At 38.2% G+C, this 144179-nt stretch overlaps 1 pseudogene; it reads left to right on the top strand.

Moving 5' to 3' along the window:
• The first annotated feature begins 8171 nt into the window (after positions 1 to 8171).
• LOC100687398 lies at positions 8172 to 8804 on the top strand (annotated as a pseudogene).
• The last annotated feature ends 135375 nt before the right edge of the window (positions 8805 to 144179 follow it).

Below are 144179 nucleotides of genomic sequence, written 5' to 3'. Positions count from 1 at the left end.
TTACTGGATGATGTGCACTCAAGTCCATGTGAATACAGAAGGTGTGTGAACATGTTAGTTACCATTAGTAATAGGTAGTTTCCAACCTTTCTAGAAACACTGTCTGCTGGTGAGTTAATTAAAAACCTATTAACTGTGATATGTGTACTGGAAAGGAGAGCAAGAAGGGAGTGGCAAAACAGATTTTTAAAAGAGTGGGACAATTATGTAAATAGCTTGAATTTATTGATTTAATGCTAATCATTTTTAGCTTGAGTGAGTTTGTCAGACATATAACGTTACATTAATATATCTTCACTAGTTGGAGTGGTTTAATTTTCCATGTAATTTTCAAGGCCGCATTGAACAGCCAATCACTATCATGTGGGATATTAGAGAACATTGCAGATACTTTACACTGAAGAGTCCTCATTTTGAGCAATAGTTTTAGAGACAAGTATAGCAATAAATGCACTGTTTACATTTATCTGTTCTATTGGAAGAGGCTCAAAAGAAAAGAAAATGTATATCTACACCCCAATGAAGTTTTATTTCAGTGGTTTACATGTATACCTTTTTTTAAAGATTTTATTTATTTGACAGAGAGAGGGACAGCATAAGCAGAGGGGAGGGACAGAGGGAGAGGGAGAAGCAGGTTCTCCGCTGAGCAGGGAACCAGATACAGGACTCCATCCCAGACTCTGGGATCTGACCTGAGCCAAAGGCAGACAGACATTCAAATGACTGAGCCACCTAGGTGCCCATTTATTCTTAATACTATAATAAAAAGAGAAGTGTAGAAACTGTCACTCCATTAAAGACTGTGAAAGGGGCTAGAACTCCCTTAGTTGGAAACAGAAGAGCCACTCATCATTTATAATAAATGGTACCCAGAAAACTTTGACCAATATTCACAGAAACTTGTGACCAAAATCTGTTGACAGAATATGTGAATTACTCATAAAATTTCTGGGAATTCCTGGGCTTCAGGGAAGCATAGGTAACCTAGGAGAAATAAGGAGAAATAAAACTTAACTGTTTCTGTGACTGTAAGAGGAGTTTCTAGAGAAGCCCATGAAGGGTTGTAATTTATCCAAGAGAAACCAAGTTGGGGTATCTGGGAAATCATTCCAGGGACCTCCAAGGTAATGCTGTGTTTACTTTTCTGCAGTTCCCAAGTATGTACAATGCTACGAGGCTGGACTCCTGTAGAAGGGGGTGAAAGGTACATTCTTTAAGCTCACAACACAGAGGATAGCCATTCAAGGGTCTTTGGTACCATCTGATTTAACCTCTTTTCTTGAATGAGGTAAATGAGATCAAAATAGCTTGTCTGAGTTATTGCAAAAATATTTAGTGCCTGAAGGAAAAGTGTGAGGGTAATTAAGAATTATTATGTACTTGTTATTTTTCAGTATATTCTATATCACAAAGCTATATTTCAATATTATTATTATACATCTATTTCACAGATGAGAAGATTGAAGTTCACTAAGGATAAGAAACTGCCATAAAATTCTCTTACTGGAAATTTGTAGGATTTGAACTCAGAAGAAGGCTCTCACCTTGCCACTAATTCACACTATCTCCCAAGAACCAGAAATAATTATATATATAAAAAATCTATCTTGATTTTAAGGCAATGACATTTTTTTGTATTAAGGTTTGCTGCTTAAGTGTTGAACAGATTCAGACAAAGCAGAAGAAATTATTCAGGAAGGAAGGCAGAAAGAAAAAAAAAAACTTCTGTGTAGATGGAGGAATCTCAGTACCAGGATGAAAAAAATCAGTACATGGATAAATTTAACAAAACAGAAAAGATAAGGGAAGCAAATTCCCTACTGTGGAAGCTTTATAGAGGTCTGAGAGTGTACAAAATTAAGCTGTGCCTTTACTGGAAGATATTGACTGGTAGTCTGCATGAAATCTTAATGATGCAGGAAACACATGTGCATTGGTAAGTAGGATAAATACTATTGTAACTCTTCAGAAGTAACAATGGTTAATATCATTCAACTGGGGATTCCAGAAAAAAAGTAAATTGACATGCCTATCCAGCCCCTGAGCAGATTTCTGGGGGCATAAATCTAAGCCATGAGACCCATTTAGACTCATTAAAGCCACTAATCAATTAACTCCAGCTGGGACTGTAGGAACAAACAAGAAATTTGTTCTCAAACCATGTTCCAAAGGAAACTTCCATAAGAAGGGAAAAAAGGCTCTGGGTTGAATTAAACTTAGGCGATATCACATGCTAAATCTTTGCCCATGGAGAGTCTAGGAAAGAACTCTTGTAGACTTTGTTTAGCCTAGAATTTTCCAAAAGAATTTGACCATGGGCCACTTTTTCAGTAACATCTATATTAATGTATGGAACAAACGTTTTGCACATATAATTCTATAATACCTGATAATACTCATTGGCCTGTCGAGTGATTTGATATTTGCAGAGAAAAAAAGGGATACTTTCATTTCAATATATTTTACAGCTTTGAAATAGATTAATTCTTAGATATTCAGAAATTCTGGTATTTTCTTACAGTCTTGTATGTGCTACACATACTGTGTTGGTCAGTTCATCTTGGATTGAATTCAGTTATTAGAGCACATTGTTTTGGCTAAAGTGTTTGCTTACCATTTGCTTACTGCAGAAGCTAAGTTCATGTTTTCTTTTTATAGTTGCTTTGCATTTTAGCCCTCATTGATGAAAATTGGTTAAAATGCAGTATGACAGCATAAATGCCATGAGAAAAAATGTAAAGTAAATATATGGATGGATATAGAACATAAACCTGTGTGTTCTCAGAAAAATAAGTAATCAGCTGTAACAAGTTCACATGAGCAGCCCAAAAAGAAAGCTACAGGTAAGATAAAAGATACAATGAATATTCAGATGGATATGTGAAAATGTAATTTCATAGGATCAGCAATCTATTTCTAGGATTCTGTCAAATACAAAAGCCCTATTTATTATACTCTTTTCGAAGTACTGGTAAATCAATCAAATCTATCTAGATTCTTCTAAACTAGGAATTGGAATAAGATTATGTTTATTCAGAGAACTGCTGAGATCTCTAAGCTGTCAGAGCACAGCAACCACAAACTTCGGTGACAAGAAGGAAGAAAGAGGGAATTGGTGAAATTAGAGAGCTGGAGAAACTCAAATCTTTGGGAGAAAGAAAAAAATTGACATTGCATAGGAAATTCTTGAATCTTGTTAACTCAAGAAGACACAAAATGTACTGTGGGATTTTTTTTGATACTACATTTGTCCAAAAAAAGTATGTCATGCTATATTGCCCTAAAAAGGACTAATATAATTAATGTTGAGAAAGAAAGGAAAATTTGCAGGTTAAAATTTTTTTTAAAGACTTTATTTATTCATGAGAGACACAGAGAGAGAGAGAGAGAGGAGAGACACAGGCAGAGGGAGAAACAGGCCCCATGCAGGGAGCCGGAAGTGAGACCCGATCCCAGGTCTCCAGGATCACGCTCTGGGCTGAAGGCAGGTGCTAAACCGCTGAGCCACCCAGGCTGCCCACAGGTTACAAGTTTTATTTTTTTATTATTTATTTATTTATTTATTTATTTATTTATTTATTTATTTATTTATTTATTATTTATTCATTCATTCATTCATTCATTCATTTCTAAGATTTATTTATTTATTTATTCATTTATTCATTCATTCATTTCTAAGATTTATTTATTTATTTATTATATATATATATATATATATATATATATATATAGAGAGAGAGAGAGAGAGAGAGAGAGAGAGAGAGAGGCAGAGACACAGGAGGAGAGAGAAGCAGGCTCCATGCCAGGAGCCCGACGTGGGACTCTATCCCGAGACTCCAGGATTGCGCCCCGGGCCTAAGGCAGGCGCCAAACCGCCAAGCCACCCAGGGATCCCCAGGTTACAAGTTTTAAATCAAATAATATTATCGGGTGTTGCCTAATATCAAGGAAATCTGATTTAAAAGGCATTTATCATCATGCACTTACTAAACACTTAACAGTTTCTTTGGACAAAATCAGTGATGTGCTACACATGAACACATTTTTGGCAACTATGCAGTCAGTTTAAAAGAGAAAAGTGCTCAGTGAGTCTCTGTTTTGGTTATCACTAAATATATCGCTACAGAAATTTAAAAAAATTGTCAATGATTATATTTGAAAAGTGCTGCAGAATAGAGTGTCCTGAGACTGGCCCAGGAGAGCAGGAGCCACTTGTACAGATAGGAATAGCATTAGTGGGTGAATTGCTTTGAACACTGGGAATGGACAGCTTTATTCACAGTAAATGATTGGAAGCAATTTTATTTCTCTGCGCCATGAAATGAAATCGTAAAAATTATGAATACAACCACATTACTGTGAGCGTTTATACTTCTTTTCAGTGTGAGAAGAAAGAAAAGGAGATTGTGTAAGACTGAGGTTTTGTTTTTGTTTGTTTTGTTTTCTGTTTTTGCTAGAATACTCTGGCTGTCAGTGAAAAACAGGTACTCTCACCAGTTTTTGAAAGAAAGATGATATAAAATATTCTTCTTGAAATTTTTTATGCTAATATTTTCAAGGTTTAGTACAATGATGAATCCTATTGATATGTTTGAATCTTGAAAAGGCTAAACTTCTTGCTTAAAAGCAGGTACATCATGACTTTACTCTGTGCAGATTAAGTATTGCAAGATTTAAAATAAGACTAATTTATGGAGCAAATGGCTCATACCAGGAGTTTGATTCTTATCTGGTGCTTTTTTTTTTTTTTTTTTTTTCTTATCTGGTGCTTGATGGTTTTCTTCTTTCATCAGAGAAAAAAAATTGATAATATGTCATGGTTATATTTTCCATCCATATCTAGATGCTGCCACAAAATTACTTTCTAGGACAAATACAATGTAGCAAATGAAAATCTATTTGCGAATTAAAACATTTTAATGTGGTGAGGTTGCCAATTTAAATGCTCTTGGAAAGTGTATTTGATGTGAAATTTCTTCATAATTTTTGGGTCAGTGTTTAGATTTTAGCCAGAATTATATAGATTTTCTGCCATTATGGTTGACTTATAAGACTAAGAAAATAGAACAAGCCAACCTATGCTTATTACCTAATCTATAGCTAATCTTATTTATTGCTGGCATTATGTTGAGATCTTGGTGCAGGATTAGAAACAATATTTTCCTTTCCACTGATAGAAAATTAATGGAAATACCAATTTCAAAATATACTTTATTTTTATAAGTTAAAATCATAACACTTAAAGTTTACTTAAAACTAGTGATAGGGATTTTTGTTAAATAACTAATACATGTTTTATAGATAAAATGTTAGAGAAACATCAGTGTAAGAAGAGTATTTTGGAAATTGCTAGATGAGGAACTTAAGGGTTGGAGGCATGGTACCCAAAGACCATTAGTCAGGAAATGCTGTGGTTTCTAAAGCCAAACTTGAAATAAGAGAAAGGGGAATTGGAAGCTCACATCATTCTATAAAACAGAGTTTTGTTTGCAAGGACATATGTGACGGAGAAAAAAGTATTCTGGAGAAATACCAACGGTAATTGGAAAATGAGAAAGAATGAAGGGGAAATGTACTTGGGGGCTGATTCTTTATTCATTCATCCAGTTGATAACATAAAAATATTTTCCAAAGCTAAGCAGGTAGTTGATGTGAAACTGAGTTAGGTGTTTGAAGAGAGACTAGAGCCCTTGTCTGTTGGAATCTTAACCAGTGCTCTGGACCAAAGCAGTCACCACTGATATTGACGGATAATACAACCAGAACAAGGGCTAGTTTTTGAGGAAATAGCCTGAGTTCCATTCTACTTGAGTAAAATCAAGGGCCTATGAAATATTTGCCTGGGATATCCATGAAGCAGGTGGACATAAATGTCTGACATTGAGAGGAACTGTCTGAGCTAGAGGTACCAAATTAGGTGTCATTGTATTACATACAAAACCTGGAGTCAATATTAATTTACCTCACTCATTTTGTCTGTAAAGCATGTGCTTGTTAACTAACAAGTAGAGGATTTAAAGAGAAGGGCACCCAGAGACACTCGATATATTTTTTTTAATTTTTATTTATTTATGACAGTCACACAGAGAGAGAGAGAGGGGGGCAGAGACACAGGCAGAGGGAGAAGCAGGCTCCATGCACCGGGAGCCCGACGTGGGATTCGATCCCGGGTCTCCAGGATCGCGCCCTGGGCCAAAGGCAGGCGCCAAACCGCTGCGCCACCCAGGGATCCCGAGACACTCGATATTTAAAAGTTAGATGTAATCTCAATATTGGCCTATGGGCTGGTTACGTAGAGGAGGAGAAACAGAGAAGACCAAAAAGGACCAATTAGTAAGAAAAGAGGAAAACCAGTGGAATTGATGTCACAGAATTCAAAGAAAGAGAATGTATGTGAGCAGAAGGTCAACTATGTGCAATTCAGCTAAGAAGTCAAGAAAAATAAGGTAGGAAAGTCCCCCAGAGGCTTTCACGCATAGAAGTGTTGTTGAGTTTCCCAAGTCGGTGAAGTATTGCTAACAGAGCACTGAGCATGGGTTTTGAAAAAGGAAGTATGAGTAATAAATGCAGATTTGGAGTCTGGATTCTAGTAGAAGTTGCCCATGGCATCCGGTTGTAAAGTCAGGTTTAAATGATTTGGGATTGTCAGCTGGAAACTTTGGAGTTCTCCATTTAAGAGTGATTTGGAGGAGTAAGGACAAGTATGGTCTTTAACATTGGAGGATGCCCAACGTTTATATTCTGGCGCCACAAACATAGAGTTCAGACAGGGTTGATTTGATCTTTATTCCTCTTCCCTCTGATTTCCTTTCACACACTAATCTCCTCTTAAATGTCCCTTTTTGAGAGCGGTGAGTGTGAGTGTGAGTGTGTGTGTGTGTGTGTGTGTGTGTGTCTTTGGGAGGGCACAGTTCAAGGGAAAATGGGATAGTCTTATTGTTGGAATATGGAATTAAGATATGTATCCAAGCCATTCTATGGGACAATGTATGACATAACTGAATTTAAAAGCAAATATTAAAAAAATAAAAAATAAAAAAATAAAAGCAAATATTGAAAGTCATATCACAGATGAATAATATGCTTTATAAGTTGATGAGGAAAGTATTAAATTTTATTATAAAATTATAAACACCCATACCACATTCTGATTTCATAAAGATGGTTGATTTTAGAAAAACAACTGCTGGGATCCCTGGGTGGCGCAGCGGTTTGGCGCCTGCCTTTGGCCCAGGGCGCGATCCTGGAGACCCGGGATCGAATCCCACATCGGGCTCCCGGTGCATGGAGCCTGCTTCTCCCTCTGCCTATGTCTCTGCCTCTCTCTCTCTCTCTCTCTGTGACTATCATAAATAAATAAAAATTAAAAAAAAAAAGAAAAACAACTGCTAAAAGGTCATTTCTGCAAAAATATTGTGTGGAAAATAGCAGGAAAAAAAAACCCCACCTTCTGACCACTTTACTATTATATGTGAATAAGGATTTGTTTATTGTTGTATTATATTTTATAAAATGAAATTGATATTAGAAAATAAAGAAATGGTGAGGAAAAGGAATGCTCTACTTCATTAGAAAGTTTTCCTCTTTTTGTAAAAAAAAAAAAAAAACTTTGCTTCTTCAACCATTCTTTTTGAAATATAGAACTTATACCACAGAAGCAATGGCATCTGCAGTCTACAAACAGGCATATCATTTATTTTGCCCGATTTCTTAATTACTGAGCCTGCTGTATACGGTACCAAAATTTATAGACTTTGCCAGAGGCATTTTGTCATTTTACCCAAGATTTGTATAATTTATTTTCGATGTGGTGGACATGATCCTGCATTAAATTATCTGTGCATCTATTTCCTAAAATAACTGAATGTAATAAATAAGTATTTTGATTTCAAAACAAGTCAATTCTGGTCAGGTTTACGGAAAAGTGAGCCGTTTGAAAGAATTCATTCATTACTTTCCTTTATTCAGCAAATCTACACAGAGCACCTGCCATGAGCTAAGCCCCATTCTACAGTTAGGAGTAAGTCAAGGAACAAAGCAAAGTTTTGGAAGTATATTTCTATTAGGGAAGACAGACACCAAATAAACAAATATGTAATATGTTGCATGGTAAAAAATATCAAGAAAAAATAATATCGAGTAAAGCAGAGGCAGTGGGGGTGGGGGTGGGGATGGCGGCTGCCGTTCCACAGTGGGTCTGCACCGTGGAGCAGGTGCTCAGCGAGCAACTACCCAAGAATCACGTTATCAAGTTTCTACAGGACCACGGTTCAAATTTGTTTCTTGCAGAACATAAATTATTAGGAAACATTAAAAATGTGGCCAAGACAGCTGACAAGGACCATTTGGCTACAGCCTACAACCATCTTTTTGAAAGTAAGCATTTCAAAGGTACTGAAAGTATAAGTAAAGTGTCTGAGCAGGTGAAAAATGTGAAGCTTAATGAAGATAAACCCAAAGAAACCAAGTCTGAAGAGACTCTGGATGAGGGTCCACCAAAACATACAAAATCTGTCCTTAAAAAAGGAGGTATTGTTCACTGCTAGTATACAGGAACAGTACAGGATGGAACTGTTTTTGATACTAATAATATTCAAATCAGTTCAAAGAAGAAGAAAAATGCCAAGCCTTTAAGTTTTAAAGTTGGAATAGGCAAAGTTATCAGAGGATGAGATGAACCACTCTTAAGTATGAGTAAAGGAGAAAAGGCTTGACTACAGATTGAACCAGAATGGGCTTATGGAAAGAAAGGACAGCCTGATGCCAAAATTCCACCAAATGCAAAACTCATTTTTAAAATGGAATTAGTGGGGGGGGGGGGAGGGAGCAGGATGGCGGAAGAGTAGGGTCTCCAAGTCACCTGTCCCCACCAATTTACCTAGAGAACTTTCAAATCATCCTGGAAACCTACGAATTCCACCTGAGATTTAAAGAGAGAACAGCTGGACTGCTACAGTGAGAAGAGTTCGCGCTTCTATCAAGGTAGGAAGACAGAAAAAAAAAAAAAAAAAAAAAGCATCCAAGGGGGAGGGGCCCTGCGAAGAGCCGGGCTAAGGCCCCCCATCGAGAGCTCCAGGACCGGATCCCCCTTCCGGAGAAGCAGGAGCTTCACCAATCTTCCGGGTCGGAAAGGCGCTCGCAGGGAGTTGCAGCAGGACCCCAGGAGGGGCGGGGGTGCGAGGGCACTAACAGAGGGGGAGCGCGCCACACCCCATGGCCCAGCTCCCTAAGGGGCTGCAGCGCGCCTAGCGGAGCCTGGGAGCAGCTTGGAGGCGGCACAGGCAAAGGCTCGGCGGAGGGGCCTGCGCAGCTTTGGGAGCAGCTTCGGTGGCGGCTGGATTGGTGGCAGGGAGCGTGATTCCAGCAGTATAGGCCCTAGAGCCCAGGGCGCTGGGGACACAGCCCAGGATCCTGAGCTCCCCCAGGGACAGGCAGAGGCCGGGAGGACACAAGACAGCAAGGACGCTTCTGCCACCAGGTGTCCCCGCCCCTGGAGCATCCAGGCCCCTGCGGACTGGGAGCTGTGGTTGTTACTGCGGGAGCTGACTCCAGAACTGGAGAGCTGACCGCTGCCACTGTGGTTGTTCCTCCTAGGGCTTCGCAGGATGAGCAACCCCCACTGAGCCTCACAGTGGCCTCACAGGATGAACCGGATAAACAACTCCCACTGAGCTGTGCACCAGGAGGGGGCTGAGCAGCTCCCCCAAGTGCTGACACCTGAGAATCAGCACAGCAGGCCCCTCCCCCAGAAGACCAGCTAGACGGACAGGGGAATAACAAGTTATTGACCAAGCAGCACTGGAAAGTTCCAGGGGAAGTCGAGGGATCTACAGTATATAGAATCAGACGATACTACCCCTTGTTTTTGTTTTGTTTGCTTCCCCCTTTTTTTCCCTTTCTTTTCTTCTTCTCTCTTCTCTCTTCTCTCTTTTTCTCCTTTTCCCAGTACAACTTGTTTTGGGCCACTCTGCACTGAGCAAAATGACTAGAAGGAAAACCTCACCTCAAAAGAAAGAATCACAGTCCTCTCTCCCACAGTTACAGAATTTGGATTACAATTCAATGTCAGAAAGCCAATTCAGAAGCACAATTATAAAGCTACTGGTGGCTCTAGAAAAAAGCATAAAGGATTCAAGAGACTTCATGACTGCAGAATTTAGATCTAATCGGGCAGAAATTAAAAATCAATTAAATGAGATGCAATCCAAACTAGGGGTCCTAATGACAAGGGTTAATGAGGTAGAAGAACGAGTGAGTGACATAGAATACAAGTTGATGGCAAGGAGGGAACTGAGGAAAAAAGAGAAAAACAAAAGATCATGAGGATAGGTTAAGGGAAATAAATGACAGCCTCAGAAGGAAAAATCTATGTTGAATTGGAGTTCCCGAGGGCTCTGAAAGGGACAGAGGTCCAGAATATGTATTTGAACAAATCATAGCTCAGAACTTTCCTAATCTGGGAAGGGAAACAGGCATTCAGATCCAGGAAATAGATCCCCCCCTAAAATCAATAAAAAAAACCCTCAACACCTGGAAATTTAATAGTGAAACTTGCAAATTCCAAAGATAAAGAGAAGATCCTTAAAGCAGCAAGAGACAAGAAATCTCTAACTTTTATGTGGAGAAATATTAGATTAACAGCAGACCTCTCCACAGAGACCTGGCAAGCCAGAAAGGGCTGCAGGATATATTCAGGGTCCTAAATGAGAAGAACATGCAGCCAAGAATACTTTATCTAGCAAGGCTCTCATTCAGAATAGAAGGAGAAATAAAGAGCTTACAAGATAGGCAGAAACTGAAAGAATATGTGACCACCAAACCAGTTCTGCAAGAAATACTAAGGGGGATTCTGTAATAGAAAGAGGAAGTCCAAGGGAACAATCCACAAAAACAGGGACTCAATAGGTATCATGATGACACTAAATTCATATCTTTCTATAGTAACTCTGAACGTGAATGGGTTTAATGACCCCATCAAAAGGCACAGAGTTTCAGACTAGATAAAAAAGCAGGACCCATCTATTTGCTGTCTACAAGAGACTAATTTTATTTTATTTTTTTAAAGATTTATTTCTATTTATTTATGAGAGAGAGAGAGAGAGAGAGAGAGAGAGAGAGGCAGAGACACAGGCAGAGGGAGAAGCAGACTCCATGCCAGGATCCCGACTTAGGACTTGATCCTGGGACCCCAGGATCGCGCCCTGGGCCAAATGCAGGCATGAAACCACTGAGCCACCCAGGGATCCCCTACAAGAGACTAATTTTAGACAGAAGGACACCTACAGCCTGAAAATAAAAGGTTGGAGAACCATTTGCCATTCAAATCATCCTCAAAAGAAAGCATGGGTAGCCATCCTTATATCAGATAAACTAAAGTTTATCCCAAAGACTGTAGTAAGAGATGAAGAGGGACACTATATCATACTTAAAGGATCTATCCAACAAGAAGACTTAACAATCATCAATATTTATGCCCCGAATGTGGGAGCTGCCAAGTATCAATCAATTAATAACCAAAGTTAAGACATACTTAGATAATAATACACTTATACTTGGTGACTTGAATGTAGCACTTTCTATAATCGACAGATCTTCTAAGCACAACATCTCCAAAGAAACAAGAGCTTTAAATGATACACTGGACCAGATGGATTTCACAGATATTTACAGAACTTTACATCCAAACACAACTGAATACACATTCTTCTCAAGCACATGGAACTTTCTCTAGAATAGACCACATACTGGGTCACAAATCAGGTCTTAACTGATACCAAAAGATTCCAAAACCAAAGACCCCAACAAAAAGGAGAATTATAGACCAATATCCCCGATGAACATGGATGCAAAAATTCTTAACAAGATACTAGCCAATAGAATCCAACAATACATTAAGAAGATTATTTACCATGACTAAGTGGAATTTATCCCCGGGATGCAAGGCTGGTTCAACACTCGTAAAGCAATCAACGTAATTGATCATATCAGCAAAAGAAAAAACAAGAACCATATGATCCTCTCAATAGATGCAGAGAAAGCATTTGACAAAATACAGCATCCATTCCTGATCAAAACTCTTCAGAGTGTAGGGATAGAGGGAACATTCCTCAGCATCTTAAAAGCTATCTACGAAAAGCCCACAGCAAGTATCATTCTCAATGGGAAACACTGGGAGCCTTTCCCTTAAGATCAGGAACAAGACAGGGATGTCCACACTCACTACTGCTATTCAACATAGTACTAGAAGTCCTAGCCTCAGCAATCAGGCAACAAAAAGAAATAAAAGGCATTCAAATTGGCAAAGAAGAAGTCAAACTCTCCCTCTTCGTAGATGACATAGTACTGTATGTAGAAAAACCAAAAGCCTCCACCACAAAATTACTAGAACTCATACAGCAATTCAGCAGTGTGGCAGGTTACAAAATCAATGCCCAGAAATCAGTGGCATTTCTATACACTAACAATGAGACTGAAGAAAGAGAAATTAAGGAGTCAATCCCATTTACAATTGCACCCAAAAGCATAAGATACTTAGGAATAAACCTAACCAAAGAGGTAAAGGATCTATACCCTAAAAACTACAGAACACTTCTGAAAGAAATTGAGGAAGACACAAAGAGATAGAAAAATATTCCATGCTCATGGATTGGAAGAATTAATATTGTGAAAATGTCAATGTTACCCAGGGCAATTTACACATTTAATGCAATCCCTATCAAAATACCATGGACTTTCTTCAGAGAGTTGGAACAAATCATCTTAAGATTTGTGTGGAATCAGCAAAGAATACCCAGAGAATATTAAAAAAGAAAACCATAGCTGGGGGCATCACAATGCCAGATTTCAGGTTGTATTACAAAACTGTAGTCATCAAGACAGTGTGGTACTGGCACAAAAACAGACACATAGGTCAATGGAACGAATAGAGAATCCAGAAGTGGACCCTCAACTTTATGGTCAACTAATATTCGACAAAAGAGGAAAGACTATCCATTGGAAGAAAGACAGTCTCTTCAATAAATGGTGCTGGGAAAATTGGACATCCACATGCAGAAGAATGAAACTGGACCATTCTCTTACACCATACACAAAGATAAACTCAAAATGGATGAAAGATCTTAATGTGAGACAAAATCCTAGAGGAGAACACAGGCAACACCCTTTCTGACCTTACCACAGTAACTTCTTGCAAGATACATCCACGAAGGCAAGAGAAACAAAAGCAAAAATGAACTAGGGACTTCATCAAGACAAGAAGCTTTTGCACAGCAAAAGAAACAGTCAACAAAACTAAAAGACAACCTACAGAATGGGAGAAGATATTTGCAAATGACCTATCAGATAAAGGGCTAGTTTCCAAGATCTATAAAGAACTTATTAAACTCAACAGCAAAGAAACAAATAACCCAATCACGAAATTGGCAAAAGACATGAACAGAAATCTCACAGAGGAAGATGTAGACATGGCCAACAAGCACATGAGAAAATTCTCTGCATCACTTGGCATCAGGAAAATATAAATCAAAACCACAATGAGATCCCACCTCACACCAGTGAGAATGGGGAAAATTAACAAGGCAGGAAACCACAAATGTTGGAGAGGATGTGGAGAAAGGGGAACCCTCTTGCACTGTTGGTGGGAATGTGAACTGGTACAGCTACTTTGGAAAATTGTGTGGAGGTTCCTCAAAGAATTAAAAATAGATCTGCCCTAGACCCAGCAATTGCACTGCTGGGGATTTACCCCAAAGATTCAGATGCAATGAAATGCTGGGACACCTGCACCTGGATGTTTCTAGCAGCAATGTCCACAATAGCTAAACTGTGGAAGGAGCCTCGGTGTCCATCGAAAGATGAATGGATAAAGCAGATGTGGTTTATGTATACAATGGAATATTACTCAGCCATTAGAAAGGACAAATACCCACCATTTGCTTCGACGTGGATGGAACTGGAGGGTATTATGCTGAGTGAAATAAGTCAGTCGGAGAAGGACAAACATCATATGGTCTCATTCATTTGGGGAATATAAAAAATAGTGACAGGGAATAAAGGGGAAAGGAGAAAAAATGAGTGGGAAATATCAGAGAGGGAGACAGAACATGAGAGACTCCTAACTCTGGGAAACGAACAAGGGGTAGTGGAAAGAGAGGTGGGCGGGGGTGGGGGGAGTAACTGAGTGACATTCACTGAGGGAGGCACTTGATGGGATGAGCACTGGGTGTTATGCTATATGTTGGCAAATTGAACTCCAGTAAAAAAAATTTTTTTCGTTTAAAAAAAATGGAGTTAGTGGATTTTGATTGAAATAACAATGCTTTAGATATAAAGACATTAGCAACAATAAAACATGGCCTTGAAGAAACTTAATAAGTAGAGCTGGTTACTATTGTAAGGGAAGAGTCAACTGGAAAATTCAAGAACTCAGATATTGGGGAATCTCTGGGTGGTGCAGCGGTTTGGCGCCTGCCTTTGGCCCAGGGCGTGATCCTGGAGACCCGGGATCGAATCTGACATCGGGCTCCCAGTGCATGGAGCCTGCTTCTCCGTCTGCCTGTGTCTCTGCTTCTCTCTCTCTCTCTCTCTCTATCATAAATAAATAAAAATAAAAAAATTTAGAAAAAAAAGAACTCAGATATTGTTTACCCAATCCCCAACTTTTAATATATGTAATCTATCATAATTCTCTAAAGTTCAAAATATTTTACTACAGCTATGTAAATATTAAGGTGAAATGACTTTCCTTTTACCTCATGCTGTAAACTAAAAGGCTCAATAAAAACATATTCAGTGTCTTGAAAAAAGAAAAAATAATATCAAGAAAAATAAAACAAAATTTGGAAATATGAATTGATGAGAAGTACGTGAGTTAGGCTCAGAGAAATGGTAACCATGGGAGGTTTAGCATTTATGATCATAGCCAAAATAGTCTGGGTGGGATGCTGCTAAATCTTCCTTGGAAATCGTCAACACGAGGACTGGATATTGGTTTCTGCCACTGTGACCCTGCTTGTATACTCTAGAGTCAGAGACTGCACGGGGAATGCCTGAGTGTAGGTCTTGCACCCAGACTTGAGCTTTGCAGAGAGATAATCTGCTCCCCTGTGCCATTTCTTTTTTTCTTTAAAAAAAAGATTTTATTTATTTATTCACAAGAGACACAGACAAATGCAGAGGAAGAAGCACGTTCCCTGTAGGGAGCCTGATGCAGCACTTGATCCCAGGACCCCAGGATCATGGCCTGAGCCAAGGGCAGATGCTCAACCACTGAGCCACCAGGCATCCCCCCTGTGTCATTTCTAATGGAAATTCTGTTACCCACTGAACTTGTTTTTCCCCCCACTTGGGGATACAAAATAAGATATATGATAACTAAAGTTGAATTTTAGTTAAATATTGGTTACTGTTTTAGTATAAGTATGTTCATATTTAAGTGAGTCTTGATTTGTTTTTTCTAATTATGACAACTTACCCCAAAGAGTAAAGATGTTGTTTGCTGAGAGCCACAAAATGACAAATGCCCACTCAAATCAGTTAAATGTGAAGATTCAAGAAAGACCAGTATAAAAAACCAGTATAAAAAACAATTCATAATATAGTGTACTCTGTGCTATAAATAGGAGTGTGTAGAAAAATCTGTAGGAGAACATCTGAGAAAGCAACTTTTCTTTTCCTGCCTAGAAGTTGGATGGAGAATTTGGCCACGCTGCAAATTGGGGTTGAATCTTGAGTTGGGTCTCAAAATGAGTAGGAATTTGCCAAGTAAGAAAAAAGAGGGGGAAACACTTGACCAGCAGAGAACTAGCAACATGGATCAATGAATTATGAAGTAAGTGTTATGAATTTGGTATGGTTTGCATGAAGGGGTTTGTGTGTAAGAAGTGATTGGGGCCAAGGGTGTTGGACGAGATTGAGAAAACTTTTATATAGTAGAAAAAAAAAAAACAGGGTTAAAAGCTGAGTTGGGAAGCCTTGCTATAGCTGGCATATATGACTTGATTTTGGTTTTATAGGTTTGGCTTTATATATTTATATCTTGAATTCCCAAGAGAAAAAAAGCCCTACCTCAAGTCACTTAGTTATTATTAGGAGTATACTTGTTGGTGGCTTATTTGTGGAGCTTTGGAAGGGGAACATGAAGCTAGTACGGATGGTCAGTTATGAAGTGAATTAAGTGTTGAGTATCCACACATGGTGAACATTAGTGAGGCCACAACAGTGTTCTTGGTGTAGCATACTGAGGTGGCCTTAAGGCTGGGTGAAAATGAGTGGAAGACAAGAAAGGAACCTGTGAGGTGACAAGTAAGCACAGATGCATTAGATGTGTGCAAGTTAATGAGGTCATGAGTACATATATGTACAGACTCTCCCAGATTTTTCCCCTCAGCCAGGCGCTTACCTGCTTTCCTTAGGCAACTCAAAGTAGTAAAGTTGAAGCCTTGAAATGAAATCATAGATTTTATTCAAAGAGAAAGTTTGCTGTAACAGAATACATAATATTTCTTTTATTACTATGAGAGTGTTGAATTCAGAGAACAGGCTTCTATGAACTTTGGTACATATCTGCCTGTAGTTTCTCAAGGGAAGGTGTAAGAGATTTTTGAATAGTTATGCATGCTAAGACAAATTCACTTGTCACTCAGTTGGCTTGTAGCCTGAAGACTTGGATCATACAGAAGTGTAATCTCAAAAGTTTTTTTCTCATGGTTTAAGGTAACTTTCACCACATCAGTTTTTGCTTCATTCGGCTGTTCATTATTTTTTTAAAGATTTTATTTAATTATTCATGAGAGACAGAGAGAGAGAGAGAGGGAGAGAGAGGGAGACACACAGAGAAGAAGCAGGCTCCATGCAGGAAGCCCGGTGTGGGACTCGATCCCGGGTTTCCAGGATCACTCCCTGGGCCGAAGGCAGGCGCCAAACTGCTGAGCCACCCAGGGATCCCCCATTTCATTATTTTTTAGGCATAGCTCAGGCACCTGGGGTTACAGCAAGCTGGAAGACATTTTGGTATATCAAATTAAGTATTTCATGAACTTCACCTTAAAATATTTTTTGCATGTCCTACATCTTTGGCATATATATATATATATATATTATATTATTTTATATATAAATTATATATAAATATAAATTCATATATTATGGATTTATATAAATATATAATAAATATAAATATATAAAATATAATGTGTAAAATATATAACATTTATAGAATATATTTTAAATCTATAATTTATAAAATATGTATAAATATTAAAGCATATAACAAATATTTAAGTTATATATTATATAAATATAATGTATAAATATATATAAATTTTTATATATACCTTAAAATTCTACCTTTATGAATATATATGCTATTAGAGAAAGAGAAGTCAGAGACAAAACAATTCATAACATGATTTTAAAAAGTTGTTGAGAAACTGCACTTCACTGCATGTAAATTTCATTATTTTTAAGTCTGCCTCTGCCTCCCACATTAATATGAACAATGAGGAGTTTGTGTACAAAGATTTTCGAATAGGCCCTCTAGTCCTGCGTGTAATACATTAATATTGCTATGTTGTAGGATTTACATACATAAATGCATATACACAAGTATGCATTTTTGAAATTCACTTTTTGTAAAGATCCAATGATTAGTGTTGAGGACATATAATGGAAGGATATATGAATTAGGACCAACTTTGCTAAAAGAGCAGGAAGTGTGCATTGGGATAAAAGAGGATTAAAGGTAAAAACTCCAAAAAAACCCAAAAAAACTCCAAAACCTGAGCATAATGAGAGGAAATTTTGAGGAGTATTTGGTCTAATATGAGTTAACTGGGTTTCTGGAAACATAGGTTTTCTTCCAAAGCAGTCTGGGAAATCAATGGATAACTAAGAAATAGAAAACCATTTCGAGAACATGCCAGGAAGGCAGTTCAGCCTGGTGCAAAGGATCATACGCATTAAAAGACCAGAAAGGACTCAATTTTCTCTGAAAACCTGATTTCTAGAACCTCACTGACCCTGGAACAGAGTGTTCTGGAGGTTGGAAAAGAGCTTACATAAGATAAAACTTTATTCATACCTGTAATATTCTACTGTTTCATTGTGGGGATCCTTTTGGTAAACTTATTATTTGGTATTTGGCTTTGTATTCTTTGATGCTATTGCAAAATGATGTCTTTTTTTTTTAAATCAAATTGTCTAATTGTTTGCTGCTCTTGTCTAGATATGCATCTGACTGTGTATCCAGCCACATTGCCAATAGATCAATAGTTTTGAATTTTCAAAATGCGATTAATTGTATCATTTGCAGTTATAACAGGTTTGTCTCCTCCATTCTAATTTTGTTTCTGATTTCTTTCTATTGTGCTAGTTAAGGCCTCTAACTCAATATTTAATACAAATAGTAATAATGGGTACCATCATCATCATCATCAACATCATCATCTTGTACCATTCCTGACTTCATTTTTCTTTAAAATTTTATATTTGTTTGTGGTAAGAACACTTATTAAGTGATCTATCCTCTTAAATTTTTAAGGTGTAATACAGTATCTTTACAGATACACGTTGCATAACCAAAACTTTATGCCCATTGATAAACAACTCCTGTTTTCCTATCCCTCTGGCCCTGAGTAACCATCATACTATTCTCTGATTCTATCAGTTTGACTATTTAGGTTCCTTGAATAATTGGAATCAGACAGTATTTGTCCTTCTGTGACCAGCTTATTTCTTTTACCATCATGTCCCTTGAAGTTCACCTGTGTGGCTGCATATTACATAATTTCTTTCTGTCTGAAGGTTGAATAATATTCCATTATATGTATATATCCATTTTTGTTATCCATTTGTACATCCCTGGACATCTAATTGTTCCTTATTGGGCTATTATGAATAGTACTGCAACGAACATGAGAGTGCTACCTATCTCTTGAACCCTTACTTCAATAATTTTGGATAAATACCCAGAAGTGGGATTGCTGGCTCATATGATTGTTCCATTTTTAGTTTTTTGAGGAAATGCCATATGTTTTTCCATAGCAGCTGCACATTTTACATTCTCACCAACAGTGTACAGGGTTCCAATTTCCCCACATCCTTCTCAACACTTGTTGTCTTTTGTTGTTTTGATAATAATCACTGTGATAGGTATGAGGTGAGATCTCATTGTAGCTTTCATTTGCCTTTCCCTAATGGGTATTGAGATTGAGCATCTTTACATATACCTGTTGATCATTTGTACATCTTCTTTGCAGAAATGTCTATTTAAATCTTTAGCCCATTCTCAAATAATTCATTAATTTATTTGTTGTTGAGTCCTCAGAGTCTTACATATTTGGAAATATACCCCTTATCAGATAAATGGTTTGAAAACATTTTTGCCCATTCTGTATGTTGACTTGGTTGATTGTTTCCTTTGCTTTGCAGAAGCATTTTAGCTAGATACAGTTCCTCTTTTCTGTATTTTATTTCTTGGGTGTGTTTTTAGTGTCCTATCCATGAAATCATCCCAGGACCAATGTCCTGAAGCTTTCCCCTGTGTTTCCTTCCCTGTGTTTTATAGTTCTAGGTTGTTAGTTTTAGTCTTTAATCCATTTTGAGTTGATTTTTTGGTATTGTGTGAGATAGGAGTCCATTTTAATTCTTTGGCATCCGGCTATCTTGTTTTCCCAACACCATTCATTGAAGATCCTTTCCTTTCCCCATTGTATATGTTTGGCTGCTTTGTTCAGAATGAACTTCCCTGTGTAAATATAGGTTTATATCTGGGCTCTGTATTCTGTTCTGTTGACCTGTGTGTCTGTTTTTATGCCAATGCCTGACTGTTTTAGTATAGCTTTGTAATAGAGTTTAAAATCAGGAAGTGTGATGCCTTCAGCTTTGATCTTCGTGTTCAAGATTGAACGGGCGGTTCAGAGTCCTTTGTGATTCCATATAAGATTCAGGATGGGTTTTTCTATTTATGTAAAATGTGCTATTGAGGTTTTGATAGAGATTTCATTGAATCTGTAGATCACTTTGGGTAGTATGGACTTTTTTTTTTAATTTATTTTTTATTGGTGTTCAATTTGCCAACATATAGAATAACACCCGGTGCTCATCCCGTCAAGTGCCCACCTCAGTGCCCATCACCCAGTCACCCCCACCACCCACCCACCTCCCCTTCCACCACCCCTAGTTTGTTTCCCAGAATTAGGAGTCTTTCATGTTCTGTCTTCCTTTCTGATATTTCCCACTTATTTTTTCTCCTTTCCCCTTTATTCCCTGTCACTATTTTTTATATTCCCCAAATGAATGAGACCATATGATGTTTGTCCTTCTCCGATTGACTTATTTCACTCAGCATAATACCCTCCAGTTCCATCCACGTTGAAGCAAATGGTGGGTATTTGTCCTTTCTAATGGCTGAGTAATATTCCATTGTATACATAAACCACATCTTCTTTATCCATTCATCTTCCGATGGACACCGAGGCTCCTTCCACAGTTTGGCTATTGTGGACATTGCTGCTAGAAACATCGGGGTGCAGGTATCCCGGCGTTTCATTGCATCTGTATCTTTGGGGTAAATCCTCAGCAGTGCAATTGCTGGGTCATAGGGCAGATCTATTTTTAACTCTTTGAGGAACCTCCACACAGTTTACCAGAGTGGCTGCACCAGTTCACATTCCCACTAACAGTGCAAGAGGGTTCCCCTTTCTCCACATCCTCTCCAACATTTGTGGTTTCCTGCCTTGTTAATTTTCCCCATTCTCACTGGTGTGAGGTGGGATCTCATTGTGGTTTTGATTTGTATTTCCCTGATGGCAAGAGATGTGGAGCATTTCCTCATGTGCTTTTTGGCCATGTCTGCATCTTCCTCTGTGAGATTTCTGTTCATGTCTTTTGCCCATTTCATGATTGGGTTGTTTGTTTCTTTGCTGTTGAGTTTAATAAGTTCTTTATAGATCTTGGAAACTAGCCCTTTATCTGATAGGTCATTTGCAAATATCTTCTCCCATTCTGTAGGTTGTCTTTTAGTTTTTGACTGTATCCTTTGCTGTGCAAAAGCTTCTTATCTTGATGAAGTCCCAATAGTTCATTTTTGCTTTTGTTTCTTTTGCCTTCATGGATGTATCTTGCAAGAACCATAGCTGAGGGCATCACAATGCCAGATTTCAGGTTGTATTACAAAGCTATAGTCATCAAGACAGTGTGGCACAAAAACAGACACATAGGTCAATGGAACAGAATAGAGAACCCAAAGTGGACCCTCAACTTTATGGTCAACTAATATTCGACAAAGGAGGAAAGACTATCCACTGGAAGAAAGACAGTCCCTTCAATAAATGGTGCTGGGAAAATTGGACATCCACATGCAGAAGAATGAAACTAGACCACTCTCTGTCACCATACACAAAGATAAACTCAAAATGGATGAAAAATCTAAATGTGAGACAAGATTCCATCAAAATCTTAGAGGAGAACACAGGCAACACCCTTTTTGAACTTGGCCATAGAAACTTCTTGCTAGTATGGACTTTTTAGAGATGGTATGTCTCACAATTGATAAACATGATATTTTTCTGTTTGTATCTTAAATTTCTTTCATCAGTGCTTCGTGGTTTCCAATGCTAGTCTTTCATCTCCTTAGTAAAGTTTATTTATTTTCTTTTTTTAAAAGTTTATTCTTTTTCATGCTAGTGTAAATGGAATTATTTTCCTAATTTCCTTTAAGGTAATTCATTGTTAGTGAACAGAAATGCAACTGGTTGTGTATATTGCTCTTATATCCTGAAAGCTTACTAGATTTGCTTCTTATTTATACCAGTTTTTTATTCATCTTTTTGGTTTTCTGTATATAGTATCATGGCATCTGGAAAAAGGTATGATATTACTTTAACTTTTTCATTTGGATGCCTCTTCTTTCTTTCCTCCCTCCCTCCCTCCCTCCTCCTTTCTTTTCTTTTCTTCTCTTTTTCCTGTGTCTTTCTTTACTTCCTTTTTTCTTTCCTCTTCCTCCCTTCCTCCCTCCCTTCCCACCCTTCCCTCCCCTTCCCTCCCTCCCTCCCTTCCTTCCTTCCTTCCTTCCTTCCTTCCTTCCTTCCTTCCTTCCTTCCTTCCTTCCTTCCCTGCTTGTTTTGGCTAAGACCTCCAATACTATATTGACTAGAAGTAGTGAGATTTGAGTATCCTTGCCCTGTGCTGATCTCACAGGAAAAGCTTTCAGGTTTTCACTGTTGCATATGAAGTTGGCTTTGGACTTTGCATATATGGTCTTTATTATGGTGTAATAATTTCCTTCTGTTCCTAGTTTGTTGAAAACTTTTATCATGAAAGAGTATTGAGTTTGCCAAATGCCTTTTCTGCCTCGATTGAGGTGATCATATGATTTTTATCCTTTATTCTATTATATGTGGTGAATCGTATTAACTGATTTTCATATATTGAACCATTTTACATCTCAGGGATTATGCGCTTGGTCATGGTGTGAGAGCTCTTCAACGTGCTGTTTCATTCAGTTTCCTAGTATTATGTTGAACATTTATGCATCTGTACTGATCATGGATATTGGCTGGTAGTTGTCTTTTCTGCTGGGCTTTGGTATTATGGTAGTTGTATTCTCAGAAAATGACTTTGGAAGCTGCTTCTTTTCACTTTCTTGGGGGAATTTGAGGATGGCATTATTTTCTAAACTAAGTCCTGAGTGGATAGCCATGTGAGTGCTTGCACACCTAGGAAAAACTGCTACTTTTGCTAGTCTTTGGGTTTCATGGACATAGGCCTCATTGACTTTCAGAGCTAGACATTAAGAAGCTCGTGCTTTGTATGGGAGTCTCAGAAGTTGAGGTTAAGCCCTTTGCTTTTCAGGGAGAAGCTGGGAATTGACAGTTACCTCCTGATTATATGGCATTGTGCCAGGAATTGGATTTATGACAAGACTGTGTCTCAGCCTTTCTAACCTGCTTTTCCTGTGGATATTTTCTCTTTTGCCTGATGTATAGGAACCTTTTGGCTATTATGGATTTCTTTCAGAAGAAGTTGCTTGATGTGTCTGTGGGAGGAGAGGAGTTCAGGAGCCTTCTGTGCTGCCATCTTGGTTGACTTAAACACATATATTTTAAATTGTTACATTCTTATGGTAAATTGAGACTATCATTTTGTAATGATCTTCTCCATTCTGCTGTTTCTCTTACGGTGTACTCTATCTGATATTAATAGAGCTATTCTAGTTTTATTTTGGTTGATAAATAAAAATAAATCCAGTATTTCTGAGATAGGTCATGCTCTACTGTTTCTTCCAATATTTATATGTCCTTATGTTTTTGGTGAATTACAAATAGCGTATACCGATTGGCCCTTAATATTTTGCTTTCCAATTTAATGTATTTATATTTATTGTAATTATTGATATATTTGGATATATTGATATATTTCTATGTACTTTGCCCATTTATTATTTGGTTGTTTTGTTCTCCTGTTTCTAATTTTTATGATTTGAGTTGATATTTAAACCTCTCTCCCAATAAGATAAGAACTTAGCACTTTATCAATGGATTTTGCACTCCTAAACCCAGATCAGTGCCACTCTCCACCCACAAACCTGCTACATACAAATAACTCCTCATTATTTTGAGGATTTCATGGTTTTCTGCATTTTCATACTTCAGTTCTTTCAGGATTGATCTTGGCCAACAGATCTATACTAGTTTTACTAGATTTATACTTCTCAGAATCAGAGCCCATTAGGGTTGCTATTAATTCTATGGCTATTTTCAACTATAATCTGCATATTTTTGTATAACTATTTTCTTGAGACTACTTATGCCACTATTATGGAGATTTGGAATTATTACCAGTATATTTTGTGTTTTGTTTTACACGAAGCTCTTTGGATGAAAGATACAAGTGCTCTAATAGTTTTCTTTTTCTTTTTTTGTGAGATTTGTACATTCAAGTTTAATGTAAACTTTTTTTAAGGTTTAAGTTTAAAATTATTTTCTCATGATATTTTAAATAACTGATGTTTATTTTAAATGTTGGAGATAGGCCAACCGGGAGAGGGTAATTCCTCTTCATTTTCACCCCATTTGGAGAAATATTCATGGCTACTCAAAACCATTGGTGTAGTTTAGACACACAACCCTTCTCAGGTCATTGTTGTCCACGAGTTCTGTAACACATTTCATAGATAGTGACATGGCCTTTTTCAACATAATGACAATATTTATTTGTTGCCATCCATTACCTTGTCAAATTTTCCATTTTTTATTTTTTGGTACTCAACCTTACGGATCCTGAAAAATCATCTATCCTCTAAGAGACTTTTCTCAGAGGTGAACACATTTTGACACTTTATCTCACAGTTGATATTCCAAACCAGATTTTCTATTATGTCTATTTCTTAAGCAAATATTGCTGCCATAGAGACTAGGTTACCCTAAATGTGTTTGGATCACGCATTCTTAAATATCTTATCAACACTATGATATATGTGTCAGATAATTTTCCCTGGTAATGGAAGATTTAATGATAAATAAGTCCAACTATTCCTGCCTTTTAAAATGACATTAACTTGGGGAATAGAGTTTATACCATATAAGATTCAGAAAATTTATTAGTTTACTATGAAAATTTACTACTCCGTAAAAATAATTTTAAAGTCTGTAAGATCCTCATGCATTCTCCCTCCTGGTGGCCACAGATGTGCATGGATTCATGAAAAGGACTTTTCCTATATATTAATTCTAAGCCAATGGATGAATTACAGTAGGGATTGTCCTATAATATGTTGTTTTTTCCTTTTTTTTTTAACACATATGTGAGAATGATCATTGTTATATACTTTGACTAATCTTCTCAAATAGAGAAGCTCTTTTCTTTAGATAGCAGATGAGATGATAACCAAGTTTTACTGGCTTTGGGACCACTTTATTAGATAAATTTGTGTCTCAATTTGTTTTGATCTTTTTGTTAAAAGTTGGTCTTAAACAGTAACTATCAAGAGGCCATTCTTTTTTTTTTTTTAAAAAAAAAGATTTATTTATTTATTCATTCAGAGAGAGAGAGACAGGCAGAGAGAGAAGCAGGCTCCATGCAGGGAGCCCGACGTGGGACTCAATCCCAGGTCTCCAGGACCACGCCCTGGGCTGCAGGTGGCGCCAAACCGCTGCACCACCGGGGCTGCCCCAAGAGGCCATTCTTATCTCTATTTTCCAGGGTTTTATTTTAGGGAGGGGTTACCTTACTATAGATCATAGGTATAGACGATGCATTTTAGTATTTTCTATGTTATTTCACAAGTGCTGATAGTTACACTTAATTAATAATATATCTTTTAAAACTAGATTTGTAACTTGAATTTTTTTTTTAATTGCTTTGGTATTATTTATTTTTGTCTTTGAGTTTGAAGTAAGCTAATAGAATTAGCTTACCCTGTCATGAGTTCTGGGTGTGTCAGTTTCCTGATACAGTATTTGCAAATGCAATGCTTTTCTATACGGATTATAATTTACAGTTTGTTCCTTTCCATACATTAATTCCAGAAACTAAACATTTAGGATATCTGGTATTTCCAGGCTCTGGTTTATAGGCCAGATGTAGTCTAATTTGCTATATGCATATTCTGGCTAGTATTAAAATATGGAAATACTAGAGTATGGCCATAACATGATATTTCCATCATATTGTGGGTTTTTATGCATTTGTTTTAGTTGAAGCATAGTTGACATACAATGTTACATTAGTTTCAGATGTGCAACATAGTGATTCAACAAGTCTATACATTGTGCTATGTTTTTGGTTAGGTTAAGAATATATACGAACACCTTTGGTTTAGAGCAATTCGTGTTTTATTTATTTCTGCTGAAAGTAAGGGCTGAACTGCTAAGGAAGACCCTTTGACAGAGCATCAGATTTGGTGGTATGGTCAGAGGCTGCCCTATGACTGGGTGAAAAGCCGGATTTATTAACTGAAATGAAATCCTAAAGAACACATGAAAACAGATATAGTGGAACCAAAATCTTTTAAGATTTGATGGCTAAGCTCATGAAGTCCAAAGAAACCTGTGGATAAGTTTCATTCTTTTTCCTTCAAAAAATGGACTTATTGTGTGCATCTAACTTCAATAGTGGCTCTAAAAGGAAAATTGGTTTTTCTTTGCTTGAGTAAAATGGGAAAGCACAAGTTATGGAATGTCATATAATGAAAAATTTGATGAGAGGAATGAAATTGAGATTGGTGGCCCTCATTTACACAGCTTCCAGAGAATTTATAGTGAAGAGAAACAAAGTAGAACAAAAGGAAGAAGTCAAAGTCCACTCAACAAGTCAGAATTTAGAAGAAGTGTAGTAGTCTGGATCATGCTAGGAAGGTGGGTGGAGTGAATGTGTCATCTTCTGCAGAATGCTAACACACCCTTAGTTTTCAGAGCCTGTGTCCTTAACTACTGTCTCTGCTGATGCTCAATGGGTACACCATGTTGTTTAAATTCAGTTTAAAATGTTATCTTATTGAAAATCTGCAGCTAGAACAGAGATTGATGCCTTGAAATGCAGAGGTGGGTAGGAAGAAAACCTACCACGAATTTCAGAGCTGTTTTTCAATCTGCAGCCTGAGGGAGGTGTCTGTTTCTGAAGTTGCCACTTGGAAGATGAAGAGAGATGGAGCTTGAAGTAGTGAACATCTTCCCTATTTGCCTTCATCTGCTATGTGAAAATGTCCATATTGACACTGAAAGGATTATCTGGAGAAACATAGAGTGTGTGTGTACGTGTGTGTATATCAGTGAAAATAAAATTGAGAAATAGAGAAGGAGTTTCAGTGTTTATCTTTCAAGAAATACCTGCCTATTTTCAGGAAGGGTGTAGTGTATACCCTTTTAAAATGCTAGAGGTTGTATAATTCGGGTTTACAGAAAGGATGTGTATATGAAAGCTTTGCACTATGAAAAGACTCTAAGATCTTTAGATCAAAAAGCCCCTTCATCACTGAACCTCAATTTTCTAGCCTCAGCCAATCATTTTCCTAGATTAAGTCTCCTGGAAGAGCTGACATGTCCTAAATGGAGTGCATGGCTCTGTCTGTAAGCCTTTCATCACATATGTCTTCTGTCAACCTGAGAAGCCCCTCTTCTCTCCTTACACACAGTTCTCTCCATGTCTTGCAGTTTGGAGACTTCAAGTGTCAGATGGGAGAGGTAGCCAGACCTTTCAAACCTCTTTTACCATGGGAAATTGGAGGACACCCATGAGAAACATCTCATTGTGAAGATCCATACCACTTGCTATAGAAGTTTCCAGTTTCCGGGAGGGCTGAGAGTGGAAGAGGATGATGAGAACCATAAAGCAAAGCTTCAGAAATTGGTGAATGTGCTGAGAAAAGATAGAAGCACCCAAGCATATATTGTTTCTGCAGATGGAATTACTTCTGTGATGAGTAATGCAAGAGGTAGGAGCTATGAGGTGACCCAATGAACATGAAAATGTATGACTGGAAATATGGAAGAGACTTGGCTTAGTCAAAAGGATGGTGAGTTTGAGATTATGGATGGCATGGATAAACTCAAAACAAGATCAGTTCCTCCTCACATCAGAAAGCTCCCAACACTCCCTACTGAACCACGAACTCATGAAAACATTCCTTGTGATTGCTTGAGGATGTGGCTGTCGGGTCTCACTTGCTTCCCTGTGAGGATGCAAGTACCACAGGCTGGCAGGTGCCATGCACAAGGATTACGGAGATGCTGGAAGGGATACAGAGGGACATAATTCTAGGACATGGATATGAGACTCTCCAGTTGCTGGTTCTCTTACTCATGTATGTGATAGGCCTTTTGGACCTATCCTGAAACCTAATGAGCAGAATTGGTAGGTTTCTTTCAGATACAACATTTTAACTTTGATAATAAGATGTTTCTATTTATTTTTAAAGGTTTTATTGTAGTTCTGCAGTTTTTTAAATTTATTTTTTATTGGTGTTCAATTTACTAACATACAGAATAACCCCCAGTGCCCGTCACCCATTCACTCCCACCCCCCGCCCTCCTCCCCTTCCACCACCCCTAGTTCGTTTCCCAGAGTTAGCAGTCTTTACGTTCTGTCTCCCTTTCTGATATTTCCCACACATTTCTTCTCCCTTCCTTTCTATTCCCTTTCACTATTATTTATATTCCCCAAATGAATGAGAACATATAATGTTTGTCCTTCTCCGACTGACTTACTTCACTCAGCATAATACCCTCCAGTTCCATCCACGTTGAAGCAAATGGTGGGTATTTGTCATTTCTAATAGCTGAGTAATATTCCATTGTATACATAAACCACATCTTCTTTATCCATTCATCTTTCGTTGGACACCGAGGCTCCTTCCACAGTTTGGCTATCGTGGCCATTGCTGCTAGAAACATCGGGGTGCAGGTGTCCCGGCGTTTCATTGCATCTGTATCTTTGGGGTAAATCCCCAACAGTGCAATTGCTGGGTCATAGGGCAGATCTATTTTTAACTCTTTGAGGAACCTCCACACAGTTTTCCAGAGTGGCTGCACCAGTTCACATTCCCACCAACAGTGTAAGAGGGTTCCCTTTTCTCTGCATCCTCTCCAACATTTGTGGTTTCCTGCCTTGTTAATTTTCCCCATTCTCACTGGTGTGAGGTGGTATATCACTGTGGTTTTGATTTGTATTTCCCTGATGGCAAGTGATGCGGGGCATTTTCTCATATGCATATTGGCCATGTCTATGTCTTCCTCTGTGAGATTTCTCTTCATGTCTTTTGCCCATTTCGTGATTGGATTGTTTGTTTCTTTGGTGTTGAGTTTAATAAGTTCTTTATAGATCTTGGAAACTAGTCGGCAGTTTTAATACTGAATGTTAAGGTATATTCTTCTACAAAAGCTGGCTGACATGTTTGTTGAATTTTTTTTTGCATTCACATGAATTCTCAACAAATGTTCTATAACCAGATCGAATACCAATTTTCTATCTAATTTTTATCTCTCTCTCTTTGTAGAAAGTGAACCGAGGTGATGTGATAAATTATTTTTTTCTACAAATAATCATTTGGAGCTCCTTATATGAAACTAACTTTTCTAAAAATAATCTCTTTGAGGTAAAAAGGGCAGCATAAGCTGAGGAGTGATGGGAAGCAGTTTTTCATCTCCTAGGTAAGGAATTTCCTATGCTGATAGATCATTACACCAGCATCCTGGGATGCTGCTCAACTTTTTAAATACTAGTCCTCCATTTGAACTTCTAGTCTAGTGTATTGAAGGTAGAGTGGAGAAGTAAAGCACCATATGCTTCTAACCAATCCCTTAGTGGGTGCCATGGGCTTCTCCTACTCCCCACATATCCCACTGAAAGCACATATCTCACCCACCCTCTCCCCAAAGACATTCCCATCTGTTTTGGTACAATGATGTGCAAGCCCTTTGAATTGTGGTTTCCTATTTCTTGTTATCTGTCATCCAGTTTCAGAGATTCCTCAACATTTCTTAGTCCTTTTAACACTTCTTGATTTGGAGGGGCTGTTAAAGACTTTATTTATGTATCATTTAATGTCCTTTCTAGAGAATTTGTTGAGAGAGAGAGAAAGGTGGGCGTGCTTAGTTCATTACTTAACTCCTATCTTGCAGATAAGATGGATTGTATTTCTCTAGATGGAAATTGTTTTTCATTGAAATAGGTTTCTATTTCCGGTAATGTCCAAGTGCTCTCATATTTACATTTGCTATTGCTGTCTTATTTTATTCAATGCATCTTTGACCTCTTTCTGCAGTCTGATTGGAAGGAGAATTATGAGAATTATCCACATTGTTTTCACTTGTCTAAGAAAGAAGAAATCCAGTAAAGAAGGAAAACTGAAGGAGAGACCGGATGGCCATTTGTCTTCTGAATCACTTGCAATCTGTTCATTTCACCATTTGCTGAATTTTTTTTTAGTACACATGAGGATGACATGTCATCAGGTAGGCAGCCACAGAAAAAATAGACGCCACTTCCATTTTGGGTCAGCAGAAATACATGTTCTAGGTCAGTCATCAACCTGGAGTCAAATAGTGTGGTGTTTTGTTAGGATCTATTTAGTAGTGTTCGCATTAAAAGAACCTTTTGCATTTTGAAACTAGATTATTACATAATTAATTTTATTTAATAATCTAAGTAGGTCTCCTCCTCTTTCTCCTTTTCTTTTTAACATTCTTACCAACTAACCCCATTTGTCCAGGACTTAATATTCTGTGTTCTGGCAGCCTCCCAGTATATCCGGTGATAACTGCCATTTCAAATTTACCTGAGACTTAGCTACTTTGCTTTTAGTCTTGAATGAATTTTATGAAAATATGTTTTCTGTAATCCATTTCCTTAGTATATATCAGGTAGTGACAAAGGAATAGAGTGAGAGAAGCACAGGCTGATTTACACTTTGATTTGGAAATTCAAATTCTCTCCCTTTTTTTTTTGATTACATATCATTGCAGGATGTGAAATAGATGTACAATAAAGTGTTTATTTCTGTAAAAGCAATAATGACATTGTAAGATAATAAAATTGCTGCCAGCTATCTTTTTAGAATTTGTCTTTTTTTCTTAAAATTTGAAAGCTTTTTATTTTAGCTTGTGAATTCCTTTTCTTTATTTTTCAGTTAGAAGATATTGTACCAGGCTGTGTGAATACTTTTCAAATACATGCTTTTCTGTATGATTATCTTTTCATTGCTTTATTATCTTTTAATTGTGTGTTTGAAAACTTAGAGAGAAATTCTTCCAAAGAATTAATGTGTGAATGAGTTCATACTTAATGATATTTACAGAAAAAAATGAATCTAGCTATGTTGGAATACTGGAACAAAATATTGGTAATATTCTCATATAAACTAATACTTATGGGTATGGCCTTAGGGCAAGACCCTGTAGTAGCAGTTAGAAACAAAGGCATAAAAAAATGTACCTGTGCCTTAATGGGTTGACTTTCTACACAAGAGAGAGGAAGTATCAACATATAAAAAAACAAAAAACAGTAATGAGGTTGCTAATCACATAAAACAGAAATAAATGTACTGAAAAATAAGTAAAATATTGAAAACTCTAACTTGACTTAAGTTGAGGATGGTTTTTACTTTTTTTTTTACAATTTCTAGGAAATCTATGTCAGAGTTCTAGCTGTCTAAAAGAGTTTGCACAGTACTGACATCTTTTTTTAGTGGGGAGTAGTGGAGGAAATGTGTTTCCTGCTTAAGTATATTAAGAGAAGCTTTACAGTGCCCAGCTAGCTCTGTCAGTAGAGGATAAAAAAAGCTTTATAAATTTTTCAGGTACATTGAAATGGTGTTATATCTTTTGATTTTTCAGTTGCCAAACGTTTTTGATTGTGATGTCTCAGTTTTTAACCTCCTCGTAACCATCCAGCCTTTGAAAAGTTTCTCTCCCATACCTGTATAATAATTACTGTTTAATGCTCACTGTAAGCCACACAGTGTGTTACTAGCTTTGTGTACTTAATCTCCTATAATCCTCGTGCATGATTGCAACAAGAATGGGTGCAGTTGAGAATTTAGTCACTGAAGCTTGCTCTACTGTTGACTTGTGGGCCATCCTAACAATCAATCCAATCGCATTTTAGTTGCTGATGTTCAACACAAACTTGGTGATCGACAAGCTAGTGACTGCCATCAGCATAGAAAGTCCAGTACAACTTTCACATCATCTCTGTTCTGTATTTAAGACTTCATCTGTATCCATTTTAACACAAGAAAGCTAATGAATTTTACTGACTAACCTTGGCAGGCCCTGAAAATCAAACTGGAGAGTAGGCCTGGGAGATAGGTAGTTTCAGAGTTTGGGGCTATGTGAAAATGATCCCAAGTGATACCTGTCCCCATTTCCAACAACCTTATTCCCTCTTGAACTTTCTCTAGTGCTCATTTCAAGATATGTAGTCTCCTAACTCATAATGTATTGATTCTCCTATTTCAACTATTCTGTTTTGATGGTTCAGTTCATAGTTCTAACAATCAGCAAGTAGCAAATTCTTAACCTACTAATCTGTAGATTCAGTCCAAACAGTAAAGCTGGCTGTACCATTCGCTAAGTAAATATTAGTTTTGAGTATATATACATGTGATTATTCATGTGTGTTATGGGCTTTTCATTAATCTCTAATTCTGATTGGAGCATACCTTGTTCATTGTCTACTTAAAAATGAGAAATCATTAGATTCTTGAAGTAGATTAGATTCATCATATACATGTTTTGTTTTTCCCTCAGATGTTCACAGACATAGCAATAGAGATGGCACATTTGTAGTATCAAGTGAGTGCAGATCCTGGCTAAATATTATCAATTTAGACTAGTTCTTAACACACAAAATGGGATATGAAGTATATTTATGTAATAGTGATGATGATTATTTTTTTCCAAATCCAACTGGACAGTCATTTATTTTCTAGAATAAATACAATCATCCTCCCCTTTTTATGATCAGCATATTGTATAATGTGATTTCAAGTTAACCAAGAAAATATATTGCCTCAGTTTAATTACATGGGAATATGGTATTTACTGAAGATACTTTTAGAAGTTAAGAATAATCTGAAAATAAAGATGAGAGATTGCCTTCATAAAGGCTGGCCAGTGACAATTCAATTTCTGTCAAGTCTAACCACATGCTATCATGATATTAAATAAAAAACAATAAGCACAGTTCAGTGACACAGATAATGGAGAGAAAATGACAGGGTTCAGTTGAGTTTTGCTTATGTGTTATCTATATAATTTCTAAATTTTCCCAGACATCATGATAGTGAAAGAGTCTGTGGCTTGGTTTTAACTACCCTATTGAGTAGATGAAAGGCAGTATGAAGACACTGGAATCTTTGAATTCCTGGTGGATATTTTCCACCACTGCCTTCACATATTTAGTACAGATTTAATGATGTGAATGAGACCAAGCTCAAGAAACTATGGAAATAAAATCTGAACACACACCACAGACCTACACAGAGTCCTCCCTCTCCTCCCCTGCCCTCAGAAATAGAGTTGTTTGAATTGAAATGATGGTTTTTGGGGAGCATCTTAAGGTATTGAAGAGTTTGATGGAAACTGAGGATAGCTGTTTCTTTCAACTTTAGTAAAATTAGTTTTATTAGGCTCTGGAGTTTGACAAATTTGAGGCTTACTTAGAAGCAAATAACCCCTCTTACACTTGAACTACTGTCATATAGTGGTATATACAATAGTCATACTGAACTAAGATAACTACTATTCAGAAGAGATCATTCATTTGATCTACATTTCTGCTTCCTTATCTGGAAAACAGGGATAATAATGCTTAGCTTATAAAATTGTCAGGAGGATTTAAAAAGCTAACCTTAAAGTGCTCAGCAGAATGTACTTTGGTTGGTCTCATTTCTGTGGTGTCCAATGTCTTGTACAACTCTTTTTATCACTTTCAGGCACTTAGATGACTCTTCTATCAAACTTCTACTGAAGAGTGCATTAAAAGAGATCTCAGAGCAGTTTAGATACATTATCTTATTTAAGTCCTAGATCCTGTTACTAAGTTCACAGACAATATATACACCAGATCATGAATTTATTTGGCTGGGGTAAAGTATCAAAGAAACAGGTTAAAAATTTAATTTTTCTTGGGACTGATCACCTAGGAGCATGCAATTAAAGCTTGCCAATCAATCATCTATTAGATACCAGTGATTGCTTGAGGGATTTTTTTGTACATTGTCTCAGGTGGGACTCACTTTTTTGTGAGCTCAAAAGGTGAAGAAACCTCTACTAGGTCACAGAGGTAATAAACAATGAAGCCTGAATTCAAGCCTGGATCTTACTCATTTTTGAAGGCCACATTCTGGACAGTATCATCCCCAGAGTATACCATGACAGATGGAAATTAAGACTCTGGTGTGTTGTCTTGCAAATGCAAGTTATTTAGCACAAAAGCAACTGTGTGACGATGTGGAAGGATCTGGCGGGATGTGCAGCTATTTGAATCTAAAATAGAGCCTGTTGCCAATTCTAGACAAGAAAGTACATCCATTCGCTTTCTCATTCTCTGTCCTTCTCTGTCAGAGAAAAGTCCATTGTTGTGTTTGCTGATGATAGCCCATATTATAATTCTCAGAAGAAACCTGAAATAACTCTAAATGGAATCACTTAAACAATCCATTTAAATTTAGAAATTATTAAGTTTTTAAATAGATTTGATTCAAAGTGGGAGCAGTTCTTCATATAATACAAATTTCTCAATTCTTTAATGAAATGGCATTCCTTTAAATTAGGTATAAAAGAAGAATGGCCTTTACTGCAAATGATTTAAAAAAAATCTAAAGAACTATATATATATGTATATATATATGTATGTGTGTGTATATATATATATGTATATATGATACAAACTTAATTTTTCTCCCTTTTGTTCCTCATTTGAAAGTTAAAGGTCATGTGTACCAGTCAGTGAGCTCTTAAGTTTTGTAAGTTGAATTTCCCTCTGTCTTTAAACTCTGTGTCTCTCATTACAGGTCACTAACCATAAGCAAGGGTTTCAGAGCTGTGTTTGAGTAGTAGGCACCCAGCCTTTTCTTTCACTGCAGTTTTATCCTGAAATGCTTTTTAATTGCACCTGACAAATACATGCAATCTCTCTTAGCTTAGTGGATTCCAAGTGAAGCATGTGAAATACTTGTATTGAGCTAATACTCTTTTTCCATGGAGTCCACCATCTGACTTTCTTTTCTGCCTTATTCCTTACATAAAATATCTCTCTAAATTTTATAAGAGCTCTGTGTTGTTGATGGTATATGTAGGTGGGTGTAGTATGTGAGCAATTGCTCAAAAGCCAAGTAATGTAGCAGTTGGGTGCCTGTTACAAGTTTGAAATCTTGAAAGAAATAAATGAAAATTATATTTAAATGATGTTTCCCCATTTTGTCTTTGATATTAAACTGATGAGGTAAATTGCTTTCAGAAGTTAAAATAGAGATCTAAAGGTTATAATAATATCAATGCAAAAATAGCCCAGAGAAAGGAAGAGACAGAGAGTTCATTTAAATATGCAAATGATCTGTGGAGATGTAATGGCGTTATTAATATTAATTATGGCATTATCATACACTGCTCTCCAAATGGAAAATTGCCAGTTTCTATCTCACTGGCAGAGATTTGGAAATGTAAATACAAGTTGACAACCTTGCTTTTGTGCATATAGGTCACCCATGACTCCTAGTTTAAGGCATTGTAACCAATCTAATGTTAAACAGTCTAAGTTCAGCAGAAAAACTCAGGAAGTGAAGAATTTGTTACTTCCAAGTGTAGCTTGTCATGGTACCTTGAGCTTGTTCTTCTACTGGTTACTGAAGTACTGATGCTGTCTGGTCTCAGGATCTGGTTTATATCTTCCCGGTCTCCTTAACCCCCTTGTGGAGGTGTCGGATCAGAAAAGGTTCGGTCGGGCAGCCCTGGTGGTGCAGCGGTTTGGCGCCGCCTGCAGCCTTGGGTGTGATCCTGGAGACTCGGGATCAAGTCCCACATCGGGCTCCCTGCATGGAGCCTGCTTCTCCCTCTCCCTGTGTCTCTACCTCTCTCTCTCTCTCTGTGTCTATGAATAAATAAATAAAAATCTTTTTTTTTTTTTTAAAAAAAAGGTTCTGTCAAACTTGCTGGCTGGTTTGATGGTTTATTTCAAAATTTGATGGTTTATTTCAAGACCATTACTTAGACCAAAAGTTGTTCTTTATTTGAGGATGGGTAAGGGTGAAGATAAATAATTTTATGCCTGAAAAACTCTCTCATCAGAGAGAGAGGAGAGTCTTTTAGCTCTGTACACTGGTGCTTTTTTTTTTTCCTTTAAGCAACTGGCATTTAATGAGGAAGAAAACAACATTTTGAAGGTTATATTTATTTATTTATTTATTTTAACACTATGACTGTCTTAGTGTTTGGAAGATAATGTTTCTATGTGTAGTTTACAGTGTTTGATATCAAGTTGAGTCCTGAACAGATACATTTCATTAAATTCCCAAGACTTTGTTTTTCACCCCATTAAGTTCCATTATCAAAATTACCAGGCGAGATCTCTTAAAAGTTTGTTACATCTCTAATAATTGCACAGGTCTCTTCCTTCTTGTTCAGTGTAAAATGCTATTTTAAATGAATCAGAGTGTGTATTTAGCTGCCAATTTGAATCCCCACATCTGGGAATCGTCCCAAGATCACACACTTCCTGTCTGGAGGAAGCAGTGTTCTCAGTATGAGCATCAGAAGCAGTAATTTGATGCAGTAATAAAAAGAGACATCCCAAGTGAGTCCATGTGATTAAATATGGAAAAGGGGGGTATGGATGTTTGGGTCCTCGACATGTGAAGGTAATTAAACCTCAAAATTTGAATTTCTCCTCTTCTCTTTTTAACTATGCCTGGCCTAAAGAAAAAAAAAAAAGATTTGAAATATGGGCAGAAGGGTGTGGTGCCATATGGCAGCACAAACAAAATTACCCAAACACTTCAAAAACAAGCAGGGTGCGTTTCTCCCTCTGTTCAGTAACCATATGTGAGCTCAACACGTGAGAAGCTCCCTTCAACTTGATTCAAACAGACTCTTTGTCTTTTGGCCTCTAGTGTGCTTCCTTGAAACAAAAACCAGGGGACCTTTGAGAGACGTTACAGTGAGATCCCTGCAGAGTCTGAATCCAATACCGCAAAGCTTGTAGAACTATTTTTGAAGTGAAAGAACTTCAGGGAGAAGGAAGAAGATGTAGAATAAAAGAATCCTTGCCATCAAGGGGCAAGCTTGCTTTTGGCTTTCAACTGTTCTGGGAGTTGTTTATAGAAAATGAGATGGACACATTCCTGCCCCAGTGGGATTGATCATCAGAGATGGGCAGTTGGATTGTTACAATGGACACAGAGACATCTTTGTAAAATCATGAGAAAAAAATGATTGAAGAAGCAATGAACTATATAGGAAATATTAGTAAAGTGTGATTATAGGTGATTGGTGAATCCTCTTGAATCCAACCTTTCTTTTCTTTGTACAGCTATGAAGTGTTTCTTGCTGACTTCAATCACAACACCTCCTTTCATCTTTTACTTTGAAGTTACCACTTGGCTTATTTAAAACCTACACATTACCTTGGGAGTAGGAAACCTTATGCCATTGGTGGGATCGATTATATTGCACAATATATAAATGAAATACATAACATTTAATTGAGAATATAATATAAACCATAGGAAAGAAAATCCTAAGCAGAATTGACCAGAAATCAAGATGAGAAAAATCCAGAGGTTTAGAAATGGATCTGAGGAATTTGGATGGGAGAGACAACATATAGACATTTCAAAGGATCTCATGTTAGTTCTAGATTCTCATACTAATCTAGTTAGTACGAGATCACTGATATTCAGTTCAAGCAGCTGTGTTAAATTGAGTAGTTGGTAAAAGCTTTAAAAGACCAGATTAATGAATGAATTTTTGAATGCCTAATGCGTGTCAGCAAACCAGTCTAGTAAATATTTTTGGTGGCCTCGCTACAAGGTAATTTGAACACAAAGTAGTAGGACTTTTATTTTTGTTGTCTACACAGCTAGCCAGGTATTTAATCCTTGTGGAATTTTCATTCACATTTTAATGTTCAAAGGTTCTTTGTTTAGTGTATAGGATTATGCTAGTTATCAATATACTAACTGGGTTGCTATAACACATTATTATGGAAAGGTCAGATGCTTGGCAATCTCAACTTTATTTAGTTTTATAATAGTTTGGATTTTAAAGTATATCCACACACTCATACAATGTAACACATACCCCTTCACATGTTCAAATGCTGTGTTATTAGCTGCTTCAAGAGGACTTTAAGAATTAAGAGCAAGAGGGGCTTTGAAATATCTGCTGGTTCATAATATGGATCACTAAACACCTATTTTCTTTTCCACTTTTTTTGCATCATCCCCAATAAGCTCGTGAATTTGGTGGGAACACATTAAGTCACTGTGATGTCAAAGGAGCACATGTGACTCTGGACACTGCAGGCAGCTGGAGCCCAGAAGCAGTCCTTTCCTGCCTTGCTTGTTTGTTTTTAAAATCTTTTGTGGAAATCAAAATTTGCAATTGCCAAAGTAGTTCACTAGCTAACTAATCTATAGTTCATTTCAATTGACCTTAAAGTTTGAGATATACTTTTCTCAGTGGCTGGCCGCCATTTATATGTTGACACAGATCAGTGTTGATCACACAAGTGACCCAGAGCGCCGAAGGAAAAGCTGTGTTGGTCAGCTAAAAAGTTATTGGAACAGACTTGCCCTTTGGTAGAAATGCAATGGGATGGAATAATGTCTCTTTTGCTCAAAGACAAGCACTCAGGTGGTCAACTGTGCTTGAAAAGAGCATTAAAGAAAGCGTCTTCTATTTAAACAAATGGAGTAACAGATTCTAATAGCAAAACAGACTTACCTTTGAGGACTCTATATGCTTTATTGATGGATGTTCTGTAGTTTGCTTCATTTAAGATTATTTACTAATAGGACTTTCAGTGTGACTCAAAAATGTTCCATACTTACGAATTGATTTTTTTATTTTGTATTTATTAAATTTTATTTTTTAAAAGACTTTATTTTTAGGTAATTTCTGTATCTAACATGGGGCTTGAACTCACACCTGGAGATCAAGAGCCACATGCTCTACCGACAGAGCTAGCCAAGGTGCTCCTGATTTTTTTTAAATTATGCGTTTTTTGAATTAATTTTGTTTTGGGAAAAGCAATATAAAACATTACAACTCATTACATTGTCTAACTATGAAAGGCCTCTAGCAATAAAGTAATATACACAATGCTATTTCTAAGTCATAGATTTAAGGGACAACATGTTGGGGAATAATAATGATGATGAGATCTTGATGGTAAAGTATAGGGATTGCTTTAAAGTGATAAAGTGGTACAATCCAGGTGACCTGCAGCTCAACTACATCTTTAGAGCATGGCAACTTCATCTCTATCACTTGATCTCAAAACTGCTTATTTGAAAGTAAATTATATTACTAAGGTAGTCAAAAGAAGTATCTGCATTTCTCAGGTGTTAGCCATGTGTTGAGAACTTTGATGGTAGGCCACAAATTAAATACAGGAGGCCACTCCTTTCTAAAGTTAGGCTTAATTTTGGGATGCCTGGGTGGTTCAATCAATTAAGCATGTCTTCAGCTCAGGTTATGATCCTAGAGTCCTAGGATTGAGCCCCATGTCAAGCTCCCTGCAGAGCGGGGAGTCTGATTCTCCCTCTCCCTCTGTTCCTCTACCTTTGATCCTCCTCCTGCTCATGCACACATCTTCTGTCTCTCTCTCTCCAATAAATAAAATCTTAAAAAATGGTAGCCTTAATTTTGCTAAACTTATTGTAGGCTCTTACCCTCTTGGTTAGAATTTAAGGAAAATATATTTTACTGTATTTTAGTTACTCTAAAAATACATAAAAGTTAAAAATGTTATAAAAAAAGGATGAAAAGAAAGGTGTTAGAAAGGAGAGAAAACATCATCGAGGAACCTTTATTTATTATCTGCTGTTGTTCCTTTGTGACTTACTGCCCTAACGCTGGGTTTTAAACATAAAGGTCTTTGAAACTGCTTCCTTGAAAGCAATTTATTATGCGCTTAATTGGCATGAGCCTCAGAGTTGTGCTTGTGTATTTGTACAGGTGGTGGAACACAACCCGGAAGTCTCTACACATCAAGAATCATAGACTTAATCATAGACTTACATAGGCTGAATTTACTTTGAATTCTTAAAATAAATGAATTTTCTGCTTTCTGCCTCCACCTTCCCCCTCTGCCCCCGCCCCCCCAGTCTACCTTTCTCAGTGGAGGAGGAGAGAAAGCATGAGCAGGGCAAGGGTGCTAATTTTTCCTGTGAACACAGTTGATAACAAATGGATAGTGACTCCTCTCTCCTAAGATTGCTGAGTGAGGAATTTGAATGGGACACAGATGATGCTGTTTTTCTTTTTTTTTTTTTTCTTTTTTAAGATTTTTTTTTATTTATTTGAGAGAGTGAAAGAGCAACAGAAGCAGAGGGAGAGAAGCAGGCTCCCCACAGAGCAGGGAGCCCCACATGGGGCTCACTCTCATGACCCTGGGATCATGACCTGAGCCAAAGGCAGATGCTTAACCGACTAAGCCACCCAGACGCCCTGGATTATGCTGTTTACTAAGTAGTTGATGAAGCACTCATTATCTTGGATGAAACTGATAGTTTTCATCCTGATCCTGTTGCTGTTGGTGGGGGCATATGTCACAGAATTATTCAGTGTGCGTTAAACTGGATCTTTACCCTATGAATGTGATCCTTCTCCAGGCTTCTTTGCTGGAATAGGGATACACTGACCCAGCTGCCCCAAACGGAAACATGAAGTGATCCTGGAAGCCTCTAGCTCCCAAGTCCATTTGGGATCCATCTACCTCTCATCATCCTGACTGTACCCTTCATCTAAGCCATAGTCACCCGTCCCAGGACTAGTTTGGTAGGGTTATAACTGATCTCTCCATCTTCCATTAATTCCTTCCAATTCATTTGTCGAGAAGCAGACAGAATAGGGTTTTTTTTTTTTTTTTTTTTTTTGTTCTTTTGTTTGTTTTATAAAAAAACCTTAAAATATTTCCAAGGATTTTCTGTTGTATTGAGATAAACATAAAGTAGATGACTGTCCTTAACACAGCTCTTTAGGTTCTGTGCAATCTGGACTCTATCTACTTTTCTGTCCTTATCTTGAGCTATTCTCCCCTTTGATTAATGGCCTTCTTTCAAATACACTGGTCTTCTTTTTCCCTCAAAGGGACAAAGCTCATTTCCATGTAAGAAGCTTTATAGTTGCTGCCCTCTCTGGTCAAAACACTCTTTCCCTTACTGTTTTCCTGCTTATTCTTCACTCTCAGACTATGAGCTACTTCCCCGTCAAGGAGCTCTCAGAAAAACTTATTTATTTATTTATTTATTTATTTATTTATTTATTTATTTATTTATTTATTTATTAAATATTTTATTTATTTTTATTCATGAGAGACCCACAGACAGAGGCAGAGACATACAGAGGAAGAAGCAGGCCTCCCTCGGGGAGCCTGATGTGGATCTCAGGACCCTGGGAGTTTCTGATGCAGAACTTGATCTCACAGCCTGAAAGAAAGGCAGACGCTCAACCACTGAGCCACCCAGGTCTCCAGAAGAACTAATTTAAACTCTATGTACCCTGTTACTGTTGTTGGTGATGTTCTTGTAAAAGGTTAATTCCGAGTACTGAAACCTTACACATTTCAGAGACACCTGTCTTTAGGACTATCTCCAGGAAGATGGATACTGAGCCTTTTAGAATAATCTGCCAAATAAATTTTTGTACACCTGAAGCCTTAGGGCATACCCTGTGCCATTTTAATTAAGTCTTAGCCCAATGATGTGATTTATGTTACATGACTGTTTTTCCTATGGGAGGCCAGAATCTGAGTAGTTGAGGTCAATTATGCAGGAGCTGTGTACTTATATGACTAGCACTCAGGTCAAACCCTAGACACTCAGTCCTCTGGTGAGCTTCCCTGGCTGGCACCCCTTTAAAAACGTTGTCCCACATCACTGATGGGAGAATTGAATATCCCATCCAATTCCACTGGGAGGGGACTCCTGGAAGCTTACACCTGATTTCTTCTGGACTTTCCCTCTTCTGCCTTTTCCTTTTGCTGATTTTATTTTATTTATTTTTTGATTTATTTTTTTAAAAGATTTTATTTACTTATGCATGAGAGACACACAGAGAGAGACAAAGGTAGAGACATAGGCAGAGAGAGAAGCAGGCTCCCTGGGGGGGAGCCTGGTGCAGGACTTGATCCCAGGAATCTGGGATAATGACTTGAGCCAAAGGCAGGTGTTAAACCACTGAACCACTCAGGTGCCCCTTACTTTGCTGATTTTAATCTCTGTTCTTTCTCTGTAATACACTGTAACTGTGAGTATAATGACTTTGATGGGTCCTGTGAATCTTAGTGAATTGTCAGGACCAACAATGTTAGTAGGGACCCGTAATATCTTGTTTCCTTCAAAATAATTAACTCCATTTGTCATTCTATATTATTGCTTTTTTTTAAGCCTTGATTTCTACACATTTGAGTGGAAATGAGGCCGTGCCTTATTATTTTTCCTTCCTTATACCCAGTCCCTGGCGTAGCACAGTAGGTACTCAACAAAGTTGGGGAGGGATGTTTAAAAGCAAAATATACAGTATTTTGTGAAAATAAAATTTTCAATAGCTCCTAAGAACTTTATTTATTTTTTTTTAAGAATTTTATTTTTAAAGATTTTATTTTTAAGTAATCTCTTTACCCAATATGGGGCTTAAACTCACAGATTTTGAGATCAGGAGTCACATGCTGCACTGAATGAGCCAGCCAGGTGCCCCAAGAACTTTAAATAAGATTCAGTAACCTTGTCTTCTTTTTTATTTCACCTTAAAATATTATGATTTAGTTTTAATACCTGAATAATTAGTATATAATTGGAAATAGTCACACAATCTCATTTGGCTTTATAGATTTGTGCTAATTCTCATAGCTGTTTTTCACTCAGTTCTCTGAGTTAATATTTTGTCACATTTGTATAGAATTCCTACAATAATATGTAAGTTTGAAATGGATAATTTTTTAAGGTTTTATTTATTTATTCATGAAAGACACACAGAAAGAGGCAGGCTCCCCTTGGGGAACCTGATGTTGAACTCGATCCCAGGACCCTGGGATCATGACCTGAGTCAAAGGCAGATACTCAACCACTGAGCCACGCAGGTACCCCTGAAATAGAGCATTTTGGTGTGGCTAATGAGAAATAAGGAGAGACAAAACAATGCACACAGAATTATTTGGGTTGGCTTAAGAAAACAAAGTGTCAGTGTTGTATATTAGATATCCAGAACGTATTCACTTTGCATAACTGAAACTTTATATCCTTTGATCAATATCTCCGTATTTCATTGTCCTCCCAACAGCCTCCTCCACCCCTGAAAACTGCTATTGTACTTTCTGCTTCTATGAGTTTGACTATTTTAGATTCCATATGTAAGTGAGATAGTGCAGTATTTATCTTTCTGTGTCTGGCTTATTTCACTTTGCACAACTTCTTCCTGGTTCATCCGTGTTGTGTGAGTAGGGTTTCCTTTTTAAGGCTGAATATTATTTCGTTATGTATTTCTATTCCTATCTACCTATACATCTTTCATCTTTCTTTCTCATATTTTCTTGTCCCTTTACCCTTCCATGAAATTTAGTTATTTCCTTATCTTGGCTAGCCTGAATAGTGCTACAGTGAATGTGGGAGAGTTACTATGTCTTTGAAATCCTGATTTCAATACCTTTAGATAAATACCCAGAAGTGGGATTGCTGGATGATATGGTAGTTCATTTCTAAATTTAGGGGGGACCTTCCTACTGTTTTACATTGTGCTATGCCAGTTAAATCCCCACCCACAGTGCACCAGGGTTCCCTTTTCTCTATATCCTTGCCAGCACTTGTAGGTAGCCTTTGTCCTTTTGATAAGACTATTCTAACAGATATGAGGTGGTATCTTGCTATGGTCTTGCTTTGAATTTCCCTGGTGATTAGTAATGATAAACATCTTTTTGTATACTTGTTGGACATTTGCATGTCTTCTTTGAGATATGTCTTATTAGAGCTCATCTATTTTTAAAAAATTACTTTGTTTTTGTTTTTTTCCATCAAGTTGTAAGAGTTCCCTACATATTTTGGAAGTTCATCTCTTATCAGATATATGATTTGCACATATTTTCTCTAATTCTTTGGATTGCCTTTTCACTGTGATGATTGTTTTCTTTGCTCTGCAGAAGCTTTTTAGTGTGATGGAATCCCACTTTCCCAGTTTTGCTTTTGTGACGTTTGCTTTTGGTGTCATATCCAAAAATATCATTGCCTAGACCAACATCAAGAAGCTTTCCCCCATGTTTTCTACTTGTAGTTTTATAGCTTCAGCTGTTTTTAAGTGTTTAATTAATTTTAAGTTGATCTTCTTTTTGTATATAAATGTTCAATTTCATTCTTCTGCATGTAGATATCCAGTTTTCTCAGCACTAAAGAGACTATCCTTTCTCCATAGTGTTTTATTGGTACATTTGTCAAAGATCAGTTGAGTGTAGATGTATGGGTTATTTATGGATTATGTATTCTATCCTGTTGGTCTATATGTTTGTTTTTATACTCTGGAGGTACTCTTGATTACTATAACTTCGTAATATATTTTGAAATAAAATATTATAATGCTTCCAGCTTTGTTTTTGTTGATGAATATTTCTTTGGCTATTTGGGGTCTTGTGTGGTTGCATGTGATTTTAGACTTCTTTTTCCTATTTTTCTAAAAAACACCATTGGGATTTTTACAGAGATTGCATTGAAGATGAATATATCCTGGGGATCTACTCTACAACATTGTGACTATAGATAGTAATATTGTATTGTATTCTTGAAATTTGCTAAGAGACTAGATAACAAGTCTTCTCACCTTAACAACAAACAAAGAAGGTGACAACTACTTGAGGTAATGGGCATGTTAATTAGCTTGATTGTGGTGATTATTTTATAGTGTATAAGTATGTTAAATCATTGAGTTGTACACCTTCAATAAATACAATTAATTGTCAATTATATCTCAGTAAAGCTGGGGAAAAATACAGTGAGAGCTGTCACTGGGAGGAGAATTTTAAAGCTGTGAAGAGCATAATTAATTAAAGGACTTTGTAACTTGCTCTTGACCCACATTTTAAATTGCAGAGAGTTAGTAAACCAGGGCTAGAAATCCCTAAGGAATCAAGAGGAATAGACAAAAGCTTGGCATAAATAGAACAGGGGTAATGAAAAATTAATTTCAGTGTTTAAAAGGTATCTGCTGTACTGACTGATCAGAAGCGGTCCACTATTTCCTCTGTGTCCTGGAATTTATCTCTTTGTTCTGAGCAAGAATGTTGAAGCTGTTCTTCCCTTGTCCTGTGTCGCTCCTGTCATGGGTGGAAGCTGATGTGGGAGGAAGTAGAGGATAGGAATTAGGAGCCTATCAGAAACCAGTCATGATGTGAGTCTGGTACCTGAAAGTGAGTACTCATGTGCAAACATTCCATACAAAACTTTTAGGGATACATCCTGTAATGTTAATATTAATATCATGTTCCTAAATCAGACACCCCTTGTTGCATGAGCTGCAATGTTCATTTACTGTCTGTAAAGTACAGGATATTGAAGTGGTCCTGTTTGGTTTTTTGCCTGGTGGTATACATTCCTCTTCTCATAAAGCACCCTGGCTTCCCTCTGAGAATCTATCCTTACTTGGCCATGGCCTGGGTGTGTGACATTTGCTGGTCCAATCTAATAGACACCCAGAAATTTAAATCTGAAGTTGAAATAACAGCCAGGAACTAGTTTTCCCAGCTGCTATATCCTATCTGTATTCTCAGAAATGCTCTAATTCTGTATCTTTTCTGAGGCAAAATAATATCTTTGAATCAATAAGATAGCAAACACAGACAGAGCTGGAACCTCTAGGTTGCAGTGTTCATCTCTTAACGCTAGGAAGATCCACCTAATGAAGTGAAGTGTGGCTTGGAAAAGGTGCGTAGGCTGATAGAGATGTGTTCAGGCACATTGATTTTCAGGGCCTTGTAATGTTTCTTATGGCAATAGTACTCTTATTCAATTAATACATGCTTTGTCACTGAAGCAAATTCTCCTTAGTATAGTTTTCATTACACAATTGGATCTGATTACTGCTGCTCCATAGTGGAGTGAATTCAGTGAAATAGACTTCTGGGTTTGGGCTACTAAACTACTCTTTCTTCTATTCATTCATTGCCATTCAATAAACATTTTCAGGGTTTATATTACAGAGAACACACTGTGCTGTGGGCTAATAGGGCTTCTTTCTAGGACATGATTACATGACCAAAATGATCAGTTTTGCTAGAGAAAAATTTAAGAGACTTTGGGAAAAAACATCATTTTAGGCAGATGGATATCCATGAAATTTTTGAATGCTTTTAAGAGATTGTGGGTTTGTAAAACAACTGTCCTTATCAACAGCTCCTAAACATACTCTAGGGGCACCTGGGTGGCTTAGTAAGTTAAGCCTCGGACTCTTGGTTTTGGCTCTGGTCATCATTTCAGGGTTGTGAGATAGAGCCCTCCCCCCCCCCCCCGCCATAGGGTTCAGAGAGTCTGCTTGTGCCTCTCCTTCTCACCCTCCCTCTGCTTGCATGCAGGCATGTACACTCTCTCAAATAAATAAATAGTGGTATTTCACCTCAGAAGTTTTCAAAACATTTTCCTCCTAACCGACCTGAATTCTTCTCCTAAAATCCATTTATGCCTTCTTCCCCATCTTTGCATCCATGGAATAGTCCATTCCTTATGATAATCCTTCTCTTAGTTAATAGAGTTCATGAAAACTCCTTTCTATAGTTAAGGTAGCTATGAAGTCACTTTCCAGGCTTTTTCTTCTTCAGGCTAAGTAATCCAATTATGCCAACTTTGTACTGTAATTAAACGGAACAGTGCTGTAGAAGACTTTAATCACATCCCTGAAATATCCCCAGATCAAACAGGTGCCCTGCAAGAAGAACTGTGGTTAGTGGCCTAGTAAAGCTAGAAAGGTTTCATGTTCTGTGCAGTTCTGTGCTGTATGCCTCCATCTGGCAGAGGCTTGGAGGAAGCAAACAAAAAACCCATTCCAGCCACTGGCTTTCAGTGGGGCTTGACCCATGAGTGAATGACCTGAAACAGGTATGAATCATGCCCCATTGATTAAAAAAGTTCCAAATGCAGGCTACTTAGTGTATACACAATAATGTCCTGGAAAATGAAGTTCTGGATCTGGCAAGTTTGAATCTGAGGCCTGCCTAGTACAAGTGTCAAACAACCGTAGAATTAGCAGGCTAAGTGATCTCATATGTACCTCACTACTTGGTGTCTTTCCTCTGCTGGGGTTGGAGGAAGGGGTGATATCCCAATGGCTGTATGACCTTACCACCTTGCCATGAGTCAAGGTATGTGCTTGCCATTGGTATCTCTTTAGCTATAACTGATCTACAATTTTTTAAAATACTCATTTATTACCTTTAAAACAGCTGATCGATTTTAACATAGTCTTTACTTATTTTAGATAAAATATATGTTCCAAATAACTATATGTTCATATGCTTTCTTTCACCCATTTATTTTTTCCCCTTTTACTTCTGACTGCTATCTAAACCTTAAAATGAAGAAGAAGGAAATTGCTCTGGTTGTCCCACACTTACTTCCCTCCTAACCTGAATGGGAAGCTGACCTGAAATTTGAATCAGGAGCTATGTGACTTCTCAGTCTCAACTCCTTCTGGTACTCCTGTCTTAAAAATGGGATGTCCTAAGAGTCAAGACTGGAATGAAGCAAGATAGATGCCTAGGGTTCATGCAACATTTAAGGAGGAACTCACTCTCAGAGTTCTCTTGCCTCCTAGTTGGGTCCTCTTGACTTTTTCCCAGTGAAGTATGTGGTAGGTGTACAAAATGTGTCCTAGAATGTGATTCGAGGGGGGATCACACTTCACTGCAGTCCTGGAGTAGTCTACCTCCATACCCATGAATTAAGAATTCTGTGGAGCTGGGAGAGGGATCTTGGGTATCAACTGTCTGTGGGTAAATCAAGATCTCTATTTGGGTCCCTCTGATTTGTTTCCTCCTTTTTTTGCTTTTTTGACTTGTGCCAATGTTATGGACTAAATTGTGTTCCCTTAAAATTGATAGGTTGAATTACCAATCCTTAGTACATCAGAATGTGACTGTATTAGGATATAGGGACTTTAAAGAGTTAATCAAGATCGAAAAGGTCAGATGGTGGTGCCCTTATTCAAAGAGGTAGAGACTACAGGGAGGTGTGTGCACAAAGGAAGGTGTGTTTCCATGTGAGGAAACAAGAAGGTGGCTATTTTCAAGCCAAGGAGAGAGGCCTCAGTAGACACCAAACCTGTTGATATCTTGATCTTTGACTTCTAGCTTCCAGAACTGTGAGAAAATAAATTTCTATTGTGTAAGTCACACAGTCTGTAGTATTTTGTTATGGTAGCCCTAGCAAGTGAATACAGATGATCATATGGCCAATGTGATGCCAGAAAAGCCCTAGTATATGAAAAATTTCCCATCTTAGCCCTGAATATGACCTTCAAGGACACTTCTATGGACACTTTGTTTTTACCATTTTATTCCCTTTAACTTCAAAGAAGCTATTCTTGGATTAAGAAATCCCTTCATGAGTTATAATTAGAATTTGAGGCCAAGCCAAAAACGACCTCTAGAGGTTTCTCTTTGCTCTAGGAATAGGATTGTAAATTTTAATGGATCATCTCAATGTTCCCTAAGTTTGAGGCCATGCCCAGTCCCTGCTGTTATTACCTACAGTAGAAAAAAAAATCGACTAGATGTCATTCTTGAGTGATGGACCATGCCTCTCTTCCAAACAAAAAGCTGGCTAATTTCCATAATGTACATTTCATGATCAAGATCATTCATTTGTCTCCCCTGTTCTTTTCACTTAATTTAAGGTTAAATCACATCTATTCTTTTGCTCTTAAACACATACCAGTATGTGTACACACAATATGTAGAAACTCCAACAACAATAAATTAAAATATGTAAGAGTAGACCAAAGGACCATCCCCCTGCCCCCCAGAGGACAAGTATCTGTCATGAATTTGGTCTTGTCAAGAACCAGGATTGATTCCACTGCAAATTGGCTCAAGTATCCATATCTACAAGGGTAAGGTATAGTACTAGGTCATCTCTAATTCTGTTATGTAAAGATTCTGTCACAAGAAAACTAGGTTAAAGTTCAAATACTAGCAGGTTGGATACATTATCTGAAGCTCTACTTTCTCCTCCCTAAGTCAAGAAATTCGAAGTGGACCTCTCTCTGAACTAGCAACTATATCCCAGCCATACCTCTAGGCAAGCTATATTCATTTAACATTCAGAATTTACACCCTAAACCAAGGTTTCCCAACCCAATGCCTAAAGGATGAGGGCAGGATGGGAGCTATGGTGAGCTAAAGAGCAGAGCACATAAACTATTTAAAAGGCTTGCCCGGGATTCTGCCCTATATGATATTACTGACTTAGAAGATGAAGAGTTCCACCATTGCTAGATCTACAGATTTTCTAGGAGAAGCCAGGCATGAAAATTTTAATATCACATTTCATAATCCTTAAGTGTTGGCAACCTTAAAATTTTTTTAAACTCCATAAGGTAAATACACGTCTGTCATCATTTTTAAAAAAATAACCCTATAGTTCTCAATATAGAAGCTATGCAGACATTCCCTGACACTGGGTTCATGTTGTCACCTTTGTGGGAAATCTATGTTCCTCCAGAGTACAGTACATTCTCAGGGATCCTTATGTATTTGTCTCATTATTTTTGACTTAGCCTAAAATTTCATGTGAACAAAGGATTGTTTCTATAAGTAGTTGTGAAGTGTTTAAAACAGTCCTGGGCACATAACAAGCACTACTGAACTGTTAGCTACTGTTGCTAGTAAAGAGTTTGTAAGATGTATGCTATAGGAATTATGAGTTAATGTCCCAATTTTTCTACCATGTTGTTCTGGAGAAAGACCATCCTTCAATTTCATGAAATTCAAAAGCATTTTAAAACATCTTTAAAGTTTTTATGATATTCAGAAATAGCTATACTTTATGTAAGGCTTTAATGTGCAAAAAGCCAGAGAGAGTCTTAGCTAGTTTGCAACCTTGCATTTGCTATTTTTGCTTTGAGATTAAAAAAAAATGTGCAGTTTCATTTTTTATCTAGGTTACTCACAGCTGGGCTGACTTAGGGGATTTTACCTTTGGATCTGAGAGTACAAATACTTCCATCAATATTATATTTCCCAAAGGTATGCTAATTCATGTGAATAATCACAATGATCATGGCAAATTTTTAGAGATTATAACTGAATCATTCCTCTGCAATTGCTGTAAAGAAAGTCTGTAGTAGAAGCTACTTAACTTGAAGATTCTCTCACATTCTAGCCCCTGACCTACCTTCCTGGGAATGCATACAGCAATGAGGAGTGTTACACTTTCTTCCTTTGCTTCTGTCATAACCTGGGCCTGGAATGCCTCTCATCTCCCTCTTGTTGTCAAAATTATTCCATCTTTAAATCATGCTTTCAAATTCTACCTCCTCCAGGTAGCATTTTTCATGATTATAATCACTCTGTGCCAGTCCTGACATTTTCTTCCTCTGAGACCTCATAGCTACTTATTTATTCTTGTATCTTTGAAGGTACTCAGCAAGTTCTTATTATGCATGTCCCCATAGCTTTTATAGCTCCCCACTAGACTTTCTACATTATAGGGATATATAGATTACTGACACTGTATGATGCATTATTGCACATCTAATTAAATCCATTAGAAGTATTGATTCTTGGTTCCTTTCTTTCTCCTACATGTTAAGTAAGCCTTTCTGTGGTTAGGGGTTCCAATAACACCCCTAAATTTTCCTTCCTTCAGTTTGAGCTGAACACTCAAGTGGTATTGGGGTGAGCCATTTTGTACCATTTCTTGGTTCTATAACTTTCTATATTCTCAGTGATCTATTGAGTTACTAGTTATCTTTTTTTTTTTTTTTTTTTTTAGTTACTAGTTATCTTAGAATATTTTATTGGTTCCTTAGGGATTGGGGGAAATTCAGAATATGAAGCCTGTCATTATTTAACCTTGTCATAATTTCCCACACAAAGCTTTGTAAACCTTGATATTTACTTTGCTTCACATTTGGGAGAAGCTTTATAGAGTAATGTCACAAAGTGGTTTTCAGATGCTCTCTCTGGTGTCCACTGGAGGCCCATAGATGACCCTGGAGGACAAGCGTCTACAAAGCCAGCGTGAATTTCAAGGGAGCTGGTCTTCTCTTTCCCACAGCTAAGGTGCTCAAACATTTCTGTTTGTCTGGAATAGAACTGTCTCATCTTTATGTAACTATTAATAGTGACCTCTTATACCTTCAAAAGGGTGTCATTTTTTATAATAAATTCCATGGTTTATTTACTCATAATATCCCTCTGTTTATTATGAAATGCTGGTTAGTACAGTATCAAAGATCTGTGAATTGAGAAGTGATCAGGAATTACATTGGGATAAAGAAGGATTTGCTCCTTACAGCTGAGACCTCTTTTCTTACATTTGATAAGATCCTGTAGGTAGAATGAATTCTTATCTCCACAACGTGTCCCTGATGTCTCCACAGGTTATGGCAGTGTGTGTGTGTGTGTGTGTGTGTGTGTGTGTGTGTGTGTATGTGTGAATGGGTGAAGGATGAGTGAGTGATGGATATGGATGTAGAGGTGGGTGCTATTCCTGGTAATATACATGCTCTTTCATAATGAGGTTGGCACAATTAATTAGTGTAGTAGATTAGGAACCCAAAACCTTTGGTAGCCAGCCTTGTTGACAGTGAGAAATGCCTAAAACTGATCATTGTTTTGCAGTAGAAGCACCTTCAGAAAGTTTTTGCCTCCTGGCAGATCCTTGAATTCATCTAGGGGACCTGGGTATTTCCTTTGTGCAGATTACCTTATAAACATCAGGATTCACATGCCCATTTTCCCCCTGAGCTCTATATTGTAGTATTTTAAACTCACTTCTCCTTCCAATGCCCTTGTGAGCTAGAACCTCATGTTTGAAATTTGAAGCTTATGTTCTTTCTCCCAGCCATTCAGTGAGAGTGTGCTATACCTGGAGTTAGAGACAGAGAATTTATAATAAAAGAAAAACTAGATGTCAGAAGACTTACTTGGGAGTTTGGCTGTAAAAGTTCCCAAGTAAAAGACTTGTCTCACATTTCTTAGTCTTTTATTTCTAATTCCCATCTCTGCCTCTGCTTACCCAGCAGATTCCAAACCATGTTACCTGAACACAAACTGATCTAATGGATCAACTTGGGAACGTGGAACCTGGATATGATTTGGGGGCTAATGGAAAACATTATGGAAGAATTAGTCATCAATGATATTTCCTGAATTCTGTGAATATATTCTGTAGGGTCATGGTTAAAGCGTGAGCCCTGTAACTTGGCTATGGAGGGCAAAGTTCCCATCTCCCCAATGAATAGCTGTGTGATCCACACCAAATTCCTTTGGTCTTTAAATCTCAGGTCCCCAACTACAAAAGAGACATGAATGATGATAGTATTTACTTTTTAGGGTTTTTAGAAATTGCATGTAAAAAAAAATGCATGCTGAGATCTTAGCATTGTGCATGGCACACACGAATGACCAGGTATTGTATTAATCCTGTGTTTCTGATGCTTTGACATTTGGAGTCTTATGGATCCTGGAGAGACTGCTCCCCGCCCAGGGCTAGCCAATTCCTAAAGATAGTATGTGACCCATGTGCAAGGGTGCCTTTTATGCATGGCAGCTAACTAATTCAGATTCCAAACCCTCACTTCTGCTCTGTCGGGTTCTTATACGGTTCTTATACTCCGGGCCACTATTCCTCTGCCTTTGTCATTCCAAGGTTGGGTATCAGACAATGAGACACACCCCTTATGCCCCAGGGCCCTCTGAAATGATTCTAACCAGCCAATCCTAAACCCAGTTTCCATGCCTCATCCATTTCTTCCCATGGAAACCATAATAAAGGCCCTTGCCTACAGTTTCCCCTTATTACCCCTGCTTGCTGACTAACCCTGGTGTTTCCCTGTGTGGCACTTGTGAGACTGGTGTGACCGTCCTTTTGGGAACTGTGAGCAACAAACTGTCTTTTCAATAGAAATCATCTCCTTTTCTGTTGACTGTCCCATACCTGAAAAATAATAGACATTTTAAGACAGTATTTAAAAAATTACTATTATTATTATATGCTAATAGGAAGGACCTCACACCAATTCATTATCCTATAACTAAATGCCTATCCACTAATGTCTTCATGTAGATATTTTATGAAGGTAAAACAAAACCCACAAAATTTTGGATTTTTGCTTAGAAGTTTGGAGGACTTAGAAACCAGGAGATTTGAATTCTCGATTTAAATCTATCACTAAATCTTACTTGAGGAAGTCTCACAGAGCTGGCATTACAGATTCCTTGCTTTTAAAATAAATTAAAAATACAGTTAGGTTGATAAAAGCATTATTATAAATGGATAAAATACGAGTGACTAGGGAAGAATTTTAAAAAAGAAAGATGGGAAATATTTTGTTAGATAGGGAAATCAGTGACCCAATTTGACAAAGAATAAAGAGCCATCCCATTTCCATTGGTAAAGAAATGTTGTATATCATTTCAATCATTTTAGGCAAGAAAAATAATGAGGCAAAGCTAATATGGAGACTACATCTAGGGAAAAACATGCTAAACTATAAATGAACAATGCCTGTGATGAATTATGCATGATTTTAAATTAGTTAATGAAATAGATTCATATTAAATGATAATGAAGGATTTCTGGTTCTAGTTTTTGAATTCCATAGTGAAGTAAATCATTGTGCTAGAATTTCTACTGACAGCCATGGCAGCATAAATCTCACCATGTGGCCCATTCAGTGCATTCTCCCTAATAAGGAAGGAGGACATTCGAAGTGTTGACATGTTGGAATATGAGAGTGAGGCTCTGGGTGGGTAAGGAACTGAAATGTGGAGAAAGAGCATAATATGTAGGTCGTTGCTTAGGAGGAATGTTGTCAGCAAAGTCATTTACAGCTCAGTCCCCACATGGCCTTCGAGGGGCTCTGTTTTCTCCTTGATGGATCTGACCTCTTTTAGCCAATTACCCATTTGGTCTATATTTTTTTATGTTTCTTTAGCATCTAGCATTTTGCTTTGGATGTTTCCTAGTTTCTTTGCTTTGGGGCAGTTATCTCAGCTAGTGCTAATGAGGCTGTCGGTGAGTCCTGGAGGCAGCTGGGAGGGTCATTTGCCATTTGGCAGAGTGTTCTCCATGGCTGGAGCTAGATTTTAAGCTTATTTTCAAGAATAGTGGCTTTTTTTATTTTTTATTTTTTTTGAGTACCTACTAAATTCCCATGGAGTAGGAGCTTCCCATGCATTCTCTGACTGAATCCCTATAATTTTCCTTTGAGCTGTTTCCTATCACATTTTTCTAATCAAGAGAGCTGGGCTCATGGAGGACAAGTGGTTTGGCCAAGGTCTCATACCTAGTAAATGACCAAGCTAGAAAATGAGGTCTGAGTGATCTCATTCCAAACCGTGTGCTCTTACCCAGTGATTACTTCTCAGATGTTCACCTGGTCACAGGGGAGTGTGGGCAGGAACACAACCATATGTGTTAGAAACACTGAGCACCACTGGAAAAACTCCCAAGTATCTTGTCCACTTATTGCTTCATCTTTATGTATGAACTGGAGTATTCACATTTGGCTCCATGTATTCCTGCCTGCATCTCTTTCCTGACCTTTCTAGAGGTTAAGCACAACCAAATGACCAATCAAACATCTGCTCACCTTAGTAAATTAAAGGAGCCTCTGAGGGGAGTGAATACCTCAAACACACCAAACATTTTTCTGGCTACTGTTGAAATATCACTTAACTCTTCAAGGATATGCCTTTTTTTCATGCCCAGATTTGGACACAGCTGGTAGACAGGGGAACTCTGGTTGTTTCTTTGGGTCCTCTAGTCCTTCTTCAAGATTAAGTTAAATTTCTTTATCTAATCTCCTGACTGATGTGGTAGTCCACAACCAGGAATTCCTCTGCACTGACTTTTACTTGTTTGGCACTTTAAACAGGAAAAGTATTGCCAGGTCACCATTTCTGTTTGTGGTGACCCCTCTAAGATCATGTTCTTTTTTGGCTTCTCCAACATTTCATATAATGCTTGGTCCATAGGTGATGCTCAGTAAATACTGTACTCCCATCTGATTGGGAGATCTGGGGAGTTTGGCAAGTTCATTCATTGAAGTGTGTCTAAGGACTGTAACAAATTTCAGGTCATGGTAAATCTAAAACTATTCCATAGCAACGTTGCATGAATCACTCAAACTGCAGGAGCTGTCTATATTTATAGCTCAGTGGACTACAAAATACCTTATTCTAGTCTAGGGAGATGGTCTCAATTGAGTGGAAGCATAAAGAAGAACCTTTGCTTTGATGATCATGAGATCTCAGATTGCTTAGCTCCTTCTTGCCCTACTGCTTGTTCCTTCCCACACTTGTCCTGCATGGTAAGCTTCTTAGGAATTAAGCTCAGTGCATTTGTTTGCATGTACTTGGCTATACAATCATCTAAAAATCCATGTTTAATGTGTATCTCATCCTTACAGTTCTTTTTTGTTTATATATATACAGACCGAAGTAAAAGCATGGCTTATCTGAGTTGTAAATGATTGGGTTTTTCCACTTTCTCCCTTTTAATATGAAGAAAGAAATCAAAGGCTTTTTGAAGATTATCCTGGAAGCTAAATCAAAGTCAAGTGGCTCTCATTAACAATTATAATAATCCAAATTATAATAATCAAGTGATTTTCCATTAGGTCTGTGAATTCAGGAAAGGGTCTCTCTTGAATTGATACGATGTGGTTAAGTTTTCCCTTGAATTGAGGATATAGGAGTAGATGGTTTTTCACAGAGTTTCTGAACGTGACTTGGTGGGACAGAAGCTTGCTTTTTCTTTCTGGTTTATTATTTATATTGTCTGTGTGTATTTTCCCTCTTAATCTTTCATAAACACCTATTAATTGATTCCCCATGTACTCTGGTGAAAGAATATGACTAATATAATTTTAAAATAATTAATAGAACAGAAACACTGATGACATCTCAGTTTTTTGTTACCTTTTCCTACCCATCAGTTATAAATTTCCTTCCCATGCCCTATGACTAGAATTATACATTATGAAACTTTATGACCTCGTTTTCAGATGATTTCTTTAAGACATTCTATTTGAAACTCCTAAAAACATGCTTCTGAACATAATGTTTTCACACAGCATGTGCATTATTAATTTTTGAAAATGTGACCTCCAAAACCTATTACATTTGTCACACTGTGATGGAAACATTTATTCCTGAAAATGGTGTTTGGGCAATAAAGGCAAGCAGCCTCTGAAGCTGTGTCATTATCGTTACCTTATCTACGTGTACATCTTCTCCCACCAGGCCCCAGCTTTCATCAAGTTAGCAAGTACACGACAAAGCAATAACAACATCAAGTTTTGCAGAGGTTCATTTTGGGAGTTGGCATTTTGTTTGAGCCTTTTCTTACTGCATGAGTCACCTCAGGCTGCCATAACAAAATACCTCAGACTGGGTGGTTGGAACAACAGGAATGTACTTTTCATAGTTCTGGAGTCTTTCATAGTTCTGAAGTCCAAGATCACAGTGCCAGCTGATTTGGGTCCCCAAGGAGGGCTCTCCTTCTGGTTTGCAGATGGCCACCTTCTCACTGTGTCCTCACCTGAGGTGGGGAGAGCCTGAGAGAGAGCATGGTAGCAAGTTCTCAGTGTATTTTCTTATTAGGGCATTAAATCCTATCATCAGGGCCTCACCTAAATCTAATTTTCTTGGGGTACTTGTACACGATGGATGTTATTATTACTATTATTATTATCATCATCATCATAAATAAAGGAATGTTATCTATATACCACTTTGCTGTTTTGGACAGAGCTTTTTTCACATGAATTGCATTATTATTATTATTTTTTAAGATTTTAAAAAACCTTTTTTTTATTCATGATAGACATGGAGAGAGAGAGAGAGAGAGGCAGAGACACAAGCAGAGGGAGAAACAGTCTCCATGCCGGGAGCCCGATGCAGGACTTGATCCCGGGACTCCAGGATCGTGCCCGGGGCCAAAGGCAGGCGCTAAACCGCTGTGCCACCCAGGGATCCCCGAATTGCATTATTTATATGGATCATTTCCCCTCTTCCACATGGGAGCTTCCTGAAGGTAAAGGTACATGTCTTTCCCCTTCTTAAACTCAATACTGACCATACACGTTGAGTCCTGGGTTCTACCATACCCACCACCTCTTCTGGAAGGAAGAAACTGCCAATATGACTTTCCAATCCCAGCCTCCCTGCACTCCTCTCACCAAGACCTGACATTCCGATTTTACTCACAATTCATATGCTTATTCCTGATCTCCCTAATGGGCATCCTTGCCAATGGAGTTATCTAAGAGGAATTTCCAGCAAAAGAAAGTGTGTCAACTCTGTTTTCTTATTATCTGTACTTTTGATGCTCTTACATCAGGGGCCTTGCTGATGTGGATGGGCCTGCCCCTCCCTGGGTGACAGGTGCCTCTAGAGTGCATGTTAAAGACGCTGGGGGCACTAAAGAGTGATAAGTGCTTTCTGGTTAAGAGAAGCAGAAAATGCTTTGCAGGAGGGATGGCATTTGAGATATATTACATATGACAGGTAAAATGCTGGCACCGGCTGCAGGCCTGGGCAAGGGAAAATGTCCAGCAGGGAGCACCAGGAGAGGCAAGAGCCGGAGCAGGATGGAAGCCTGCTTACCTGAAAAGACCAGGGGAGTCCAGGCTAGGAGCTGAGTGCACAGCCATGTTGTCTTGAAATTTTAACCCTTTATGATAGCTTTAATGGTCAGAGTAGGTGCTATGAACTGAATTATATTCCTTCAAAATTCATATGTTGAAGTACTAACCCTTACTGGGATGGTATTTGGAGATGGAGCTATAGGAGAAATTTAGATTTATTTTTTTTTAAAGATTTTATTTATTTATTCATGAGAGACACAGAGAGAGGCAGAAATATAGGCAGGAGAAGCTGGCTCCCGGTGGACCCCAGGACCCCAGGATCACACCCTGAGCCAAAGGCAGATGCTCAACCACTGAGCCACCCAGACATCCCTACATATTACTTTTCCCTAAATGCCAGAAAATTGTTCAAAGTGATTTATGTATATATTCTCGTTGACTCTTCAAAACAACCCTTTCAGGAAGGTTTTATTAATAGAATTATTTTATAGATGATAAAATTAAGGCACAGAAGGTTGAGTAATGTGCCCAAGGACACACATAATGACAGAACTAAGATTTAGACCTAAGAATTCTGACACAATTGTCCATGCTAATAACCACTCTACCATACTTCTACTGGAGGTGGACAATATGTTCCATATTCTTCCATTGTGATATATCAGAATTTAAGAATAGCTCAAGGCCTGGACATTAAGCAATTCAGTAGTACATGCAAATCATTTCCCTTGATAAGTAACTTATCTGCATATTAGTAATATTATTACTGCTGGCAAGTGACTTGAGTCAAGGAAAGAATACACACTTACAAGATGGCAAATGTGACGTGATTTGTATGCATGGTTGACATTTTTAGACCTAGTCATAGCTTTGAGGGAATGGATATTTGGGAAAGTGCACACAGTTTTCCTGGTGACCCAGGCTTACCCTCCGCCAGGAAGTCTGAGAACAGCCATATCAACAGGATTCAGTTCAATTTTTTTCTCTTTTCACTTCCTTTTTGTTGGAAAGCCACATAGCCTTCTGTGGGGAAAATATTACATTAACATGCAATAGAATATTTAGTGAGATTTCACTGAACCAGTCACAGTTTCAAACCTGCCTTGTTCAAGCAAAAGAACTCTCCAGCATTGAACCCAAACAACCAGATGGTGAACTCTAGTACATTCTATGCATGTTACTGCTCAAGTATGTTTTCCAGCATCTTGGCTGCCAGGGGATGCCACTGATGGTGTAAATATGTCATCGATAATTTGTCAGTTTGCCCTACTAATGACAGAAACTGTAACTATCAAAATGATTAAAAAATTATCTAAGCAATTTCTGTCAACCCAGAAGTTTTGAAGACTGTCTTTACGATAGAACAAGCATGAGGATAGCAAGTGGAGTATGAATTCTGCTGGATCTCAGGGGGTACCTACCCTTGGGCTGATGGCTCATAAGAAGAGCCTTGTGAGCTTAGTGCCTTTCTTACAAGGGTAAATATAGAAAACAAAGATAAGGCTTCCATCAACATTTTATAGTATTCCAGAAATACTTACTTTGATTACTGTATTTTTTTCTTATTATTTGCATGCATGTTCCAAATCTATTATGTAGAATGAAATTATTCTTTAAAAAGAATTACCTCCATTTTACTGAGCCAGGATGTAATGTGCTCTTTTAGAAGAGAACAGACCCCATCCCACATTTTGTTTGCTTCATGTATAAAACGGACGCAGTGGTGTACTTTGAGCAAAGCAAGAGACGCATATAGCCACCTCAAGGGAAGTAGACGGAGTTGAAAGAAAGCAATCTAAGGAAAGACACATTGCTGATTATGCAGCTCCAGAAGCTGGTCAAGACAGAAGGTGTAAGAGAGACAAAATACACATTTAGAGCAGAAAACAGAGAAAGAAAAATCCCCATCTTGAAGGTCACTCCCTTAATGTTGAGTAATTGATAACAGTCTACTTGCCTTAACCCACCATTCTTTGGCAGTATTTTAGTATATTCCAGCGATATCACCAAGATCTGCTGTGCTTACAATTCTACTTCAACTCTTTCTCAACTGGCCACATTTCTTCCTTTTATTTATGAGTTTGATTAAAATGTTAACAAAAACCGCAGCTAAACCCAAATAACGTACTGGTCTGGGAATCAGACATACAAGCCGCAAATAAATGTATTTAGTAGGATATTAGTATCATGCATCAGAAGTACATGTTAAAATATGGCTGCACTGGCCCTTTGAAAAGGAAGTGGTTTTGTTACTGTATTTACCGATTAGGTTTTATCGCAGGCCATATTATATTCTGACAGTTCTATGGTGAAATAGTATTCTGATGCCACTTAGGGCTGCAGAGTGGTACTAAATTCTCAGATAACAGAATAAAACTGCTTAGAAAACATATGTTTAAGTCAAGTACGGTTTGTCCAGTTTGGTTCAGAGTGACTTTGCCTCAAAAGGAAAAGGTGCAATCCCATGAAAGAGGATTGATGTGTTTTAAAATGGGAAGAGGAGTTAAAAAAAAAACACGGCTTTCCATGTTATCTGTCAATTATATCTCAATAAAACAGGAAAAAGAAGTTGGACAAAAAACAAAACAAAAAAACACCCAACTATGGCTTTGAGCTTTTAAAGAGAAAGTGTGGCAGACTCTGGGATAAATCCAAGGCTGGGCAGCGGTCCTTGTCCCACAGGAAGTGCAGGTTGATGTGTGGGGCGTGCAATACAGGATTGTGTCTTCTTTTCCTCCTGGGTCCTGGGAAGGGGCTTCAGTCCCTCACAGCTCCCTTCCTTCTCATCTTGGTAAGAGGCCATGTGAGCCTGAAGTGGGACCAGGGAGGACATTCTTAGTGGACTCTCAGCGGGATGCTGAGGAGATGGATGGTAGGGCCTTGGCTCCTTGTACCACCACCTCCCTTATCACTCCATCCCCCTGTTATTCCCCTCTGCCCCCCCCCCACCCCATCATGTCCTGTGAGCTTTCTATCTGGATTCTTCATCCTGGCCTCTGGGTCTTTCACATCATGCAAGAATTAAGCCATTGCCCCTGGGCCCCAAGTCTGATCTCATTGCTCAGACCTGATGTACAAAGTGTGACTACCGAGTCCTGGCCTGCGCCCTGTTATGAAATGAAAGGTCATTTTTAGCATATGAAATCCCTGTCCCTTGCTGTAAAAATTTTTCTCTCCCAATATGAAACTCTTGCTCTAAAATTTAACAACTCCGCAATTTTTATGAACTTGTGAAAGCCGTGTACATTACCACTTACTGACAAGCAGTAATGACTATATTAGAGAAGTGGAAATTAGTTTAAAAATAAATTTATTTGGTCATAAATATATAAATGTGACACAAGTGACTGAGTTTGCTAATAATCATTCTTGATTTTACAGATGTGAAAATTCTTTTCAAAGACAAGTGAGAAGGGACTAATAAAGCAATCGGGAACAGAATGACCTCCTCAAGTTTGCTTTGGGGGGATTTCTCTTTTTGAAACTATATCCAGATATCAGCGCTTTGATATCCATCACATGAGTTAATGTAAAGTGGCCTGGTTAAAAAAGGAAAAAAAAAAAAGGCCATCAATAACTACTCTGTTGAATAGGATTTGAAAATATTGACTAATTGTTTTTGTTCCAGGTATATTGGAGATCACTCTCATCCACTGTCTTGGCCTTCCTACTGATGTAGGAAGGAGTGATTCAAGTATTTTCAGCCTGGAAAACATTTATAGTATGATTGTGTTATAATTATATGGGCAAAAGTCTGTTTTTAGATCTGTAGTTTACCGAGTGAAACCCTATTACCCTCTACTGTACGAAGATGATCTTGATAGATGTTTGGTTGTTGAATGTGGCACGGAGGGAAGCATCTCAGGCTGGGTTAAAATACCTAAATGTAGTCCATTCCACAGAAATGTGTTCCTGGGAAAGCAGAAGCACTGATACACAATTCTCTAGCAATTATCTGTGTCTTGCTTGGGTTATTTTGTGCAGAGTGTAGATCTTTTTTTTTTTTTTAATTTTTATTTATTTATTATAGTCACAGAGAGAGAGAGAGAGAGAGAGAGAGAGAGGCAGAGACATAGGCAGAGGGAGAAGCAGGCTCCATGCACCGGGAGCCCGATGTGGGATTCGATCCCGGGTCTCCAGGATCGCGCCCTGGGCCAAAGGCAGGCGCTAAACCGCTGCGCCATCCAGGGATCCCCAGAGTGTAGATCTTAATAGAAAACAAAGGTCTCCCATTGAGAGTTCATGGCAGTGTGGCAGGTTCATAAAAGTGGGGAAGACCTAACCTGCATTCCTTTAGCACAGTTTGTTGAGGTGACAGATTGCTCTCTCAGCTTCACAAGAAGAGAATACACTGATGGGCAAAGCAAGGGAGAAGTGTAGAAGATGATACAACAAAATACAAAATGGCTGCAGTTAAGTCTCCCAGAGTGTGTCCCAGCAGGTGGCAGAGATGAAGCAATCAAGGTGTTCCTCAGAAGGAAGTTATCCAATGTATCATGTCACACGCTGGGAAAATTTGACTACCTCTAGTTGTGAGAAGAAGAATGGCTCTTTCCTTTACTGAAATCGGATAGCCTGTTATTGGCGAGACCAACTTGTAAGGTGTTGTCTTTGTCCTGAGCTAGACAGCGAGCTAACTTCTGCTTCTACATTGCTCTGTAGACCAGGAAGGTTGAGTCCAATGGTGGTATAAAAATAGTCTTGGGGGATGCCTGGGTGGCTCAGTGGTTGAGTGTCTGCCTTCACAGCTGAGGGCATGATCCCAGGGTCTTGGGATCGAGTCCTGCATCAGGCTCCCTGTAGGGAGCCTCCTCTCCCTCTGCCTCTCTCTCTCTCTCTCTCTGTCTCTCGTGAATTAATTAAATACATATGTACATACATACATACATACATACATATGTTCTTAGAATTTTCAGAGTACATAGGCTCCCCTGAGTTTCTGGACGTGAATTCCAGGGTTGTTGAAACAAACACATACCTAGTCACGTTTTGGGTTCTCTTCCTCTCAAGGCCTGGTTGTGAAGCAGTATGCTTCCTAGATCCTCTGAGGTCTGCTCCTAGTACCTGGTCTCCCCTGGTCTGCAGAGCGTGAGCTGAGCAAATAAGCTGTAGTCAGAGGCCACCTCTCCACCAACAGTGAATTCAGTCTAGGGAAGATCAGAAATTGCTACACCTGGGGATGCTGGACACGCAGACAGCAGGCCCGACAGGCTGATGGCTGAGGAGGTGGATAGAAAAAGAGCAAAGAAGGAAGGCCTCCTACTTGACAGCAAAAGCTCAGAGGTGTATCCTCGGACTCACATTGCTTCAGAGGAGAAGGTATGTACAGCTGTCAGACAGTAAGGAGAGATAGCCACGTTGAAGCGTCATGGTAAAATAGGATAGGGAAAGAATTTTTTGATATGATGAATTGCTTAAAGAGTGTCAGATGATCTGACAGGGGGATGTGACTGGCATAATATCACTAATAGAGAGCATTTAAGGCTAATAAGACAGCTGATGTGCCTGACCAATTTATGAAAAAAATTGCTCTCATTGTGCAGGGGATGCTCCTGTCTTCCTTTATCCTTTCCTCTGGGCTGGCATCAGGCACTTTTGGTACTTCTCTGTCAGACTCACAGATAGCCACAATGTGAGTGTGAGTCATCTCCTGTAGATCATAAAAAAAGCAGTATTAAAGTAGTGAATCCAAGGTGGTTTTGAAGTAAATATTATAAGGAATCATAAAATAATGAATCAAGGCTGAAAATTGATGTTGGGGCCATACAACCTGCATCTTTGAACTTATCAAGCATGGCCTATGGGAACTGATTGAGAAACAAATCAGCTGGTCCAGCTGGGCCTCAACCTAAGAGATTCACATTTTGGCCAGCTAGCAGAATTACTAAGCCAATCCCGTCCTTCCTCCTGTGGGGACCAGGGGTCTGTCCCCCTCTAGCCACTACAAAACCTGCCTCTCCCAGGCCCACTGATTTACTCTGTACTCTGGTACAACTCCCACATGGCCTGCATGGTGTGCAGTGTCTTCCTCTTCCAGGCTGAGTATGTGAGTGATAAACTGCCAGGAGTGTCATCTGTGCAGTGTTGGGTATTGTGCATTTGGTCATCTCAAACCTTTTCTGGCCTACGGTCCCTCCTTCTCCAACAGGGTGAATGGGAGGGGATTCGAATAGCATGTGCACATAAATTTTGGTGCTTCTCTTGTCCATTCCCAAATCCATGCTGGAGGCCCTTTTGGCTCTAACCAAGGTTGGATCATGACTTCATCTTTTAGGAAGTTTTCATTGTGTTGTTAGTTTTTGCAGTGAGTTGGGTGAAGTTCTCCCCATACACCATAATGCACCATGCTCTCTCTGCCTATAAAAGAAAGTTCATTAAGCTCTAATCCAATAGTCCAATAAAAAAGGAACAATAGAAGCATAACAGTTGAAGAAATCATAATGCTTTTTATAATTCTTCAAATGCAGTCCAAACTGGCCTGTTAGAAATCAGTTCCTAAGAAAAAAGAACTACCTAAAAAAAAAAAAAATTATTGTGAACCTTTGTTATTATGCATGGGACAGAACTATATGAAGAAAATAAATCACTCTAATATGTTTACCAAAGCTGTGGTTATTCGTGACAAAGAGAATGGGTGTTAAGTCCATAGGTTAGGGGTTGGAAACTCAAATAATGACAGGAACCAGGCAGGTAATTAAATGGCTGAAGCAGGGTGGAAGATGATCTAATTTTAAATGTTGGCAACTAATTAAAATGTTTTAAAAGTACTGTATAAGCCAAACAAAACACATCTGGGGACCACATGTCCAAGGGCAAACCTAAAGCAACTTTTAAAATCCCACTACTTCTTCAAGGCCTGCCTTGTACGCTTGGCTCTCCAGGAATCCTGTTATTGCAGAGACAGCCTGTGCTGACCCTGACCTCAGAGTTTCTATTGGACTGGTAATGAGAAGCCCTTGCACTCTCTCACTCTTGCCTCAGTGGAGCTTTTATTTCTCTTGAGACTGAAGGTCCTTGGGAACAGAGACCATGTGTTAGGTTTCTCTCATTCTCTGCCATGGGCATCACCTTTTAGGTCCTTAGTAATAATAATGATGATGATAAAGATAATGGCAACAGCTACCATTTATAAAGCTCTTTCCATGAGTCTGATGCATTTTGAATAGCTTTTACATATATCATTTAATCATCGGTGTCCTTGTGAGAGAGGTCCTACTGTTATCCCATTTTACTGACCGGAAACCTGAGGCATGGAGAAGTTAAGGGACTGGTCAAGGTCACACAGCTGGTGAGAGGCGGAGCCAGGAGATCTGGCCAGTCGGATTCCATAGCATGTTCACTGAGGCACCATGCTACAGTTATTAATTAATGCAACAGAGTTGTTCCTAACCAAGAGTTTAAAGCTTTTTTTGTGCCAAAATGTTTACCATAGTGTTAGAGAATCTCAGGGTGGTGAGCTGACGAACGTTCTGTTTTCTTTCCACCTCTCTTCCCCTTTCTCTCTTTTGTCCATTTTTGGTTCCTAATAAAGAACAGAGTAGTAGGAGTTAACATAGAACAGCAATGCCTGTTCGGTGTCAAGATAGCCAGGTCATTTGTTTATGTTCTTTGTTCAAAATGAAGTGTATGTCAGTGCAGCTCACTGGTCTAGAAGTTTTGTGTGTGCACTTGGCAGTTAAACAGCCAGATAGGAGATACTGAATACTTCTTTTGTGAGAAAAAGATGAGAGGAAAGAGGAAAGTTCTCAGGGATGAGCAAATTGCTCTTTCTGCACTTGATGTGCATGAATTCTGGTGGGATGAACTGGGAAATTGCTGGTGGGATGAACTGGGAAATGTCAAGGTGTTGTGACTGGGGGTATATCCATATTTGACCCCTACTTCATTAGTGGTTCTTCTCTACATGGAAGAGAAACTGTTCATGCATCAGGGTATTCCATTGTGCATTCGGGCTTATAAAAATATTTGATAATCACTTATGAGAGCAAGTAGCTCTGAGATGGTGTTATCGTTACTGTTCTTAAGTAAAATAGCAGGACACATTTTGTAATACAAAAATGACTATATCCTCTCTGTCAGAAATTGAAGATGAAGATTGGCGCTTCACACCCACTGGTATACGTTCTGGTATGTTCTAACACCAATGAGAGTTGCTTGGCTCTCTGGCTCTTGAGAAAAGTCTTAACAGTTTTTTTCCTGGAGCCAGGATATATGCCCTGTGAGAAGGTATAGCAAAGAACAAAGATAGGATCCTTCGCCCTATCCATCTCATTCCTCTCCTGGCTACACTTCAAATATGTCTGCACTCCCACAGATGCATGTGGCAAATGGCCTTTGGACACAGCCCTTTGGTGTGGCTGGGAACATGACATTTTATATTTGTCCTTAGGTCTTCTACAGATGTTTGGGCTGAAAGCCATGGTCACCCCAAACATATACTGCACCTAACATTTCATCACCATCAGTATCTGCTTCAGACGTTCTGCTGCCAATCAAAGCTTGTCTATATCCTAAGTCCCTCTCAGGACTGTGCATTCTTTTAAATGATAATGGGTGTAATGGAATAATTTGATACACTCATCTCTGATAATGTTACTCAAGTAAAAGTCTATTTTCGCCTAGTTAAAATGCACAGCACCTTTTGAAGGTCTTTATGGAGTGACAGGAAAATTAGAAAGTTCTGACAGACCAATCAAGAGGAGATATTTTGGTGAGTGAGGCCTTTTATGACTCTGCCACTTATGCCAGCTCAAACTCTTAGGTGTGCCCTGATTCACATAGTGAACTGGCCTGGCCATGGTCACACACCCACATACCACTCCCTAACCTCTTTAGGATATCTGGACATCAACTCACTGTGAGTTGATCAGTAGATCAAAAGCATAGCAACAAAAAGTACAAATTTAAATAGCATAACAAAAACCCTGTAGAATATTTTACCCAGTTTAATTTGACATTTGACTACTTAATGTGGCATAATCTGGTGATCCTCAAAATTGTAACTACTGAAATATTTCACTATTGAGGAATGTTTAAATATGTTATACCCAGTGATGAATGTTATATTATGCAATTGTTTGAATAGTCACAGAATAAGGGGAGTGAAAAAAGTTTAAAAAATAGATGTGGGTATAGATGTGTGTGTGTGTGTGTCCATGTGCACATGGACACGCACACATGTATCTTTTCATAAAACCCTCCATGTTTTGGTATAAGACAGAAAGTCTGTAAAACAATATCTGAGCAATGGTTCTGTGTCTTAGGATTTTTTTTAATGTTCAGTATTACTTTTCTTTGCACTTTGGACAATTCACTTGTATTATTTTTAAAGATAGGCAAATGTGATGGTGGTGATAGAACTAAGCTTCTTTGTACCAGGACAACATCAGCTCTTGCTTTGCTGCAAGATAAAGAGGCAGACAGCCTCCAGCCCTGTTTCTCATCAGCTATGGGGTGTGCTAGAGCAACCTGGTACTGGCAAGCGAGACCCAGCATTTCTGTATCCTGAAGAGAGAAGGCAAAGGATAATTAGTGCTTCCTGAAGTAGGAAAGCCAGGATTGATGCTAGGCTTCATCTAGTGCATGCAAGGCCTCTCTCAGAAGAAGTCGGGATGCCAGAGGATATCTTGGTGGCTGCCCTAGCCTGGAAGCCATCAGGCTCTGCTAGGTCTGTTCTTCCAAAGCACTGCCTATACAAACCTCAGTTTTAGCAATTTCCAATTTCCTATGGCTTTATTTCCTGTAAGAAGGTAAAAGAGCACCAACGAGTTAGGTATACTAGCTGAATATTCTTTAGGTTGACTGGGCAAGTGCGCTTTGATGAGAACCAATCCTAAATGACTGCTTCTGGTCAAGGTCTTTTAGGTTGGGGCAGCTGCAGACTTTGGCTTCTGTGGCCACCTCAAAATGCTCTAAGTCCAAGGAGCTTCTTGAGTGACCTTTAACCCCCCTGCTAAGCCATGTTATGAGGAGCAAATAAACAACAGAGATCTTCTACAATCAAAAGTACCAGAATTCTGCTTCTGTTTCTAATAGACCAGTGGACACTGGATTTGCCTGTCAAAGCTAAATAACCAAAGTCAGACAAAATAATTCAAATAATGGATTGCAGAAACAGGACACAACACAGTACAGGATACTGATTCACTTCAAACAGTAAGTACCTATGCTTGTCCCGCCTTACTGCTTAGAGAGAGTTTCTATGGCATAGCACAGGAAAAGGGGAAGGTTGGTAAAATCTAGTTGGAGAGATAGACTTCAAAATTTTGTTAAGCCAATGTGGCTGAAATTTGCAGGGCAGGATACTGGAGAGGAGAGAGCTACACATAAAATGAGAGAGGCAGAGAGAGTGAGCTCAGGAGAGCTCAAGTCTCCTCCTTAGTCTTCAGCTGATACTGAGGAGAGCATGCATCTGAGGAGACTATTTGAGGCCAGGAAAAGAACTAGACAGGGAAGACAAAACAATCCACAAAGCTTGCACAGGACTAGGAAGGCTTCATGATCTTCTAGATAGCATAGAGAAACCTTGTAATGCATAGGCATCAAAGTACTCAGAAGGGTCGAGTTAGTTCTAGACTAAAAGGCTGTTCTGGTTCCACCTAACAAAGGTTGAAATAGAGCTTTGAAAGGATTAAACCGATTATTGGTAACTTAACTGAACATTGGAATAAAGCTCAAGAATATATAAAGTAATATAAAAATACTCAACAGTGATAAGGTGAAATTCACAAAGTTTGGCAGCTCATCCAAAATTACTAGTCAGGCAAAGAAGTAAGAAAACTCAGCCTATAATGAGGAGAAAAAAATAATCAATAGAGACAGAAATGACACAGATGAAAAATTAATAGGCACAGAAGTTAAGAGTTATTATAAATAGATTCCATATACTCAAGAAGGTAAAGGAAAGAATGAAAGTATGAGGGAGATCTGTGGAAGATATGAAAAAGGGGCTAATCAAACTTTTAGATAAAAAAAAACAAAATTGGAGATGAAAAATACACTGGAGGAAATTAATAGCAGATTAGCTGCACAGTAAACATTACTGAAGAAAAGAGAAGTCAATATGAGCATGTGATAAGAGAAAAAAAACCATCCAAACTTAAATATAAACAGAAAAGGTGAACCACATCAGCTCTGGGATGACTTCAGGTGTTTTAAGATATGTGTAACAGAGAATCCCCAAAAGGGAAGGGAGAAGTACAAACTACTTGAAAAATAATGGCTCAGAAAAATGAGAAGTCATAGACTGGGAGATAATATTTACAAAAGACACTGATAGAGGACTGTTGTTCAGAATACACAAAGAACTCTTAAAACTCATCTCTAAGAAAATGAGCATCCTGGTTCAAAAATGGGTAAAGGGGCAGCCCGGGTGGCTCAGCAGTTTAGCGCGGCCTTCAGCCCAGGGTGTGATCCTGGAGACCCGGGATTGAGTCCCACATCGGGCTCCCCACAGGGGGCCTGCTTCTCCCCCTGCCTGAGTCTCTGCCTCTCTCTGTGTGTCTCTCATGAATAAATAAATAAAAATCTTTAAAAAAAATGGGTAAAGGATCTGAAGAGACACCTCCCCAAAGAAGATACACAGATGGGATGGAAGCAGATGAAACGATGTTTGACATCATGTCAGAAACGAGCTATCAAGCCATGAAAAGACATGGAAAAAACTTAAATGCATATTACTAAGTGAAAGAAGCCAATCTGAAGAGCCTGCATACTGTATGATTCCAACCATATGGCATTCTGGAAAAGACAAAACTGTGAAGACAGTAGAAAGATTAGTGGTTGCCAGTGGTTCCATCCCAGGAAGAAAGGGAATAACCTAGCAGAGCGCAAGGATCTTTAGGGCAGTGAAACTATCTTGTATGATACTACAGTGGTGGATACATAACATTATATACTTATGAGAACCCATAGAGTGTACAATACTGAGACAGGACTCTAAACTCTGGACTTTGGATGATAACCTTGTGTCATTGCAGATTTACTGATGGTAACAAATGTAGCACTCTGTGTGGAATGTCAATGGTTGGGGGGGTGAATTGGGGTATGTGGGAGGTTTTTGCACTTTCTGCTGAACTTTGCTATGAACCTAAAACTTCTCCAAAGATTTAAGTTTATTAATTAAAAAATAGTGGTCAGAATTTTTCTAAATTTGATACAAATGATAAGCTCAGAGCCCCACAAAGCTCAGTAAGATATGAATACAAACAAAATGAAAGAGCTGTACCAAAATCCTATTCAAATTTTTATAGCCAGTGATGAGAAAATCTTAAAAACATTTTTAAAAAAAGATATGTTGTATACAGAGCACAAAGATAAGAATAAGAGCAGATCTTGCTTAGCAGTAATGGAAGCCAGAAAAAAGTAAATGCAACCTTTTCAAGGAATTGAAAGCAACAAAAACCTATCAATCTGAAATTCTATGTCCAGTGAACGTATCTTTCAAAAAGAAGATAAAACAAGGCCTCCTTCAGACATACAAAAGCTGAAAGAGTTCATAATGATCGGACTTGTACTCTAAGAAATGGTAAAGGAAGTACTTTGGACAGAAGAAAAATGTGACCAGATAGCAATCTGAGGTTACATAAAGGAAGGATGAACCCTGGAAATGATACGATGATATAAAAGTTGTGTGTTTCTTTTATCTTAAAAATCTCCTTAAAATATAGTGGAGTCTTTTAAAAATAACAAGACTGAATTTTGGAATTTTTAAGGTATGTAGAAGTGTGTATGTTCTCTGACTATGAGAGAGTAGAAACTGGGAGAAGAGAAATTTAAATGTACTATGGCAAGGCCTTTTTGTTATATGTGAGCCAGGTTAACATGAATTGAGAGTAGGCTATGGTAAATTAAAGAAATGTACTAAAATCTTCGAGGCATCCACTGAAAAACAGATGCAAATGCACAAACAAAAACAAGTGCACAACCAGGTATAGCTGTTGGATCAATAAAGGAGATAAAAATGGGATCATAAAAATACTTTATCCAAAGAAGGTTGGAAAGGAGAGAAAATGGGGCACAAAATAAGTAGGGCACATAAAAAATCATAAGCAAGATAGGATTAAACACCATCCTATCAGTGATGACATAATATGCATATGGCTTAACAGTCCAGTTAAAGGGCAGAGTCACATATTAGATTTAAAAAGCAAGTCCCCACTATAAACTACCTAGAAGACACACATTTTAAATGCAAACGTACAAAAAGGTTAAAAATAAAAGGATAAAATTGTGAGTTACACGCTAACATGAAACAACAGAAAGCTAGAGTGGCTTAGATTTGGCCAACATAGTTTACATTGAACACCAAATGCATGAACTACAGAAAAAAAAGTGGTGAGTAGCACTTCATTGAAACTAAAACATTTGTTCTTTATAAGACACTTTTACAGAAATGAAAAGACAGGTCATTGACTGGGAAAAGTGTTTTCAAAATATATATTTGACAGAGGACTTATATTTAGACTATATAAAGAAATCCTACGATTCAAAATTAATATGACAAACAACCCAATTTAAAGATGACCTAAAGATTTGAACGCTTTACTAAAGAAGATAGCATATTACCACTTTACAAATTGTTCAATATTCACAGTTCTATATGGAAATGTAAATTAAAACCACAAAGAGCTACTCATATAAAGCCTCTAGAATCCCTAATATTAAAACATCATTATTTCAAGAATGGGTAAGAACTCAGAACTGGAATTTTCATACACCCTGGTGGGAATGTAAATGGTAAACCATTTCAAAAAACAGTTTGCCAATTTCCTATAAAGCAAAAAAATATATACCTACCAAATGACTCAGACATTCCACTTCTAAGCATTTATCTAAGAGAAATAAAAGAATTTGTCTACACATCCATAAATGTTCATAACCACTTTAGTTTTAATAGCTAAAAACTGAAAACCACCCATGTACCCACAGAGATAAATGATCAGTGCCTTGTGGTATATCCATATAATGGATAACTAATCAATGATAAAAAAAAAAAGAGTGAACTTTTGTGGGTTTTTTTGAAGATTTATTTATCCGAATAGGTTCATGTTTAGTACAATATGCTGATCAACATTAGAATGGAGTGAAGCACAAATATTCTACTGCCTGGAATAGATTAATTTCATCTAACAGTTTCAGTTTCAGCAAACACTGATCTTCACAAGTCAGTAAAATGACGTGTATTACATTGCTTTAAAAAATATTATAATGTTTCTCTTACATACCCTGAGAAAGATGCCAAGGAAAGTTGAATATTTTTGGCTTATTTCACTTTATTAGTAGGGCCAAATTCAAGGAGAGACAACCTGAATCCAGCAATTCAGACTTTGATGTTACTTTTATTGGAGAATACTGTCTACATTCCATGTTTCCAGAGTCTTCAGATTCCTACATTAACCTCTCCCAAAAGGAATTGGATAAAGGAATCCCAAGAACATCGTGGAAAAAAATAAAAGTGACAAATGATTGCAATATTTATCATGGCTATTGTTGCTACTAAAGAAGAATGGAAGTTAGTGAAGTGAAACATTAGTGAATGTGGAACATTCTCTAAGACTGTCAGAAATCCTACTAACTGCCCTAAACATACTATGTAATTATGCAATATGTTATGCTTCAATGTGCTGTATGACACTGTAACAATTGTAGTATTTTATTCATCAGGAAAAAACCTTACCTGTACAAACCTTAAGTATTTTGAACATATTTTACTTTAGTACCATATGCATCATGCCATGCGCTGTGGGGTTAGGGCAACTGAAAAAAAGACACTTCTCTACAAAATGTAATTAATTTATGTTGATTTTATTAATTTTGGAATGTAAGGAAATATTTGTTTTTAATAGATAAAAACAGATTGGAGTTGGATAAGTAAGACTCTCATTACTTGGAATTCCTCTTTCTGGGAAATTCTCTCTTAAATTTTCTGGCATAGACCCGAAATCCAGAAATTACTAATTAGTGATATGTATCCTCTTTAAAAAAAAAAAAGATTTAGTTATTTGAGAAAGAGAGAGAGTGGATGTACAAGTAGGGTGAAGGATAGAGGGGGAGAATCTTCGTCAAACTCCCTGCTGAGTTTGGAGCCAATCCCACTCCCATGAGATCACGACCTGAGTGGAAACCAAGAGTTGGATGCTCAACCCACCGAATCACTCAAGCAATCTGTATCTTCTATGCAAATCTATCTATACAGTGATCTCATATGGCTGGGATCCACATGGCAGATGCATAAACGATGAAGCAGTGAGAGATTATTGTACACATTTTGCCCAATAAAAGTAAATTTAAATTGTATCTAACTCACTAAAATTTTATCAAGGGATTTTAAGAGACCTTTTAATTTGGTTAAAGAAAATCCTTAAAATGGAGGAGCCCAGCCAGCTCAGTCATTAAAGCACGAGACTCTTATTCTCAATTGGGTCCTGAGTTCAAGCCCCATGTTGGGCCTAGAGCTAATTAGAAAAAAAAAAAAAATCCTTAAAAGACTTTAATAATTATGAAAATATATTGGGAATAATGATGATTTCATGGGAAAACCAAAACCATAAAAGAATTACATTTTGAGGTACAAAAGGTAATGGGATCATGACCATCATGATATTGAGCAACATATTGTCTAATAACGAATATACTGAATACAGTGTAAATAAGCTTGTTTTGACACCACAAATTGTATTTGGCATCCTAATCATTTATCACCTCTTTGTATATCTTCAGAAATAATGGCTAATTGAACAATATATTCAAGCGGAATATTGCAGGAGATTTTAATGAGGCAGAAAATGTCAACATTTCAATGGGTGATAGGTTTCGTTCAGAGCAGCTGGAAGTTATGAATTGCCAATTAGGAAAACTTTGGTAATCTGGGTAATCTTTGCTGCCCATCCAGGATCCAGGATTTATCTGAGTTTGGCAATCATAAATTTGGAAATAAAATAATGACCTGGGGGATTCCCTTATGTTGTGCAATTTATTTGTATAAAAATTTCCAATTTCATGTCTTGCAGATTGAACCACGTAAGGCAGCATTTAAAAGGTGGATCTTTATAATTTTAATTAGTAAAACTTACTATTTTGTTTTATTGACTTTTTTTTCTCCCAGCATAATATAAAGCGAAGAAGAAAATTAAAATTAACACTTACCCGTTGATTTGATCAGTGTAGACAGCTTAAGTAGTTAGTCCGGGTCTCAAAACAGATTGTTTTTCCCAAAAGAATTGTACAATTCTTATGACAAGTGGACTGTGTAATTGTAAAATAACTTGTTACATTTGTGTTGTTTGAACCTAATTTTACCAATTATCTACTTAACAACTTATTTTGCAGAATCTACATGGAACGAAAGTGCTCACTGAAGAACTCATGTGCAAGAGAAACTGTGTCAAGAATTTCTCTGCACGAATAAATAATTTTGATAAAACACCTTCCTAAATGGAGAATGAGGGCATCTGGAATCTTTCATGTACATTTTTGCTTCTCTGACAGATCTTTATGGGAACAGCTCTTACCACTGCCGTTAGAACTCTGTGTCTTCGGTTCTTTTGGATTGGGAAGGTATCTTCTTTGACTTCTATATAAAAGTCTGGTTTTCGTTTACCAGGAGGTATAGAAAGAAGAAAGAATAGTGTTTGGTGGAAAAGTATAGTATTCATAATATTTAGAAGACAGTGTATTCTGATGAGCTGAATTACCCTCATTAAAATGTGCCAGCTCTGACATTAAAATTTTGCTTTCCACGTGGAAATTATTTCTCTCCTTGAACCTTGATTCACGTGTTGCAAAAGAATATTTTTAAAAGACGATAATTACCTTCCATGCTTTGTCACAGAGTCCCTTTTTCTCACCGAGAGAATGGCCATTGTCACCTGAGGACAAAAAAAGGTCTTATTTTGCCAACGATACTGGTATTTTTCCTTTTTTGTCATTTTTCCCCTTTATATATGTGGCACCTCATGTTTTTTATGCTTCGATGTCATTCTGCTTTGAGAAAGAATAGTAATCACATCTAATTAGAAAAGATTAAAATCCTATGAGTCATGGAAATAATGAAAGTTGATTATATTTTATACCAGGCATAAATCCCAAACCTATACTTTACCCTTGAAATTAGCTTACCACCCGATCAGCAGTGTAGCAACCGTGTTGTGAGTGTTCATGCAGCATCAGCCTTGTCCTGAAGGACTTCTCTTCCTTAAGGCAGAAAAAGAGAGGCCCCTTTGATATTTTTTTCCCAAACCTTACTTTATAATTTTTGCTTGTTAAGTCTCAGTAACAAATGAGAATCGAGTTGTATCTGTGATTTAAAAATAACTAACTAACAAAGATTCTTATTTTCCTTTTCACAAACTCTAGAACCAGGACGTTGTCTCCAATGTTGTTCAGATCTTCTAGGTAGAGGGAAAGAAAATGCAACGTGGAGATGATTGTTTCCTTTTAAACAATGAGGGTTTTTTCTTCATCAAGGACTCAGCATGAATGTTCCTTTTAGTTATAATCCGGTTCACAAAGATCCCTGCTGCATACAAGCATTGTCGTCTAACATATGCGATTTTATAGTGGAGCAGAGGGAGACATTACACACAAATAGATTTGTGCCGTAAACACATATGGGCATAAGGGATTGTCTAGATGGAAAGAGAAAAAGAAGCCAACATAAAAACTTCAAAAGGATTGAATTGCAATTCTAGAATGCAAGAAATTCTTATTTATCTACCTACCTATCCGACATAAGATCATAGCTTTCTAAAATATAATGCGTTAGAATGTTTTAAGTCCAATGATAAGATAATTCTGATAACACATTGGCATAGAGTGAACATTGCCCTATTAATCTGAGTCAGATCCCCCATTGGAGGATACGCTGCTTTTACTCTGCAGGTGGGTGTATGTGAGCTGCAGCCATATTATGTGTAACTAAGTCTGTGGTCATGGTAACTCTAAGAATGGACCAACATTAGACACTGGGTGTATCTATGTGGTTGGAGAGTTTTCTTGTGTCCCCTTCTCAGTGTGCAAGGAAGAAAAAAAAAGGCGATTGGAACTTCTGTTAACAACTTTGCTGGCAAAAATAAGATTGGAGTCGTGGAGAAGAAATGGACAAAGTTATCTTTAGGGAAAGAACATTGGTGAATATTACTCCATTCTGACTGAATAGAAGGAATAAATAATGCCTTCTAGAAAATTGATAATTTTTTTAAAAGGAGCAGTTCTTTCATTGTCACATTCATATGCTTGTCTCTTCTTTCTTTTGCATGGTGGAGTGTCATTGGAAATAAATGCCCCTACACTAAGAGGGGTGTTTCAAAATGGATTCTGCGAAGCTTAGAAATAATTGGTTCCTGAGAGGAATAATATATTATTGTTCTATGTTGGGAGGAAAATGAATAAATATTTATTCTCAAATACTAGCTCATACTAGAAGTGGGGTCAAATTCAAGTTGTTCCTCTAGAATGGATTTATCTGCTTGGACCTACCTCAGTGTCCTTCTTTGCAAAGTAAACTTCATGGCCAGCTGGTATCATCATCCCTTTGGAAACATCCATGATGCTCTCTGACCTCTTGCTTTATCGGACTCATTTGACAAACCTACAATCCAGGCAAAACCCAACTCCTACACTGCTCTGTACCTGAGGAGGAGTGTGGCTAGGGAAAACACAAAACAAAACACGGAGACACAACTCAGCCACCCTTCTTCATGAGCCCAAAGCTCGTGAGCTCCTGCCTGGATCCAGCACTTTCTGCACTCTCCTTCCCCATCTTGCAGTCTTCGCTCCTCAAATCTCGAAGTTCTACCCCCTTCCCCGATGTCCTTGCTTCCCACTTCCCTGAGAAAGTTGAAATGATCGGAAGAGATATGCCACAGCCTCCCAGCACCACATGCTGCTTTCTCACTTTCCAGAACATGAACTCTCTGAGTTGCTTTATAAATCATGGACCCTTACCCTGGTGCCCTAAATATGTCCCATCTCACATACCCTAGAACATTGTACTCACAATTCTTCTGTCTCCCACATCATAAATTTCCCCCTCTCTGTGAGCTTATCCCTTTAATAACACACTAATTCAATATTTTTTCCAATATTAAAAAATTTTCCTTATTCCTTCCCCCACACACACACCAGTTAACACCTCATTTCTTTGCCCCCCTTTATAGCAAAATCCCCTGAACAGGTTGTGTATACATGTGGTCTCTAATCCCATTCCTCCCCTTCTCCCTCCAGTCTATCTGGTCCAACTCTTTTCCACCACTCAGTAAAAGCTATTTTTGTAAGGACCACCAGAGACCAGCACACAGAAAAGCTCAGTAATTTATTCTCAGTCCATGTGGATTTGATGTATTAATGGCATTTGCTATAATCGATTATTCTTCTTTGACACAGTTTCTTCACATGTCTTCCACAGTAACACATAAAGTTGGTTTTGCTCCTCTAACACTCTTCTTTGTTGGTTGCAATGTATTTCTTTGCTATTAAAGAATAACTAATGCTAGCATAGAAAACGAAAGAATCAACAAACAAAGCTCACTTTCTCTGAAAGCTTATGACCACTTACAATCACTGGCCAGGAATCAAAGCCTCTAAACCTTTCTTGCTAGTTTTAGGTCCAGACCCTTCCAATGAACTATACACTTTCCTGTTACACGACTCAATGTCTAGCAGACATCTCAAAATCTGGATGTCCATAACTGAACTAATCCTTCTCCACATAACATTTTGACCTATAGGCTTTTATATCTCAGTTGATGACAGTTCTATCTATTTAGTTGCTTGTGTTAAAAACTTTGGAGTCACTGTTCTTTCTTGTGTTATTCTTTTTTTTAATTTAAAGTTTTTATTGAGTTATTCATGAGAGACACAGAGAGAAAGGCAGAGACATAGGCAGAGGGAGAAGCAGGCTCCCTGTGAAGAGCCCAATGTCGACTGGATCCCAGGACCACGGGATCATGATCTGAGCCTAAGGAAGATGCTCAACCACTGAACCACCCAGGTGCCCTCTTGTATTATTTTTATAACTAACATCCAATCTCCACCACACTGTTAACATCTCAGATCTAAGCCACCAACATTTCTCACCTGGGTTCCTCTGATAGTCAATGGCCTGGCTCCCCTGAGTTTATAACTCCCTGTCAATAGTCTATTTTGAACATAGTAACCAGAGGGAATTTTAAGCAAGGTTATGCCATACCCCTGCTCACAAACCTAAAGTGGTATCCTGTTTTTTTGTTTTGTTTTGTTTTTGTTTTTGTTTTTTTAGAATAAAGCCAGTCCTTTCAATCATTTGTAATGTAAGCCTTATATGGTTTGGCCTCTGGACCATGATCTTTCTGATCTTTATCTGGTAGTCTTTTCTGTTCTCACTCTGCTCTTTATGATTTTAAGACCCTCAAACACACAATGACATCTGCACTGATTGATCTTCTGTCTGGAATTCTTTTCTTTCCAGATAACTATGTAGATAAACATCCTCATCTTTATTAAGCCATTTGCTCAAAAGCTGCATTTTCAGGGATGTCTATCCTGAGTGCCTTATTTTAAATTATAGGTAGGTCCTTGCCTTGGTACTCCCAATCTCTTCCTTCTATGCTCTTCCTATTTCTCTGATCAAAATATATCATTCAGTTATTTTGTTATTGATTTATAGTCTGCCCTCCTCTCCCAGAATCAAGTTCCTCGAGAAAACAGATATCTGTCTGTTTTTTGTTTCCTTAAACCAGAAAGTCTCACACCTAAGTGTCAGTTGAATCACCCAGAGGGCTTATTAAATTACACATTGCTGGACCCCACTGCTAGAGTTTCTGATTCAAAAGTATATTGTAGGATCCCAGAATTTGAATTTCTAGTCAGTTCCCAAATTGTACTCATGCTGTTGGTCTAGGGACTATACTTTGAGAACCTGTTACCTACAGGACGTGCCATATTTAAACAGCTGTTTGATGAACGGATACAGTATCTCATTTTAATGTATATTTTGGAGTACTGTTGTGATTGAATACTTCTAATATAATAATTTGCTCTTTGGTTGTCTTCTTTTATAAGTTTCTTATTCATATATATTATCACTTTGTTATTGAGATATTTGGTAATATTTATTTATATACCAAGAATATTAACTTTGTCTGTCATATATTGGAAGATATGTGTCCTGTTTTGGCTTATGCCATTTAATATTGTCTAGGTTTCTTGTATGATGGCACACTTAACTTTATGCAATCAATTATTAATAACCATATGTAAATTTTGACTTTACATGTTGACTTAGCAAGCATTTCCTCATCCTAAAATTAGATACAGATTCATTGATTTTTAGAAAATTTTCTTTATGCCTGCTCATTTTCTTTTTAACTCTTCTACCCATGTGATATTTCACACATGGCATTTCAAAAGGCCCATTAACCTAGCTTTCTATATATAAGCTGATAATGGGAGGTTTACATTATTGTATTTTTATGGTAGCTGTTAGTATCTAATACGGCAATTTCTTCCTTATTTATTTTCCTAAAGAGTTTGATAATTCATTTTATTTTCTGCAGGAGAAGCTCCATCAAATTAAAATAAAATACTGTTGAAAGTTTTACTGGAATTGCATTTAAAGTTATAGATTAACATTTGGAGAATTTTCATTTCTATAATATGTAGAAATTAGTTTTGCTCTTCAGTATCATAGAATTAAGTCACTTTCTTTGCACTTGTCTGTATGTTTTCTGTAGTTTTCTTTGGGTTTACTAGACTTTATAATCCTTACTTTGTTTCATCTTAAACCTATGTACATATTTTTGCTGGTGATAGTTTTCATTCTTTGTCCTGATTATTATAGGCACATTGGGAAGTGGTTGATTTGTACATATGTAATTTCAACAGACTGCCTTATTGAAGTCTCATATTGATTTAATTTTTGGAAAAAAATTAAACTGGAAAGTTGTCATTTCTGTGTTCAAAGATAGCCTCATTAATATATATAAATAATGACGATATTTTATCCTTCTTTCTGATTTTTTTATGTTTTGTTTTCATATTTTCTTGTTCTAGTGCATTAATTGGGAATATCAACATTTCTTAACATAATACTGATGTTAGTGGCCATCTTTTTTGAAGTTAACTATTTGCTTAAGGATATTATTCCTTTCTATGCTATCCAACTCTATGTGGATTATTAGTTTACTGAGATTTTAAAATCAGAAATCAAATAGAGATTTTGTTAATTTATTATAAGTTAATATGGCGGTATACTTGGGAGATAGGAAGGAACTTCTGTGTCTTCCTGTTGGTACTGCCTCTCCCCAAATTGATATGTTGAACTTTAGGCTCTCAAATGTGATGGTATTAATAAGTGGGGCCTCTGACAGGTAAGGGTAGAGCCCTGGTGAATGGGATTAATGCCCTTCTGGAAGACACCCTCACAGAACTCCCTAGCCTATCACGTGAGGATACAATGAGAAGTGAGGATACAATGAGAAGTCTACAACCCAAAAGAAAGTCCTTACCTGGCCATACTGGCACACTGTCTCACACTTCCAGACCCCAGAACCATGAGAAAGAAGCTACTGGCCTGTGGCCTTCTGTTGCAGCAGTGTGAACAGTCTAAGACAGGAGCAGGTTTTAAAGACTGTGGCACCAGTGATAGTATGGGAAATTATTTTCTGTATTGTTCAAAGGTGAAGATAAAAACAAATAATGGATTTATCACCTTGTATTTGAGACTAACCTCATTTATTTAAAAAGATGTACCTCCCCCCTCCACATACACACACTATGCATATGCAATTTAAACTGTACTACAGATGAAAAAGAGTATAGACTTCATACTCAGGCTCACCCCCAGCATAGGATAACTCACTTTGTAAAGGTGTTGATATTTTATCTTAACAAAGAAACTGCTGTAAGGCACTTAGGATTATGCAAGCTTAGTTTTGGGGCAGCTAGCTGACTTTAAAAGTATAGGTGTGTATAAGCTTAATATAGGTACCATTCTGACCGAGGGGAATTCAGAGTCTTGGACAGCTCAGTGGGCCCTCTGGGTCTTGTTTGGGAGGTTGCCTTCCTTGCCTGGTAGTATTTATTCCTTCTAGTACCCAGTAGACCAACAAGGTTGATCCACTGATGTTTGTTTGTAGCTCTAGGTTAGTCAAGTACTCTGTGAAGCATTAGAATGTGGAGTTGGTGGGTGAGTGGCATCTTGCCTTTTTCCTCTTCAAATCTGTCATTTCTTAACCCAGTATACAATTGGCATATTATTCCATGGATGGGTTTTAGACATTTTGAGAGCACTCTTAAAGAATTTATAGATTTTGTGTGTACTTATGTGTGCATATGTTAAGAACAACTCCCGTAGACAGAATTTCTCATCTCATTCCTTTCTGTGATCTCAATATCCAGGACCATGCTTTGTCCATTGTGATCTCTTCACCTAAGCCCACAGGAATTAATGGGAAAATGAATAGCCCACGAGAGAGAGCACCATCTCCCAGGATTACAATTGCTTCAAGTTATATATGTTGATTTTTCACCATATCTTGAAGAATTTCATAATTCATATTCTTAACTTGAGAATATTTTTAAACTTTTGAGAAGCATATTTATAAATATGTTTCTGAGATTCCCTGCCTCTTGTTAGATCTTCTCCCTATATTCTGTGGTAAAGAATAAACAATGCAATCATTTGTAATTGATGCCTAACCAGTTCTACTAATGTACATTGTTGGATCATTTACAATTAAAAAAATGAATGATTGGAACACCTTGGTGTCTCAGTTGGTTAAGCATGTGATTCTTAGTTTTTGCTTAGTTCATGATCTCAGGGTTGTGAGATTGAGTCCTGATTGAGCCCACTCTGAGCATGGACCCTGCTTAAGATTCTCTCTCTCCCTCTCCCTCTGCTCCTTCCCTTAAAAAAAAAGGAAAAAACCGAATAATTGACTATAGAACAAAATACTGAATTTCATATGCAATTCTAAAGTTCTTTCAATATTAATTTTTTCTTCATTTTTAGCAAAGACTGCTTTACTCCCTGTTGGGAATTCTGAAATAACTTAGTCTCACTTGTAGACAATTATCTTTTACATGAAATATTTTTTAACTTCAGGCATAAATGAGTTTCTTAAGCAGGTAAACAAATAATCTAAAATGCCTATGTTAATATTCAAGCAGCTTTTCCCACCTTACTCTCTTTTTGCTGTGCCATTTAGCTTCTTTCACAAACATCTAATTTGCTTTTATTTGAATTAAACATACAGCATAGGGTGCCTGGGTGGCTCAGTGGATTAAACCTCTGTCTTCAGCTCAGGTCATGATACCAGAGTCCTAGGATTGAGTTCTGCATCGGGCTCCCGGCTTAGTGGGGAGTCTGCTTCTTCTTCTATTCCTCCCCTTTGTTCATGATCACTTTCTCTTGCTCTCTCAAATAATCTTTGAAAAAAAAATCTAGCATATTTTTTAGTAGAAATTTTAGTTTGAACTTTTACATTTCTTTATGATGTTTTCTAGAACTCTCTGAATATCAGAATGACTGCATTGCAGATTTCAAAAGTTACTCTAACTGTTGCCAGATCTTCAGATCATGTTGTCCTGTTCTGGAATCCTGTGAGTTAAAATTAAAAAGGATGTTTATTGTATCCTTTCTCTGGCTAGTAAGTAGTCCTTAGGAGAAGGTAATAGTAAGAAGGCAAAAGAGAACCCTAAACTTGACATGATATCACTTTCAGCCATCACAATACTAATCCCTGTTCTTTACCAAAGCACGTCAATAAGCTGATATGTTTACCGTAGGTCATGGCATTGATGCTACTTAGAAATTTGTACTCCCATTTAGCTATAATGCTGTTGATGATAGGTCAGAAAGAAGTCACTGCTGTCAAAAGACAGTGATTATTTTTCCCAAAGAAATTTGATAAGTTGCCTCTCTCTGTGTCTCTCATGAATAAATAAATAAAATCTTAAAAAAAATAAATTTGATAGGAAACATTTATTATCAAACCTAGTGTTAAACGGGCGCAGCTACAGACTGAAGAACTGTCGATGGCTCTGCCCATTTGTGTGTTTCTCACATGTATTTCACAGAGTGTCCAGGACAGAGCACATGCTGTCACGACTCGCTCTTCCCTCAGAGACTTTATGCAAACATGGAAGAAGGTGTCCTGGGGCCAGAGAGATGACAAACTACTGGGAGGGTTCCAAGTTCAAGGGTGGGGAATTAATGCCACTTAGGAGCACAAGCTGGTAGAGTTTGCAAATCCAATTGTTTCTCCTTGAAAAGATTCAGAAACATTGGTGGCAAAGAGTGAGGGCTTTTTGAGAGCTCTTGAGCAAAGTGGACTTATATTCAAGGAAATGGGTGAGACAAGTGGGATGTGCTCTGTTTGGTTTGGTTCTATTTCTTGTAATAGTTTTCTCAGGACCATTGCTGCAGTGTCTCTCCTGGACTCCCATAGCTGCTTCCTCTGGGCTTCCAGTCTCAACTCCACACAATCTATTTATGCCCCAGACCTAATATTATTTTTAGAAACTCAGTCTGATCATTGTCAAATTAAACCCTGTAGAACTTAAAATTGTTATCTTGCCCTCAAGGTCTCCACAGAAGGGTCTGCATCCAACCTGACTGCTGGGACTCCGTCTTGTACCACTCTAAGCCTTGCTCATTATCACGTAGCTATCCTGGCCCTCTGTCTTTTTCTCCCAGGCTTTAAATTTGTTTCTGCCTAGAGATTCCTTGTTTCTTCTCCCTGAAATACCTCCTCCCCACTGTGCAAAAATAAAACCCTTGCTTTGGTGGTTCTTTCTGGTTCAAGCCTTGGCTCAAATACCAACCTTCTTACATATATATATGCCTTCCCATCTTCTTGTTTTAATTAAGCTCTCCTATTTCCTTTCTATCTTGATATTTTGTTTCCTTTTCTTTATATCTCTTACAAATAACAGAAATTGTATTTTTATTTACTTGTTTCCTTTTCATTTGAGGTTCCTCTCACTAGAATGTATGCCCCAGGTGAGCAGAGTACATATCTTTTGTTCAAGGTTGTACCGGAGCAGCAGGAACAGTTTCTGACATCCAGAAGGCACTCAATGTATGTCTGCTGCATGTATGATTGACTGTTTCAATTATGAATAAATAATGATCGTGATCTTTAGTAGCCACTGTCTGTGAGTACCATAAAATTTGCCAATGTGCTCATCACTGACTCTGGTATGATCTAGATAACATTTTAAAGAGCTACAAATCATTTCTTGCTTTATACTGGGAAAATCTTACAGAAAAGCAAAAGGAATTGTTTGTTTATTTATTCATTCAAAACAAATTTATGGTTGAACAGAGATCCCACCCTTTGTCTTCATAGTCAGTTAGTAAACCAGGACTCTTAGAAATGTTTCAAAGAAAGATAGTTAATATGACAGATCAAATTCAGTGTGGGGAGGAGTTCCAGGCAGATAATGCAGGCATAGGAGATACATAATATTTTTAGAATAAAGCATGCATTTTGGAGATTTCAGGAATCTGAGGATAGCTGATCTGAGAATGGCTGGAGTGGTGATGAGTGTGGAAAGATGGAGAGGAAGTTCTTTGGAGAGACCATTAGAACTGATCACCAATTTAGCATCCAACATCATTTCCAGTACCAAGGCTACAGCACTGTGGGACCCAGGGCAGGGTCCTTGCAGAGCAGGGCGGAGGTGAGAATGAGGAGAGGTGCGGGGCGTGGGTGAAACTTGGTAGAATATCATAGAGACGTTCTCTGAACAGCTGAGGGGGAATGCTGCCAAAGTGGGAAAAGGATGGCGCATGAGTTTGTGGGCAGAGGTCAGTGAGAAGACTTGACCCCTGGTTGACTCTGGAGCTGAAACAGGCAGTCAGAGGCTCCTCCCCATACCTCCTGGCCTTAAATTGGGCCCAGCTGCCTCCAATGATCTTGCTAGCAGCTGATCTGAGGCCGCAGCCTTGAGAGAGCGATGTGTTGTTGGGATCATCGGGACGGTATATATATGACTGAACCCAGGGAAGGCTTCAGTGTGAACTTTAAGGTTTGGGTGGCAGGTGTGAAGACCTCATCTTGTGGCCCCCAAGACAAACTGGTAAGTAAGTTTCCTTGTTTATTTAAATGGTCACTCTCCCATCTATAGTGGGTCTGAGCCTTTCTCCTATCTTTGTCATTTTCGGTGTTTGGGGCTGTTTCACATTTCACACAGGACTTCTGGAGGTTCCCAACCAGAGGGCTTAGGGGTCCCATTGGTGCTGCTTACTGGCTATGTGACTTTGGTCAAATGGTTTAACCTCCCCAGTTCTCTAGTGTCTAGGGCAAGACTGCTGAAGAGTGGTTGCCAGCGCCACCATTTGTATGTTTGATAGAAGCTGTGCCGGTGGAATGTGGGGTTATGAGTAATAGGCTACACTGCCTTTTTGCTTCACTCATTATAGCTGTTGTGAAGAAAGGACTGACTTGGCTTGCCAGAGCTGTGTTGGGAATGAGTTGTGGGAGGAACTGGGTGAGGTATTGGGGTAGGCACCTCCGGAGAAGCTGAGATGAAGGTGTAAGGGGGACTGTGCTAAAAAGTTGGCACAAATGGTTAATGACCATTTGTCCCTTTGTGCACAGCTAAGGTATTTAAAACCCCGTTCCTGTCTGATAGCTCATCTATCTCCTGAGTCCTGGTGGGCATCTGTGGGAAGTGGCCTTGCTTTGAAAGAGGGCTTGCAGTGGATACCTGCCTCTGGAAGCATCACAAAGCTCTCTGGCTGTGTTTCCTTCAGTGAGCTCTCAGATGAACAATTGCTAGCATTGAGAGTGTGCCAGATAATCCCTTCAGAACATAGGAATTCATTGGTCCTCATGAGAATTTTATGGTGTGGGTATTAATTACCTCATTTTTCAAGTGAAAAAAAAAACTGATTTATAAAGAGAGGAAATGACTTGTGTGAAGCTGTACACCCCACACATTGTGGAGGTAGAAATCAATCCCACTCATTCTGGTTTGAGTAGGCTGTCTGACCACCTGTTCTAGATTGAGACTACCCTATTTTTAGACCTCAGATTTAAAGAGGTATCAGAAACACTTGGGGACTTGATTAAACTATGGATACTTAGCCCCAGTCTGAAGGAACAAGTTATTGGCCAAGGTACCTGCATGTTTTCCTAGCTTCTCAGGGGATTCTGATGAATATCCAAGTATAAGGACCATTGCTTTTGTCTGTGAGCCCAATTACCTTGAAATGAAACCTAGTCTCTTCCTTAAAATAGTAAGGATGATTTACATTTAGTCAGGACTGAACTGAGAAACAGTTGGGAGAATGTTCTTGTAAGTACTTGGCAAATCCAGTGACTCTCATTGGCCAGAAACACCTGGTAGGTAATTAAAATAGTTCCTAGTCCTCACCTACACCTGCCTCGCAGCGTTGATTGCTATAGGCAGCTGTGGGATTTGTTGGCATCCAGTGTTAGAGCAAGAATGATCTTAGTTCAGACCTCAGGTGTACCATTTATACTTGGACACCGATTATCACCAACCTTTCTGGGTCACACATTATCCTTGGAGAAGGGCAGGTGAATACCCCTATGTGGCCCTCCATGAAGATCATGGGAGGTGGTACCTCTGAGGGTTTTAAAGGTGTGGATCTCCTATTAGCTGGTTTCCTTTAGAAGTGAGCAGAAATTCCACAGGACTTTAGAGTCCAGAGCATTTGTTTGCAATGATAAAATATGCATTAGTTTTTATTCTCCTGCTGTTATAATATTTAGTCATTATACTCTTACGGAAAGAAATTTTCTTGTATAGACTTTAATGGTTATCTCTCAAACTGCCAGATGGTTTCATCAACAACTTAAGAAATTTATGAAATTAATCCCTTCTACACTTCACATTTAATTCTGTTTCAGTGGCTTCAAACCACAGCTTTCATTTGAATTCTGAGAAAATTAGAGAATGATTTTCCTCATAAACTCCAAAATGCTGTTTTGCTTGCCTCTTTTGAGCACTGCCTGATACTGCTACAAAGGGATAAATGAGTATGGCACATGATTTTGCATTAGGCTCAAAGAGATTTCATTTTTCTTCATAATCCTAATGAAACAGAAACATAACTGGAAGGTGGGAAGGGTGTTTTTTTTTTTTCTTTTGGGTATTGTGTTTTATTTATTCTTTTTATCTTCTCTGTCAAACCAGTTTTTATTAGCATTCATAAGCTAAGAACTAAAGAAGGGGTTAGGAAAGTTCACATTTCCCCAGTGCCATCCCACCATGGTGCCAGCACAAAAGTCACTTGAGCTTCACTTCAATTAGATCAAGGTTTTGAGGTCTGCAGGGGAGAAGCCCAAGAGACCTGCTCTGGTCTGAGGTAGACCTGGCTCCAAGCCATTCTGACTCACAGAGATCCTCAGCATGGAATGATTTTTTTTTTTTTTATCCTGGGTTATTACACCAATTTTCCAAAAAGGGGCTCATTCCCCCTTTTATATTTTAAATGAATGGTTCATGGTCACCATCAGTTCGTATGTTTATTTAGGAGAAATACTACTTATTCTGGACTTGGAGAAGAAAGACTTGGATTCATTTTTAGTTGCATGACTTATTACCTATGAAAACTTGAGGTCAGGCAGCCTTCATTTTACTGACCTGTAAAATACCACAAATTTTAGTGTTTTCCTAAGGATGAAATTTTACCAACTGTGGTGTAAAATGGTAAGGATGAACTAGATCTCTAGAATTCCAGAATCCTTCCTGAAGAGTGGCAGGTTAGGTAAGAAAGACTTGGAGTTTTGAACAGACGCCATTTATAAACTTCAGTTTATATTAAAACTGGATCAGACAGTGGAGATGAATGGGTAGGGCCCTGAGTAGATGAGCATTTATTGCAATGAATTATATCCTCAATATCAGGTGCAGTTATAGAATCAGCCTTGAAGGACTGACCCTGTATTTCTGTTGTCTTTCTTCCACCACTCATTGGACTCCCCAGTGCATTCCTGGAAATGGCTCTTATAAACCTTTTCATGCAAGCCCGTTCCTCCTGCCTTGTGCTGAACAATCTGACTTCTTACTGTAGTGAGAAGATCACCTGAGTAGACCTCCCTTAACTTCTTTCTCCATCTCCCTTCTGAGGTGAGCACTGCATCCCATTCCCTGAATTCTATCTCCTTTCAAATCTCTGGGGTCTTTCTCTCTTCTTATTTTGTACCTTTAATCAATCTCTGTCTTCTCTTTTGAAATAGGTTTATAATTTTCTCTATTGTATAAACACAATAGATAAAAAAAAATACCTCCCTTTGCCCCCAATCTATTTTTATTGTATCCTTTCATCACAGACTACTTGGCAAAGCCGTCACCATGTTCCACTCCTTCTGACTCTGTCTGCCCTTATTAGACCTTCTTGTTGGCTCTGTGGCTCTCCTTTCTTTGATCCCAGATGACTTCTTAGACAGGACTTCTGGTGTATTTTAGTCATCATCCTCTACCACTGATTCCTGATTCCTCTCTGCCAGTAGTTCTTGGATGTTCAAAACTTAATTCTTTTTGAAAATGTAACCTTCATGCCCTTCATGATAGTGATTTTTCTTCTATTTTAACAAATCTTTCATTACTGGCTTCTCTTATGCCTTCAAATGTTTGACTTTCTGTGGATTTTTTTTTTTGGGGGGGGAGATTGGGGAGTAGCTTACAGCAACAAAAGTTGATATCTTACTCCACATATATGCCCATCACAGATTAGCTGGAGCTTCTATTTCTCATGGTCATTCATGGATCCAACCTGAAATAGGATCCATCTCCAAGAACATATCCAAAATCTCCAAGGCAAAGGCAAGAGAATGTGGCAGATAGCAAATGGTGCATAAAATTTCTATCTAGAAGAGATTAGTATTACTTCTGTGAACATTTTATATGGTAAAGCCCACCTTCTGAGAAAGTCCTATCATATATCTTAAGAAAGGTCATAGGTATGTTCATCAATGGCTTTAGCACCTGCCATATAAAACAGAGGCACATGTGCCCTTGTGCTTCCATGGATCTTTTTTGAGGGTTCTTGCCTCCTGTCTCCTCATGACCTCCTCTTTTTCTCCTTTTTAAAATATTGCCTACATGAAGAAGTCTTTGAAGTTTGTTTGCTGTTTGTTGCAACTGAATAATCCCTACTCTAAATGATTACAAATCTTTATTAGTATTTCTTTAAGAGCCTTACCCTATTCCAGTGATGCAGAAATTAACATTTTTTGTTTTAGTTTTTGATTTAGGTATCCTATTAGAGAGTTTATGTATCTTTGACAGGATCTGAGTCTGACTTATCTTTTTGTAGTATCCTACCTACATTAAATGCTAGATTTGTTGAAACTCTATTCTGGAAGGGACTTTGCTGCATAGTGTATAGTAGATACTCCATGAGCTTGCTGAATTAGATTGAGGATGCTGTGCATCACTTTTAAAAATTGAAGATATTGATCTTGAAATAAGGAAAAAACTAGTAAAGATACTATAAAATACTTGTTTCTCTGTTGACTCCAATAATGCATAATACTTTAATGTGACCAGGAAAATGAAAGAAGAGATAAGCAAAATTGGTTTAGTGAGTGTTCTTTACGGAAATGGCTCAAAGATACTGTGAAATATTCAGGTGCTGATAGGGGTTGGCTAGGCCTTTTTAGCTTCTAGTCTATATCCTATCCTTAACAAAATTCTGGTTTCCCAACTGATCTTAACATTCTCTGGTAAGCCTCCTTCACTTGGAAGAAGTGGGGACAGCAGGGAAGGAAGTCAGATTCAGCACCATGCCTGTTCACTGCACCTAATTAGAATGGGCATGGATATTTTCTCCTTCTCTACTTACTTCCACCCTAGTACTTTTCAAGTCTCCCTCAGCTTCCAAGAAAGTCTTAGCACATTTTTGCATTATACAGTAGTTAGACATAATCCATGTATAATTGTAAGCATATTTTAGGCTCAGGTGAATGTTTCTGAAATTGAGGAAAGACCAGGTTATAGTAAACTTTGAAACCCAACCCAAGATCTTTGTGGAACAAAGTGGGAAATAAAGTCAAATAGAGCTCTTCGGTCTGACAGTGAGTACCTTGGTGTGGTGATCTCTGAGCTGTGTCCTCATGGAAGCCAGTACCTGAATCATGTGTTGGTCTTAATTTTTTTTTCCAAAAAACAAAATCAAAGATTTGGACATAATAATCCAAATCAAGAGTGGCATGGGTAAAGTTGCCTCAACGAGAATGAGGAGTATGGTGGCATATCATGGAGACCGCATTCAGTAGATAGAACCCATTCTGTCTTGAGAACTTGTTGGACTCTCACGGTGATCTGAAAGAAGATGGAGGAGTTACTGAAAAAGAAAATCCAGCTGCTTTTTTTCTCCCTATGATTTAGAGTAGTGCACTATGTGACAGTACTGATACTATTTTGTGCATCTTCCTCTTCCTCAACAGCCCATTGGTTCTATTGTGAAAAATGCCTTACTTCTGTTGCCTGAGTCAACCAAGTTATTCCAGTTTTTTTTTTTTTTTAAGATTTTTATTAGTTCCTGAGAGACACACACAGGGAGGCAGAGACATAGGCAGAGGGAGAAGCAGGCCCCCTGTGGGAAGTCTGAAGTGGGACTCGATCCCAGGATCAAGACCTACGCTGAAGGCAGATGCTCAACCACTGAGCCACCCAGGTGTCCCCAAGTTATTCCAATTTATGCAGAAAATCCTTTGGTATGACTAACAGAGCCTTAGGTAAGCTACTTGATGACTTCTTTCACTTGGCTTCTCCATAAAAACCACTCTGGAGGGATCCCTGGGTGGCGCAGCAGTTTGCCGCCTGCCTTTGGCCCAGGGCGCGATCCTGGAGACCCGGGATCCAATCCCACGTCGGGCTCCCGGTGCATGGAGCCTGCTTCTCCCTCTGCCTGTGTCTCTGCTTCTCTCTCTCTCTGTGTGACTATCATAAATAAAAAAAAAAAAACCACTCTGGAGGGGAGAATTTATGCAGTTTCAAAAAACTAGTTACTTAGTTAACTTGGGTAACTGTTATCTTACTGATATTGAGGAATTGTAGTAATTAAGGAGTTTTGGGGGGTGGGGATTATTAAGTACTGGCTTACAGTCATTTTCTTTTTTAAAGTTTATTTACTTAGAATCTCTATATCCAGTATGGGGCTTGAGCTCAAGACCCCAAGATCAAAAGTGAAGTGCCCTACTGACTGAGCCAGCCAGGAGCCCCTGCCCTTCTTTTCATATTTATATCTACTTCTACTTCTCTGTTGCCTCAAATTTGGTTTCTCTGTTCCTTCTCTTAAAGTTAGTAGTAATCTAGTCATTACAACATCTGTGTCTGACATGCAGATAGGTTGGAATTTCTTTTAAAACCGGTCCAGAGTGGTTTAAATTGAAAAGAAAGGAGACATTTTTTTTTCCTGAAATAACTTCTGTAACCATCATACCTCACCAGTTGAGTGGTTCCCTATTCAGTAGAATCTTTCATATACCTACAGTAATTTCATTGTAAGATTGTGATAATGCGCGGTAACAAAATTGCATTAACAAGTTTGTGTATTTTTCTTGCCACCTTTCCTGCTTGAGTTCTGAACAGTTGATCCTTGCTAAAAAATTGTTTTTTTTTTGATGTGAGAATAACTGTATAATTTCTCCTTCTCCTTTGAAGTTAAAAAAAAAAATTGAAGCAAAAAATACTGATTTAACTGTGAGTGATTGACTCTGACTTACTAGTCCAAAAATGGAAACTTTGAAAAAGTGTCAGCTTTATCTTTTGCTTATTTCCAAAAAAATGTACCTGACATCTACCTACACTATTGTGAGTTAGTGAAGATGATTTATGTGTAAACCAAACAGAAAGCTATCAGGACAGATGCAATGAAACGCCAGGACGCCTGCACCCCGATGTTTATAGCAGCAATGGCCACAATAGCCAAACTGTGGAAGGAGCCTCGGTGTCCATTGAAAGATGAATGGATAAAGATGTGGCTTATGTATACAATGGAATATTCCTCAGCCATTAGAAACGACAAATACCCACCATCTGCTTTGACGTGGATGGAACTGGAGGGTATTAGGCTGAGTGAAATAAGTCAATCAGAGAAGGACAAACATTTTATGGACTCATTCATTTGGGGAATATAAAAAATAGTGAAAGGGAATAAAAGGGAAAGGAGAAAAAATGAGTGGGAAATATCAGAAAGGGAGACAGAACATGAAAGACCCCTAACTCTGGGAAACGAACTAGCTGTGGTGGAAGGAGAGGTGGGCGGGGGGTGGGGGTGACTGGGTGACGGGCACTGAGGGGAGCACTTGATGGGATGAGCACTGGGTGCTCAACATTTATTCTAAATGTTGGCAAATTGAACACCAATAACAAATTTATATAAAAATATTTTTAAAAAAGCTATCAGAAATTGCTGTCCTAGAATGTGCTTGTTTAAACAGTTGAAATTGATAGGGTCATACGCTCTGCAACTCAACACATGGTTATTAAATAAAAAGAATGAATTTAAGTACTAGAGTCTGTTGCTGATCATCCTGAAATGAACAAAACGGGTGGAAAAAATTGTGTGTTTGTTTTCAGCTGGTAGTGAAGGAATAGGGAAAGAGATTGTGTGTTAGTATGTTGTGCATGAAAAGCCAATTTTTCTTTTGCTGGCAAATGGGAAGTAAATCAGTTTGTCACTGCAGAGAGAGAGCTATTAAAACAACACTGTCAATACTCTACAATAATTTTCAATTCCATCAATTCTTGATGTCCCTTGGGATAATAAATGTAGGGTGGGCTGGAAATAGTGACGTCAATAGCCTATTTCTTTACTTTGGCCTGTGGAAGAATTGGACATAGTGGCTTAGTAATGAGGATAATCTTGATCGCAAAGACTCCACTAGGCTGAATGTAAGAATAACATTTTGTCTTATTCAAAACTAAGAGTTTAATGCCACATGAACAAGATTGGTTTGCTTCCAGTATTAAAATTATAATTCATATGTATTGTTGCATTGGGGTTGTAGTTTTGCTACCTCTGAATATCTTCCAATGAAGAAGCCAACATATGACGATTAAAAAAAAAAAAACAAAAACTTTCTCCTTTCCCTTTCTATCCCTGATGGGGCATCATTTGGATTGTAAAGACTTCATGTATGTTGAGTTTTGAAACTTCACCGTGAGCTCCATCACTACGCATCCTGTGACTTTGAAGGAATAACTGTCTTTTTCAATCATATTCAAATGAAGCTTTTCAGTACTCAGTACAACCTGATTCTGATTATGTAGCATGCAAAATTCAAGGGATCAAATCACCAGCAATTTGCTTCCCCAAGTTCCTTTCTTAAATCAGCTTTTAAATAGATTTATGTTGCCTGTGGATATAAAGCAGTAGAGCAAAACTAAACCTTCCTGATTTCCAAATCAGCATTTAAAGAGCTATAATTCATATTTAATGAAGAAAAACAGCTAAATAAGCATTCACAAGCATTTAACTAGAGACTTTATGCTCATAAAGTTTTTATCCTCTGCTAAAAGCCCCTTTACCATATCTTTTTATTAGACTTTGATGCAAAATGCTAAGAGGAAGTTGGATATTGTTAGATTCCTATTAAATTATAAGAGAACAAATATTAGGAATAAATTTTAGCTCTGTTAACTAGGGCAAGACTGGCAATTTTCCTAACTGGTACTCAGCATTTAAGTTTTCAAAGAGAGAAAATGTTTTATTGCCAACAGAATACCAAACAATATGGAGGCCAGATGTCTCTGACCTTTTGTGTAAGAATAAAGCACTATTTCAAGGTTGGGCATCTTGTTTATAAATAGCTACATTGTGGCAAAATGGACTTTATTTTACCTGTGATATTGGGTTTGGTCATTTCCCCTGAAATAAAGATGGGTCGTTGAGAACTGCTTGCCAGAAGGGAAAGTATAAAATTGATAACATAATGTATATCTGGGGCTTGGTTACTGTTCAAGTGTACATGCCCAGAATCTCCCATCATTGAATAACCTCTTGTCTCAATGTCAAAGCAAAGTCCAGGACTAGCTAAGAAGAAAGCATATACTGTTGGAAAACCAACTGTTTATTCCCTAAGACACTTCTTGTTTGGTTCAAGTTGTCAATTTTGCTTCACATTTGATTCACATTATTTCTAAAGCAGACTAAAAGGAATGATATGATCTGCTTTGATGGTCTGATTGATCCAGAGAACTAATTTAAATAGATACTAAGACTTCAGCAGGTATATATGAACCACTGTTTAGAACTCTTAGGCTGGCACCATTGCTTCTTCCAGGCATGGCCAGTGTCTTACGTATTTCATTATTTTAAGCAAATAAAAAAATACCATTGGTCTCAAACAAATTCTCTCCATCACCTCATCAGCTATAAGCTCAAAACAAGTCCTACTAATAGTAAAGGCATTCACTGAGCTTTAACTTCTATTTCCAACTCTTTATGAAGTCATCACATGTAGAAATTTATAAATCTAATCACTTCAAAGAACAGGGTGAAAATAGCTAAAGTATGTATTTGTATTTTTTGTATTTTGGTCATCTGAAAAGTACTAGCTTTTCCAGAAAATGCTGTAGGACCCATGGCAATACTTTCCTTCCTGTCATTGGTTTGTTTTTGATCAGTGCCCAAAGACGACTTCATATTGAAGAAATAGCCATGTACTTGAGAGTGAATTTTAAACTGGCCTCAGACTCAAACTCTGATGCAGAAGGAGGACTGTGCATTTCTTCTGCATTGAATGGAGTGCTCCAATGATCTCTGGAATGAAATATAAGTGGTACCCAATGGACTGCTATTTTAACACAGCAGAGCAAATTCAATGAATTGCTCAATTCTCTAGGGCCCTTTAGAAAACGACCCAGAGCATGGTTTTAATGGAGAAATGGCATAAGGAAATGGAGTACGGGGTCTCCCAGTTCTCATCCATTAAGGCCATGACAGCTGAATCATTGCCTCAGGATTACATAGGGCCCTAAATAGAAGAGTTTAAGACCAGACAGGGGATCTGGTATTGAGACTGTAGATTGTTGATGAAGAATGACTCACTCTGCATCTGAAGGACATCTACATTTTTTCACCTATTGAATGGCTTATGAAGATGAAAGAAGTCTTTAAGTGTCAGGATCCTGGATAGAGAATATTCTCTTACTTGGCCACCATGGAAAAACATAGACAACACACCTGAGGGGACAGTTTCTTTGGGTACTCAGATTTTGTTTGTCAGGTTAACTTTTGTATCTTCATAGTATTCATCATTAGCTTGAAGTGGACCCTTCCTATGAATGGAATGGGTACAGTTCTGATCCTGCCATGCGGGAGTGCATTAGTTTTTTTATTCATATGAAATAACATCTTAAAAATGTGCAAGGTAGATAAAATGGATTAAATAATGCGTATCTGGGGTATTGATGCTGCTTGAGTAATGACCTGCTATCTATGCCTTCAATCTGATGATGAAAACTATACCTTTGTGTTACAGAAATTTGAAGTATGTGGAAAAAGTACAAAGTGAAAGCTCTTATAGGTTAAACATTTATTTGTTTTTTAATTGCAAAGAGAGAGAGAGAGAGAGAGACAGGGGATGGGTAGAGGGACAGAGAATCTCAAGCAGACTCCCCACCTGGCATGGAGTTGGACAGTGGGCTTGAGCTCAGGACTCTGAGATCATGACCTTGGCCAATATCAAGAGTCAGACACTGAACCAACTGAGCCACCCAGACACCCTTTAAATAATTGTTTTGCTGTTTTTAGAGATTTATTTATTTATTTTAGAGCAAGGGAGAGTGGATGTGTGCAAATTGGGGAAGGGGCAGAGGGAGAGAATCTTCAAGCAGACTCTGAGGGGTGTGGAGCCAGATTCAGCCCTTCCCCATGACCCAGGATATCATGATGTGATCTGAAACCAAGAGTTGTACACTTAACTGACTGAGCTACCTAGGCGCCCTTCAATAATTCTTATATTAAAAATAATATGTATATATTAGAGTATGTTATTTCCCTTCCATTTTTACATGTTATATATGCTAATAATAATTCTGCACTATTATTTTTAATTGCTTCATCAACTTCTATATAACATACTTTATTTAACCAATATAATAATTAGGGACCTTTGTTTCCAAATTTATGACATGATAAATACTGCTATAATAGGACTAACCCTTTATAGAAATTTTTAATCTTTGCTACTTCCTCAGGATAATTGTTAGGAGTATGAGTACTGTAATAACAGAGGTGCTCATTATAATGTTGTTTAAATATGTTGCAATTTGCCCTCTACAGAGGTCCTGCCAACTTTCATTCCCATAAACCTATTAGGACACTTTATTTTCTCATACCATAGCCAACACTAAGAACTATGACTTTTTAAAACATTGCCCAATCGACAGGCAAGAAATACTACTTCATTTTTAAATCAGTACGTTTGGGATGTCTGGGTGGCTCAGCCGTTGGGCATCCGCCTTTGGCTCAGGGCGTGATCCTGGGGTCCTAAGATCCAGTCCCATATCAGGCTCTTTGCATGAAGGCTGCTTCTCTCTTTGCCTGTGTCTCTGCCTCTCTGTCTATCATGAATAAATAAGTAAAATCTTTAAAAAAAATCGGTACATTTGATTACTTAATTTTGAATGGTTTACACTTGCTTATCAGCAATTTATACTTTGGATTTGGTGCCCTGTCTGCTTTTGTTATCTATCTGCCAATGTCTTTCCTGCAGGATGTTTGCTTTATGCTCATTAATTTTGAAATACCTCCTTATATTTTAATATCAACACCTCTTTTTATCATGTTAAGATTTTTTTTATCAGTTTGTGGTTGACAAGGGGCACTTACTAGCAGGTTTTTTAATATTTTACTTATGATCATTTAAGAATGGGTAGGCACAGTGACTCAGCATTGGAGAGGAGGGAAAGCCAAGGGATGTGCTGGACTTGGAGTAATAGTTTGGAGTGAAAGGAGGTGGTGGAAGACCAGAGTTCAAGGTTATGTACTGTGAACTCACATGGAGGCTGAGAATTTATTGTCTGGTCTTACATAACCATTGGAGAACCACAAAAAATTACTCCCACAAACAGGTGAACAGGCAAGTGATAGGTTGGGTTAGGGTGAATAAGCTTTTCTCTGTGATGAAGGTGTCAACTGGAAAGGTACATTAACTCTTAGAGTCGTTAAGCTTCCACATGGTGGGCTGCGGTTTTAATTTATTACTGACCTTTAAAAGTTGGTGAACTTTCAAATGCAGTTGTGATTTGTTTTGTTTTGTTTCTTTAAAAGTGACTTACTCAAGGAAGCCCACCCAGTGGGGTCTGTGTTGAGTGTGTGGCCTGCACATACTAGACTAGCCTATTAGACCCCCTATCTTGGGCTGACAACAACGATCAGATTACTGAAGAGGCTGTCTTTGGTCCCCAACGTTGTCCATGTGTTTGTCTGCTATGTGTTAAGGGATTATTTCTTTCTCAAGCTATTGTGACTCTAGGCAAAAAAAATTTGTCCCCACCTGGGAGCTTGTTTGTTTACTTTCACTGCCTTAGCCATTATTCCAAGGACTTTAGAACCATTAGGGGGATGGATATTGCATGTGGTGCCATAGAAAAGAAATCAATTCTAATCAAGAGGATGTCACTTTTTATTCTGTTCATTGAAGGCTGGAATGTTGAACTGACTTCACTGACAGGTTTCATGAGCCCATCATTTAATTTAATGTATAAAATAGAACATTTTATTGAAGTAAGGTTCATTTCCTAGAATGGCATGAATACACTTACATGACTTACATTAGTACAAATGTGTGGTCAAGGGGGAATCTATTAACAGATATATTGTGATATTTTTATGGTAACTCTTGACCAATTTTTTCTTTTCTCTTTCTCCTTTAGTAGTACAAATATGGCAGTTGCCTCTGATCACAGCATGCCATCTTGAAAAAGACAGCCTGCGTAGCTTAACTATGTACCATATAGGGGTGTTGTGAGCATTAAAAGTAATAAAGCTTGGGAAAGTGCTTTAAAAAATGGTGCAAAGCACTCAAGAATGTTAGGCACAGAGAGGATTATTTGCAGGCAAACTATAACCTCTTGGCCTTTGCTCCAAACTTTGAAGAGGTCACTACCACTGACAGAGATTGAATGAATGATAACACTGATGAGGGTGAAGATGAAGGATAAAAACATCAGGATAGGAGAAGCATATGTGCTAAAATCATTAAGTATGAAGGAGGAAGAATTTCTTTGTGTGAGGGGGTGCGGCAGCGGGGTTGCTCTGTTTTTGCTTAGACACCTGTATTGATGCTTAATCACCACATGGAGCCAAGAAGTACAGTCAGTTTTTAAAGTTGACCCATCCATCATGCTCTTCCTTCATGGGCCTGAATCAGCATCATGTAAAGGAAGCAGCCTGTGCTGCAGGTCAAGACAATTGAGAGGGAGTCCCAGCCATGCCACCATTTGTTTCAGGGCCCTGGGAAATTGATTTAATCTACCACTTTGTCCATTTGAAAAGAATGTATTTGAGGAGATGAGTATTTACAAAGGTGAGATATGTATTATAGTGATGGTGGCAGATGATTTTAGGTGGTATGTGTAATGTGTGTAATCAATGTACTCATTGATTCATTGTGTATTAGAATAAATGTAACTACATGAAGCATGTAATTTTCTAATTATTAATGTTAAGAAAATAAGTGAGAATTAAAAAAAAAAAAAAAGGTTGAGTAAAACAGAAACAGACTCAAGAGACCAAACTAGGGGTTGCCAGAGGCAAGGGGCATTGAGGGGATAAGCAAAATAGGTGGCATTCAGGGGTGCAGACTCCCATTTATAAAATAATTAAGTCACAGCAATGAAAAGTACAGCATAGGATAAAGAGAATAAGATTGTAGTAACATCATACGGTGACAAATGGTAACATTTATCATGGTGAGCCCTGCCTGTTGTAGAAAATTGTTGAACTACTACTACATGGTACACTTGAAACTAAGAGAACTTGTATATCAACTGTACTTCAATAATAAAAATGGAGAGTGGGTATAGCAAAAATCATGAAGAAAGGAGATTTGGGAAATGCTAAACTAGATTATCTCTAATTTCATTAGAGATCTACTGGGTAAAGTAGGTGGTTTTTTTTTTTTTTTTTTTTTTCTTCAAGATTACTTTATTTGAGAGAGACCCAGAGCTAGTGAGCGGGGGCAGGAGCAAAGGGACAGAATCTCCAGCAGACTGCCTGCTGAGCACAGATTCTGATGTGGGGCTCCATCCCACCACCCATGTGATCATGACCTGAGCTGAAACGTGATTTCTGAATATGTGATTTCTGAAGGGAGGTAAGAAAGTCATTGGCAACACAAAGGTATCTCTCTCTTTATTATTAGGGATTTCTGGTCTAGATTAGGTTAGAGATAATCTTTGTGTGGCCCCAATCATTGTAGAAATTTCAGTGTGACTTCTGACCACAGTACAGTGGTATACTATGCGTATAGTCTGGCAGGAGTCTCAATAGACTTCAGAGCAGGACACAGAAATTGGAGAACTGGCTCGAGTGCTGAGCCAGAGCAGTAACAAACGTCTAATGCGTGGGGTGGTTCAGGGGCTGCTCACCCTCTGGGGCCACTTTGGTCCCATCTTCTCTGTTACATTCTCTCTGCAGACAAGGCTACCTTGCACACTGTGCACATCTAGTTGGTTCTCAAAAGGCAAACTGTCCCATTCTGAAATAGGGAATATTGAGAGACTGCCAATGATCCTTTGCCTTCTCTTGCCATTCTTTTAGCCAGACATTTTATAGAAGCTCTATTCAAAGAAGAGAATTCTTACACCTTTCTTAGGTACCTGTTAGAGGAGAATTCTGGTCAGCTGTGGGATGGCTTCAGGATATCCTGAGCATCTGATGGTCCCTTTATTGTGTGTGTGTGTGTGTGTGTGTGTGGGCGGGGGGGAGAACAATGAGCTTGTATCGTCTCCTGCTGAATCTGAGACAAGTCCACAGGCACATCCATTGGGTTAGAGTCTATTCATCAATAGCAATCAAGCATTTTATAGAACTCATGCCTAAAATAACAAAGTTACTTGTATCCACTACATTTTTGGGGAAATAGAATTTTAATTGAACAATTTGATTGTTTTGCTCTTTCTGTTGGATCTATAAGCCCATGAGCAGCACTTAATGCTGCAGATTCTAGTTTGAGATGACCCTTCAGTGATCCTCAAATGAGAACCCCAGGCAGAGCAAATGGTGAGAGGAAATGTTTTCTGAGAATCAGAGCAGCTTTTGTCAGAGCTCTGCCAGTGGTCTCTGGTTGGGCTGGTGAGAAGAAGACGACTGCAGTTCACAGCACTTGAGATCCTGTGCTGGTGAGTAGTCAGGTAATCTGCTGAGAATATGGTGACTTTTAAGCATTTCTTTTAGTTTGGGGAAAAAGATAGCAAATGTTTCTGCTGTCAGGGAAAGATCTTTCATAAATCGATGTGTTAAACTCCCTTCCTTAATTTGTTTGGGATGTGATCGTCCTGGAAAGAGTGTGGTGTGGTAGGTCACAGGCCACACAGTCAAACTGACTCTCCTTCAAATCTCGGCTCTCTTAGTTAGGGGTCGTGTAGCCTGGGTTAAGCATGTCTCCTTGGTGACTGGTAAGGTGGAGATAATGAGAGTATCTAGCTCAAAGGTTTGTGGTAAGGATGACATGAAGTATCAGGTGCCTTTAAGGTACCGCTTTGATTCTTCTTAATCCTATTTCTTCTTCCAGCTTCTTGCCAGATTCTGTGCTGATAACTCTCACTTTCTGCTTTGGGGATTCTCTGATGCCTCAGATATAGCGCACCCATGGAACATGAACTTCATTCATGTTTTTGTAGATGGTATAAGACAAAGGTCAGTGTTTGATTTCCCCCCCCCTTTTGGATATTGAACAGATTGAACATCATTTGTTAAAGAATTCTCTTTTCTCTTCATGTGACTTGTCCCTTTTGTAAAAAAAAAAAAAAAAAAAAAAAAGAAAAATCCAATGACCCTCTATGTGTGGGCCTATTTTTAGAATGTCCATTCTGTTACATTGATCAAAATGTTTATCTTTCTGCTGAAACTAAATTATCTTGATTGCTGTAGTTTATGCTAAGTTCTAAAATCAGGTAGGATAAGGCCTGCAATTTTGTTTTTTAATAATGGCTTTGCTAATTCTAGGACTTTTGCATTTGAATATAGATTTTAGAATCCATTTGCTAATTTCTGTAAAAAGTCTTCTTGAATTTTCATCAAACTGGCTACTTGAAAAAAAGGTTTTTGTAGTCACTTATTTTTCTTGGTGCATTTTAAATTGTATTTCCTCCTAGTAATCTCCTTTTTGGAAACTCTAAGGACATTTGCCAATGTTTGCTTCTAGAATTTTAATTTTTTACAGATAAATGTATATCTATTACTATGTCCATACATGGGTATATTTAATCAGTGGTATCTGGTTGTCTCCATCATTTATGGAGAATCCTTATTAATTTTTGAGTGAAGATGCACTATCAAATGAGCTCTCTTGTATATTTACTTTTCTCCATTTCTTAAGCCTAGCTTGATCTGCAGTTCTCCTCTTGTTTGGAAATAATACACAATTTATAATGATCATCTATTATATGGTGATGTACCTAAAGTTGATTGACAATTTGAGTCCTTGCCATTCTGCTTGACAGATGTTATACCCCTGGTTTAGGTATTAAGATCTCATTGCTATTCAGCAAATGGTTTTCTTTCCCTCTTAGATGGAGATATACCTTGAAGTTTATGCATTGATTTGGTACAAACTTTGTAACATCAAATGCACAGATAATGGCTACTTATTGTATACCATGGCTGATCATAAATGAATCACACATACTGCCTCCAGTTAATTAGTGTTTGCTGAAAGGTAAAGGATGATTTATGGAAGCAGTTTCACTTAGAATATTGGGATATTATTGCAAAGAGGAAGAGAGAAAATGAAAATTTCTGAGCCCTTACAGTAGTAGGCATCATGCCAGGTAATTCAGCAGCTTATTTCATTTAATCCTTGTACCAAATCTATAAAATGGCAATATTATCACCATTTTACAGATATCCTTATAGGCCAAGAGATGTACATTAAGAAACATGCCTACGTTCTATACAACACTTTAGATTAAACTAAAATCTGGAATTTATACTCTTTTTAGTATTTCAGGTGTCTTAGAAAAGACCTGCAGCAACTTTAAAAAAAAATATTATAAAGGAATGAGCTCGGAGGAGTTGAGTTTTTGTTCAATTTTGTGAAAATTGTGACAGATCCGGGACAGAAAACCATTTTTTTTTCCTGGTTCTTAGTTCTTAATAATTTTTACCTTGTCTTTTTATGCCCAGGAAATGACAGCAGAGACTTACTGCCTGACTTTACTGAATAATATGATCTTGAGAGTCTATAAAATGGTTATATAAACAGAATCCACCTCTTAGGGCACTGCAACCAAATGCATGTAGAGAGTTTGTGCACAAAGTGAGTGCTCAGTAAATGGGTATATTCTGACACAGATGGTAACTTTTTTTTCTTATCAGTGTCCAATCACAAGAACAAATCAGCTGCCACTTAAAAAAAAAATATTTATTTATTTTGGAGGGAGGGAGGGGAAGAAGAGAGAGTACAAGTGAGCAGGTAGGAGTCCTGGCAGAGGGAGAGAATCTCAGTTAGACTCCCTACTGAGTGCAGAGCCTGATGCAAGAAACCTGAGATTATGACCTCAGATGAAATCGAGTCAGCTGCCTGAGCAACTCAGCCACCCAGACCCCCCTCAGCTGTCACTCTTAAATACACAGGTATAAATTTAATCCTATGTGTTTACTTTTTTTTAAGACTTTTTTTTTTTTTTTTTTTTTTTTTTTTTTTTTTGAGAGAGAATGAGAGAGTGAATGTGAGAACACAAACCAGGGGGAGAGGTGGTGGGAGAGGAAGAAGCAGTCTCTTCACTCAGGAGGTAGCCCAATGTGGGGCTCAATCTCAGGACCTCGGGATCATGACCTGAGCCAAAGGCAGATACTTAACTGACTGAACCACCCAGGTATCCCCTGTGTTTAGCTTTTTTATAGTTTTTTTTTGTCTTGTACCTCATTTTGTCAAGGTGTACAAGCTACGGAGATGATATAGAAAGCCTATTTAGAATCTGTGTTGATACAAAGAGAGGATAAATAGGCATTTTAGGGAACTCCTGAAATCCTGTTGCTTGACACACAGCCATGTACCAAATGTGTGCGTAAGGCATACAGTGAGATAAGGAAAGTCCCTTTTAAACATCCTGTTCCTAATAGGAGCAGGCATACTTAGAACCACATATTTGAATGACAACCTAGAATGTGGCAGAGTAACAAGCTCCCCTGACATGCTAGCACCGAGCTCTAGGAAAGCTCGTGTGCAGCAGGAGTACTAGAGAGCAAATAGATATTAATATTTGTATGTGTATTGGATGATGCATATTTTCAAGGAGCTAGAAAAATACTCTAAATTGACTTGTAGGGGGCTGCTTAAGAATCATGACCTGGATACTCCTTTCACTCTTTGGAGCAACCATTTAAACTTGTCCAAAAAACTGTAGCCACTAGTTACATATAAATATTTAAGCTTACGTTAATTAAAATGAAATAAAAGTGAAAATTGAGTTTCTTTGTTGCTTTAGTCATCAGTGCTCCTCAACCCCATGTAACTACGGGCTACTGTGGATCACACTGTAGAATGTCACTTCCATTATTGGAAAGTTACTGTTGATGCCATAGAGAACCTGGCCTCCCCTTATGCCTCTGTGAAATAACAGAGTGGACTGCATCGTTTCTCCTAGTCTAATATTCTAAGACTTGCAGGATGATAATTTAGGTTGAGCTGGGTAAGGTCAGGTTCTACTATAATCTCTAAGAAGATTCCAGTAACATGTGAAGGAATCATGTAGTAAGCAGACTATGCTGGCACCAGTAGGGAACTGCATTGTACTTCGCCCTCACCTCACTCCCTCCTCTCTCAAGATCAAGGCCATTTTACTTGAGCCATAAAGGTCAGCCAGCAAATTCTATACATGGCAGGTGGCGGGCTTTGTAAAGGTGGCATTATTTGCCACTCCTAACATGGTAGTAATAATCAAGACCAGCTGGATTATAGATGTGACAAATAGCTCTCAAACTCTGCTTAAAACACAGGTTTATTTTTCTCTCATGGATGCTGTCTGTGGGCTCTGTTGTGCATCATCTTTATTCTTGGATGCAGGCTGCGAGAGCAAGCAGGTCTTCAGTATAGCAAACGGGAAAAAGGAACGGTGAATCATACTCCAGCATTTAAAGCTTCTTCCCATAATACAACTGAAAGGAAGGTACATGGTTACTTGCAGCAAAGAAAAGTTAAAGCAGAGTTGTAGAGATTGATTATGTATTTTAAGACAATTTTGACTATTGAGGTTCCTAGCTATATAATCAATATAATGAAAAACTTGAAAAATGGCAGGGGGGTTGGGGAACGTTCCATGCCACTTAGCCTCGTGTTTCGGTGGCCAAGGTAAATTCATGGCCAATAGAAGCTCAGGGCACAGGAAAGCACAATGTTTCTCTGTCCCTGGGAAGCCAATAGGAAGTAATGGATGGAGAATATGAATGACTACCACATATTCATAGGTTAGCCCTATAAGAATGCTACCCATGGGGCCAAAAAGAAAAGCTCAAATACTTGACTGGTTGCAGTGAGTGCCACCAACTGCTGTGAATTACAGACTTCATGACTGCTGTCCTTTGAATTGATGCCTGATCGGGTCTTTTGGATTCTTCCTCTTCCTCCTCTTCCCCATCTTCTCCCTTTTTAAGAGAAGCTGGAAATATATATTGTTATGTGAAGTAGCTTTATTTAAAAACAAAACAAAACAAAATTTGCTCAGGGCACCTGGGTGACTCGGTTAAGTGTCTGCCTTTGGCTCAGGTCATGATCCCAGGGTCCTTGGATTGGGCCTGGGTGGTCTCACTCCCTGATCAGTAGGAAGCCTGCTTCTCCCTTCCCCCTGCTCTCTCTCTCAAATAAATAAAATAAATAATAAATTAATAAATAAAATATTTTTAAAAAAACCTGGATCATTGTTTATAAACACTATGGAGATCAAAGAATGTACAGTAGTGCCAAGTAGAGATTGTCTTCACAACTACTTAGGTCTAGGGTGGAGGGTTGATGCAGGAGACACTAGAGAGACAGTAGCCTGGAAGGTGGGACACCCAAGAACTCTCCTAGTATTACAGACTACCTGTGTGACATTTGTGAGCCACTAATTAATCACAGATTGATTTGTGATTCATTTATGATCAGCCACAGTATACAATGAGTAGTCATTATCTGTGCATTTGATGTAACAAAGTTTGTACCAAATCAATACATAAATCTCAAGGTCTATCCCCATCTAAGAGGGAAAGAAAATCATTTTCGGAATAGCAATGAGATCTTAATACCTAAATTAGGAGTATAACATCTGTCACCTTTTCTGTATCTATGGAGTATGTAGACTGGGCCAGATCCATGGCAAGGCTGAGTATTTAGAATGGTTCCCGCAATTTTAGAAGGTACTTGGAGTAATAGAAAAGGTTATTTCTTCATTTCCTTGCCCCTGACTCCATGAACATGATGAAAATGACAGCCTGATTCCTTTCTCCATTCTGCTGGTTACTGGGGCATGGTACCAGTGATCTGAGAGTAGGGGACTGAGTTTTCAGAGAGATGTCAGTACCCCAGATATGGACTGTAGTTGGAGCTTCCCTAGGACAGCATGGTGTCTAAAGTACTGTTCACATAAAAATGGTGGCACTATATAGAGTGGCTTGAAAGGTGGGAGAGAGAAGAGGGTTGACTATGGTATTAGATTTGGATTTCGACTGAGCTCTGCTAGGTATAACCTGATGTCTTCACTTGTCCTTCTCTGCCTCTGTTCCTTCATCCAAAAATTGGAAGGCTAATTAATGGTGTTTACCTCATAAAGCTGTTGGGAAGGTGAAATTGGTTGATATATGTAAAATGCCTAATATTTAACATTTCTGAGTCATTGTTGCTGTTGTTGTATCCCAATTTCTTCTTCCTGCTTGGTCCCATACATGATGCTTCTGAAATAGAAAGTGATGCCACAACTTTCATGGAAATTGTACTGTGTGCAATAGAAGAAAATGCTGTTTATGACTTCCTATTTTTTTTTCTGATCAGATCTTATGTAAATATAGCTTTGTGCCTCTGGAATTAGGAACCCAGAAAGAGAGGTCCTCAGGGTGATTCTTGTCTTGGATTTGTTTTACCACGAACATATCAGTGTTAATATCCTATTTATATTAACTGGAGGGAATTTTCATTGTGCTCCAAGTCTGGTAAAAATGTGAAAAATAACAGCTTAGAGCTTCTCTATCACTAATGTGAATCCAAGTGGCATAATTAGGATTAGCAAAACTGTTTTCGGGACTTTGTGTCTTGAAGTTAGAAAATTTGAAACATGCTGGTAATTAGCAAAGTCAATATTGTTCAAAATTTATCAAGGTTGTACTGTATCAAAGCTAACTGAAATCCTTTCCATGTCAAAGTCCTTTCCCTTGACTTGAAGCATCGAAGACCCGAAAGTTAAGGTACTCTGGCATCATTTTCTTGGGTGCTGAGCTATGTTCTCTTTGCAAGGATCAGAGTTGATCATTGCAGAACTGAGTATCAAAAAAATAATCATGTGTGTTATTTCTATGATTCTAGGTGAAGCGTATTTCCACTGGAAAAAATTCACTGCATGTGTTAGATTATATTTGAGAAAAATCTCTTCAACCGTTTGTTACATATACCTTATGATTTTGAAACTACTTACTTTAAAGAAGACTTTGGGTGTTTTTTTTTTTTTATCATGAACACTCTACTCATCTGTTAAGACATTTGGCTTTTATTACACTCATATTGTCTGTGGAGAAAAGCCTACTTTGTTTCTCAAAAGCAAAATTGAGCTGCTTTTTCTCCTTCCAGGTAGATCCTGTCATAAATGCTAGTTATTAAATTCAAAAGAAATGTACATGTTTTGGAATCTAGTAAATTTTTAGTTCTCTGTTGGTGCAGTTGTACAAAAGACACAATCTGTGTAAGTCTTTTATGGAAATACAATGTGCTTTTTTAAAAAACGCTTACTGCTTTTTACCCCAATTTAAAAATTCTATGTGCTCATTGTAAATATATGGATATATCACCTTATCCTACCATGCAGAAATCATACTATTGATTTTTGGAAATACATTTTTTCCCAATATACCTAGCGGCATAAAAATTGTAGTCCCAAATAATTCCAAATTACTTACAACAGATTTAAATGGGGGCACTCTTATGTGGTCCTATTTTATCCTACCTTTTCAAATATCTAGATTCTTAGTTACAAAAGACATTTGCTAGTGGAAACTGTAATTCTTCCTTAAATCTTCAGAATAAAAATTGATGGACTTTGTCTTTTACTTGTCTTTTCTTTCTTGAACTGAAGCTTAAATAAATGAAGAACAAATATTGGATACCAACTAAATAGTTTAACATAGAAATAGAGGGTAGAGGTAACAAGTGAATGACGTATGTAATGTGTCTATAGCTTTCTAAATCAATTTAAGTTCTTAATATAGCAATAAAGTGACAACTGTGTTTTAATTGACGTAAAGACAGTTAAACATGTTAAAAACATAGTTTTAAATCCAAATGTACCCAAGATTCATATTCTACCTTTCCTAGAACAACTATTCGTAGAGGTTTGGTTATTCCTTCACACAAGTGTCTATTATTCAAAAATATTTAGAGTCTATGTCCATATTCCTCATATATTGATTTATTTTATTTCTGTTAAAATATTTTGTTGGAGAGTGAGAGAGTGAGAGAGCACAAGCAGGGGTGGAGGCAGAGGGAGAGGGAGAAGCAGACTCCCCACTGAGCTGGGAGCTTGACATGACAGAGTTCAATCCTAGGTCCCTGGGATCATGACCTGAGCCAAAGGCAGTCACTTAACCAACTGAGCCACCCAGGTACCTCTATTGGTGTATTTTTGAAGTACTCCCATGCATATCATCTTGATTTCATCATATGTGGATTTCCACAGTTATCTGAAAGGAAGTTTGTCTTCCTTCTGGGATCAGACATGTGACTCCATATTCAAAGCACTGTAGGAAAGAGATGGTTACCCTTGTTTGTAGCTTGGAAATCTGTAGTCTGTCACATCCTGGACTGGAAGAAAATGTAGCCCAGTGGATAGCATGACACTAGGCAAGAATTCACTTAAGTCTTTGAAGGAACAAGAAAGTATCTCACTGTTATTGCTGGTGAGTGACTCCACTGCTCATGTTTTTCTGGGTCAGAGAGAATCATCTTTTCAAACAGCTGCATCCAGTAAGTCAACTCTTGACCTGGTATAAAGTTATGAAATGTACTTAAGGAACATCATTCAATTGCCCATTATTAGTAAGACTTTGTCTCAGATGAGCCCAGTTCTTTCAACATCCATGGTTAGGAGGTGACTCAGAAATGAAGGTTACAATTAAATTTGCAATATCCAAATCCATTTTATGATCTTGAAGTAGAAATGTCTTCTTGCAGCCTGCTGGGCAGTCTTCCCATTTCCCCTGCTTCTTTTCCAAATGGTTGAAGCTAGAAATAATTTTGCTTTGACAATCAGCTAATGAGCCCTTGCATCATCTTTCCAGCTGCCTTATGCTAAGTGGCAGTGATCAAAACACCTAAAGAATATTCATATATTGAAAGGTTTTAAGGTACGTACTTTATGTAGATTACTTTGAAAATGAATTTGGCTCTTTCTTATCCTCCAGTTATTCCCTGAATATGCTCCCTATCCGAGGCCTTCACTGACAGTTTGCTCTTTGGAATTTTTTTGTCCCAAACACATTGTATAACTTAATGCTTTATTTTTCCTCTAACAGTGCATTATTGCTTCCTAAGATGCCTGCACATCGTTCCTGAAAATTACAGGCTTTTTCATCCATCCGTAAGCATGTATTACCTCTGAAATGTAAGCCTTACACAGTCCATTCTCTTTCAGTTCAGTATGAGGTAGTTTCAATCAGTGACTTTTGTCTTTGTTTGTCTAAGTAGCTGTAACCAAATACCACTAATGGAGTAGTTGACTAGTATCAGCAATTTATTTCCCAGAGTTCTGGTTGGATAGGTCCCTCTATAAGGTGGCAGACCTGTCCTTGTAGCCCCATGGTGGAAGGGGCCAAGATACTGTGGGGCCCCTTTTCAAAGGACCTAAATTGCATTCGTAAGGGCTATACCCCTCATGATCTAAGCACCTCCAAAGGGCCCCACTTCCTGATACCATCAGTGGGGTTAGGATGTCAACATAGGTATTTGGGTTGGGGGGCCGCAAACATTCAGACCTGAGCAACTTTGATTAAAACAAAACCGATGCAAAAGGAAACACTATCAGCTTTCTTTGTGAAAAGGCCCAGCAGGAGTTGTCAGAATGTACAATTTATTGCTTTTCATCTATTTTACAGTGAAGGGCCATTGGGGCATGAAGCTGTGTTTTAAATAGACTTGGTGTACTATTGTGCCCTCTGACATCTATATTAATGAGGTCAAAACCAAACTAATAACCAGGAAATGCTCATAATGGGGCTAAACGTGATTTGGTCTCTGACCTTATGCATTAATCGCTACATTAGCTATGTCTTAGTCATACTTTGATCTACTGCTATTTCCCAAGGAAAAGACCTGTTTTTAGTCAATAGAATGACTAAATCCATAACTCTGATGTCATTATTTCTTAATGATTGAGATTCTAATTTAATTTATATACTACTTTAGTGCAGGAAATTAACTGATGGGTCAATTTGTTTTAGACCAATAATTATAAAGCACAGATGTGTAGCAAGGCTTTCGAATTAAAAAGGACATTACTTAACTCTATTCCCTTTGTGATACTTGGCATTTTATTAATATTATAGATGTAAAATCTGATTATATGAGATTACCAAAATGAAAGCCACAATAAGTGGATGAAAGTTATGGTCTAGGTCTCTGATATGTATTCATGTCCCTCATAATGAGGGGTAAAGCAGAACTCTGCACGGACCTCATCTCTTATGGGGAGTGCCTTTTCCTAGGCTGTCGGCAGGTGGTATGTGGGAACCAGGACATGGGGACAGGGAGCTGCTGAAAGCTCATTCGTGCCTGCTCTGGCTATTGTCAGCTAGATGCAGAGACTTGTGTTGTATGCCTTCTGTCTTTACCATGCCACAGCAATGCTGTCTGTGCCTTTCAGGACTGGTTGTTGGGGGTGAAGATGGGGGGAGGTTCTTACACCTAAATGCACAAGAGTTTCCATTTTATTATACAGCTGCAAATAGTGCATTGCACTGTAGTGTACTAGACTCTGTTTTAGTTGTCTAGTACGCTAGACTTGGTGTAGGGTACTCTTAGGGGATGTTGGGGAAGAAAAATGCATGCAAATCATTTTTATGTCCTCTTAATATTTCATTCTTTGACTTTTGTTTCCCTTCAGATCATGAAGTTTGGACTCAGTTTTACTTGTAACTTGTTTTTTAGATGAACTTATTTAAAAAAAAAAAATTAGACAAACTTCTAAATAGCTGTGTGACCTAGGGGATACTATTTAAAAATGACCAGAGTAAGAGGGTTCCCTTTTCTCTGCATCCTCTCCAACATTTGTGGTTTCCTGCCTTGTTAATTTTCCCCATTCTCACTGGTGTGAGGTGGGATCTCATTGTGGTTTTGATTTGTATTTCCCTGATGGCAAGTGATGCAGAGTATTTTCTCATGTGCTTGTTGGCCATGTCTAGGTCTTCCTCTATGAGATTTCTGTTCATGTCTTTTGCCCATTTCATGATTGGATTGTTTGTTTCTTTGCTGTTGAGTTTAATAAGTTCTTTATAGATCTTGGAAACTAGCCCTTTATCTGATATGTCATTTGCAAATATCTTCTCCCATTCTGTAGGTTGTCCTTGAGTTTTGTTGATTGTATCCTTTGCTGTGCAAAAGCTTCTTATCTTGATGAAGTCCCAATAGTTCATTTTTGCTTTTGTTTCTTTTGCCTTCGTGGATGTATCTTGCAAGAAGTTACTGTGGCCAAGTTCAAAAAGGGTGTTGCCTGTGTTCTCCTCTAGGATTTTGATGGAATCTTGTCTCACATTTAGATCTTTCATCCATTTTGAGTTTATCTTTGTGTATGGTGACAGAGAGTGGTCTAGTTTCATTCTTCTGCGTGTGGATGTCCAATTTTCCCAGCGCCATTTATTGAAGAGACTGTCTTTCTTCCAATGGATAGTCTTTCCTCCTTTGTCGAATATTAGTTGACCATAAAGTTGAGGGTCCACTTCTGGATTCTCTATTCTGTTCCATTGATCTATGTTTTGTGCCAGTACCACACTGTCTTGATGACTATAGCTTTGTAGTACAACCTGAAATCTGGCATTGTGATGCCCCCAGCTATGGTTTTCTTTTTTAAAATTCCTCTGGCTATTCAGGATCTTTTCTGATTCCACATAAATCTTAAAATAATTTGTTCCAACTCTCTGAAGAAAGTCCATGGTATTTTGATAGGGATTGCATTAAACGTGTACATTGCCCTGGGTAGCACGGACATTTTCACAATATTAATTCTTCCAATCCATGAGCATGGAATATTTTTCTATCTCTTTGTGTCTTCCTCAATTTCTTTCAGAAGTGTTCTATAGTTTTTAGGGTATAGAACCTTTACCTCTTTGGTTAGGTTTATTCCTAGGTATCTTCTGCTTTTGGGTGCAATTGTAAATGGGATTGACTCCTTAATTTCTCTTTCTTCAGTCTCATTGTTAGTGTATGGAAATGCCACTGACTTCTGGGCATTGATTTTTGTATCCTGCCACACTGCCGAATTGTTGGATGAGTTCTAGCAATCTTGGGGTGGAGGCTTTTGGGTTTTCTATGTAGAGTATCATGTCATTGGCGAAGAGGGAGAGTTTGACTTCTTCTTTGCCAATTTGAATGCCTTTAATGTCTTTTTGTTGTCTGATTGCTGAGCCTAGGACTTCTAGTACTATGTTGAATAGCAGTGGTGAGAGTGGACATCTTGTTCCTGATCTTAGGGGAAAGGCTCTCAGTGCTTCCCCATTGAGAATGTTGGTGGGAATGTGAAATGGTGCAGCCACTCTGGAAAACTGTGTGGAGGTTCCTCAAAGAGTTAAAAATAGACCTGCCCTACGACCCAGCAATTGCAACTGCTGGGGATTTACCCCAAAGATACATATGCAATGAAATGCCGGGACACCTGCACCCCAATGTTTCTAGCAGCAATGTCCACAATTGCCAAACTGTGGAAGGAGCCTCGGTGTCCATCGAAAGATGAATGGATAAAGAAGATGTGTTTATGTATACAATGGAATATTACTCAGCCATTAGAAATGACAAATGCCCACCATTTGCTTCAACATGGGTGAAACTGGAGGGTATTATGCTGAGTGAAGTAAGTCAGTCGGAGAAGGACAAACATTATATGTTCTCATTCATTTGGGGAATATAAATAATAGTGAAAGGGAATATAAGGGAAGGGAGAAGAAATGTGTGGGAAATATCAGAAAGGGAGACAGAACATAAAGACTCCTAACTCTGGGAAACGAACTAGGGGTGGTGGAAGGGGAGGAGGGTGGGGGGTGGGGGTGAATGGGTGATGGGCACTGAGGGGGGCACTTGACGGGATGAGCATTGGGTGTTATTCTGTATGTTGGCAAATTGAACACCAATAAAAAATAAATTTATTATATAAAAAAAAGAAATGACAAATACCCACCATTTGCTTCGACGTGGATGGAACTGGAGGGTATTATGCTGAGTGAAAGAAGTCAATCGGAGAAGGACAAACATTATATGGTCTCATTCATTTGGGGAATATAAAAAGTAGTGAAAGAGAATAGAGGGTAAGGGAGAAGAAATGGGTAGGAAATATCAGAAAGGGAGACAGAACATGAAAGACTCCTAACTCTGGGAAATGAACTAGGGGTGGTAGAAGGGGAGCGGGGCGGGGGGTGGCGGTGACTGGGTGGTGGGCACTGAGGGGGGCACTTGGCAGGATGAGCACTGGGTGTTATTCTGTATGTTGGCCAATTGAACACCAATAAAAAATAAATTTATTATTAAAAAAATAATAAAAAATAAAAATGACCCAGTTACTTATTTTTAAAACTGAGCACTTGGGGTATATGTGTGTATTCACAAGGCTGGGAGGGGGGGGGTGGCGCTGGAAAGTAGCGCCTGACACATAGGCACTCAGTATATGCAGTTGCCTATCTTTAATTAATCTCACCTTCAGTGATTGGCTTACTCTGACCCTGCAAAGCTCCTTGTAACCTATTTCCAAGCAGTGTGTTTTCTTGGACATGGACAATGTGAGGAACAGGAGCTCTGAATCAAAGTACCATTTATACAAGATCAGGAGGGGATGGACTCAGAGCCAAGAGGAAATAGATTAATTTCAGCTTCAATTTTTATAACTTTATTGGTGTGACATAGTACAAATGGACTGCCAAGGCGAGCAAATTAAGTGCTGGTATTTAGGGACACATTTTAAATGACATCTCTCTCTCTCTCTCATTAGATACCATGCCCTCCCCTACCCTACACCCTGAAATTCAATTTTGATTGTGCCTGTTCTGTTGACTGTTTTCCACGGCAGAATTTCTGTCAATGGAGAATGCGTTTCTTCCACATTTAAAAAATATGAAGTGAGATACGGAAAGGTGAAAGGTCCCCAAGAATAGTGATGAAAATCATGGACTGAATAAATAGATCTTTAAAGACATTCTGATTATTGAATGTCAGGAGAAGAGCTGAAAGGTGATCAGGGGATCAACAGCCCTGCAATAAGTAATATTATAGGAAGGCATGAGTAGCTGGGCTCTATTTCCCTTCAAGGAAAGAGAGGACTTCTTTTCTTTACTAAGACTGATTTGGGTGAAATTTTAACATGCAGTTCTTGCCCATAATGGTTAGCAGATACTGGAATTCAGTTATCCTAGGAGCCCCTGAGATTTCTTCCTTAAAGTAATGTTGTTGAAAAAAAGACTCAAAATTGTTCTGATGTGGATGAAGAGCATCTCGCCCAGTGGCAAGCGGGTTGGCTATTTCTTTCCTAGGAACTGCGGAAGAACTCTCTAGATACAAATTTCTACCTGTGCTCTGTTTTCAACCCATTTCCCTGTTGGTAGTTCTGTGTAAGATTTTGTTTGACAGAAGGAAGAGGCTGGTGAAAAAGTATTTAAAATCTACTGATGTAATGGGAGCTAGAAGAGTTGACCTATCATTGGCTAAAGGAAATCCAAACTGTATACAGTTTCTTGCCTATGAAGTAGGCACTATGGGGATCCCTGGGTGGCGCAGCGTTTGGCGCCTGCCTTTGGCCCAGGGCGTGATCCTGGAGACCTGGGATCGAATCCCACTCGGGCTCCCGGTGCATGGAGCCTGCTTCTCCCTCTGTCTGTGTCTCTGCCTCTCTCTCTCTCTCTCTCTCTCTCTCTCTCTGTGATGACTATCGTAAATAAATAAATAAAAATTTACAAAAAAAAAAAAAGAAGTAGGCAAAATTATGATTTTCATTTTCTGGATAATGAAACTGAAACTTAGGGAAGTGACCTCACAAACTTGTTTATGCTGGTGCCTGCTGCTTCCAATGCTCCCTGTGGCCTCCACTCCTGAGCATCTTTGGCTGAAGGTGTGAAGGCAGGTGCTACCTGTATCTTCCCTGAGGACATGGCCAAGTATGTAGGATGGAGACCATGTTGAGAGGGTTGCTCTTGAAGACTTCTTCTCTTGTGTTTTCCTACTTTTAAAGAAAAACTCTTTTGACTCCTTAATCAGAAAACTAATTTTCCAGAAATGAACATAGACCCTAGGATATTTCTAAAAATGGGAAAACTTAATAAGTCAACGTTTACATTGATTTTTTTTTTTTTTGCTTCAGTTTTATCATTTGGATATAACTTTATTCAGTGGTTGGTGTGTGTGTGTGTGTGTGTGTGTGTGTGTGTGTGTGTGAGTGAGAGAGAGAGAGAGAAATTATACATTCATGTGTTAATATTCTTAATTGGTCAAACCATATCTTTTCAGATAGAGATTTTAAATCTTGGAAACATTTCACCACTGGATTAAAGACAGTATGAGGTTACTTTTCAGATGATGCTATTGGTGGGAATATAAAAGAGAAAATGGGGGGAAAAATACATAGGAGAAACTCAACAAATAGAAAACAAAGATCTAACACTTCTAACGTGAGAAATCTGTTTCTGTGCAGTATCTTAAAACCAAAGCCTCTTAAATTCGTGGCTTCAACCCCAGACTAATCCATGACTTTGCTTGTGTTCTCTTCTTCATCTTAGAAAGTCGGTGTATTTAAAAAATGTTGGCATTGCTTTATATCAGGACAAAACTTCAGAATGAAAGTAGTTAATCTGTATTAAAATATTTTTGAATGTTCCTTTTTCTAAACATACTGGGAGGTCTTTTTTAAAATTTCTAGAATCCTCATTTTTAGGGAAAGCTAATACTTACTATAAAAATATGTAAAGCTAGAAATTACCCAAATGCCTAGTAACAGTGAAATGAATACATATGTTTATGTGGTAGAATTTCACGCAGCAATTAGAGTGAAGCTCTATATCTACCTGCAACAAGGTGAATGAATTCACAAATGGGATGTTAGGCAAACAAATCTAGGCCTTAAAAAGTCCACAATGTATAACTGCACATACATACGTCATAGTTGCATTCATAGAAAAGAACTCTGTAAAACTAATCTATGCCATTGGAAATCAGCACAAGAATGTGCCCTGGAAGGGAAATCACAACTAAGAAAAAGCCTAAGGGAGCTTCTGAGGTACTCTGGCTGATAATGTTCTGATGTTTGGTTTTAGTGCTTGGTAGGGAGTGTATTCAGTTTCTGATAATCCGTTGAGCTGTGTGATTAAAATTGTACATGTTTCTGTATCTATAGTGTTTCAATGAAATGTTCACTAAGAGTTAAAAACAAAGCACTAAACAATGCGATGACCTTGATGGGAAGTTTATTTATTTATTTTTTATTTATTTATTTATTTTTTTGATGGGAAGTTTAGATACTGATACTAGTTTTGTTGATACTAGAACACCATGAAGGGTTATCATATTTTACTGATTTTTACAGTGTACTCATCTTCAAATTGTATCCTCTTTGAAATGAAAATACATATCCTAGTTTATAACCTCTTAGTAGTGGTTTCTCCTTCTTAATTTTATATAAAACAATGGTGCCTTGCTATTGATGGTGTGCTAGTTTTAATGAAATACAGTATTAAGAACATGTTACACATAAATGCTTAAATAAATGGGAAATTGATATTTACAGAGATGAATTTACTGTGTTTATTTTGAAAATAGTAAGGGAAGGTTTATGGTATTCTATACCATTTTGACAAAATTTGTTCGGAGGAATTAATGTGTAAGCAAACCCTAATTTTTTAAAAAATTTTATTTTAGAGAGCAGGGGGAAGGGCAGAGGGAGAGGGAGAGGGAAAGAAGCAGACTTACCACTGAGCTTGGAGTCCTCCACAGGGCTTGATTCCAGGACCCCAAGATCATGACCTTAACCAAAACTGAGTCAGATGCTTAACCAACAGAGCCACTCAGGCACTCCCCTAACTGTTTTTTAAGAAGACAAAGATTTAATTGACTGGATTCTAGATGATATTCTAAAAGTACAGAATTACGGTAAAATACAAAAGTAAAAAAGTAGCATCTTTGAAAAAAATCAAATACATACAAGAATATAATCTAAATTGAAAGGGGCATTAAAACGGGTGGGAAGTTGGGGGAGGTGAGAAACTGAGTGAAACATGGCTGGCCCTTCCAGCTGTCACTTGGAGTCTGTGTGCTTCCCCTGGATTATGCATGAGAGACAGGATGGAGGCTTTTGGCTTCTGTTAGACTAGCCTGTGCATCTCTGTGTCAAGGATAACTCTTCTTCTTCGTGAATACTTGTGTTCCTCTGAGCACCGCATTTAGCTCCTTTCACTTCCAAGGTTCTAAATTACCTCCTGGGTGGGAAGCATATATGAATGTATTTGTCCATCAACGGAGAAAAATCTTGACCCTGAAGAGTGACTCAAACTCATGAAAAATAGTGCCTGAAAGTCCGCTTTACTGCATAGATCTCATGTGATGACACAGCAAGTTTAAAAGGATCCTAAGTCTAACTCCTGAAATTAAATGATACTTAGAAATAGGCATAATGAGGTATGGGTGCTTGGGCTTCTTGAACATACAGCTTGTTTCAGGGAAAGGATAGTTTCTTCTGGAAATAGACTTTCCTGTTATTAATGGAGTAGATGAAACTCACAAGACAGTGTCCTGATTGCTCTCTTGTCAGTTAAAAAAAAAAAAAAGTTGGGTCAGGAGGAAAAAAAAAAACAACCCCAAAAATTTCAATTACATTTACAGCAGCAGCTGAAGAGGAACAAAAAATCAATGAAAGGAGCATACTTATTAGAGACCTGCAGTTGCCATAAAACTGAAACTAAATCACGGTGACAGTGTCTGAACTTCAGATAAATTGCTTTGAATTCAGAATGGGAGCCTGGAGAAATAATGGAAATGATACTGCAGTTGGTGGGGGAAAAGGGGTTACAACTTTTTATATCCATTCCTCCTTTGGATCTGGTAGATACTGTCAGGATCAAATACTGATTTGTGATCTTGATTTCTTTCTTTTTGGCAGAGGGGGGATTCTCTTGTTGCTCCAGCAGATAATTCGACCTCTGTTTTTCTGGCACAGAGAGGATGGAGAATTATGGTGCTCAGATGTCAGGGTAGAAGCAGAGCTTGCTGGGAACCCAAAGCAGGGTGACCCTCAGGGAGGAGTCTGCTCTCTCTGAAGAGGGGGCATGCTGAGAAGGGGACAGATAGAGGGCTAGCCAGCCCTGTGGTGCTTGCTCAGTAGAGACACAAACCATCTCAGTCCAGAGATCTCCCCTCAACCTCATCCTAGTGTGAGAAGGCATGATGATCCACCCCCCACCCCACTGCTGTGCTTCCCTGAGTGGTACCTTTGGTTAGGCTCCCTGGGTGTGCCTCATGCTGGGCTACCAAGCTTTGGCCCATGGTGATGGCCTGCTCTTGCTGATCATGGACAACTTAACCATACGCATTTATTTTATTTTATATTATTTTTAAAAAATATTTATTTATTCAGGAGAGACACAGAGAAAGAGAGAGGCAGAGACATAGGCAGAGGGAGAAGCAGGCTTCATCCAGGAAGCCTGATGTGGGATTAGATCCTATGATTCCAGAATCACACCCTGGGCCTACGGCAGGTGCTAAACTGCTAAGCCACCCAGGTGTCCCGAGAATTTTTTAACAATTATTTTTTGTAAAGCTTTTTCAGTAATTGTTCCACGTAGCACTTCATGTATGTATAACTCATCATAAGCCCAATGTTGATGTCATTGTACCATTTGGAGAGACCTATAGATGCTTTACCCACTTTTTTGTCACTTTACCATCTCTATTTATCATGATTGTTTTGAATATTTCATCCACCTATATTTAGAACTATATCAGAGAGTATTGAAGTTTTTGCTTCTGTAGTCAAACATAATGTAGACTACTCAAGAGGAGATGGAAAGCCTCTTGTATTGACTAAATATTTTTGCTTACAGTGTTCTTACATTGTGCCAGGGTTCCTTCTCTTCATTTCCATTCTGTTGAGATTTTCCTTAGGGGCACCTGGGTGGTTCAGTTGGTTAAGCAGTAGGCTCTTGATTTCAGCTCAGGTTATGATCTCAGGGTCGTGAGATTGAGCCCCATGCTGGGCTCTGCAATGGCTGTGGAATCTGCTTGAGATTCTCTTTCCCTCTCCCTTTTCTCCCTCTCCTCTCTTAAAAAAAAAACTCCCAAAACCAAACAAAAAAAACCCTTTCTTTAGCCATCCTTTCAGGGTGGGGATGTTGATAACAAATTCTTAGCGTTCCTTTTTCTGAGAGTGTCTTGCTTTACCTGTTATTCCTGGGAGATATTTTTGCTGGGTATAGATTGAGGTTGACAGTTATTCTCTTTTAGCCCTTGAAAATGGGATGCTACTTCCTTATGACTTCTCTGGTTTCTAATATGAAATCCATTGTAACTGAGATTTTCTCCTCTAGGTAAGATGTCATTTTTCTCTTGCTGCTTTCAAGACTTTTCTCTAATTTTCCAAAGTCCAATTATGGTGTCATGATGTAGGTTTCTTTGTGTTATCCTGCTGGTGTTCTTTCAGTTTAGCAAATCTCTAAGTTGGTATCTCTTGCCAGATCAGAGACATTTTCAGGTATTTTTAAGCCCCTTCTTCTTCCTCTCCTTTATTAAGGAGACATGAATATTAGTTCTTTTGTTTGGCACCACAGGTCCTAAGTCTCTGTGCAGTTTTGGGGGCCTATTTTCCCTGTGTTTTTAATTTTTTAAAAAGATTTTATTTATTCACAAGAGATACAGAAAGAGAGGCAGAGACACAGGCAGAGGGAGGAAAAGCAGGCTCCATGCAAGGAGCCCGATGCAGGACCCAAACCCAGGACCCTGGGATCACACCCTGAGACAAAGGCAGATGCTCAACCACTGAACCACCTAGGCATCCCTCCCTATGTTTTTTTAGATTGGGTAATTTCTCTGGTTTTGTTTTCTAGAACACTTTTTTTTAATGCTTCCATTCTATTGAGCCCATGCACGAACCCTTTTATTTTTCAGTGTATATTCCAGTTTTCAAATTTCCACTTAATTCTTTTTTACTGATACTGCCAATACCTTTGCTGAGGCTTTCTATTTTTTTTTTTAATTTGTTGCCAGTTTATTGCTACCTACTAGCTAATTTTTATGTTCCTCAACATGATTTCTCTAAAATCTTTTTCAGGTAATTGCAGTATCTTGTCTCATCCTTGTTGGCATCTGCTGATTTGTTTTTTATTAAGTTTGTGATCTTCCTGAATCTTGGTATGAGATGTGATTTTTGGTTAAAAGTTACAGTTTAGCTTATGCTGTGAGTCCCTGGACCTTATGAAAATGTTGGGCTTTAACTAGCTTCCTCTAACACCAGAAGTGTAGGATGGGAGTGTGCCATCTCATTCCTGTCAAGGAGTATAAAAGTCCAGGTTCACTATTCCGTTGACACCTAAGGGCTGAGGGTTTGGGGGTCCTCTTAACTGCCAGAGGGGGCAAAAGTCCACGATCCACATACAGTCTCAACTGATCACTAACAGTGTTGGCCAGAATCTGGTTACCTCTCACTGATACCTCATTATAGCTTGTTTGTGGGGAACATCTAAGGCAATGCGTTCAGCCTTGGCTTTTCTGGAGTGTTGGGTTAAAATAGAGTGGCTAATAAATAAATAAATAAATAAATAATAGAGTGGCTGATGTCTTGAGTTTCTAGCTTGCTAAGTGATCGTTTCCCTCATTATTTAACTAGAGAGGGCAGGCTTTTGTTTATGCTTGTTGACATTTCTGGTTTAATGGCTTTTTCAGCTCCAAAATGGGATAGAGAAGGCCAGAACAAGACCAAAAAACCAGGGAACTCACCACTGTTTTGATTACAGGGCCCTGAGGTCCCTAGACTATCTTCTTCACTCCAACAGAAAGAGACTTCCTCTGTTTGCGTATAGTGTTCAGAATTTTTAGTTACATTTAGCACTGGAAATAAGGAAAAAAAGGACTGTACCATATTTCCCCTTTAATATGTTTTTATTCTTATTTTACCATTTTAAATCTGTTTATGCCTTGTTAATTATGCGCTGAATTTATGCTGTAGTCAATATGAAAAATGCCATTAATGCATATGCCATTGGTAAGTTATTTCTAAGAGTAAATGCATTTCATTACCTTGCCAAATGGAAATATAGATAAATGGTTCATGGGCTCCCAGTGTGAGTCTGTGTGAGCCAGATAGCACATGAGAGGCTACGAGAAAAAATAGCATTTGTTATTAGCCTAATGTGAAACCAAGTCCAATGACATGCTTCTGCTGACTCAGAAGAGACTGTCATTGTCTAAATTTAGCAGTTGTTAGCACTGACACATTTAGGAATCACTCATTTAGAATGAAAATCTTGTGAGTAGCTATTGTGGGTAGCTATTGTGTTGGGCCAAGTCTCTAGATGCTGCTTGAAGAGTCTAGACCTTGTGCTGATGCTCCTTGTCTGTGTTTCTGGGAACATGCACAATGTAGCTGCTTTTGTATTCCTAAAAGTTGAAGATAATTGCCAGCTTTTTACTGCCCTTCATTTTACACATTTTCTATCCCCAGTCAGATTTTATCTAGCAAGTCAAGCAATGGTAAATATGCATATTTTATTTTTTTAAGAGTCAAGTTGTAGTGAACTCTTAAAACTTATTTGCAGATTTACTTCCCTGGGCTATATTCCCAAAGAAAGTTTACTTGAATTTCCATAAGACCATAATGTTTGCCTTGAAAGAGCTCAAGACTTCCTAGAATTGCTAAGAACACATTTACTGAATTTCCCCAAGAGGAATGAACTCAAGGCAAAGCTCCTAAACCAAGAGACCCAAATCTTTTCTGTTAGTTTATTTTCTCTGGAGGAAGCTCCCTAATTTATTTTCCATCTGGAAGACTTTGCTGAGATGGAGTTCATAGCACTGCATCCTCATGGCATAGATCAGTGTCCTGGCATATAACCTGCCTGTGGATAGATTTCATCAGAACTAATGGGAAGATGAATGTGTTTATGTCTGAATTCAGAGTTTGTCTCTTACCAGAGTTGTTCTGTCACTTAAGTCAGAAGGTCAAATTAGACCATGGGCAGATTGAGGGTAGCCAGGATGCAAATGGATTAATTATGTCTTCTGTAACTAAAATGAGGTCTCACAAAAACAATCCCAGGCTTATCCTGGAAGGAGTGACCTCTGTAAATTACAGTCTGTTTCCTGTCACGTATGCTGTACCTCAGGCACAAATCAATTGATGGTTTTTACTGGTTATGTTTCTAAAGCTCTATGTCAAAAAAGTGGTATTTCTTGGGCCCCATGCAAGGATGTGATATTCTACACCACTGATAACTTGCTGTGTTAGCCTTGATAAGACTTATTGACTTAGGAGCAGTGTTAACAAAAGGAATAAGATATGTCAAGTATGGGTAGTTGTTCAACCAAGAATGTTGCCCTGCCAACAGGTTGGAGGTGCTACAGGGAGAGTCTCACCATTGTACCAACTTCTATAGGTTTAGGCTAATTCAAGTGGGTATGGAGGAAACATTGTTTTATCAAGTATAAGTAGCTATTATGGGGCATATCCAGGCTTCTAGGACAGTAGTGGGAGACCTCAGAAGCTATAACTTTGAGAGTTGTGTACTAAGATCACTGACCTCAACCAGAGGCCTTATGTCCTTTCTCCAAACATCCAGTCCAGCTGAGCCAGACTTTGGGTAAGATGGAGGGCAAGGAAGTCCTATCCGTTTTCTTCCAAGACCAAAGTTTTGTATCTCTTACTGGATTAAAATCCTAATTCACAGTGCGGACTCAGAAATCCCCAGGTTTTTGGCAGTTTAGCTCTGTATTCTTTATTTTCCAACCCAGGGAAAAACTATTTCTTGGAGTATGAGGCCAGGGTTCCAATCACTTTCTATTTCTGATGAGTTATCTCCTCAGATACATGTTGGCTTTGCACAACACATCTCACTTGGGCTTCTTGAGAAGGAAGACAGTGTGTGATGAGCATTTACTTCCCAGACACTGTGGGATGGTTGATATGGATGAACTCCTTTGACTCTCAGAATTCTAAGATGGAACCATTAATTGACTTAGTTTTCCCACAAGGAAACTATGACATGAATAGGTTAAATACTTGCCCAAAGTCAGATAGCAAGTAACAATGATGTGCCCTGTCATCACACAGATACAGGGAAATGAAGATGATCAAGAAGCTTACAAATAACTAAATAAGACCTTTAGAGATTAAAAGTACCATGAATGGAATAAAACAAAGTGATGTTGTAGAGTCCCAGCAAGGAAAGCTAGTTTCCACTGGGGGGTGGGGGGGGGGTGTCAGGAAAGGTCTCGTTGACAAGGGACAGAGAATCAAAGGCTTGAGCTATAAAAAGAAACCAACTCAGAGAGGGTTGGAGCCAAATCTTATGGGCAGGACAGAATGCCAAGTTTTTAATTTTTATTATTTTTTTCTTATGAGGGAAATGAACCCAATATAGTTGACCTAAAACGAAAGAGACCAGACCTGGGGGCGGGGGGGAACAGGACAGGGATGAGCGGTGAGGTGGAAGAGCAGGGGTAAGGGTCAGGCTTGGTGAGGGGTTCACCTTGTAGTTATAAAGGTCAACAACCCCTCCGTTCTGTATGACATTTTTCATGTGCCATGCCCTGTTCAACACCTTTATGTATATTGCATCCTTTCATCCCTGTGGCTGTGGTAGGAGGTGGTGATGCCATCTGTTGTCTTATTTCACAAATGACAAAACCAAAAAGTAGAGAATAAAGACCAGTAGCAGATGAAATGCAGTGGGGAAGAAGCGGAGGAATTAGAATAGAGTAGTAATCTGATCTGAGTTGCATTTAAAAAGATCACTGTGACTGCTCTGTGGAAAATCGGTGAGGAGCAACCAGCTAGAGAATCCAGGCAAGAGATAACCAGAGGATCTCCTAGCGTATTGTTAATAAGAGGAGAAATTGAACTAAAGGATTTGGTATATATTTGGTACTGCTATTGGAAGGGATATAGGAGGCGGAATTAAATGAGAAGGCAAGTCAGACTCCTGGGTGTCCTTTGTTGGAACATCTGGATGGATGGCAGTGTCATGTCATGACAGGGCAATGATGGGGGAGATGAGGTAGCAGGAGAGGATACAGGGACCCAGCCGTATTAAAGATGGTGGTGTTTATTAGTCCGGAGGAACTGTCTGGTACATAGAAGGACATCCAAAGTGGGGAAGTCACCAGAGGAATTCGGTCATATTTTGGGGACACATAAGCCAAAAGCTTTGGTGAAGGTATGTTTCTGTAAATAAATCTGGGGCTAGAGTTTGTTTTTGTGGTCACAGCCTGGGTAGGGAGTTTGTTCTTTTTTTTTTTTTTTTTAAAGACTTGTCAAGGATTCATGCATTTCTCCTCAGAACAAAAATGTTTAGGCTTCTAGTGCAACATCCTTCTTCATGTCAGGAGAGAGAGGAGTCCCATTCTTAGGCTTTTTTCTCTTGGATTCATTCAGCCATAGGATCTCACATTCTTGGATTTTATTGCCTTTGACATCAATCAGTGCATTTCTATAGAAGTTCAAGGCGAATGTTGTTGAAAAGCATGTTCAGTTTAGTCTGCCCATGGGAACGGGGAGGACACAGGTGAGTATGAACTTGTGAAAGATGACAGCTGCCCAAACACAAGTGGTATTTTCAAAGAAAGTTCAAACTGAGCATATTTAAAATGGACAATTCCTAAGGTAGGAATTTTCTCTGTTCTCTGGCATGAAGAGTTCAGTGGTTATTTTCATTGGGTTCTAGTTTGTAGCTTGTTTACTTATGCCTGGCTGGTTCTCCCCACAATCTGAATTTGTTTTTCAGACATTTAGCAAGACCTCAGCAGTATGTAGAGAAGATGTGCTGGGTTTGCCCTACCTTACCTATTCTTTTCTATGAAAAGCAGAAAACAGAAAAACATCTCTTGCTGAACTCTAAAATAAAAATATACTTCGTTATGAGAGATTGCAAGAAAATGTCGACTACTGAACTCCATCATGCCTCCTTAGCTAATGGCTTCTAAGAATAATGTTCTATGAAGATCCAGGGATATTTTTTAAATCAATTTTGAGAGGTGTGTCTTTTAATATTGTAATAACATCTTTAACATCAGAATCTGTCTAAGAATTGTCAATGTATTTTGTTTCTTAGTGATACATAAAATAATGGGGTGTTTTACAATGGAAGACATTCTTTGTTGCTGAAAGTAACTAGCAAACAGAATTAACATCCAATAACTGATAGACAACCAACATGTGAAGGAGAAAAGGATGTTTAGTACCAATACTGGGATTAGGGTTATAAAATGAAAATTGGTTGGATGTTCCTTGATTCTGATACTTTTAAAAAAGATAACCCATTACTTTTTATTTGGGACCCCGAAGGCAAAGCTTTTATAGTGACACACAAATTGGTTTCTCAAAAAACTCTATTAAGTATTCTTAAATTTGAATTTCAAGGAGATGCATTTCAAGCTTTTGATGATGTTACAGAGCTTATGGTTTATTCTACTTGGCTAGCTTATCTTATGTCCACTGACTTGAGAAATCAAATAGAAAATAGAAAATAGAAATAAAAAGTCTCAACTTTGAAAACCTATAGATCCAGGATGATCCCTTTAGGTTAGATAGTCAAGAATTATTGGCATACTTTGGAGGCTGAGAGATACAATCTAGAGATGATTCTTTTGATAATTTATAATAATAAATTGTTCATTAACATTTTCTTCCTTAAAAAGTGGGTTCAATAACTCTTTTCCCAGAATCTGTCAATGATTTTCTATGCCTTGTGCTTTGTTGTAATGCCTTGATAAAGGCAATGTGACTAACAGAATTATCTGGATTGGGTAGGGCTTTTGTCGATACTGGATTTATGGGTGATGGTGTTTGGCCCAGTCATACCACTGTTCTAAAACCTTGACACCTAGTCCATCAATCTGCCTATAAAAAGGCAACCCTATTTCTAAAGTGACAGACTCCATTTGTAGTAACACAGTGAGGTAGCAAAGCTTCCTATGAAATAGACCAAAGAGGAAGAGGTTAGACATAGCGATATAAATTTAAGGTCATCAGGAGAGCTCAGTTTGCTGAACAGAGCTAGATATGAGCCTACTTTTTTTTTTTTCTTTAAGATTTTTATTTATTCATGAGAGACACACACACAGAGGCACAGACGCAGGCAGAGGGAGAAGCAGGCTCCATGCAGGGAGCCTGACCTGGGACTTGATCCCAGGTCTCCAGGATCACACCCTGGGCTGAAGGCGGTGCTAAACCGCCGAGCCACTGGGGCTGCCCTAGCCTACTTCTTAAGACAATAAAAGCATTTCCTGGAGACAATCTTCTGATTCCACCCCTACACTCCATAAGCCAATAGCAACTTAGCAGTTTATTTGCAGATGTATTCCTGTCACCATTTGACTTCAGAAAAGCTTTTCTGGGACTAATGGGCCTACGTGGTGTTTTCCCCATATTGTGTGGTATGGTATAGCTGATGGATTTTGCATATGTTGTTTTTATTGTGGTGAGACTCCTATTTTTCTCTTCATACTTTCCTGGAGCAAGGCGCTTTTCCGCCTCTCTCCCTGGGCCACAGTCCATATCCAAGATAAGATAATAATACAAAGGGTTTTTGCTAGAGAGAGAGAGAGAGAGAGAGAGAGGGGAAAAAGTATGTTTTGGCATAATATACCAGAGCCTTGCAGAAAGCAATAGATGGTATCATCAAGAGAAAGAAGAACTTGTCTAGTAGCTGTTTTCACTTTGAGGTGAGGCCTGAAAGGACCTTTTGTCTTCATTTCTTCCTTTGGTGAGACCTGAATGGTGGAATAGCCCCACCCAGGGTTGCAGCACCAAAAGAAGGCAAATGAGGGTTATAGTAACCCTTCCACCATAATGCCTGTCAGCCCTCACTTCCAGGGTCACAGTAAACTATAGTAAACAAATAAACAATTGTTGATTAATTCTTATTTAAAAATGAAGTTTTAATACGTCTACTAGTCCCTACCTCCCATCCCACCCTCGCTTAAGAAGCTCCTAAACACCATCTATGTAGAAATTCTGGAATAGTCCCCATTCCTGTTAGTGCCATTGGTTGAAAATTCAGCCTTAATGGCAGCCTGGTGCAAGGGCCGTGAACAAGAGAGGAGTAGAGGGCTGGGTGGAGGAGGAAGTCTGAGGGCACCATGCAAGGAACAGATGTATGGACATAAGATCAGAGAGGAGTTTCTCTGAAGTCTGCTGAGGTGGGCTCTGTATGGGTGGGGGAGGGGGAGGATGCCTGAGGAGAACACCAAAGAACTGTTTGCACATCCCTGAAAATCCTGTGTATACTTGGCGGATGAATGTCAAGAATTTTCAGATAATGGACTGATACAACCCACTCTTCCCAATGGTAAGGGCCTGGCTCTGGGGGTCACCTCATCACCTCATTACCTCATGTGATGACATGGTAAATAATAGTTGCTAAAGCTGAAAAAGCTACTCTTTGGCACTATGTTGAAGTGAAAAAAAAAATTATCTCTTTCTGAGATCTTAAGCTAGTAAATGATTTGTTTTGGTGACCTATTTTTTCTTTCTTTTCTTTCTTTTTTTTTGGTGACCTATTTTTTCAAATGTAAAATAGTAGCTTTGGATCAGATACTGCTAAAGTCTGTCCATCCTAGAATTTGAATCCTGGCTAAATCAGACCTGCTGTTCATTGGTTGGATAACCTCTAGTGGTTACCGATACCACAGCCTCCATTTTGCTAATGTGCATCATGGAAATGGTTTTGTTTCACAGTTAAAAGTTGTGTGACATGATACCTGCTCCATGGTTGGCACTCACAGGATGGTTATGACATAAACTGGTCTATGATTATCATATCATTTTATTTTAACTTGTGGCTTCTCCTAAGCTAAAACAACACCTAGATTTTCCTCTGACATTATGTGATTTCTCTCTTTTTTCCTTTGTCATATTTTATGTAATAACGGTGGAATATTTAGAGAATATATTACAATGATTCCTTAGAATCTATCATTTTTCTGGGTGCCTGGTAGTCCTTTACTCAGTGACTTGAACTTGATGCTAAAATTTTAAGTACACGGAAAAATTTGACTAATGGAGGATAAAGAAGTAGTCATGGAGAGAAAGTGAAATATTCATCTATATGAGTAAGAAAAAGATACTTTTTTCTATCACTCTAGATATCAGATGTGTTGTTCTGGAGGGGGCGGACACATTTGAGCTAACCTTTGAGGAGACTCAGTACTGATTTGAGCTAGTCTTCCACGCTCCTGAACTCATAAGGAAGCCATTTTACTTCAGGAAATATTTATTAAATAAATAAAGCTCCTTGACAGATATGAAGGAAATAGGAAAAAACAGACCAACTCATGTAGGATGGACTCCAAGAGAAGACAACATTGATATGATGTTAGGTGAAGGGCAACTTAGATCCCCTGGGGTTTGTTGGAAATATCTTTAAAACTTCATCAATAGCCTCTATTGAGAGATCTGAAATCTAGGGTGTTTTTTTATTTATTTATTTTTTGAGATTTTTTTTTAATGTAAAAATTACTTTCCTAATTAAATAATTGGGATATTGCACTCATAATTGACTCTTCCTAATTCTCAGAAACCCATATCTAAATGCAAACTATAATGAAGGACCTAAAGCAAAGGTTTAGTTGCTTTCCCCTGCCACTCATCCCCCGCCCCAAATATGTTCTTGTTTGGTTGTCATGATGACCCCTAAGTTTTGTTTGAATTGGTTAGAAGATTTTAAAATACAGAGATTTCAAACAAAATGCAGGTTTCTGTGCTTTTTTTTTTTTTTTTTAAGATTTTATTTGTTCATGAGAGACAGAGAGGCAGAGACATAGGCAGAGGGAGAAGCAGGCTCCCCTGAGGGGAGCCTGATGCAGGACTCAAACCCAGGACCCCAGGATCATTCCCTGAGCTTAAGGCAGATACTCAACCACTGAGCCACCCAGGCATCCTTTCTGTGTTGTCTTGAAAGCGTGTTTTTATGGCTACTCTGGGCTGGAGCCCAGCCCTCACTGCCTCTGTGGACAGGACTTAGGGTCTGAGGATGGCTAGCGTTCCCACCACTCCCTAGTGAGTTCCTCATCCTGCAGTCAAGGTCACTTATCCTTTCTGGTCACCTTTGCTCTGCTCTTCTGACAACTGGATCATATTGTTCTATCCATCTCTATTACCTGCCTAATCCCTATAACCATCTGTGTTTACATCACGATTGCGTTTTTTATGTTTACCTCTTGAATATTCCTTCATGCTTAACTTGTCTCTGTCTTCTCATTTAAATATTATTGAGAGTGAAGGGAGTTCTTAAGCAGTACCTTTTAAAGAATGAGAGACTGGTCTTAGCAGAACTGGGAAAAACATGAATTTGGATGAACATAATTGGAGCATGACCAGTGCCTTTCTTCAAACTAATCCTAATGGATATGTTGTCTTATCAACAGCTGTTTGAAGGGGTTCAAACTCCAGCATGCCTTTTATGAGATTTTCAGTACTGGCTCAAAGACTCTGGAACAGGAATTTTGTTAGCATGCCCACCTATCTGTCTTTCTTGCCAAGGTGAGTGAAGTATCCCAGGAACGTGTTATGGAGAAGAGGGCAGAGAAAGCCTTTGAGGGGCATAGTTTCCAGTATGAACAGAAGTTTCTCTGTACCAACTAGCCCATGGTAGGTATATACCCAATAGCTATTATGTATCTAGCCCCATTCATTACACACTCACCACTGTGGTATAATCGAAAGGACAGGTGGCAGGTTCATCCCTTAAGTATGACAGAATAAATGAATGAGATTAGATGAATTTTTGAAATCCAGAAATTCTCAATAAACCCATGACAAAAGTAATAATTTATTCCATGGGTCACGTCTATTTCTAAAAATCACAATTAGGTTTTATTCCCTATTAGGTCGACACTATCCATCGTGCCTTACCTTCAGCGAGAGTATGGTTTTATTTTTCAGGAAGAAATTTCTGTTCATTTTGTGGTCAAGGTCTTATTTTTCTCCTTTACAACTGAAAAAGCTAAAGCAAACTTCTCTAGAAGCCTATTTATTGGCTTAGTCAGTTATGACACAAATGGGTATGAGCAGAGAGTTTGTTCTTCTCAGACAAAATCAAACCATCATAAAATCTCTCCTAAGTATCCCCTCCACTGGCCAGCACTTTCTTAATTGACATGACTCCATATTGGGCTCTTTGTTCTTTAAGATGTCATCAATGACTGCTACAATGGAACTAATCTATTTTAACTAGTCTCTTAGGTGGTCACTTTACTCTTGGTTTCATGGTACTCTTTTTATCACTCTATCCATTTTACCTCTGAATTTGTAGTTATCAGATTTATAAAAGTGACCCAGAGGTCTGGTCATTATGAGTAAAGGCAGTGAGCTCAGTACGAGGTCCATCACCTGCTCTTTCTCTACAAAAATTGCCCTTCCATTTCTGATCTTAAATTAACTTAGCTATAAATATGCAATATTAAAAATTTCTTTGACAAGCAAAGTAAAGGTAGGGTAACTGGTTTTCTCGATTGACTTAAAGACAGTGAGTTAAGACTTTCATATGCAGAATTGTTTTCCAATAATGGATTCCTTTACTTTTTTACTACCTCAAAAAAACCAAAACAACAAAACAAACGTACGTAGAGATCCAGGCAAAGAGTTGTTTTTAGAAAATAATATAACAAAAACTAAGGATCCGGGAGAGAATTAATATGGGTCTGTGTTATACTCCTAGTATTTTAATTTCAGGTTTCTTTAAAGTGATAGATTTATGCTTTCATCTTATTATCAACTTAAATGTTTATCTGTGTTTCCACCCTAATGGTGATGGTTCCATTGGCATTTAAGTCTTTAGAAACAAAGATTCCTCTAACACCACCTTGGCCTAAGGAGAGAAGCCTAAAGAACTCTACAATTAGAGTTTTTCACCATATTAGGGCCACCCTGTCAGAGACCAACATAACCCACCTGTGGTGTCTGATTTAGCCTTTTATAAAAAGATGGGACAAGAAAAAGAATCTAGCATTTTATTTTGAAAGCAGTATGCCTTCATGTACTTAAAATTCTACCTGGCAATGCTTGTCTCAAGAAAGGGAAAACATTTGGAAGAGGATGTCAAAGAAAAAAAATAAAAATAAAAACAAAAACCAAACTTCTCCTTCAGAATTAAGTACCTTATTCTTAAGGATTTGGAAGGATTCACCGTAGACTTTGGCAGAATAGTTAAGAAGCTTTGAGAAAAACTAACCAGTGTTCCATCTGGTCTAAATAGGTATTGACAGTCATAAACACACAGCCAGTCTCCAGCACATGGAGTCCATTTGGTTCTAGCACATCTCCTAGACTCAATTCATTCTTCAGTGGTCCTGTAGTCACACGGCGGAGGCAGATTTCAGTTAAATCCAGTAGAGATTTTAGTTTTTGCCATAAGAGGGTGCACTTCTGGAAATCTTAACCTTACTGGCGTTATCTTTACCTTGCAGTGTTGGTGTACACCCTAAATTATGCTTTAACTCGAGGTGATTTTGATACAAAAAGGATAATACTCTTGAATTTTGTAATCTTGAGGACACAAGGCTCTTGGTGCTCTGTCACTGTGTTGCACAGCTCCCAGAGAGAGAGAGACTCTATTTACGTGATATCCCACTTACATAGACTAGCTCAGGATTTCTCTACCTAGTTACATATTTTTTTTAAGATTTAATTTATTTATTCATGAGAGACATAGAGCAAGTCAGAGACATAGGCAGAAGGAGAAGTAGGCTCCCTGTTGGGTGCCTGCTGTGGAACTCGATCCCAGGACCCCGGGATCACCACCTGAGCAGAAGGCAGGTGCTCAACCACTGAGCCACCTGGGTTCCCCTCCCCCTGTTCACATCTTGTGGGGAGGAGTTCATCTCAGGTAAGATGCTAGGACCACTCTTGATGAATCTTCCAGGAATCTTTCTAATTAGGATCCTTTGGGGATTATTCTTTGCAAAGAAACAAAAATCACTGCTATTTCTAAAATGCCTGAAAATTAAATACTGTATAATCTCAGGGCCAAGCAGTCAGAGTTACTCAGTATTGTCCAGGATTAGGACATCGTTAGTGGGAAAGAGTAAAGTGCAATTTTATATAAGATGAGTTCTAATTTAAGTTTAATTGAGAATTTTGTTTCCTCAATCATAAAGGTATCACAGTAAATTTGAAATATGATACTACTTCTATGTGTAAGACCACATTTAGCCTCTACACACTATTTATTTCAGGGTCTCATGGTTTTCTGTGTTGTCTCCTAGAGGTTCAGAATCTACAAGTTGGGAATCTCTGAGGCAAAGATCAAATGAAAGCAGAGGGTCCTTTATAGACAGAACCTTGTTTCTCTTTCATTGCAAAGAAAGAGAAAATTCCTATAAGATAATACTTAATGGATGGGGAAAACAGATGAAGCAGAATGTATTGAAAATGGTCTGTAAATGCACCAGGTCTGATCAAAGAATAAAGACACTTTTTGAAAACAAACAATAGAGATGCATGTAATGTGAGTCATGTTGAAGTTCCTACAGTGCTTGCACAAGGGGAGCAGTAATAGTTACATAAGATAGAAATTTCTGTAGTCACTAGTTTCAAAAATATTTTTGTCCTGGTAATTTTCAAGGAAAATTTAAAAATTAACAGCATAATAGAAGTGCCAGGTACACATCATCCAGCTTCAACAGTTCTCAACATTTTATAATTTTGTTTCATCTACCGTCCCTGAATCATTTATACAAATCCTCAATACCATAAATTCTTCAGAATATATTCCTAATGTCTACTTTTTTTTCACTTATACATTGCCATGATCATAACTCACGATATGAACAATACCATCTAGTACCCAGTCTGTAAGCAGTTTGCCCAAATAGCTAAAATAAAACCTATCTTTTTTCTTTTTGTTTGGAGAAAGAGTGGGTGAGTGGAGGAGGGGCAGAGGAGAACGAGAATCTTAAGCAGGCTCTACCCCCAGTGTAGAGCCTTGCAAGGGGGTTCCATCTCAGGACCCTGAGATCATGACCTGAGCCCAAATCAAGAGTCTGATGCTTAAAAGACTGAGCCACCCAAGTGCCCCTAAAACAAAACCTATCTTATTACAGTTGGTTCCAATCAAAATCTAAACAGTCTAAACACTGCTCTTGCTTAATATTTGTAAATTTCTTTCACTTTCACAGTTTCTCCCCTCTTTTTAGCCCCATTGTCATTTATTTGTTGAAAGAGAAATAGGCCTAGAGGACTTTTTCAGGTTAGGCATTTGTCTGATTGTTTTTGTGACATCATTTACTTCACTCTCTCATCCATTCCCCATATTTCTTGTAAAGTGTCAATCTCAAGTATTAATTTGATTCCAAGTCTTTCTCTCTCTCTCTCTCTCAGCAAAACAAAACAACCTCAAAAGGTACTTGTGAAGGTGCCGTGAATTTTCTAGTACATCACGCTGGGAGGAAGCCCCACTTTTTGTGATGTGAAGATATGCCAGTGCTTTAGTGTCACAACCTCACGTGTCTGTTAGAGAATTTCCCATCAGCCTTCACCTAGTGATCATCCATTCTTAATCCTTGCCAAGATCTTTGCTTTCTTTAGAAACTATAGCATCATGATTTTTAATGTTATCATTCCTTCTGCATTTATAGCTGAAATTCTTCCTTAAAACATAATGTTCCATCATGTAATACTATTACCACCAAACAGGGTTTGTACAGATACAGAAAAAAAGATTTGATTATGCATTTAAACCCAAAGCAGTTGAAGGATTTATGGAATGTTAGGAATGACAGAGAATCCTAAAGAATTGATTATGTATATTTATTCATTTGCATAGTAATATGTTCATATTTTAGCACCCTTAGAGTTGACCAATGAGTTTTTGTTTTTGTTTTGTTTTGTTTTGTTTTTTTGAAAACATTGTACAGGCTGTGGTCATTGCACACATTGTTTATCTGATTCTCAAATTCCCCTATTTTTGACTAATAGGGGCTTGTGGGCTCTTCTATCTCTTTTTATATGGCTCCAGTAATTTTTGAAACCTTTCTTGACTTTTGGCACCGGATATCCCAGGCTCATTTTGAATATTCCCAGATCTGGAATCACCCAATTTTCTCCCAAAGAGCCTTTGTTCTCTCAGTAGGAAATGACAGCTTGAATCTAAACTCTAAGTGGGCTCATTGCTACTACATTACCATTTCTTTTAGACCTATTCAGGAGATATAGGACCTAAAAGTTCAAATTTATTTACATAGTGAAAATTTATCATGTGTTCATAGGAATATTGGTAATTTAAATTTCAAATTATAGGATACTTTGATTTTTTTTAAATTCAGATCTCTTTTTTTTTCTGTCTGAAAATCTTGGTTCTTAGTGGCATTAACATATTTACTTAGATCTTTTATCCTATGATATAGTGGTATCAAAACAACAATGCCAACATTTCTCATAAAACCACACTGAGTACAACTGAAGGTTTCTTTCTAGTTCTTTTTGTCCTTAGGATGGATCCCAAAAGGTCTGAAGAATGAAAATACTGTTTTAATTCCTCAACTTCATTTCTTTATATGGATTTTCTACCAACCTAATATATGGTTATGTTCATTTGCTCCAATTACTTTTCAAAATACAGGGATAGTTTTTTTTTTTTTTTGTTAACATCAGTTTTGTTGATTTATGTAAAACACCATTCTCCAGTATTTTAAAAATAGCATGTACATATGCACATATATATGTCAACATGTGCATGTATAAATATGTCTGTGGGAATCAGTACCTCCCTGTTGTATGTGTATCTTACACATCTCTGGCCCCTGTTATGTAAACAGTAATACAGTATGTAAAAACTGGTCTACCTGTCGGTTTCTCATCCAACAGTTTGTCCTGGTACTCACTGTATGCAGTAGACAGGGTCTTTCTCATTCATGCTTGCAGCAATAGACTATTCTGTGAGAGTTTGTTCAAGGAGTCCCCTAGGGATGGGCTTCTATTCTCCCCATTTTTTTTTTATTATGGATACTGTTACAACGGATTGTCTTTGTAGATGACATTTTTAGACTGTCCTCAGTGTATTTGGGAAAGTCCTAATAGTGGAGATCGTGGAGACCACTGTGTATGTCGTTTGGTTCCACATTAAATGCTCCTGGACCCTATCATGTAGCATTCCCCTCCTGTAATGCGCGAGAGTGCCCAATCCCCTGCAGGCCAGCCGTCCGTGGAGAATGTTCAAGATTTTAGATGTTTGGGGGAAAAAAAAAAAAAAAAAGATTTTAGATGTTTGCCAATCAGATAGGTGAGAAGTCATATTTGAGAGTAGGTCAATAGGCATTTTTTTTATTATGAATGAGGGTGAGCATCTTTACATATTATTTTTTTATCTTTACATATTCTTAATCTTTCTGTTTTTAAACAGATTCTCTCTTGGTCATATGCTTTTCAAATGCTCTTTATATTTCCTAGGGTATTTTTTACTGTGATAGGTTACTGATATTTTATTTTCTAGATTGCATTTTATCTTTTTACTTTTCTCAGGGTGCTTGTGTGGGTATGTCTTTGTTAAGTAGATTTTTTTTTTTTTTAATGGGCAACAATTTACCATTCCCTTCCTATATATTGCTTCTAGGTGTTGAATCCTAAGAGAAAAGGGTTCTACAGTCTGGCTTATAAAGGAATTTACCCATTTTATTCTGGTATATGTGTGGTTATATTTCCTTATGTTTCAGTCTCTGGTGGACTTGAAATTTATCCTGGAGTTTGATGTGAGGAATGATCAAAACAATGATTCCATCTGATTATATGGTTTTCTTGGCACTATTTGAGACGCTGTGCTTATTATATTCTGAACCTCCTGATGTACTAGGAGCCATTTCTCAACTTTTTATTCTGTTTGCTAGTACCACATGGTTTAATTATAGATGTTTTATAATTTATTTCAATAACTGGAAGAAGCAACCTCCCACTTCTGAGTACTTCTCTGGTTTTATTGTTCTATTTTTTTTCCTCTGAACTTGGAAATGAACTCATGTTGCTCTAAGAGCAATTCTTAGGGTATTAGTATTGGGATTGTATTAAACTTATCAAGTAACTTAGAGAAAATTATCTTCATGCTGCTGTATTTTCTTATCCAAGAACATGGAATGTATTTTTACCACTCCAAATCCATTTTGGTGTCTTTTGGGAATGTTGTATAGAAAAAAATTATTGTAAGTAAAGCATTTAATAAAACATAAGATTGTAGCCAGATTTCCTGAGTGCTATTGGCAACTGAGTTAAACTTTCTAACTTGGAATATGCACATTAATATGGAGACAAAGAATATCTGTCATGGTAAACAAGTTTCTACTGAAAAATACATACCATTCAGGAATCAATCCTTATTACTTTATAAGCAATTTTTTCTCTCCTATTTATCAGGTAACTTTAAATGAGGCTGATAATATTTCCATTTGAATATTCTGAACAGAATATTTATCCCATAATAAAACTAGACCTCTAGTTGTATGTCCTAATTTACATATAAGGTGGTTTTAGGGTCAAATTAGCCATGTACTGTAGTCTCTTTATTTCAGTTTGAATTTGGTTGCATGTATGATTAAATACAAGGAGATATAGATTATCTACTCATTGAAATGCATCAGAATCTGAGGGAAAAAATGGTAGTTTTATTTTCGTAACTTGTATTTGTGTCTGCATGATGCTCTGTATTATTTTGACCAAGTTAAATAATTGAATATTTAGTAATGCCAAATGTCAATCCAGAAAAAAGGAAAATAATCTATCTGAGGCACCCAGTCTTGTGCCTTGACTCCTTTGTTGAATGTATAACAGAACTGCCTTGGTTACTTGGGGGTCATAGGGTAGACAGACCTTCAAGGCAGCATGGATACAGTAGTTCTCCAAAGAGAATGGTACCTTGACATCTATGGGCATCTGGGAGTAGGTAGGGGGTGTTTTTTGTCTGACATAATAACTGAGAGTGGAGGAAAAAGTGGTATTGCCAATTTATAGGCAGGACTGGAGAAGCAAGTCTTTTGACAGAGTCCTCTGTGATGGAGAACTGTCTTGTTCAGGTTTTGTGTAAGGAATTGAAAATCTGAGAAATCTGGGATTCTTTGTGTTCTGTGATTAGAACTTCATTACTTATGCCGTTTTTTTAACAAGAGAGAAAGAAAGCAAACAGGGGGAGGGGGGCGTGGTGGGAAGAGGGCGGCAGGTAAAGGGAGAGAGGGAGAGGAAGAGTCCAGCCAATGCAGAACTCTAACTGGGGCTCAATAGCACAACCCTGAAATCATGACCTGAGCCAAAATCAAGAGTTTGGTGCTCAACTGACTGAGCCACTGAGACACCTCTAATTATGCATTTAGAATTCCCACCAAATCCAGTTTCTTAAAGAGGGCAGAATTAGAATCAGACCAGTTGCTTATTTGTCACATTATTTATGTGTGATCAGGAACAAAATTGTGCCTTTTTTTTAGTACAACCCATATATCAATAGATACTCTACTGTATACTGGAGAGTATGAAGTTTTATTTGTGAAGGTTTGTTTTTCTTGGACTGAATGCTTAAATATTTTTGTGCTGAGCTTTTAGATTGTGCAGAAATTAATTATGTTTTCCCTAATGCATGTCTCTATGGTATCAAAAGGCATAGTTAGGGAAACTGAGAGCCCTGGAAAGACTTTATTATTGCCGGTTCTCATGCTGTAATATATAATGGAAATAGGTACTTTCCTTAATAGTACTAACCTATATTTCACTGTTGCCATGACATTGCTCTTTTAATACCCTTGGTTTACTTGAGGGTCCTGAGTATTTGACCCATGGTGTGGCAAAATGGTTCTTTCTTTTTCGGAAAGGAGTATTTTGCCTCTGTTTGAGCTCTCGAATCTAACTACTGAAAAAAAAAACGTGTGGGTTTTTTTTTTTTTTTTTTTTGGTGGTTTTATTTATTTATTTATGAGAGACACAGAGAAAGACGCAGAGACATAGGCAGAGGGAGAAGCAGTCTCCCTGTGGGGCCTGAGCCGAAGGCAGACACTCAACCACTGAGCCACCCAGTCATCCCACCTTCTTTTTTTTTCAACATAACATTTCTGAAAACAAGGTCATTAAACTTCACCTGAGACTGTGAGACCTATTATTCTAATGGTAATGTTCTTTGGGGGAAAAAATAAATAAATTTGATTGTTATCTGCCTACTGGCACAGGGGGAAAACCAACAGTAAAAACCAGAAGAAAATACTAGGCAATCATTTAACTTTTCTCTGGGAGGAAGGAGATGTTAACTTCAAATGTATCAGATTCATTAGAAGCATACCAGATAGAAAGCAAATGTGAGAAAGATCAGTGCTGAGTATCAACAGAAGATTTTCCTCTTAAATTCCAGTCACCAGAGATGGTCAAAATGGCAAAACATCAGTCCTTCAAGTCACCACCCCAGTTTTGCTTAAATCTGTCGGAAGTGGGCACAGGAAATCAGAGTTGGCGGTTTTCCCGCCTGTTATAAAAAGCCGGAAGCCCATCATGAATGAAAGCACACAACACTACATTTGCCATCTGCACAGCTTCCAAACCTCTTGTATTTTATAGGAGTAGGCTGCCAAAACCGCAGCATGCCAAAACCAGAATAAAACCCCCAATCTGAAAGAGAGAATATGGCAAATAATAAAACCATCCAGACAGCAGAGAAGTAAAATTGCAGAAAATCAGGCTAACATAGCAAAACTGTCAGGCAGAGTGGAGAGAGCTTAGGAGATGGTGTACAAAGGAAGATTTAGAGGAAAACCGAAGGCAGAGAATAATGCAAACCATTGTTCAGTTGAAAGGTTTTCCGAAGCGAGTGTGCTTGCTGGTAAGAAAATGTTAAGCTTTTCCAGAAAATGTTATTTCTTCCTTGTTTGGAATATTCAAGCTAGGCTTGTTTGAGATAAAGCAACCCTTACTGAACTGTTGGGCCCCATTTTATTTTGATTAAAGAAGAAGTTTCTGGGAGAGAACCAAACGTAGCCAGGATCTCCTAGCTCTTTGTCATTTGGGAGATACTCAAAATTAGAAGACAGATAAACAAAACTTTGGATTATTTAAAGCTAATAATTCTTAAGACCTTTTTAAGGCAGTGGCTTAAGGGGGTTGTGACTTTGATTTTATGTAGGTTAGTAGAGCCACTTTGGCAATCAAAATGTATCAAGCTTATCCAATACGTGTCAAACTAATCAGGAGAAAGAATAGATACAGAATGTTTTAAAGTGACCTATGCTTTATCTGAGAGGCAAAAGGGATATTTTATCTTTTTAAATAAAGGTTTTGTTTATTTATTTATTTGACAGAGAACACAAGTAGGGGGAGCAGCAGAGGGAGAGGCAGGAGGAGGCTCTCCACTGAGCAGGGAGCCCGATGCAGGGCTCGATCCCAGGACCACCCTGGCAGATGCTTAACCGACTGAGCCACCCAGGCACCCCTACAAAAGGGAAATTTTAAATGAATTCTTGTTTGGGCTTGTGGGCCACCTCCTTTCCCCCTTCTGTCCCTCTTTGCATTCATACTTGTATCTTAAAAAGAGTGTTAAATGCCCTCCCCCATTTCCCTAAGCAATATACCATAAAAGCATGAAAAGTAAGATATTTGCAGTAATGACAGATTAAAAATGTGCATGTATATATCTTTCAATAGTTTATGCTATCTTGTTCCTCAGATCTCTGGCTGAGGCATCTCTTCTTCCAAAATCCAGTTATTGATAATAAGAGACAGGTTTTCTATCCAGTTGATAATTGTACTGTAGGGGAATGTTCTGCAGAAATTATCCTGGTGAATGATCATCTAAAACTGGAAGTTCTCCCACATTTTATCACCAGCCCCCAGGATCTGGCCATCCCTTCTGCTCAGTGCTCAAAGCCTGTAAATGAACCTTGTTCTATTAGGTCCAGGGAAATGGCTCAAGACATAAGTTGACTGGGAACGTCCTAATCTCACTATGTGCTGAGAAAGCTTCCTCACCCTAAAGAAGATAGGTAAGCTTTGCAATACTGGAAAACAAAATGGCTTTTCTAGTTTAGAGTTCCTGGCATAAGGGCAGTTGGCTTCATATGTAAGTACATCAGGAATGATGAAAATAAGGAATGGGGAAGCCATGCGTTGTTGACTAAAGAGAATGTCAATGAGAAGAAAGCAAGGAGAAGCTATGGCTTAACTCTTGTTCCAAAACTTCACTGGGCATGGGACAGAAGGGGAGTCATGCTGTTCCTGGGTACTCTTGACCCCTTCTGGAAAAGGGAAGGAGAAGAGACTGGGTCTTTGTGTTCCTGAGCATAAAATATCCAAGTTGACCAATATCTTCAAGGGGAAAATCAAGGAACATGATACTTGAGTCTGAACTTACAGGGACAGTAACCACTCCATTAAGATAGAAGTTTCTTTTGGCTATTTATCTAGACAGCCCTGAGCTGGCTCTTTTTTGGATCAGAATAATTCTTGGGTGGAGAATAGAGCTGGTGGTTTAACTGGTCCCAGGATGGGACCCTGAGGATGAACTTAGGATACTTTGTAGAGTGCCAAAGGAAGCAGGAAGGAAGAGGCTGGTAAGGTCGCTTCAGATAACTTGGAAGCTCACTGTCATCCAGGCCGAGAGCGCAACAGGTTCCTTGCAGACGGTGACAGTATCCTGGGTCCCCTTATGTCACTAGCTGTAACCATAGTCTTTAAGACCCAGTGAATGCTCAGTAGATGCTTTTAGAACAAATGAAAGTTTTGAAGTATTTAGACTAGGGTTTGAAGGTGGTTCTGCTCTTGATTAGGTGTGTACCCTTGGGCAAGTTAATTAACCACTCTGAAACTCTGTTTCCACATCTGTAAAATTATGAGAATGATTCTCATGTCACTGTTAACACGAAGCAGGTGTTTCTGCTAAACAAATCTAATATGATACATGTACCTGCCTCTTTACCATCTTTTCTCTATGCTGACCCCTTTCCTTGGAGTTGATATTCCTTGGAATAGCTTCCTGTTTTTCTTTTTGTTTTGTTTTGTTTTATGCTTTTTAAATTCATTTTCCAAAACCAATCTCAAGCACACTTTTCTGTGTGAAGATATTTGTACCTCACTGCTTTTTCCCTCTCCTCCCACCTAACTGGGAATAAACTCCGTCTCCTTCAAGCGCTACTCTATTTGCTTTGTAAACATTATTCAAAGTCAGGAGAGCTGTGTTTTATTCCCTGACTCATATTTGGTTGGGGGGGGGGGAACTGAGTTGCATTTCTTCTTACTGAAATACCTTTTGCATGTGAGAGAATATATAAGAAAAAAGAAAAAACAAAAACAGTTACCTCGTTTGCAGAAGGAAAGTTAAAGCTGAAAAAATTTTCTGCCTAGTTGGAAGTCTATGCAGCCTGAGTAAATCATTTTACCAAGATTATCTGTGTACAGTGATTATTTTAAAAGGGTTAGCATTTAAAATGTATTGATTTTTTTTTTCTGTTGCCCACCTGGAGCTATGTCAATAAATTTTTGTACTGTGTATCTTTGACAAGTTTTCATAAACAAGATTCTTTATGAAAAATGTTATTTAAATGTGCAAATTAGAATAGTTGGAGTTTCTAGTCCAATGGATGAGTCAACCTGATTTTTTTTTTTTTTTTGGCTAGTACTAAATCTGTTTTAAGATGACATTCTAACAGCTTTCCTGATGGAAAAATCTTCTGATACTTAGAAAAACATAAGAGTTAAGGATAATAGAGTCAAAATCTAAACACAACTCATTAGAGTCCTTATAAACGATCTGATCTAGTAACCCCAATTATTTTATAGGCAAGGAGTCAGATTCACAGAAGCAAATAGCTTAAATCGCAAAAGTAGTAAGTAAAAAAAGAGCAGAATAGATTCCAATTCTGGCTGGCTTTTCCTCCTATCCCCAAGTATAATTTTTATTTCTACTTGTTTTAATTAATTTTCTCACTGGAAAAGCCATTATCTCTAGCTGCTGTTTTAAACTGTGTTCATTTGATGCCCAGAAAAAGGACTAAAGACTAGAATATTTGGGATCATCCTGTTTATTATGATGGAGACATATAGTTGATAATGGTTAATGGAATAGATTTACTTTTCTCAAAATAGCATTTTGAGCAGGAGAATAATAGATGCAATATTTCCACCTTCACAGCAAGTGTATGAGGAAGGGTCTGAAGAGGTAATACATTTGTGTTCATTTCTAATTATATGGCATGCTCACTGCAAAGATGTTTCTTGTTTTGTCACAGAATAGAAATGTGAAGACTGTAGAGCATTTAAATTGCAAATAAGATATTTTTATCCATTTTCTAAAATACTGCATAATTCAGGGTCATTATTGTACTCCTATGGGGAAGAGAGTCTTTGCACTTCTTTATTAGCTGTAGATTCCAGTAATCAATCAGTAATTACATAATAAAGAGGTGAAATTGGGTGTTTAGCACAAAAATATATAACTACTATGTTCCTGGATTGTAATCAGTTCTTGATTGTGATTATCAATGGTTGGGGGGGGGGGGGCGTTGGCAGTTAGAATGCCATCTTTCTGGCACTTTCTAAAAAGCCAAGCTGAGCAGTATCTAGAACATGGACTTCTGTTTCACTCTTTTTGATGTGGTAGGGAAAGTGATACATTTGTTATCAACTATAGGTATAAAGATAATTTATATTTGTATAAGCAAAAAGTATATACTATAAAGTAACTTGATTTTTCAACAATAGTGTAATCTTTGTACCAAGTTAATGCATGGAGATCTACCTAACCGTTTCAAGAGCTCATGGAGAATTCTATTGAATGGGTATAACATAATTGATCAAAACATTCCCTTACAAATGGGCACTTAGGTTTGTTTGATCTTGTTTTTTCTTTTTTTTTTAATTTATTTTTTATTGGTGTTCAATTTACTAACATACAGAATAACACCCAGTGCCCGTCACCCATTCACTCCCACCCCCCGCCCTCCTCCCCTTCTACCACCCCTAGTTTGTTTCCCAGAGTTAGCAGTCTTTACGTTCTGTCTCCCTTTCTGATATTTCCCACACATTTCTTCTCCCTTCCCTTATTTTCCCTTTCACTATTATTTATATTCCCCAAATGAATGAGAACATATAATGTTTGTCCTTCTCCGACTGACTTACTTCACTCAGCATAATACCCTCCAGTTCCATCCACGTTGAAGCAAATGGTGGGTATTTGTCATTTCTAATAGCTGAGTAATATTCCATTGTATATATAAACCACATCTTCTTTATCCATTCATCTTTCGTTGGACACCGAGGCTCCTTCCACAGTTTGGCTATCGTGGCCATTGCTGCTAGAAACATCGGGGTGCAGGTGTCCCGGCGTTTCATTGCATTTGTATCTTTGGGGTAAATCCCCAACAGTGCAATTGCTGGGTCGTAGGGCAGGTCTATTTTTAACTCTTTGAGGAACCTCCACACAGTTTTCCAGAGTGGCTGCACCAGTTCACATTCCCACCAACAGTGTAAGAGGGTTCCCTTTTCTCCACATCCTCTCCAACATTTGTTGTTTCCTGCCTTGTTAATTTTCCCCATTCTCACTGGTGTGAGGTGGTATCTCATTGTGGTTTTGATTTGTATTTCCCTGATGGCAAGTGATGCAGAGCATTTTCTCATATGCATGTTGGCCATGTCTATGTCTTCCTCTGTGAGATTTCTGTTCATGTCTTTTGCCCATTTCATGATTGGATTGTTTGTTTCTTTGGTGTTGAGTTTAATAAGTTCTTTATAGATCTTGGAAACTAGCCCTTTGTCTGATATGTCATTTGCAAATATCTTCTCCCATTCTGTAGGTTGTCTTTGAGTTTTGTTGACTGTATCCTTTGCTGTGCAAAAGCTTCTTATCTTGATGAAGTCCCAATAGTTCATTTTTGCTTTTGTTTCTTTTGCCTTCGTGGATGTATCTTGCAAGAAGTTACTATGGCCGAGTTCAAAAAGGGTGTTGCCTGTGTTCTCCTCTAGGATTTTGATGGAATCTTGTCTCACATTTAGATCTTTCATCCATTTTGAGTTTATCTTTGTGTATGGTGACAGAGAGTGGTCTAGTTTCATTCTTCTGCATGTGGATGTCCAATTTTCCCAGCACCATTTATTGAAGAGACTGTCTTTCTTCCAATGGATAGTCTTTCCTCCTTTATCGAATATTAGTTCACCATAAAGTTCAGGGTCCACTTCTGGGTTCTCTATTCTGTTACACGGATCTATGTGTCTGTTTTTGTGCCAGTACCACACTGTCTTGATGACCACAGCTTTGTAGTACAACCTGAAATCTGGCATTGTGATGCCCCCAGCTATGGTTTTCTTTTTTAAAATTCCCCTGGCTGTTCGGGGTCTTTTCTGATTCCACACAAATCTTAAAATAATTTGTTCTAACTCTCTGAAGAAAGTCCATGGTATTTTGATAGGGATTGCATTAAACGTGTATATTGCCCTGGGTAACATTGACATTTTCACAATATTAATTCTGCCAATCCATGAGCATGGAATATTTTTCCATCTCTTTGTGTCTTCCTCAATTTCTTTCAAAAGTGTTCTATAGTTTTGAGAGTATAGATCCTTTACATCTTTGGTTAGGTTTATTCCTAGGTATCTTATGCTTTTGGGTGCAATTGTAAATGGGATTGACTCTTTAATTTCTCTTTCTTCAGTCTCATTGTTAGTGTATAGAAATGCCACTGACTTCTGGGCATTGATTTTTGTATCCTGCCACGCTACCGAATTGCTGTATGAGTTCTAGCAATCTTGGGGTGGAGACTTTTGGGTTTTCTATGTAGAGTATCATGTCATCGGCGAAGAGGGAGAGTTTGACTTCTTCTTTGCCAATTTGAATGCCTTTAATGTCTTTTTGTTGTCTGATTGCTGAGGCTAGGACTTCCAGTACTATGTTGAATAGCAGTGGTGAGAGTGGACTTC

Source organism: Canis lupus, chromosome 11 (assembly GCF_011100685.1).
Source record: "Canis lupus familiaris isolate Mischka breed German Shepherd chromosome 11, alternate assembly UU_Cfam_GSD_1.0, whole genome shotgun sequence".
NCBI lineage: Eukaryota > Metazoa > Chordata > Mammalia > Carnivora > Canidae > Canis > Canis lupus.
This window is presented reverse-complemented; position numbering and strand designations above follow the sequence as displayed.